At 35.5% G+C, this 144,179-nt stretch overlaps 10 protein-coding genes and 1 long non-coding RNA gene across 17 annotated transcripts; 10 read left to right on the top strand and 1 right to left on the bottom strand.

Annotated features, from left to right (window-relative positions):
- The first annotated feature begins 3,265 nt into the window (after positions 1 to 3,265).
- LOC100267238 (probable methyltransferase PMT2) lies at positions 3,266 to 9,444 on the top strand. 3 transcript variants are annotated; one of them, XM_019226612.2, is made up of 7 exons: positions 3,266 to 3,631; positions 4,919 to 5,552; positions 5,871 to 6,081; positions 6,626 to 6,914; positions 7,842 to 8,231; positions 8,413 to 8,490; positions 8,803 to 9,444. In XM_019226612.2, the coding sequence occupies exons 2-7, from the start codon at positions 4,926 to 4,928 to the stop codon at positions 9,038 to 9,040; spliced, it is 1,833 nt and encodes a 610-aa protein (XP_019082157.1). In that variant the 5' UTR covers positions 3,266 to 3,631; positions 4,919 to 4,925; the 3' UTR covers positions 9,041 to 9,444. The 3 variants fall into 3 exon arrangements, with proteins under 3 accessions (XP_019082157.1, XP_019082158.1, XP_002275852.1); XM_019226613.2 differs by lacking the exon at positions 3,266 to 3,631 and adding an exon at positions 3,694 to 3,973; XM_002275816.4 differs by lacking the exon at positions 3,266 to 3,631 and adding an exon at positions 4,021 to 4,264.
- A 1,496-nt stretch (positions 9,445 to 10,940) lies between these two features.
- LOC104882316 (protein PHYTOCHROME KINASE SUBSTRATE 3) lies at positions 10,941 to 13,086 on the top strand. The gene has a single exon (XM_010665078.3). It carries the CDS (start codon positions 11,494 to 11,496, stop codon positions 12,910 to 12,912), a length of 1,419 nt encoding a protein of 472 aa, XP_010663380.1. The 5' UTR covers positions 10,941 to 11,493; the 3' UTR covers positions 12,913 to 13,086.
- Positions 13,087 to 18,951: 5,865 nt separating this feature from the next.
- On the top strand, positions 18,952 to 25,217 carry LOC100244926 (NAP1-related protein 2). Its single transcript, XM_010665079.3, has 10 exons — positions 18,952 to 19,236; positions 19,999 to 20,121; positions 20,263 to 20,313; positions 20,561 to 20,632; positions 20,794 to 20,907; positions 21,004 to 21,065; positions 22,056 to 22,116; positions 22,269 to 22,325; positions 22,451 to 22,495; positions 24,721 to 25,217. Exons 1-10 carry the CDS (start codon positions 19,108 to 19,110, stop codon positions 24,811 to 24,813), a joined length of 807 nt encoding a protein of 268 aa, XP_010663381.1. The 5' UTR covers positions 18,952 to 19,107; the 3' UTR covers positions 24,814 to 25,217.
- Positions 25,218 to 36,275: 11,058 nt separating this feature from the next.
- Positions 36,276 to 37,984, top strand: LOC100245013 (transcription factor TCP15). Its single transcript, XM_002268533.5, has one exon. The coding sequence runs from the start codon at positions 36,532 to 36,534 to the stop codon at positions 37,639 to 37,641; it is 1,110 nt and encodes a 369-aa protein (XP_002268569.1). The 5' UTR covers positions 36,276 to 36,531; the 3' UTR covers positions 37,642 to 37,984.
- Positions 37,985 to 44,239: 6,255 nt separating this feature from the next.
- On the top strand, positions 44,240 to 54,770 carry LOC100250065 (uncharacterized). Of its 2 annotated transcripts, none has more exons than XM_002275434.5 (10): positions 44,240 to 44,508; positions 45,142 to 45,311; positions 45,405 to 45,469; positions 47,690 to 47,730; positions 47,903 to 47,991; positions 48,081 to 48,194; positions 50,012 to 50,089; positions 52,898 to 52,963; positions 53,077 to 53,157; positions 54,295 to 54,770. In XM_002275434.5, exons 1-10 carry the CDS (start codon positions 44,382 to 44,384, stop codon positions 54,436 to 54,438), a joined length of 975 nt encoding a protein of 324 aa, XP_002275470.1. In that variant the 5' UTR covers positions 44,240 to 44,381; the 3' UTR covers positions 54,439 to 54,770. The 2 variants fall into 2 exon arrangements, with proteins under 2 accessions (XP_002275470.1, XP_010663382.1); XM_010665080.2 differs by having other exon boundaries at positions 44,249 to 44,508; positions 45,145 to 45,311.
- A 9,422-nt stretch (positions 54,771 to 64,192) lies between these two features.
- LOC100265609 (transcription factor bHLH47) lies at positions 64,193 to 69,216 on the top strand. Of its 3 annotated transcripts, none has more exons than XM_059734012.1 (5): positions 64,193 to 64,491; positions 65,101 to 65,202; positions 67,945 to 68,063; positions 68,239 to 68,366; positions 68,655 to 69,216. In XM_059734012.1, the coding sequence occupies exons 2-5, from the start codon at positions 65,135 to 65,137 to the stop codon at positions 69,108 to 69,110; spliced, it is 771 nt and encodes a 256-aa protein (XP_059589995.1). In that variant the 5' UTR covers positions 64,193 to 64,491; positions 65,101 to 65,134; the 3' UTR covers positions 69,111 to 69,216. The 3 variants fall into 3 exon arrangements, with proteins under 3 accessions (XP_059589995.1, XP_059589996.1, XP_010663384.3); XM_059734013.1 differs by having other exon boundaries at positions 64,490 to 64,599; XM_010665082.3 differs by lacking the exon at positions 64,193 to 64,491 and adding an exon at positions 64,498 to 64,691.
- Positions 69,217 to 69,768: 552 nt separating this feature from the next.
- LOC100255224 (HVA22-like protein a) lies at positions 69,769 to 72,352 on the top strand. 2 transcript variants are annotated; one of them, XM_002275392.4, is made up of 5 exons: positions 69,769 to 70,079; positions 70,546 to 70,572; positions 70,790 to 70,912; positions 71,516 to 71,759; positions 72,031 to 72,352. In XM_002275392.4, exons 1-5 carry the CDS (start codon positions 70,018 to 70,020, stop codon positions 72,076 to 72,078), a joined length of 504 nt encoding a protein of 167 aa, XP_002275428.1. In that variant the 5' UTR covers positions 69,769 to 70,017; the 3' UTR covers positions 72,079 to 72,352. The 2 variants fall into 2 exon arrangements, with proteins under 2 accessions (XP_002275428.1, XP_019082138.1); XM_019226593.2 differs by lacking the exon at positions 70,546 to 70,572 and having other exon boundaries at positions 69,833 to 70,079.
- A 3,221-nt stretch (positions 72,353 to 75,573) lies between these two features.
- Positions 75,574 to 119,783, top strand: LOC100243300 (PH, RCC1 and FYVE domains-containing protein 1). Its single transcript, XM_019226592.2, is given in 9 exon segments — positions 75,574 to 76,590; positions 79,542 to 79,628; positions 89,578 to 89,667; positions 101,504 to 101,584; positions 108,816 to 109,001; positions 109,119 to 110,367; positions 110,370 to 111,226; positions 112,818 to 112,962; positions 119,295 to 119,783. Coding segments are annotated over 8 exon segments (2,721 nt in total). The 5' UTR covers positions 75,574 to 76,542; the 3' UTR covers positions 112,941 to 112,962; positions 119,295 to 119,783.
- Positions 119,784 to 121,249: 1,466 nt separating this feature from the next.
- On the top strand, positions 121,250 to 125,922 carry LOC100260300 (small ribosomal subunit protein uS4y). Its single transcript, XM_002275130.5, has 3 exons — positions 121,250 to 121,421; positions 122,137 to 122,518; positions 125,513 to 125,922. The coding sequence occupies exons 1-3, from the start codon at positions 121,394 to 121,396 to the stop codon at positions 125,694 to 125,696; spliced, it is 594 nt and encodes a 197-aa protein (XP_002275166.1). The 5' UTR covers positions 121,250 to 121,393; the 3' UTR covers positions 125,697 to 125,922.
- A 555-nt stretch (positions 125,923 to 126,477) lies between these two features.
- Positions 126,478 to 127,242, top strand: LOC100265519 (putative pectinesterase/pectinesterase inhibitor 26). The gene has a single exon (XM_002275081.3). It carries the CDS (start codon positions 126,478 to 126,480, stop codon positions 127,240 to 127,242), a length of 765 nt encoding a protein of 254 aa, XP_002275117.2.
- Positions 127,243 to 131,775: 4,533 nt separating this feature from the next.
- On the bottom strand, positions 131,776 to 132,982 carry LOC109124298 (uncharacterized). Its single transcript, XR_002032261.2, has 2 exons — positions 132,849 to 132,982; positions 131,776 to 132,319 (listed from the first exon to the last, which is right to left on the bottom strand). It is a non-coding gene; the product is annotated as an uncharacterized LOC109124298 (long non-coding RNA).
- Between the last annotated feature and the right edge of the window lie 11,197 nt (positions 132,983 to 144,179).

Raw genomic sequence — 144,179 nt, 5'->3', positions numbered from 1 at the left:
GTATCATTTAGTGTTGAGATATAAAGAATATTTAGATATTAGGAAAGTTGAGATATTATGAATATTGAGATATTAAGAATATTGAGATATTAGGAAATTTGAGATATTAGGATATTAGTTGTTATTTCCTTATATCATTCTTTCCCATTCTTAGAATGATGATTACCCTCTATATATCCTCTGTACATGAACGAATGAAAGAATGAATGAAAAAAACTATCATTTATCAATTTGAAGATATGGATCCCTTCACCGACTACCCATCCCACCACCACCTCACCACCATGGACTTTACATCCACCCTCTTCAAATCCAACAACGTTACTCCCCTAATCAAACCATGACCCCAACGCCTCTCTCCCAAACGCATCGTTACAATGATCAACTGCTAGCAAAACCTTGACCTAACCCTCTAAATCTTCAACCATGCCGACAAATTCTACTCCAATTTTGCCCACAATTACAAAACCTACATCGCCATGATAAAAAAGCTCTCCAAAGTTCGCATCTTTGAGCCCATGGAAAATCTAATCTCCCAATTACATAAATCCCAAATCAAATGCGGCAAAAACCTATTCATCATTGTCATTCACAAACTATGGCTTCGCAAGTTAACCCAAGCTTGCAATCCGAACCTTCCTATAGATCCTAAGTTTCTATTTCTAACCCTTAATGAGGTCTTTCAACACTCTCTTGAACGCCTTGGTTTAGAATAAATGGTTTGATTTGGTTCATTTGATGTTTAAGAACTGTAGAAAAAAGTTCGATATTTTTCCTAATGTGTTTATATGTAACATGCTTGTGAAAGCCCTCCGCAAGAAGAATGATATCGATGGGGCAATTAGGGTTTTAGAGGAAATGTCGTTTATCCCAAATATGGTTACTTATACTACAATTTTAGGTGGGTATGTTTCAAAAGGCAACATGGTTGGTGCCAAGAGGGTATTTGGGGAGATTTTGGACAAAGGGTGGTTGCCAAATCCTACAACCTATACCATTTTGATGGATGGGTATTGTAAAGAAAGGGAGGTTTATGGATGTTGTGGAGGTAATGGATGAAATGGAGGAGAATGGGGTTGAACCAAATGATGTAATTAATAGGGATTCAAAAGTAATAGTTGGAAGGAATGTACAAGGGAATGAGGAAGGCTGGGTAGGGGTTTTGGGGGTTTTAAAATGAAATGATTTTTTGTCCTCATTAAAATTGATCACATGGAGAGCACATGCGTCGTTCAATTAAACTAACATCGTCACTAAAAAAATGTACATTGTATGTAATTATAAAGTATGGAAGGTGCATTACTCAATTTTAAATTCAATGGGGCAACGTGCAAAACATATTATTGGTTAGATGAGTAAAGTATAATAAACCCTTAATATTAAAATAATAATTTATTTTATTTAGATGTATTTAAGAATATAAAAATATATACAACTATATATATATATATATATATGAATATTTTTTAATTTAAAATTAAAATAATTTATTTACAAGTTTATGCTTCTCTTAAATTTAATTACTATACAATATATATAAAAAGACTCATTAAGAAAAATATTATGATGATTTTTGTATTTTCAATAATCGATTTAATGAAATTTAAAAGATAGTTAGAATTTATTTAGGGGAGAATTATGTGACCATACTCTATTGAATAAAAATAAAACTTTTGAGAAATTCAACTTTGACTTCATATCATTAGTGCAAAATGGGGAAAGTAATGCCTAATATATGTATCTTAATAGTACACGGCAAAGAATTCCCAAACACCCACATAACTAAAACTTGGAATGGTCACAAAAGCTACATCAACATAAGCCTATGTCATATAATCCATAGCATGTCAGCATGCCACATATACGAACGATATAGGATTAAAAAAAATATGAATAAAATAATAAAACATAAGAAACCCTAGCCTTTACTCATCTCAGCTCTTCAGCACCACGTGAACCCCATCCATCTCCTCTCTTCATCAATGATAACTCTCGTATTCCACCAATGGCAAGCTCCGCCCTCCTATCAACAACAGCCACTCTTCCATCGGCCATGTCGTATCTTCACAAAGGCTAGTAGTGCTAGATAGCCCAGAAAAGCCCTATAATATCCAAGTGTCTTCTTCAAATACCTTGTCCACCAACCAACCCAAAGCAAACTTGAAATGACCCCAAAGCCTTTTGATTATTCTTCATGAATGACAAAGTAAAAGATCCATTTCAATCAACGAGAAGATCGTTAGCCTAGATTTATGTCAAAGATGCAAAAGAAAAGGCGGTCTCTCTCACTTGTAGATTTTCATAGGGATGAATATGGTGTACGGAAATCCCTACAAGGATATGAAAATTCAACGTGCACCAATGGAGGAGAGGTCGCCGTCAGTGGAGGAGTGTCGAGCTTGTCGTTGTCGATGAAGAGAGGAGAAAGCTGGGGTTCTTGTCTTTTATTATTTAAGAAGATATTTGTGTAAAATTTTTATGATATTTTGTAAATCTTGATGGTTGTGGCCCTTGTGGGTACATGTTGCTAAAGGCCAAAAGCACTCGCCCAACCAAAAGTGGGCTGGATAGAGATGTCTACATTTTGCTCAAGACGTAGCACCATCAGATGTCATAATCATATATTTTATTAGGAAAAGTAAAGTTTTGAGCTCCACTTGGTACCCTGATCTTTCTTTGAACATTCCACTTGTCCCTCTAATCTTTTTTTATTTTTATTTTTTAACTATTTAAATAAAAATAAAAATAAAATAACACATATTTTTCTTCTTCTTTATCATCAACTTCATCCAAAATTCTTGACTTCAATCCTTCATCATCTTTTCTTTCCTTTCCTCTTCCCCTTTTGCAGCTTTTTCATTGCATTTCTTTAACTTCTTTTTAATTGAAAATTGATGCATGGCCATGCATTCTCTAATCAATGACACATTTATTTCTTTAGAACATATATTTTGTGGTCCACCTAAAACTCCCTTCACCCTCTCCTATTAATAAACCAAAATTGAAATCTTATTGTGACACCTTCCTATCCAAGTGTATTGTACCTAAAATACCCCTTTCATCTCTCCTTCTTTTCGGTAAAAAAAAAAAGAAAAAAAAAAAGCCTTATTGGGAAGTGGGTGGCTAGTCGCATTATAGAAAGCTAAGATGAGAAATTAAAATAAAGCTCTAAAGATTGGGAGGGCTTGTGACCTAATCATACTGTCAGACGTCTCATCTTGTGTAAGTGCTTATATGCTTATCCCAAAAGTCCAAAAATTGGGCACCTACACGCTTCCTAATAAAATAGAAAGAAAACAGGGAGGTGATGTGGTAGGCTCTGATTGGTCAGACCTTGAATCCTCCATTTTCCTTCGGAGCACGAAGTCTTGAATCTTGAATAAATCATGTGCGAAACCTTAAAAAATAAATAAATAAAAAACCAACCAGTGAAGGTCTAGATTTACATGTCCTTTTACTGTACCCATCGGACACATTTATAGAGAGCGAAACCTCGCTTCCTCTTTCTCTTTCTTTTCCTCTCCTTCCGGCCATCAAAATCAATATCGCTGTATCTATCACTCAAACGCAGCGCATTGTGAAAAATGAAGATACTGTGATCATTCGATTGGCCCCACAAGATCACCCATCCGTAAGAGTTTCTAACGTTTAATGCAGATCAGCTTCATCTTGTGGTCGTGCTTATGGATTTTATACTTTTTCTCATGATGATTTTCATGTTTTCTTATTTGGGTTTTGATGGGGTTGTCGTTTGGATGGCGAGAAAATGCGGGCAAAAAAAAAAATGAAGAAAGTGGAATTTTGTGCCGAGCCCTTGTTTTTTTGGAAGTACAATGGAGCGCATAATATTTAAAATTAGAATTTATGTTATTTATTTTCCTTTCCCCTGTTTTTCTTGGGAACCAAACTGTGGATGTGTTTGACCTGCACCAGTTGTTTCCTATGACCCTATCTCGCTAGTGAATTTTATTGGGTTAGTGCGCAATTATCGGCGTGTCTTTGTTGGACTTTCTTGTGTTACTGAGAAAATGAAAGGAAGGAAGAACATCACATCTCTATACATATGCACACGATCATTTGGGTTTTCGTTGGCTAGAAACCAGAGGAACATAAACCTTTGAAATTTCTGTTTTTTTGAACCATTTTTCTCGGCTGCCGGAAGGCAGTTTGCAAATTCGATAATAATTGGTTTTTACAATCATGGGAAAACTTCTATGAAGTCTCCCAGCTCTGGAGAGATCTGAATGTTAAATGACTCTTAAAGGTTTGAGTTGGTCTCATTCGCTGAAGTGTTCTTTAATGTATCCGTAATGCTTTAATGGTTTTTTCTTCAAATTATTGACCGAGTTGTAAGACTTCTGTTTAAACCAGAACTTTTTTGTTCATGGATCTACATCTTCAGTCAATGTAATTTATCATCTCGGCAAATGCAGCCCATGTTTCATGCTCATTAAATCCCAGATCTTGCTTGGGGATTTGTGTTTTATTTAATTTATTTATTTATTTATTTATTTTTCGCATATAATATCATCTTAGATGTAAAGTTCATAACTCCAAGATTCCATCTTTCAGCATTCCTTTTCCTTCACATAAAACAAATGCTGGCAGGGTTGATTGTGTTATTTGTTAATATAATCTGCCCAGATGGGGAAACAGGGTGCTCTGTTTTTGCCCAGCAATTAATTCTGAACAAGCTGAAGCATGGACAACTCACTTGGATTTCAAAAGGGTTGAAATATTTGAAGTCTACTTTAGATTCTTTCTCTCTGTACTTGAGTGGAAGAAAAATTGGAGGGCGTATAATGCTTCTGTTTTAGATTGTACTGTATTTTCTTCTCCAGATTCATAGTTATATTTACATTGCATCTAGTTAGTATCATTGCTAGAATTCTTCTGAGGCGGTTTGACAAATTTTTAGGTGCATCATGGCGAAAAAAGGAAATGCAGCAGAAAGTAAAACTAGGAGCTCTATTTCCATCTTTGTTGTATTGGGTCTGTGTTGTTTCTTCTATATTTTGGGTGCATGGCAACGAAGTGGTTTTGGGAAGGGAGACAGCATAGCCATTGAAGTCACCAAACAAACGGACTGCAGTATCCTCTCCAATTTGAATTTTGAGACTCATCATAAAGATGAAGCAGGGACAATTGGCGACCAGTTCAAGCCATGTGATGCTCAGTACATTGATTACACACCATGCCAAGATCAAGACAGAGCAATGACGTTCCCCCGAGAAGATATGAACTATAGAGAAAGACATTGTCCTCCAGAGGGAGAGAAACTTCATTGCCTTATCCCTGCACCCAAAGGATACGCTACACCATTCCCATGGCCAAAGAGCCGTGATTATGTACCCTTTGCAAATGCACCATATAAGAACTTGACTGTTGAGAAGGCTGTTCAGAACTGGATTCAATATGAGGGCAACGTGTTTAGGTTCCCAGGTGGTGGAACACAGTTTCCTCGTGGAGCAGATGCATATATTGATGAACTTGCTTCTGTGATACCATTTGAAAATGGGATGGTTAGAACAGCATTGGACACTGGTTGTGGGGTAAGTCAGATTTCATTTTCATTTTGCTTTGTAGTTGTTTCTTCCTGCAATACCGATATGACCACCACATTTCTGGGATCCAAAATGATCTCCTTTTCTGTTTATTGCCTGCTTAATCAAAGTACCTTGTTATTATACAGCCTAGCCACTTGTATATGTACCTCTCCATTGAGGGGTTAAATGACTTTTTGTGCCAACTTCTTATATCCAGTCTTCATGTTTCTGTCCAGTCTCTGAAGCATTTCTTTTTTGCTGCTATCCTATTATTTTGTATTTTAGTCGATTTAATGAATTAATGCTGTGTGTGGTTGTTCTCAGGTTGCAAGTTGGGGTGCATACTTGTTTAAAAAGAATGTTATAGCCATGTCATTTGCACCAAGAGACTCACATGTAGCTCAAGTTCAATTTGCTTTGGAGAGAGGTGTGCCAGCAGTTATTGGTGTTCTTGGAACTATAAAGCTACCATATCCATCTGGAGCCTTCGACATGGCTCACTGTTCTCGTTGCTTGATTCCATGGGGTGCAAATGGTTAGAGCATTTACAGAACAAATTTTTTTTTGCATAGTATCATAGACTGTTTAAGAGAGCCATAGCTGAGCATGTTTTCCTGGTTTCATGAGCTTAAAGTTGTGGGGCTTATTCGGGTTCCTGACGAGTCTGAGATGCCGAGTTTGGTTTTCTGAACCCTAGACATTAGTATCTCCTTTAATGGCATCTGCATATTAATAACAGTCATTTTAGCTTGCTCTGAAATGGGTTGCTAGCTAATTGGTTATGTTATTCAATGAATCTTTCTATTTTAGTTCTTGCTGAAGATATATCAATTTTACATGTTAATGAACCTAGTCAAGCATGACCTGCACTTAGCCCACCTTGTTCCACAAAGTCTGTCTTGGAGCCTGCAGGCAAGACTGATTTGTTGGCAACCCTGCTGGCTGCTACTATTCTTCTGATCAAATTCTGTATCTTGATAAGTGATCTTTTTTTTGTTCCTTTATTGAAAGTATTCTATTATGACATTTTGATGATAGAAATTATTTACAAAAAGGCATGATTGGACTTCTATCTGCAGATGGAATGTACATGATGGAAGTTGATCGAGTTCTTAGACCAGGTGGTTACTGGGTTCTTTCTGGCCCTCCCATCAGCTGGAATATTAATTACCGAGCATGGCAGCGCCCTAAAGAGGATCTCCAGGAGGAACAGAGCAAGATTGAAGAGATTGCCAAACTTCTTTGCTGGGAAAAGAAGTATGAGAAGGGTGAAATAGCTATCTGGAGGAAAAGAATAAATCATGATAGTTGCAGTGAGCAAGATTCACACGTTACCTTTTGTGAAGCTACAAATGCAAACGATGTCTGGTATGCTGCTACTTGAATATGTCCTACTTTGTGACCTATTCGTTGATGTTAATTGAGTGGGCATATAAATCTGTCTTGAAAAAATTAGATATTTCTCACTTTGCTACAACCAAACAAATTATGCTGAGACTTCGGAAGAAAATTCATCAGTGCTATACTTATTCCAATTGTATAATTGTGACATTTCTTCCTTGTCTCTTACTTTCTGGCTCTAAGGTGTTACTGACCATCTGCATTGTTTTTGCTCTAGAGTCAATTCTCTAAGTTTCATGAACTTTAAAAGAAGCATGTGAAAAAATTGGAGATGCCATAGGGAGTATAAACTGTTTAAAATGAAACTAGACCGTGGCTAGTTTTTTGTCTCTTGAAAATTCTGATAGAGTTCATTATATCTGCCCAAATTCAGAATTTCATGAAGGTTTAAAGATTTCTAGTTATTCAACATGACAATTTTAGGGTCTGTTTAGTAATTGTTTTGAAAAACAGTTTCCGTCTTCTAGAACATAAAAAACAAGAAAACATGTTTGACAACTAGAAAATAGTTGTCTTTTTTTTGTTCTTGAAAACTGAAAATATAGTGTTTCATGTAACATCTTTTAATTGTTTTCACTTGTTTTTTTAAGAATTGTTTTAAAAAATAATTATACAAAATTACAAATATGAAGAATGATTAAAAATAAAGAACTACATATAAAAGTTATTTTTAAAACGTATTTAAAAACATAGAAAATAAATATTTGTCGTACAAAACATCATATAACAGTTTTTAGGACTGTTCTCAAAAACTATTTCTCAAAACTATTTTCGAAAACAGTTACTAAACAGGGACCTTAATCATTTGTTAACTAGTTTGAGCTGTAGTACTTCTCCAAGTTTTCGAGTGACTTCTGTCTTGTTAAGATATATTCATCTTCTATTCATGTATAGGTACAAGCAGATGGAGGCCTGCGTAACTCCTTATCCTAAGACTACAGAAGCAGATGAAGTTGCTGGTGGTGTATGGAAGCCATTTCCTGAGAGACTGAATGCCGTTCCCTTCAGGATATCCAGTGGATCCATCCCTGGAGTCTCTGATGAGACTTTCCAGGAGGATGACAAATTGTGGAAGAAGCATGTCAAAGCTTATAAAAGAACCAATAAGATCATTGACTCAGGAAGGTATCGCAACATCATGGATATGAATGCTGGTCTGGGCAGTTTTGCTGCAGCACTTGAATCACCCAAATTGTGGGTGATGAATGTTATGCCTACAATAGCTGAAAAAGACACTCTGGGTGTCATTTATGAACGAGGATTGATCGGCATATACCATGATTGGTAACCTTTTGGAACATGTGTCTTCTGTTTAGTCATGCCATATGCATATCATATGCTTGGATTGGATATGTGTTTCATTAGTGGACTTGATTTATATATCATTAAATTTTGGTTCTTTTTTGTTATCATGTGTCTAATTATTATTTCCTTTTGTGTTTGGATTACCCTTATTTTTAATCAGGTGTGAAGCTTTCTCAACTTACCCAAGGACATATGACCTAATTCATGCAAATGGTGTTTTCAGCTTGTACAAGAACAGGCAAGTCTCTTTTGGTTCTGCATCATACTCGTTCAACTTTCAGATGTGAAAAATTCTTTTATGCATCAGATATTTAACTTACAAATTTAATTCCATAAAGAGAAGTACAAATTGGTAGAACATGTTAAAGATTTGAATACACCATACAGCAGGAATCACCTTTGGCAATTAAAATGCCGTAACCATAGGCTCCTGTTTTCATTTTGAGCCTAGAGTTTTCACTCCCCTATTTGTGAATTGCAGCCTCTGCTGGTGGCCCAAAAGGCCAACAATATTTCTGACATTTTGTGTATTTATACAAAACTAATGCAGTTGTAGTGCGGAAGACATTCTTCTGGAGATGGATCGCATCCTACGGCCTGAAGGAGCAGTCATATTCCGTGATCAAATAGACGTGCTCATCAAGGTGAAAAAGATCGTAGGAGGAATGAGGTGGAACACTAAATTAGTGGATCATGAAGATGGCCCCCTTGTCTCTGAAAAGATATTGTTTGCTGTCAAACAGTACTGGGTTGTAGGTGAAAACAACTCCACAGCAGCTCCACAGTGAATTCAAAAGAGGGAACTTTCAGTGTGATTTTATCAAGCAATGTTGCTACCTCTGATTCAAGTCCATCAATTTCATTTATCTCACTCATGGGTATCTGGCCGAGTAACAAACATAGGGGATATGATTCTTACATTATCACATGTTGATTAATTCATTGATTGCCCCATGTTCTACCATTGCCATTGTTGATGGTACTAGTTCGCAAGGTTCTATGGTTTTAGATGGCCTTCTATTTTTATGTTTGTTTGAGGTTCTAGAGATGCTGTTTATGTTGTTTTAGGCTTGGGCTAAATTATTTCTCTAGTTTTGCATGTGGTATGCCCTGCCATGATCAGTATGCTGATTTCTAAACCTTTTGGAATGTCTCTTTCCCTTTTCAATGCTTATATATCAATTTTGCAATATATTGCTGTGATTATTACTTGGGTTTTTCAAATCTCATCTTCATTATCATTATTACTTGGGGTTTTCAAATCTCATCTTCATTATCATCCACAAGGGCCACACCACATGCGAGCGCACACCAGCAAATGGGGCACAGTGTAAGTAGTGAACGTGAAAGACGTAGCGATGATGGCAGAATGTAGGACTTTGACAGCCCCAGTGATGGGGCAAAGTGACACCTTCATGGTGTTGGAGTGTATGCAAATAATGTTAGTGTTTTGAGAATGAAAATGGCAGAAGTCTGGTGGTTGGTGTGAAATGATTTTTTGCCATAAAAACCATTATTAAAGATTTTATTGCACATTGGCTGTAGTAGAGCCATTGATATTCCGTACCGCTGATGAACAGCAAATTTTTTCAGATATCTTTCAAATTATTACCGAGTATTACTAGAATTGCTATCAATTATTGCTTTTAATTAGCAAAGACAGGTGAATTATTTAGAAATGTTATGAGAAGTTGGTGAAGGGGTGTGCAGCCAAAAGGTCTACCAAATATCACTAGCATAAAACAACTAAAATATGTTGGAGCACTGCAGCAGAAAAAGGTTTGATTGTATACAACATGTGAGTCTCTGTCCCTATAATTCATTACAAGTTGTCTAAAGAAGAGATAAATTATCGGCTAGGATTTGCAAATTTATCTCCTTAATCTGACCGAAAGAGCAGAACATTAGGGCATTAAATTGTACCTGTCTCCTAACCTGCTATTATTGACTCGAAATACACGGGTTTCTTTGTTTGCTGTCATGGTTTGATTTCTTTCATCTCAAGGCATGTCATATGTGTACTGTACTTTGACTAGAACCTTGCTTTGAAACTCAGCCTAACTTGGTAAAACATCTTTCAAGGCAGATTTTGAGAGTCATGACAAAGTGTTATGAGAGTTGAGCCCTATGTGCGAGTTTGTTTGCCCTCACAAAAAATGCTAGCATGTTTGATTTGCAATCCTATGGAACACGACAAATCTTATCTGTATGAATAAGTGATTGTGATATCTTACATTAAATAGAAGAAAAAAAATCCTAAAACTATATATATATATGTATGAATTTGTTTTAATTATGTAAATGTGTTTTCAAATCATAAATATCTTTTTAGATTAAAACAAATAATATCTATATGATTATGAGCAAATCGTTATAGCTCCACGAGATAAACGGTCAATTTTTGAGAAAATGAACAAGAAGAGCTAAATGATCAATTTTTGAGGAAATGAACAGCTGCCATCAAGGACATGTCCTTCTGTGAATATCAACCAGCCGACTAGAACAGGATGTAAAGGTTTAAAATCATCCTCCATTCATATTGATTTGGACTCACACCTTCCGTTAGGCAGGGGCCATTTAATGAAAGGTGAATGTCAAACAGGGCATGCGTCCACTTTCGTCGTGTTGTCGATGTAGCAAGTGTTTCTGCGCAGAAGGGAGTCCACATTAACACTAGTGATCATATGCATAATGTTTGGAAATGATAGTTATCAAGATAATAGCCCTTCACAGATGGTTGGTTGGAGAACAAGAATTACAAGGCACTTCACCTAGTGAGAAAACCAGGTGACAAAACTTTCAATTAGGCCCCAAGCATGTGGGACCCATTCCCTTTACCATCTAGCGCTTCAACAAACTGTACTTATAGAAACCAGCTCTCTAGATGCATGCCAAAGCCTCTCAAATCACAGCTCTGTTCTATCAATTTTCATCTTCCTGATCTGCCTTTTTTTTTTTTTTTTTTTTTGGGAGCAATTTTTAGCTTCAAACCTCTCTCCGATTCTTGTTGCCCAAAACTGGGTTGGTGTATTTCATTTCTTTGGCCACTTCTCTTTCTGGGTGATTCAGCCAACCCGTCTGATGGGCTTGTTGTTGAGTCTTTCAAGCTTTTCCAAATAGAATTTCTTTCAAGTATTCCTCCTTTGGCTTCTTGAGTCTGCTTTGCAGGAATTTCTTCCCATTTATACCCCATAGCCACATTAAAAAATAGCCATCCTGCAAAGATCAACCTCTCCAAACCATGGATAATGCAGCCAACAGTCTCCATCTTCGGGACGCCTCATTTTCTGCTTACCTCAGCACGGCAGAGGAGAACTTTGCAGTCAAGCTTGCTGAGTCGATTCAGAGCCCCTATCTGCCCCTTACTTCAACGCAAGAGGCTGCCTATCCAGTAAACTTAGGAAGAACCATGTCTGTGGAGGAGGGTGAGCTTAGGGTCTTTGGCGCTGAGAAATACTTCAACATGAAAATGGATGATGGGAGGCGAAGGCTTACCACCAGTAGTTCATTGACGCACAGGCAAATAAAAGAAGACCGAGCTGATCTGCACTGTACTAAACCAAAAATCAGGCCAGGAACTCCGAGTGCAAGCTCTGAAGCAAGTTGGAACAGCCACGCTGCATTATTGCCAAGGCTCCTGAGAAACCCATCTCCCAGTAAGCAAAGGAAGGCAAATGCAAAGATGATTTTTGCTGGTTTTGGTTGCAATGGATCTTGTTCTGATAAGAAATCCGTCTATGTTGATACAAATGCTGAGCCTGGAGGGGTTCATGGAAAGGAGATCAGAAAAAAAGTCGCTCAAAATGATCCGAATCCACTCATGCTGGACAGGACAAGGCTTTCCCAACCAGGGTTTCCAGTCAAAAACGAGATTCATAGCAGAAGTTTTGATAAGGCCAGTATTGGATGCAAGAGAGAGGAGTATTATGGATACCCAATTATAAATTCCGGGCTGGAAAGTTTGACAGTAAAAGGAGAGTCAGTAGACAAGAGAGCAGAAGAGGAGGGGCGAAAGTCCCTAGAGGTGTTTGGCTCCCATATGCTGAAAAAGGGAGATGTTGCAACCAACCTAGAGAGGAAACTCTCTGTGCTCACTTGGGATGCCATTCCAAAAGTCCAGACCGTTCCAACAACTTCTGAAGGCACGGGAATATATGAAGACAATGAGAGTGATGCTAGTTCTGATCTGTTTGAGATAGAGAACCTGTCCGGCAGTGCCCACCCATTGTTCAATAGGCAAGCCTCAGATGGCATGTCCAGCTGTACCCGGTATGAGCCAAGCGAGGCCAGCATTGAGTGGAGTGTGGTCACAGCCAGTGCAGCTGATTTCTCAGTGACTTCAGATTTTGACGAGAAGAAACAGGTGGAGAGTACTGAAAATTCAAGGGAAATGAATTTTGCAAGTACACCCACTAGACCAAGCAAAACCAAATCCTCAGTGGGCAAGGAAGCACAACGAAGCCGTCCCACTGGACTGTTGGGATGTAGGAGTGACAAAGCGGTGAGAGTTTCTGAGCCAGCATATCGAACAAATGACAAGGTAAAGTCTGACCCGGGATGGCATCATAGGTTGGATTCCTCCATGCCACTAGGGAAGTCCCAAGGCGAGAATAAGGTGAAAGATTTCGAGTTCCCACAGGCGCAACATGCTTTTGCATAACGATCACCTCCTCATTGTGCTCTGCATATGCCTCACTGTCCCTGTACACGCAACCAGGCATGAGCATAGGAGGTAGATTCTAGAGTACCACGGTTGAAATTTCTCCATTTAATATATGGTTCTACAGTTAATTATGTAAAATTATCCTATATATGAGAGTGTTTCACTTACTAATTTCTCCTTGCAATGTATCCCAATAGGCATCTGAGCCCCTGACTTCTATCTAGGGATCAAATAAAGCCTTATATCCATCCACATCTTTTCAGTCATTCAAAGGCACAGCAGCACAAAAACATAAAGGGAGAAGCTGAATTTCTTTAGGAAATTGGCCACGGTAAGAGTATTAAGGGATCACAAAATCCGACCCGCTGCCCTTGTCTGAAACATTTTCCTCCATTAGTTCAAAAACTATTCTTGTTCTCTAGATTCACGACTCAGGTGTTACTCATGTTTTGGACATCCATTTAGTCTTTAAGCAAGCCTGCTTTTGGCAAGCCCCCTTTTGCCTTTACAGACCAGCCTACAAAATCTAGACCATCTAAAACTGAAGGTCCCACAAATGGCAATGCATGCTTCAGAAAGTGTTACACATTTTGAATTCCTAAAGTTTTCCTCTTAGTGGTGTTGTCTACAACAATCTGCCACTGGCAGATTGGCACTTTCATAAAGGAACTTTGGAAAATTTTCACTTGGCCCAAGATGAAATTACAGTATCACATTGAAATTTACCATGTGAGGAGAAAGGATTTCTATCTGATTAATGAGTGGAAATCCCGGATAGATATGATCATCCATCATAGCTGTAAACCTACATGACATTGCGCGATTTTAGGGTACAAATTCAATGCATCTCTCAGCAGTTTCATTTGATACTAAAAACAGTGAAAAGAAACCTGCAAGTAATGAAAAAACTCTTACTGTTAGGTTGTGGGAGTAACAAAGCAGTGAGAGTTGTTGAGATGGCATGTTTGGAGGCATTGTGGCATCAAAAGATGGAGGCTAGGAAGTTGCAACACCAGAATATGGTGAAGATTTCTAGGCTCCCATTGGCACGACATGCTTTGCGCACTGCACATGCCTCACTGGGGCACTGCTGATTAATATCTCCATTTAATATGATTCTACAACTAAATATGCGTCCATCCTAAGTATGGGAAAAATGTCACTCACTAATGTGTCAAAGCTTCAGATTCTCATCTTTTATGTCAGTCAAAAGTGGCAACAATCCCAAAACTTAAAGGGAATCTTGATCTCTCTAGGCATGCAATTGGACCCATGGAGGGTACTAATAGACCACATTTGCCTGACCTGACCACCCTTGTCCATCCCATTTCGTTCCTTCATTTGTTGGAGTTCTATTTTTGTTATCTAGATTCACGGCTTGCGATTGGGAGTGTTCATTCACGTTTTTGGAGCATCTATTTGGCTTTTTAACCAAGGATGCTTTTTCAACCAACCTTTGCCTTACTTATAAGCCTACAAATCTTGAGTTTCGGGCTGGCATGTAACTTTCTAGCTTGTTCTACCTGAAACTGAAGGCCCTACACACTAAGCTGCTTGCTTCAGAAAGTGTAGCTTATCTTGGATCCTTGACTGTTACCCCATGAGTGATGAGACTATGTTCACAGAGAACCGCCTGGGGAACATAAGACCTTTCCTAGAGAAACTTCAAACAGTTTTGGACATCATAGCAAAGGATATCATAATGGAATGAAGAGAAAAATAAAATCCAATGTTACAGTAAGAGAAAGGGTTCCCATTTGATTAATGCCATTTATTGCAGCAGAAGATGAACCCCCTATTTTCAAATGACAACCAACTTGTGACTGAACAAGGATTGGATATTGAGAAGGAGCCACATGTTGGACAGTTGGGGAATCTTGATATCTTCCTCTCTATGGGATTTGATGAAGGAGAGGATTTTTCAGTCCACATTCTGTTTTAATGATGATAATTTTCAAGGCTTCCTCTCCATTTTAATGAAATAATGGTTAAGGAATGTCACCTACAATGACGCATTCAGCTGAGGACTGTCAAGGCTATAGATTTGCATGAGCAAGTTGGGTGGCCACATTCAATTCTGTAACCATCTCACAACTAAAGGTGGATCCCATTTTCTCTCCTCTCCCTTTCATTCCACAGAGACTAGGCTGGAAATCTAGCAAACATTGCACACACTACATTACATTAAGTAAAGCCTTTTATTGAGTTGTAACAGTAGAATCCCTGTACGTGTCAACCAAAAGACAATAATACAATATGAAACATAGCATCCAGGGCTGACTTGACTTGATCCAGATACAGAAGAGAGTTATGCCAGAACTATTCTTTGATTCTAAGTTTCAGATCAAAGCCTCAGCCTACAGTTGGTGGAAAAATTAGACTTTCTCTTCAGGTTATAAAATAAACAGAAAGTATTGGGTTTTCACTTTTGACAGCTCTTGGAGGTGTGAAATCTTGCTTAGAAAACTGTAATAGAGAGAGTTTCCTTTTGAAAGGAACAGTAGGCATTCCATGTGGATGATGAGCTCAAGAAGGCAGATGGGGTAGTAATGAATATGAGATGGGAAGATATCCATCACATTCACCTTTAAAATATGAAGGCTTGATTAAAAATAGTGGCATTCTATCATAAAAGCATGAGAATTCTGAGAGATGGAGTGGGAAATCGGGCCACATGTCAAGAAGCAGAATGTTTTGCAGGGACCAATAGGAGTTGGAAATCAACATCCTTGCAAAATAAGATGTTAACAGTTGTCATGGACCACTTGGAGGAGTCGGCCATTGATGTTTCAAAGTAGCATAACCCATTAAGGCTTTAGTGATTAAACAATTGAATCTAGTTAAAGAAAAGCCTGATCCATCCAATAAAGAGGTGGAAAGTTTGGGAAGATCCCACCATTGTTTTCTTGGTCTAACTTCTGCAACAGGCAATGAGGAAACACTAATATTATACTCTTGATTTGAAACAAATCGAATGGAATACTGACCACCCTGTCTGAGATTCTCAATAGAATTTTTGACAAAAATATCTTACAGGTTTGAGCCTATACAAAGCAGAAGAACTGACCCACTTGAAGAACCTGAAAAAGCAGCATCTGTTAAATCAAGGAGAGTGTGGTATGTTTCACGGATTTAAGCTTGAAAAACTGTATAAATTGCTGATGCAAACCACTCAATCGTATTTGAGTCGGGCCATTGGCTTATCTTAAAATTAATATTAATTAATCATTGATTGGGTTTGGATAAGGATGGCAACAGGTCGCCCCATCCCAATCCTGTCCCTTTTATTTGAAACAATTCTCATCCTGTCTCACTTAAAAAATTAAATGGGATGGGACGGGCAGGTATGATAAATTTCATACCATCCCATTTAACTTTTTTTTGAATTTTAATTTTTTTTCAAAAAAAATTACTTTAAAATTTTTTAATTATATTAAAATAAATATATTTTTATAAATAATTAAATTATTATACTTTTTATAACTTATTTTATTAAAAATATTTTATTATTATCTATATATAAAAAATAGTAAAATAAAAATTAAATTAAATTAATTTTAAATTTAAATTTTATATATAATTGGGGCGGGGTGGGGCAATACCCGAATCCGCCTCGGGTTTTTAAAAAAAATCACTAACCCGTCCCAAACCCGTTTATTAAAATTAAACCCCGTTCCATTAGGGGCGGGTACCCGAAAAGACGTGCCCCATTGTCATCCTTAGGTTTGGATGCTTACATATTTTGGGCTGGTTTTGATGGGCTTGCATATAATGGGTTAAATTGTTGTGTTTTGGTTGGTTTTAGTTATTTTTGGGCTTGATTGTGAGTATTGATAAGGACATTTTTGGGCTTGATTGTAAATTAATTGCCAAATTTACAAACATCCTATGGAATTTCCATTATCTTGTGAAATATATGAATTCAATAAAGTCAAGTATTTTTTAGAAAGATCCAACCCAACCCCTTTTTCATCATTGAAAAAACTATTTTAAACTTCCAAAATCTTCAAAATTATATTATTGACTCGTATCTTCAAACCAAATAATTTAATGTCCCTCGAATGGATGAAAAATTGATTCATTGGATTCCTCTAATTAATAAAATATTCAAATTAAATTTTGATGATTCAAGGATAAAGAATAAAAATACTTCAAGATGGGTAATTAAAAGCTCTAATAATACTATAAAAATGATTGCAAGTATATAAGCAATACTTCAATAATTATAACATAATGTATAACTTTAAGTGATGGCATATTAGCTGTCAAGAATAATGGGTTCCTAAACCTAAAGATTGAAGGTGACTCAAGAATAGTTATAAATTATTTTAATAAAAAGAATAATATTCTTAGTTTTATTATTTTATTAATGGAAGATATTTAAAAGTTATCTCAAGATCTAAATATTTATGATTGTTGTCATATTTATAAGAAAATAAATAGAACAGTCTTAAGTATTTGTAATTTAAAATCAATCATTTGGTGGTTAAACTTTCTTAAAGATGTTAAAAAATTTAATTTTGAAAATTACTGTAACTCATCTTTCAATTGTATAGAGTACAAAGTCATATGTAATACCAAATTAATACCTATCGAAAAATAGGATCAATTACAACTTACAATGTGATCTTATTGTTTCATTAATCTTGTATATTTGTATCAGTATTTAATCATACACTAGAATTTTCCTTTATAATAGGATACATCAACTAAATAAAATATTTTATAGAAGAAAAACAAAGCAATTGTAGATTATGCTGACACAATAATGGAACTTGTGCCTAGTGCCTCTAGATATGCATGCAAAACAAAACCTCCTCCTCAATTTCAATAAGACAAAATGTTATTTGGTTTGGTCAAAATTTTATAGTTAAATTCATATTTGGGTTAGATAGGAAAATAATTCAATTGAGGTATCTTCTAAATTTGATCAAAATGGTTTCCAAATGTGATTGGATTTATGATTTTGGTTTGGCTAAAAGTGTGTTTGGAAGGGATTTTGAAAGGTTTTTAAATAATTTTTAAAAATAATTTCTTTATAAAGATGAGGTATTTTGTGACGTTTTAAAAATTACTTCAATTTTTAAACCAACACGTGGTAAGTGGTTCAAGGATTGTAACTTGTGTGGATTAATTGAATTGATGAGTAACTTGGATTTAAAAAACAATCAATTCAAGTTGAATTAAATCAATCTTTAATTCAAAGTATTCAATCCAAACCCAATTCAATCTTGTTTTTCTAAATTTGAATTAAATTCAGGTTGATTGATTTAAACTTGGATTGCACAATTTAAAATTCATTCATATTAATCTTTAAAAACTTTTTTATATGTATTTATACCAAAATTTAAATAGTAAATAAAATAAAAGTTCAAAATAATTATAAAAAAAATGTGAAAATAAACTTATATATATGATAAACTTATAATTTGATATTTTTTAAAATTAAAAAAAATAAATATTACTAATAATAAACATTATAAATATTATAGAAATATTACATTAGGTTTGGGTTTGGGTTTGGGTTAAGGTCAAGTTGTTGGACCTTGATCCTACTCCAACCTAAATTGAGTTCAAATTTAAAAAGTTTAAACCAAACACAATTCAAATATTGAAAATATTTGTCCAAACTCACTAAAACATCGAATTGGGTTCAAGGTTAGGTTGGGTCAGGTCCGTTCATCCAAGTTGCACGCTTAAATGTTTTTTACAAAAATAACTTTTTTTTAATACAATGCATTATAAAAAGTGTTACTAAAAGTATTTTTTTTATTTATATTAAAACACTAATTTCTTCCATAAAAGCGTTGATGACCGTAACAAACGCAATGGGTTAAGAGCTGTTTAAAATGGGCCTTAAAGCTACTTCAAGCTCACATGAGTCCATGACTGACCTAATCTCAACCCACACTTGGGCTAGCCCAAACACTAATTAAGGCCCATGCCAAATGGTTTTGGGCCAGTCCAATTATAATCCAAAAGCTTGGCCCAATTATCATCTCATATTCAAATGATACTGCAAAACATGTGGCAAATATTTACTGGTGGATTCCATGCACCCCACATATATACTCCACAGCCAACTTAATCCCCCAAAACCCTAACCCTTTTCCACCCCTCTCATTATTTCACCCAAGCCGAGAGAGGTAGGGTTTTAGAGAAACCAACTAGGGTTTACCGTCAGCAGTGAAGATGGTGGCAGACAAAGGCAAGAAATTGAAGCAGTCGGAGAAAGAAGAAGAAGTGAACTCAGACCACATTGATGGGGACCTCGTTCTCTCCATCGAGAAGTTGCAGGAGATCCAAGATGACCTTGAGAAAGTAATCTCTCTCTTCCTTTGTTTGGTTCCCCCAGAAAACCCAGGGAAAAAAGGGAGGGGAGATTTGTTGCTTTTATGGTTGCCGTCGTTTTACTTTTATGGGTTCTTCTTGTTGGAACATGCTGGGTTCAAAATTCTGATTTTTTTTTTCACTTGCATTTTCGTAGGAACCAAACGATTGGTTTCTGTGTTTGTTTTTTTTTTTTCATCTAATTATTTGGTTAATTTGTAGTAACTCTCCTCAACTCCGTATTCTTTAATTTTCAATACGCGCATTAATTTTAGATTTCTTCTGATTCAACTCGTTCAAAGATTCACCTTCAAGTTGAATCGATTTTATTGGCATATGTATTAAGTTTACATGTTTTTCTTTTCCTGGTTTAGTGATATAATCGAAAATCATGGAATATTGGTGACTAGAGATGCTAGGGATTCTTGTTCTTATATGAAGAATGCGGAGAAGTGTTCTTATATATTCTCTATCATTCATTGATGTTTATTTTACTCACTCTTTATTGCAACCCGTTGGTTTGTTTCACTTGAATATTTATCTTTACTTCAGATTGAGACCCAATTTGTATCTTCTGCTTAAGTTGTTTTTTTTTTTGATATAGAATTATGTGTAAGAATATATGTAAATAATATGAGATTTCTAGAGGAGTGCACTATTACAGCTTGCATTTGACTTGGCCTTAGAGTATGCAAACATATACAGTGGAATTGCCTTTTTTCATTGTATGTCTTTTGGTTTCCAATGTTACAGATCAATGAGGAAGCAAGTGATAAAGTTTTGGAAGTAGAGCAGAAGTACAACGAGATAAGGAAGCCCATCTATGACAAGCGAAATGATATCATCAAATCCATTCCGGACTTCTGGTTAACTGCTGTTAGTGTTCTATCTGCTGTTTCATTAAGGGAATATATTAATTAACTGTCATCCCGGGATATGGTTTTTTTTTTTTTTTCCTTTTTTAATGTTCTGTTGATAATTTCTAATGTCAATTGGGCCTGCCCCTGCTTTCTGCAGTTTTTGAGTCATCCTGCTCTTGGTGACCTTTTGAGTGAAGAAGACCAAAAGGTTTAGCATTTCTCTACTTGAACTAGAAGATTGAGTTGTGCAGTTATTTCATTCACAAGTTCAAGATCACCTCTCTTCGTATATTGATTTACTATATATCATTTTTGAGATGTCTGAGCTTTGATTCAGCAATCAGGCATGGCTGAAAGGATATTGTTGAAGTGTCATCTAAAATGGCTCATTGTTACTATATTTGGATGTTATCTGTAAGGTAACTTCAGTTGGTTGTTGTCTTTTTTCTTGGTAGATCTTCAAATATCTAAGTTCTTTGGAAGTGGAGGACTTCAAAGATGTGAAGTCGGGTTATTCTATTACATTTGTGAGTTCATTTCTTTTCCCCTGCTCAGTTAGAATTGAACATTTACTGAAAGTTCAGTTTGTTCTAATTATTCAGGTTTGAGTAGAAGAAAGCCTAATTATTCAGTTTGTTAATGACTTCTACTAAATGGTTACTAATGTTTGTTTTCTTTTACTATTCAGAACTTCAATCCCAATCCATTTTTTGAAGATACCAAGCTGAAAAAGACTTTTACCTTCCTTGATGAAGGCATTACCAAAATTTCTGTTACATCAATCAAGTGGAAGGACGGCATGGTAATGTTCCTTTACCCTTGTACCTTTAGGTGTATATAACTTACTTGTGTTGATCTGTTAGGATACTTATTCTGCATTTTTTTTCATCTTGTGAAGGGCATTCCCAATGGGGTTAATCATGAGAAGAAAGGAAACAAAAGGCCCATTGCTGATGCAAGGTTGGTTTCCACAATCTACTCTAAGTTTTATTTACTCAGTCTGGTTTTCCAGCCAATTCTACTGCTATTTGTTGTTCTTTGGTAAATAGCAATATAATTAGTGGATTAAATTAAAAATCTGTAATTTCTTCTTTATTGCTCCTGGTTCCTTTATCTTTAGACATTCATTCCTCTTAGCAGAGCATGATTAGAGTAGGGTTTCAAAAAAAAATTTGATAGGCAAACAAAAAGGCATATTAAAGAAGCACCAGTTAGAAAAATGAGATGCACGCAAGAGATATACAAAATATTCCACTTATAGGTGAAAAAGAAGCAACACCAAAGATAAGAACAATAAAAAATCAATATCTACAGTTAAAGTTATAAATAAAATTCTGCAAAGAAACATTTTCCCTCCCCAACAGGGTTCTAGATCATTCCATAAGAGATCTGATAAGGATGTTCTCTTTCAGATTTTGATTGTTGAGCTCTTCCCCATTGAAAATTCTTCTATTTTTTTCACATTACACATACCAAAGCAAACAAAGTGGAGCTTTCAATGAGTAGAGTAAGGCTTCAAAATTTTCCATTAGTGAGTAGAATAGGGCTTTCAATGAACGTAGCGTAGTGACACATACTGTGCAAATGTATGACAATGCTTGTTCCAGAAGAAAAAGGATGAAGAGGCTGTGAACTCTAGAAAAATTGAGTATTTTGTTTCTTTTGAAGAATGACTGGTATGTCAAACTTTGTGCTTGAAATAGTGACCTCAAAATCTAATATTTATGCTAGTTACAATTTTTATTAAGGTGTAATGATTTTGTTGCTAGCAGCTCTCATGTTTTATTCTCCATATTGAATATTCTTTTGGGAATGCACCATCTCAGTTAACATTTCATTAAGATATGTTTTCTTCTTTGGTATTTATCAGAACAGTAGTATATCATACAGAATTTCACATTCTTTCATAGGCTCAGTTATTCATTCTATACTCAACTGTTATGGATGCAGTTTCTTTAGCTGGTTCAGTGAAACCCAACAGAAAGATATCATGGACGATATTCATGATGAGGTATGTTTTAGTTTTCTCCTTTTTCTTGGAAGATTATTTCAGAAAACATATGCCAATGTTAATTGAGGGATAAAATTTTTTGTTTTATCTATTTATTTAAATTCTTCTATTGAAGTTATTAATGCTTCACTTTAAAAATGTAAAAATTGCAGATTGCAGAGATAATCAAGGAGGACTTATGGCCCAACCCTCTCACTTATTTCAATAGTGTAACTTTTTTTTGCCCTTATTCTTTTCCTTCATTATCCCCTAGACATAAAAGAAAGGTTTGGTTCTGGCCTGATTTCTTTTGCTTTATGTTACTCTAATGTTATTGATGACCTCTCTGATGCAGGAAGCTGATGAGGAAGACTTTGATGGCGAAGATGCCGATGAAGAGGTAAATGAAGATTTCCTTTTCCTCCCTATTATTTGTTTTCCCTGTGGAGATTCCTATGAGTTAGGCTTTGTTTAATAATTGGTTGCTTTTGGGCTTATCTTAGGCTTATTGTTATTTCTGTTATCCTAGCTCTTGTTAATTGTCACATCCATTTGAGAAAAAAAAGGTTGTAATCATTTTGTTTCGGACAATTATGCTTATACGTGTAAGACAGTCTTGTACTCGATAGAATTCTGGACTGTTCTAATCTGTGAAGTTACTTGCTTCAGGGCTTCTCATGAGGACTGTGAGATTTGTTTAAGGATGAACTTTAGGGTTTCGTAAATTGAGTTTGGAAAAAACAATATCACAAGTTAAAATACAGAAAAGGAGATGAAATACCCTTTGATTGAGATTTGGATTCTCAACTTATTATTCTAGAGCATTGGGGTTTGGGTCAGTTGAGGTTGTTTTTTCATTGGTTAATTTGGCTTCTATAGAAATACATATTTATTGGTTGACCCACATCAAAATATCAAAAGCCAAGTTAGGTCAGATATATTATACACTCCTCAAATTGGAACCACACGTAAGCTTGTTCCAGCTCATTAGAAATATGGCAGCTTGACAGGCTTTAGGAAGTTCACCACTATTTTTTTAGGGCCATATCTTATGCTAAGTCAGATGCTAAAATTATTTTCTCAGCCTTATGTAACATTCTTTTTGGTCTTCTTTGTGCTCTAGTTACACCCTAAAACTAAATTGGATCATATTTTATTTGTATTCATAGAATATTCCTGATCATCTGAGGAACCTCTTTCATTTTGTCCTCAATTGATTCTATTCCTTGTTTCTCATGAATACGTTCTATTCTTATTCTTTCCTAATATTGACACTTTTTAATCTCCACATTCTTTCCCCAACTAGGCTCATATTATCAACATATTTACTTCCAATTGCCCTGCATCATTGGTCTTAATGTTGTCTTGCTCAATTCTGTGTCATCCACCAAACTATGATTCTATAGTCTGTGTCCTTTTCGATGGATAACTTATGACTGTTAATTAAATCCTTTAAACAGATCTAGCACACAGCCACTTCACAATTGAGGTTTTTGGACCTATAATTCTCCTTAGCTCCATAGATGAACATTGCAGTATACTTCCCTCTTAATGTTTAAGTGTCCACGGTGGTAACACGCCCAATGCTATTTCTTGCACCCACTATAGTAGGTGATATGAACTACTAAAGAATGCCACCTTTATCCATAGTAAGAGACTGCCTGAGGCATGCAATGCAAATTGCAGTAGTCATAGTGGTGCTGCATTTATCATGCTACAGGATACAAGCTGCTATTATCCTGACCAATTTTATATGCTTTCATATGGTTGTGGATTTGTGAACTTGAACAATTATCTTGATACTTGATGTATTTATAATCAACAGTCAAAGAAAAACAAAGATGACATTTTGATTTGTAATTTTCAAGAATAATTTGTTGAGTTTTTATTTTCTGAATTCTATTAGCTTACTTGATTTAAACCTGCTTTTCTTAAAGACACATTCTTTTGGCAGTTCTGTCTCAGGAATATCCCCTTATCTTAATTCCCTTGGAGACATTTTCTTTCCAGTACATTTTTCAGTACAACTCAGTGATTAGTATTACTGTAGTTTCTAGTATATCATATCTTTAATCAACGATATCGCCTTATCTTAGTTGCCTTCTCTATTTTCAACTTCGGTTTTCAATCTTCTAGCTATTTCATTATACATTTATCAGGTTTAATTCCATACTTATAGGGAACAAATTCTAGGAAGAGTTGATGCTGGTAAATCTGAGGGGAAGTTAGACATACATGTTCAGGTTTCATGTGTTAAATCATTTGTCTTTATCACCTAAAGTAGCAATAGTGATGATGTTTGTCAATCATGCTGTGTCATAAACTTGCACATTATCTCCTTAAAATTGAGGCTGCATAATGGACAGCAGTAACACATTTATCCAACTGTGATCATCTAACCCAATCTTGTCACTCCATTAAAGCTCAAAATATAACAACTGAGCTTCCAAATAGACACATTTAAGCCTGTTATGTGTGTGGCGTATACACTTCTGTTTTCAGTTGTCCTGTTGGTTTTAACTTGCCATGTGAAGTGTGAGAATCTGTTCCTTCCCAGGGAATTTTTACACATGATTATATATGAACCATTGAATGACTGATTTTCTGAATCATGCTTTCTGGCAGGGAAAAGGAGGTGATGGTTCTGAAGAGGACGATGATGATCAAGAGGATGACGATGAGGATGATGATGATGATGAGGGCGATGAGGACGACTGAATTCTTTCCATGTTGGCAGTACACTTCTTTTAGATTTCCCTGCTTTGGTAATGGCTTTTGTAAAGTCTCTAATGGTTGCAAATGTACCAGGTGACGGGACAGTGACTACTTTAACATCGTATCATGGTAGCTCTCTTCTATCTTGTAGGCACCTTCAATGTCACGGCCAAGCGGAGGTTCTCCAACTCTGTTAGGCCTATATTTTTTTATGTTTTATGAGGCTATCTTTTGTGGGTTTTCTTCCCTTGATATGACGGTCAGTAGATGATGAGGGTATATTGTCTTTGTTTTGAACTTTATCTGTTATGAACTCCATCAACAAGGAAAAGGGTAAAATTATACTCTAGGGTGTAAATCTGTTTGAGCATCCTATGTATATCTGCAGAGTATATGTTTGCTTTTTACCCAAGTGTTTTTCTCCGCCATGATCAGAGATTCACGTCTTGCTCTTAAGTGTGATGTTTTTAATGGACCAAGTGAATCCATTCATATCTTCACTCAGTTTTCCTTTATGGTAGGAAAGTTGGTGGATGGCAGTAGCTGAAATCTATAGCAATGCCTTTTCTAATCCTTGGTGTATGATTTATGTGATTCATTGAGGGTTGAGACAACTTCTTAGCGGGTCCGATGCTATGATGACAATATTAAAGGTTTTTATAAATGAATAAATGTTTGATTGAAATTTCCAACTGTTTTAGTCCAATATTTTCAGCTTGATATTTTTTTAATTCAACCCTGATTTTAACTCATTCAAACTTTATCCCTGGAAGCCTATACATTGTGTTATTGTGTTGGGCATGGTATGGCCTACTTAGCCCAGCGAAGGTACAATCCTATTAAATGTAGAGGGATTGGGGATAGCTTTGTGGGATCAGTTTCGCTTATGGATCCAATCAATCTTCTATTATCATTTAAATAGGTGGTGTTTGTTTTTTTTATTTTTTTATTGGAAGTAATTTAGTTTTAGAATTTAGGTTATTTGTTTTTTTATTTTTTCATGACTTATTATAAATTTTTTATTAAATAGAAAAAGTCAAAATATACAGTTTTTTCTAAATAAAAAAAAAATAATATATTAGTTTTTTTTATATTTTAATACTTAATAAAAATAAAATATTATAAAAACAAATAATCTAATATTTAATATTATTAAGCATTAAGGTTCTATTTATAATTAAGTAAAAACAAACACCATCGTTAGAATTTTATATCCTGAACTTATTTCTCAACAAGAGATTATACCCTAAGGAAAGTGATTTACATCATAATAACATACACCTCATAACCACTTGCTTATGTCCATACCATGCAAATGCTTTAACAATCAACATGCATGATTTTCCAATGAAGCCCATAAATGGCTCAATACCTCGAAAATGGGTACCCAACCATATTTTAGTAACACCTCTTCAAATAAGAACTTCCTCAAACAGTAATTTTAAAAAATATTTTTAATCTTAAAAGTGTTTTGAAAAAAAAAAATTGAGTGATTGACAAATTTTTGAAATGTTTTTAAAATTGTGAAAAATTACTTATATTATTGAAAGATCATTTGAAATGTTTGCACAAGTAAAAACATTGTTATGCGTGTTCTTAAAATGTACTTGATAATGATTTTAGGAATTATTTCAATTCTTTCTAATGCTTGGAAATTTTTATCTTTAAGGTATTAGAATTATCTTTCAAGATTAAAAACACTTTTCAATAATTAAAAATGATAAAAATATTTTCTAAAATTATCGTCAGACACACTTTTAATTCCTTTACAAGTTTCTCAAATTTTTATCGATTTTCTCAATTTTTATGACGTTAACATACTTCTTAAAATGACTATAAAACACACATTTAATTCTTTTACAAATTTCTCAATTTTCTATAGATCAACTCAATATTAATATTGTATGATTGACTAGAATGGAAAATGGACACCCGAAAAATATTAAACCTCCCCTCAAAATTATCATCCTGGCATGCTATAATAGAATATTGAACCTCCATCAACCTTATAAATTATATGCCCTTATGTTAGGGTCTTAACCTTTTAAAATGATAGGCACTAGAGACAAGCTCCACTACACCAACTCATGACATTTCTATTTATAGTTCATTTCAACATTGGTTTATCATACCAACACCAACTCCACTTTACCTAAAATATAAAGAGAGTACATAGAAATTCACAACCACTACTATGTAATGTTCCCTTGCCCCCACTTATTATCTTTAAACAAAAGTTTAACAGTCCATTTCCAAATTTTCCATTTTGGGAAACGAGAACCATAACATCCCAATGGTTCAAAATACTATATCTAAATTACCCACTTTGTATTATTTCCAAAATATAGTGAAATATTGACTACCTTTTTAATTTCAATATTCAACACAACTTCCAAAAAGGAAAATTAGGTCGAATTCACAATGAAATCAAATTGCACTTAAAGCCCAATCAACCTTCAAAGTAGACATCAAACTTTAGGCATAGTGTAATGCTCTCATTTTTTCAACTTTTAAATATCAAACTCTTAATATTTGAAGATGAAAAAATATTGGCTCTATTCAAATCAAAGAATGTAAATGAACTTGCAAAAGGGTTTTTATTGAAATTAGTCAAGATATTATTCCCTTCCTTCACTAATATTAGCAACTAGAGATAGTGGAGGGAGTCATTGTCAAAATAAAGCGAGAAGCAATACCAAAGTTAATTAAAGAGTTGAAACTAGGGGTGACAAAGTTTTGTACGATTCGTCAATACAATTATAACCCAACACGTCTTTCACAAATTTTGGTTAAATATGATTGAATTTGGGTCAAATTTGTGTCAACCTATATAATACAAATTTAACCCAAATTAACCCATTTAATAGTCTTCCTGATTAACCTAATCATAACTTTAAATTGTTTAACCCGTATTTTACTCGTTTTAAATTTGATTTTAAATAAATATTTTAATGATTCATAAACATGTTGATTTATGTGACACATTAATCATATGATAAGACCTAACTCAATTTGATTATTAAACGAGTTAAATAGGTAATACTACGTCTTATTTATTCAACAACTAGGTAGTATTTGAGTTTATATTTTTAATATAATTATTATTCATATAGGGTTTAGATTGATCTATATAGCAGAATGCCTAAGTTCCGACACAACATAAATACGATTCACTAGCCTGAATCGTCACCCTTCATCAAATAGAGTGGAAATTGGAAAAGATTAGATGTCCATGACATACCTCACATGTATGACTCAAGTGCTACTTCGACACTAGCACTGATGGTTGTTAAGGGCAGATGTGGAATTTAGACTTAATTATTGTTTGTTTTGGTTGATGAAAAGAATAATTTCAAAGGGAGCCCGCCCATATAAAGGAGCAAAGTGGGCTCAGTCTTCAATCTTTAAAGACAGGTAACATGAATAAAATTAAACAAATAAACGGTAACAGAAATAACGGAAAAATGAATGGAAAATCAAGTAAAATTTTCGAAACAAAGTACAAGTAAATATTATATTTGACAACAGTTGAGAATCAATAGGTGTAGAGAAACGCCATAGGGCAAAAGTCCAAAACCACGGTCAATGACAAAGAAAGGAGAATGATCCTCTTTTCAACAGTTCTCAAACAGTCCCAGGATTAAGTGGAGGGCCATAACCAAATGGATTCACTGATTTTTATCAGGAACCATTATAAAGTATCACTTGGTCCTTGAGAGAGAGAGAGAGGGAGATGAAGGTGGCAAGAAAAAGGCCATAAACAAGATTGGTGAAGCATGCAACTAGTGGAGAAGAGATTGAAAAGCTAGCACAACTGCACTGACAGCTTCTTCCGCTCTCAATGTCTCATTACCTACCAGGCCTTCTGTACACCACACTTTCCTTGCCTACTTGGCTACTTTTCTCGACCAATTTTTATAGAGGGTAATACTACATTCTCCCAAATTTTTACTGTTTGACAAGACTGGTACTAAAATAGTACTCTTGTGTCTGAGATGGCCAATTTAAATTCTCTCCTTTCTGATCAGGGAGGTAGCTCTGGTTGTGGAGGGCATCACAAAGAGTGGTTGGGACTTTCTCATAGGTTCCTTAAAGAGCGGGCATCATGTTGGCCTTGTACCACTTGCCTGCAACAATCAACAGATGAATAATACCTTGGAGGATCAGCACAACACAATGAAGTTGGAGAGGATACACGTCTTGTGAACATAGCCAATGCTATTCAGCTTCTCAGAAATGGCAAAATTCAAGCGCTTGGAGACAGTACTGAGAGTTATTGTATAATTTGGGAGGAGACATATTGATTGAGCCCCTGGCCCAGTTGAGCCTGGAGATTGAAGAACCACCCAAGTACATACACCTTTTTTTTTTTTTTTTCTTTTTTCTTTTTTGAGGAAGAGAAATAAGACCCACTTGTGCCTTCAAGATATAAAGATGAGAACAACATAGGTATCAATACTCAGAATCATTGTATGGAGAGAGAGGCTCAACTTCAGGCCCCTTTTGGAAGCTTTTAGAACAAAATGGGATCCTGCATAAAATTTTTTTAGGTAGAAGAACATGGGAGACGTATACTCGTAATACATACATGAAATAAAAGGCAAGTCCGCCAGTCCAATTGGGGATGGGCATGGTCTACTGGTGTGGTAATTAAATTAGTACTGAATCTGGTTGAGGATTGGGACAGGGACTATATATCCAATTAAAATGGATGCCCACCCAACCAGATCATTGCCAGCACTGGCACCATATATGACATGCACTTTGTGCTGAGACCTGCCTTTAAAAGAGCAAACATGTAGCTTGATTGTGAAGTGTAAATAAGTGTTACCAAACAAGGCACATGCTATTGTTTTGATTTAATTATAAGGAGTAGAGATGCAGACAGCATGGCATTTTATGGATATACATAAAATATACATATGGGGTGAGAGGCATTGATTTTCTTTCCCGGGAAAGTGAAAGTTGAAATCAGATTTCTTATTGGTATCATGGCGTCATTGCTTTTTCTGGTCCAATACCATTTCACAATCTCTATTGCTAGGGTAGGTTACTGGGTCCTCCATCTAAGTCTTGGACACCATTTCTAAAGGTGGGGCAACCTTTCTTTTATTCTGAAGAAGCATGAAAGGAGTTGGGAAATTGTGTGTGTGTGTGTGTGTGTGTGTTTTTTTTTTTTTTTTTCAAATCAAATCTCAGCACTCACAAAAGTGCATTTAAAACATGGAAATTTTCTGATTCTCTTTTGGATTGGAACACTTGCTTCATTCCCATCTCAACTTTGAGGAGTCCAGTTCTGTCAGGTACTAGGAACGACTCACAATAGTTCTCTCAAGTTTGATGCCTTTGTTGTTGTGAGTGCAAAGGTACCTAAATATCACAACATGCTCAAAATGGTACTCAGTACTCAGCTAAGCTGACTTAGCAACTTCAAACTGCTTAAGTCGTCTAAGCGTCATATATGAGCTTAAAAAACACCTAAATCCGTCACATTATGTTCAAACTTCAGGCCAGAATCGTTTAGGGAAGCCAATCTAAAAACACTCTTTTTCATTATTTTTATCCATTCTTTGAAGTAATTCCAAGATTACATAAATGTTTCTACAACCATCTCAAGTGGGACCATCCTAGTTAACCAAACACATACTTATTGCTTTAGCAGTTAAAAGAGTTTTTGCCCAGATCAAAAAGCTACCTAAAAAGCCCAAGAATAACCATTCAAAGAGGAGCTTTGCAAACAATAAGCTTGTTGGGTTGCCTTTTTCTCTGGGATGGGGTTTCAACTATCTGTTCAAAGGCTGAGAGGAATATTACAACTGATTTGGTGGAGAGTAAAAGTAATTGGAAGAACAAAATTTAAACCAGCGCCCTCATGATGTCCAAGAAGATAGCTGTGTTTTTTAATTTCATTGTCTTGTCATGCTTACTTGGTGTCCTTTGATTGGACTTCTTTAAGCTTGTATGGATAAGATGGTCATACTCACACATGCATGGCTTATTGCAACTTGCATAAGAGGCAAAAAGGCAATGAAAATGACTTTTGTCACCAGTGGAGCTACTGAAAAAGAAGAGGTTCCTCACATGTTTTTACCAGCAAACAAACACCAACCGTAATGGCTGGGTCTTCCATGCCCATTTAATCAGGCAACTAGTTCTGCACTTAGTGTTTGGTTGCAAGGATATTAGAGGGAAGAAAATATTATTTCCTTTTTCTCCACTGCCAAACAAGTTATTTTCCGCAATAATGTGTGAAGAAAAAAAAAAGTAGGAAAAAGTATGAATAAATCTTACTTTTTTCTCAAAGAGGATGGATATGCTCATGTTCTTTTTCTTTTTGAAAGAGACAACTAATTTTAGCTTTTCCAAGAACCAAAAAGGAAAATAAAAACAATAATTAAGCCAAACTGGGTGGTTGCCCCTTTGTGTATTATCACACCACAGAAAAAGAAATGGAAAAAAAATGGAAATGCTAGTCTTCACAAATATGACTACACACACATATATATATATATATACATACTAAGTAAAAAGACAAAGATGGAATCCACATCACCTCATCCCATTTGGTCACCTGCTAATTTCCTGTTTTCTTGTGAGTACTTCTGTTGTTGGTTTTTGGGCAGACCTCCATTTCTATGCCATATTTTCTTCTTTCTGTCTGTGGTGCAATTTTAGCAGTGTCTCATTCTTGAATCCCATTTTCCATGTTGTCATAGGCGAAAGCGGCAGCAACCGCAGCTTCTCAACCCTACTCACCCTTATCATTTCTGGATTCTCACCAAATATGTGGTTGAATAAAAATTGAGTCCAAGAATATAATCTCCAACCCATTGATTGGATCGGAGAGGAAAGGCTTTAACCTTCTATGCTTATAATTCCAAGATATTTTAGACCACGTCCATTTTGGCCCTCATTTTTTCAAACAGCAATGATATTACCAAGGGTATTTTTTCGTAGACATGAAAGATACATAACCTGATTAGTGGTACACATCAAGACATACGTAGTGGCATAATGCATCATGATATAGGTGGTGACACTCGTCATGGCACGAATTGTGGCACACGTCATGACACGAGTCGTGACACACATAAATTAGGTGGTCATGTCACGGATCGTAGATATAAAACGATTGCCTAAGAGTTCCACATTTTCTCACATGATTTTTGATAGACTTGGAATAGAGCCGTGAGACATGGTCTCAAATTCCACCCAACAAGTTATGGAGGAGTATTGGGGGTGTAGTGGGGGAGAGTGTATAGTAGGGCGCGTTGAGTCGAGACTTAGAGACTTGATTGTCCACAAATGCAAGTATGAATGAATAGAAGAGGGATGAGGATTGAAAGATGGGGTGTTGCTTTTGCGAGAAAGAAAGTCCAAGTGATGTGACCCAACTCCATTCTTTTCTTTATAGCTTTTTAAAAACCCCTCAAACAATTCTGGTATGACATCATCCAATACTTCATGGAGGGAAAGATTCCAACTGTCTACACCTTTTGCGCCATTTCCAACTCACCATCTCCATCTTCCATTCTCTTTCCCTTTCCCTATTATCATACATGATTTTCAAACCACACCAATCACTTAATCCTATAATATTATGGACACGTTTATTCATTCCGTGTGTTGCAATTCCAGAATTTTCCAGCAATCTTCAATAATTTACCGTGTTGAGGTAAGCCACTCATTTATTGGCAACGTAGATTTGATCGAGGAGAGTGGAAAATGTAAATTTTTTTTTGTCTAGAAAACTCTGAAGAAAAAAATAAAGAGGAATTCTTTTTTTTTTTTAAATGAACAAAAAAAAAATTAATTTAATGAATTATTTCTATTTGTTCACTTTAAATTTATTTTTCTTATGTTATTTTTTATAAATTAAAATAAATAATTTTTTCATAAAATATTTTATTTTTTTTTCTTATTTTTAATAATAAAATCAAATATAAAAAATTATTTTCTTTAATATTTATTTCCTTAATACTTTTCTATAAGCCAATATTTGATTCTCAAAAAGTACTTACCAATCAAATTAAGAAAAATCATTTTCTTATGTTTGATTTATTGTGAAGAAAATCAAATAAGATTAAAATTAGTTATAGATTGATGTATTTCTAAATCATTTATTTTTTATATATAAAAATTAAAATAAAATAAATGAGTTTAAGGAAGTATATAAAAATAATTTCTAAATTATTTCATTTTATTTTTTATTTTCTTTTGTCATATTTTCCCTCAAATTGTGTGGGGCCAACATAGCTTAACAATATGTTTTAGAATTTGGAATAAGAGACAAATCAAGGAAAATTATAAGGGGTTTAATTTTATAATAAATAAGATTTTTTTTCGAAAAAAAACTAATACAATTGAAAAAGAAAAAAAATATGGCCTCTATTTAGGAAGTTTTTAAAAATAGTTCTTAATTGTTTCATAAATAAAATTTTGTTTAAAAATTTAAATATAAAAAGACAGTTTTTATTCTTCACAAAGAGATTACACACTTATATGGAATACAAAAAAAATTAAAATATTCTTCTCATCGTTACTTAATGAACTTTACAATAACAGTTAAAAATACTTGAAATTTATTTTTAAAATTATTGTGTTTTCAAAACAAATTCTCAAAAACAGTTTAATTAAAAAATTATTTTCGATAACAAATATCATCAAGGCCTTCAGAATCAAACAACATATCTATTTTTTTTAGCAGTGTTACACTAATATAAATGGATAATTATGCGTATCATATATGATTTTTAGTAATGGATTAATTTTACTTATTTTTCCTCGAGTTCTTGCTAAATACATATTATTCATTGATTTGAATTTCATTAAATACCTTTGTTATTTTTTAAATCATAGTAATTATATTACTGAAATAATATTTTCTAATAGTACATTTCTCTCCATCTTATTTGACGTGCAATCAAAATATAAAGAATATTATAAGTGGTAAGAACAAGTCTACAAAGATCCAAACAACTTGCTTAGTGAGAAAAAGGTAACAAAATACAAATAATGTGCTTATAGTACAAAATTGGGAGGATGGGTTTTTTTATTATCAATGGCAATTGTATATTCAAAACTAAACCACTCATGTATTGACTATTAACCCTTGAAATGGTATATTTTTTTATACCATATTTGCCCCTTTTTTTTTTTTTTTTTTGGTTGTATTATTAATTGATATTATTGATTTTATTTTATTGTGGTGGAAAAGGTATCATGCAAAATTAGCGAAGCTAGAGGTACACGGCTGCAACCCTTAGCCAACCACATTTATTAATCCAGTTGACTTGATGTGAATGGAGACAAACACAGGCGTTGGGCCAGAAATTTCAGGCTCAGCTCCTCCATAATTGAAAAAACTCAAGTCAATTGCTAGTCCCCGGAGTGGCTGCACCAGACAACCCTGCAACCACGCAGTCAGTCACCTAACCGCCAGTCATCAACTATGACTAATATTGCCTCAACTACATTATTTCACTCAACTCCATGGAATATATCACAATTTGTGGTTTGGAACATAATCATGGGTTAGAAACAAAAATCGTAGGTTAGAAGAGGTTGAAGAAAGATTTTTCCTATGTCGGCGGTTCTAATTCGGGGAGATGTTAGAGTTTGATGGTGAAGCGTCTTGTTCAGTGACAAGGGTGGGCAAGGGGTGTGGTCCGAAAAGAAGCAGCACATGGCCTAATGCTCGGTCCTACACTTCCTGGGACTCGGTCTACAATGCTGTCACAGCTAGGATACTGCAACTAGGGCTATCTCCTGATTTGTGGCACCTCACTATATTCCCATCAAATGATCCACATGTTTTTGTACGCAAGCAGTAAATGCTTCACAAAGATGGATCAATCCCTAAGCGTGCACCTTAACATGAATAATTCTGGTATGGGGGTGATTCATGAAATCAAAATTTCCGGAGTTGTGGATAGGGTTGTAACATCCTCCAGAGCTCCATCTTTTATTAATTGAATGTTTTTTACAACATGCATCGTATCATTTTGTGGGGGAGGCAAACCATTAATTTCTGATAGACCTATATTCGTGAAGTGGGGCTTGAAAATGACATTATGCTTGCAACAATTGATGGTTGCAATTGGGCTAAGCTACCAGGGAGCTGATCAAACTTCATTCTATCCTCAAATCATGTTTACCAACGTACTTTGTCGAGCTTTCACCTTCAGCTGTAGGCCATGGCTAGGACATTCGCCACTGCCCCGAAATTTTGGGCACTACTCGACTATGGCACATATTTATACATGTTGATTAAAGCACAATTCCACGTGAAACTTGGCTCTTACAAAACGGTATATACTTTTCGGGTTGGTAAAGTTTTAAAAAATGTATTTCTTTCCACCATAACGAGGTATCCAGAGCTTGTGATAATTGATCATAAAATACACACATAGTAATTCATGTGCACCCTTTTGCTCTTGTCCTTCATGGGATGCTGCACTCCAAAAGATCATCTTTCTCTACCCCAAAAGCACGAAAACGGCCAAAATGCTATCATTAATCTTCCATCAACCTTATTGTCAAAAGAATTTACTTATGTAAACATCAATTATGGAAGAAATTGCGACATGCCACTCATGCACAAGTGCACACAGTGCTTCTGGGGTGGAATGTTCTAATTTTTGGAGCTTATAAGCACTTATGACCGGTGATCATTAATGATCGATCCTGTCTTTAACCACATCTTAGAAGAACAAGAGTATGGCTTATGTACAAAAACAAGTCAATTATGATCTAATTGCCTTTATAAGACCACCCCAGGCTCACTAATTTAAGCCTTTGCCCAAGATAAATGAGACCTTAATGAATAATAAATGTGAAAAAAGTAGTATATCATATGTAATTTTCTTGGGCATACTGAGACTGAATCTAGTTTTGAGGAATTTGAACATGAGATGGAAGGCGACCGTAGAAGGAAGAAGGATATAGATGATAAGAAAAAGCCCTAACCCTAAGGGAAGGCCAAAGGCAATCAGGAATCCCAAAGTCCCCCAGCAAAGGTGCAGAACAAAGGCAAAGGCCAAAGGCAAAAGGAAATGATTACTTGAATGAAATGGGACCCTATTGATAATCTTTCCTTTCTAAGTCTCTCAATTTTTTGACTTGGGTTTGGGTCCCACACAGGCCACCATTGTCTTTATGGATTGAATGATAAAAAGAGCACCTCACGTGGAGTCTGAACCAAAGGGGCTGTCCAACCACAATAAAAGGAAACCCAGATTCAGAATATATAAAAAATAAAAAAAAATAAAAATTAGAAATTAAATTCCAAAATCACAACAATTTTCAAAAACACCACCAATGGGCAGTGACATTCACAACAATTACAGGTCTTCCAAAGAAAGAAAGTAAATTTCTTTCTCTTTGTAAAATAAAAACATAACCCACAAAATAAAAAACAAAAAAAACATAAAGAAATTGCTTTTTAAAGCTCACCCATATAATTCCCACTCATTATCTTTGTTGCTTAAAGCTTGCCCTCCTTCCTTATCCTCTCTCTCTCTCTCACTTGAGCTGCACCAACACAATACATCAAATGTGAAAAGAATTCCAAGCACAAGAGAAAGAGAGACCCACATGTGTTTTGTTTAATTCAGTTTCTGGGTTTCTCATAAAAATTAAAGCATTGTGGGAGTGGGAGTGAGTGTGTGTGTGGGAGAGAGAGAGAGAGAGAAAGAGAAAGAGTGGGTTGTCGTTGATGTGATGATGGAAGGAGGTGATGAGCTCCACAGGCCAAATTTTCCATTCCAATTGCTAGAAAAGAAGGAAGAAGAAGCGTGCTCCAGCTCTGGTTATCCGTCTCTAGCCATATCATCTGCAGAACCCAACACCAACCGCTCTAATTCATCTCTACAAATCGCAGCGGAGCCTTCCAAAAAGCCGCCTCCCAAGAGGACTTCCACCAAGGATCGGCACACCAAAGTCGACGGACGTGGCCGCCGCATCCGCATGCCTGCACTCTGCGCTGCTAGGGTTTTTCAGCTAACGCGTGAGCTCGGCCATAAATCCGACGGCGAAACCATCGAGTGGCTGCTTCAACAGGCCGAGCCTGCCGTGATTGCCGCCACCGGAACCGGCACAATTCCTGCAAATTTTACGTCCCTTAACATCTCCCTCCGGAGCTCGGGCTCAAGCATGTCCGTCCCATCTCAACTAAGATCCACTTACTTCAATCCCAACTTCTCGGTCCCTCAAAGAAGAAGTCTTTTTCCGGGGCTATCATCGGAGAATTCTTCCACACTCGTTAATTTCCAATCTAACAATCTAAATTCCATGTTTCAAGCCAAGCAAGAGTTGAGAGACACTTCACTAGACCTATCGGAGACTGAGGAGAGCATAGGGAGGAAGAGGCGGCCGGAGCAGGATTTGTCGCAACAACAAATGGGAAGCTACTTGCTGCAGTCGAGCACCGGCTCCATCCCGGCCAGCCATGGTCAGATTCCGGCGAATTTTTGGATGCTCACTAATTCTAATAACCAAGTCATGAGTGCTGACCCTATATGGCCATTTCCTTCTGTTAATAACAGTAACTTATATAGGGGCACTATGTCCAGTGGGCTACATTTTATGAATTTTCCGACTCCTGTTGCCCTCTTGCCTAGCCAGCAGTTGAGCTCCGGCGGTGGAGGTGGCAGTGGTGGTGGCGGTGGTGGCGGCGGCAGTGGCATGGGCGAGGGTCACTTTAACATGCTGGCTGGACTAAACCCTTATCGGCCGGTGATGGGGAGTGGAGTGTCGGAATCTCAGGCAAGTGGGTCTCAGTCGCACCATGGAGGTGATGATCGACATGATGCAACCAGTCACCACTCATAGATCATCATCATCATCACCGTCATCCCACACTTGTGCAGTTTGATGTGTAGCACAAGTGGAGGTTTGAATATTGCTCTAAATTCTGAGTTCCAATATTCCATTTTTTCGTGTGATTAATATGGGTTTTAGGGTTTGAGAGATGAAAGACGATATATTTAACATGAGTATTGATTGGCTGGTTTTGCTCAACACTCATCTGGGTTTTTACCTACACACTATCTTATTCCCATTGTTTGTGCATTTTTTTTTTCAAGAACTTCCTTGTAATTTATATGCTTTGTGTTGAAGAATATCATGACTTGTATGCAGAACTCCAGAAGAAAAAAAATGACAAATTCATCCATCTCCTAATCCCTTCCATTGTTATTCTCTTCCCGCTCCTGCTATCTCAACCAATTCAATCCATTTTGATTGAAATATCTTTGATCATTACTTGTTTTTGAAAATTGCTGCTTCCCCATTGAGTCTGTTAATTAGAGAAAAACCTTAACTTCCTCTCTATCACTGCCTCTCCATAAGCAGTTCAAAAGCAGCTCAAACAATCTAAATATGGAAATATCTAACATTACTTCATTTTAAAATTTGCTTCTCCAATGGAAAAAACCCAACTTTACTCAGGATTTCAAAATTTTAAAATTTGCAGAAATTATTCTAGAAGTCCCAGAAAAAAAAAAACCTTAACACTAGTCAAAATCTTCAGTGTTTCCGTATGGGCAATGACCTCAAAAAAATTTAGTGTGTCTGCTGCTTCAAGAAACCATCTCTAGTTTTGAAGATGAGATGCATAAGAGATGAGATGAAACTCCAGTAGTATTGGTGATAAGTGTTTGTAGAGAGTAGAAGTTAAATGTAAAAAATGGAGCATGAAGAGAATCGGGTTTACTGCATCTATGATTCAAGAGATATTGGGAGAGATGGGGAAATAGGACGAGTAGGGCCCATACCTTATCAGTTCCAGGTGTTGCTCAGGTGGTGAGCCCCAGCTGCTGCTCATTGCCTAAACCAATGTACAATGTCACTGACAAACAGGTGGATCATTCTTCACTCTTTTTCATTTTTCTTTTTTTCCCTCCTCTCCTCTCCTTCAATTTCAATTTCTATATATTATTTTATGCATCGCTGGCACCACAGAGATCAGTGGTGGGTGTTAATGACCCTACTCCACGTCTCCCCACCCGCCCCATCATCTCATTAAATCTTGACCCTTCATTCTCCTGCCCCACTCTTCCCATGCATTACACTGAATGATTGGATTTGTGTATCTGTTAGAGAAATGTAGAACTTGTAGTTGTAGCCACGTCTCCCTCCTGCAATTTCTTTGGGTGCCTAGCTGATGGGGTTTGCATTCAATTCATAATAATGTATGTGTTTTATTTTTTTATTTATTTTTTATTTTTTTGGGGCTTTTGGACCAATTTTTATTTCCAATTATGGGTATGGTTGTACTCTGAATTTACATATAAATTACATGTCTCTAATTTGCTAAACATTGACATACATGTCCACATCAGTACTATAAGCAGTTTTGTACGTTTCTGTGTGATTTCATGAAAGTGATTTATAATTATATGAAAGAAAAAAAAAAAGGCGGTCAATAATTTTTTTTATGGTAATTAAATTTGTTAAGGCGTTACTGTCTTGATAACTATCTTTGAAAATAATTTTTAAAAATTGTTCTTTAATTTTTATATAACAAAATTCTATTTCAAAATTTAAAATGTTTTCAACTTATTTTTAATATTTTTAAATATATTTTAAAAATATTTTTTTATCTAGTATTTTATACTTAATCAAAATATTTTATATTTTTAACTAAAAATGTTCTTTAAAAATACTTTATTTTTTTATTCTTAAAAATAAAAAACAATTTTTAGTTGTCAAAGCGTATTTTCTATGTTTTTTATTCTGAAAAATATAAAATTATTCTTAAAAACAGTTTTCAAATATTCTATAAATTTTTATAATTGCTCATTAGTATACTTTTTTATTTATTAAAGTTTTAATAAAATTAAGTTGCTTCTTTATTGTTTGCTTTTAAATCTTATTTTTAAATATTTTAAATGAATACAATTTTTTTTTAAAATTTAGGTCATATTTATATTTATGTATGGACTGTTTTCTATTTTATTTTCAAACAAAAACCAACTTAAAAAGATATGTTTACATATGAGATAGTTTGATTTTAAAAATGAATTTATTTTAGAGAGTTAATTATAAATTGATTAAAACTTTTTATTACAAAAAGGTACGAAGGATAAAAGAAATAATAAATTAACATAATTCTACTAAAAATAAATCATAAATATCAATAAATTCAATTTAATTATATTAATTAATATCAATAGATTACTTTTAACGAAATAAAAAAAAATCAAATATTTTAATTTTTAAAAAACAAACACCACCTAAAATTTTACCATTTTCATTTCTAAAAATATTTTTTTGAAACTTCTCTTAATCAAATATGTTTTAAAAGAAAAAGAAAATCACTGGAAATGGAAATTATTTTAAAAGAAAAAACTAAAAAACATTTCCTAAACTCAAGGCAATATTAATTTTTATTTGAAATTAATCATGTGGATTTTAAATCAATTCAGAGTAAATAAAATAAAAATGTCACATAAATCATATAATTATTAAGTATATGGTAAAGTAAATATTTCAAATCATATTATGATAAATAGAGAGTTTTTGAAGTTGAATAAATAGTTAGAATCATATAATAATTTCAAAGATAATAAAGAAATTGTTTTTAAATTATTTTTTATTTTTTATTATATTTTTTTTCAAAAAGCTTCTGAACAAGCCTAAGGCCCTGCCAGTAAAAGTTCACATCTAGGTCAATAATGGCAACCCAATTTATTCCTCAAATTCCATAGGCAATACACCTCAACATTTTGCATCCGTATCAAATATATGTACAAAAGCTGAATTTGTCCCATATGTTTCAATAATGCACTAATAATTTTAGGGTGCCCCATGTAATTAAATAATTCATGAAAAATATATCAACTTCTTAAACATTATAAACTATTAATTTTTAAAATAAAAAAATCATAAATTATAGGAAATGATTTTGTGACATCCAATAATTATTGAATTGAATTCCAATTTGAAATGACATCTCATGAAAGCTCTCCACCTTTCAAAAATCAAATAAACCTCATGCATTAATTTCGTTTGTCCCGATGCTTGCTTGTACATATAGAAATTTCCTTTTATTTTATATTTTATGTTTTTAAGAATAAAAAAATAGTATTTTTAGATAATATTTTTTATTATTTTCACTTATTTTCTTAAATTATTTTAAAAAATATTATACAAACATATAAAATAATTAAAAATAAAACATTAAATATAAAAATTATTTTTAAAATATATTTAAAAATATTTTAGGTTTCTAAACAAATTTTTATTCTATAAAACATTAAAAAACAATTTACAAAAACAATTATTAAAAACCGTTCTTCAAAACTGTTTTCCAAAACATTTACTAAACATGTCCGAACTTTTGAAAAAATTCTACTAAAAAAGTAACTTTAAATTTTCAAAATTTACTTTAAGAACTCATAAATAAAGAGTAATTTGAAAATAGTCCCAACTATTATACATCCTAAATTATTTAACAATTGTTATTTTTTAAAACATTTTATAAAAACATATTGGAAATAGTAAAAAGCCTATATGCATGTTGGTAGAATAAATTCAAGAAGCCATCTCTCTTTTGTATTTGATTAGACATAGTTTTTGTGTTGAAGAATGGTGGCATACCATCATAGGGCAATAGAATTGGTCTCTTTCTCAAATATGCTGCACATGGACATGGATCCTTAAGGTACAACAAATGGTCCCATCAAGAAAATCTTGTAACCCTAAAGTTGTATGATTGGACCATCCATACCATCCATACATACATCTTTTTTATAATTATTTTTGGTTAAGGAAATGAACAAAAAAAATGGCATCCATTTGGACCAAGAAATCTACTAATCAAACTTGTTTTCTTGATGTTGATACTTCCCAATCTCTCTAACTTGCTTGTTAATTGGAATGTAGGGATGCTTGTCAGTTCAAAGGGCCTGTTTGTTTAGGTTTTAGCATGCAAGTAATTCTAAATCTCTGATAAGACCCCCACTCCCTCACCCATCCACCTATATGCTCTATCTAAACTGTCTTATTATGGTTATTGTAAAGATACTAGAGAAGATAATAGGGATGACATGAAGGTTTAGATTTTACAAATAGTAACTACAAGAAGTTAGATGATGACATAATTTATTTGAGATAAATGTTAGCTCAAATGTTGAATTTGGTAGAACTAGGAAGAATAAGTAGTAAAATCTAAGTAGTGAAGATGTGAGAAAAATAAGGTTGTTGTAGAGTCCGAAGACGTAAAGTCTAATAGTTGGCAAGTACGAAAAGATCCTATTGTGAGAAGGATAAATGATAAAGAACTTTCGAGTTAAATAAGAAAAAACGCCTCAAGTCATCTAAGTTTTCTTAAAACTAACACGTCATACAAAATTGTGATTTTTCATGTTATTTAAAAATGACATTCCGACAAACTATCAAAGATTATTTTATTAAATCTAGTACATCCATCAAATTTCTAAAAAATAAATTATATAGAATGAGGGTTTTTATAAAAATGGACATCCATGATTGATATATGCCTGCAAAATTGACTAGTCACCTACTTTCCAATAAAAACTTATATACAAACATGTGTCTATCAATTTAGAAGCAACTAGAAATGATCACTCGATATAGATAAGGCAAGAAAGGATCTTGTTATTCAAGATTCGAAATTTTGGATGTAAAAGGTCCAACATAAAACAACTGTCATGAAAAAGACTTCAATAATGAGCAATAGGTTGCATTATTAGACAAATATAAAATTGAAGAGGATAGAAGTTGGGAGTGTAATTCTTTACAAATTAAGAAATAATCGAAAATATGAGATATTTGAATACAATTAAAACGCTCGAAGATTTTTTTATTTATAGTTCACAGTGCTTAGTAAACTTCATTTAATACGTAGTATGAATTATAAGGGCATGTAAGACTACATAAATAGTAATTATAACCGATAAAATGAAGATGATTTACTTGAGGCAATTATTGACCCACATGTTGAATTTAGTGGAACTAAGGGTAGTATGAAAATGTAAGAAAAATGTAGTGGTCAAGGAGTAAAAGAAGGCAAAGTCTAATAATTGAGGGGTATGGAATGAAAGAAGTTTCCAAGCTAAGTAAGAAAAACACATGAAGCCTCTCAAGTTTCCTAATCAAACACAAAATTTTAGTTTGGTCTTGTTGTTTAGGAACATATTCAAATAGGCTATCAAAAATTATTCCCTTCAAGCATAGTGGTTGTGTCAAATTTCAAAGAAACAAACCATATAAAGTGAGGGCTTTTGTAAAGGTGGGTGTGCATGATTGTTATATGCTTCCAAAATTGACAAGACGCCTACTTTGTAGGGGAAGACATATATGTCAATGCGTGAATAGAAAATGTTTGCACAAAAATTAATTTTTAAATTCAAGATGATTAGTAAGAAAAACATGTTGACCAATTTACAATAACTAAAATCCATCGTGAGGGAGAAATTTTTCTTTCTAGAAATTTTAAAAAACATAAAGTGCAAATCATGTCGGTAGGTTCTGGTCTTACATTAAGCTATATAATTTAAGTTGATAATTTTGTTTTACTTATTCCGATACAGAATTTTTTAAAATTATATATACTAATATAATATTTTATATATATTAGTATTATTCACATAATTTTTTATTTATAAATTTTAAATATTTTGATCATAAATTCTATTAAAAAAATAAAAATTACTTGTTAAATTATAAATTACAAGATGATTTGGTAATATTAAAATTTAATATCTTTCATATTATTTTAAAATTAAACATCAATGTATTATAATAAGTAATTTTAATATTATCAAAATTATATTCCAACCAAATTCTCTATCATGAAACCTAGGTGAAATTAGCCAATTGGACAAATTTGCCCTTGAATTAGATGTGTGTGTATTAATAAGTTTTTTGTATGTTATTTAAATACAAGAGAAACATATATATATATATATATATATATATACATAAATAAAATTTTAATTATATGTATTATTATTTTTTTACCCTTAAATACAATATAAGTATTAAATATATTTTTAAGTGATCCAAATGGTACAATGTCACAAATTTTATAATGCACATATTATTTTTTCTTTAATAAAACAACTTCAACTTAAAAATTATTTATTTACTTTAATTTTTTAAAATTTCCTTTACCTATAAAACTCTATGTAATTAATTAAGCAACAAAAAAATACAATTAGAGAAGAGATAATGTTTTTTCACGGGATAATTTCACTCACCTTGCATGAGGTTTTAGTTAAATACAATTAACCTTTATTAATTTGAAAATTTATCGAAACTTCCCTTATTTTGAATTAGAGAAGAAGGGAATAAAAGCAAGAAACGAGAAAAGGAGAAATTTCAAATTAATAGTCTCTGATGTAATTAGTCGAAACTTTAGGTACCTAAATGAAATTAACCCTTTTTATGTCATTTCTACGGTATCCTTTCTCACCGATTTTCATCACATCCGAGTATTTTTTTTTTCTCTCCCTCCAAACGCGACAAGGAAGGACAGAAGACCGATGTGAGAACTGCTTTGAAGAATTGGCAGTGTGATGTGTGGAACAGGGAGTCTTTAATTAATGGCTAGGGTTAGGAATTGGTGGAGCCATTCGAAAACGGTAGTTCTAATCTGGCTCACATCCGCTCTTCTTTTTTACTTTGGATTGCAATTTGTCCTCAGAAATTCCTCTCTCAATTACCCATCTGGTAATGGCTTTTCTCTTCTTCAATTTTTTTTTCATTTTCTCCTTTTTTTTTTTTTTTCATTTCCCGTTTGATTGATGAGAAACCGTGTGAAAGTCAATTATATGATTCCGGTTTTGTCTTTTTTTTTTTTTTTCTTCTTTTTTCCAACGATTTCTTAGTAGCCAAATGGAGCATCAAACACTGATTGCCCCTGAAAATTGGATAACGAATGAAGACAATACAATTTAGTTTACCTTTCTATTTTTGTTTACACTTCTATTTTTTCAATTTCTACACCGAATCTTCATTCTATTTGCTCGAGTGAATTTTGAAAAAATGTATCTGTAACTGTTGAATCGGTAAATCGAGGAGGTATACATTTGTCATATATTGTGTGAACTATGGTGTGGCCTCTGTATGGAATCGTTGGATCTATTGAAATTTCAAGAATTAAGGGGCATTTTGTTTTTCTTTTTTTGGATCCCAAGTTAATTAATTCATTGATCGTTTGGCGAAAGTTCAACTGAGTTTAGACCAAATTTCATATTCAATTCCTGATTTTAGTTCTAGATGTGTATTATGTGTCTGAATTTGTTTGCCAACTAACATCTATACCGGGCTGGTGGAGTTATGTTAATTTGGGAAAATTTGCAGCAGTTTCTACAATGTCGGATTCCGAGCGAAGATCAAAATTGTACGATAAGATGGAAAGTGACTTGAATGAGCATGGTGCAGCTTTCCTTGAACATGGTGAAACTTCTCAGTCTTTGTCCCTTTCAGATCTTTTCACCCTTAAGGATGGAATTGTAACTCCTGTACTCAAGGTAAGTTTTGAGTGAATTAAAACATTCCGAATGCTATACCCTTCTCTTGTTGCTTTGAGATGTGGATGAAGCTTTCCCTCCTTGCATGTGTAGGCAGCAAAACCACCAGTACGGGCTAATGTTTTGTATTTGAGCACAGAGTTCTCAGTGCCTATCTCGTAAGTAATTTTTTTTCCTTTCAATTTCTCATGAGGTTCTCATTTATCATGTTTCCTTGTCTGTGTGGTACACTGCTTATCGATGATATAAAATATGGCCTTAGTCCCATAATAGTGAAAGAAATTTTTTGTTTGGGATTTCTGATATAGGCCAATCACCTTGATGAATGACTAATAAATGCAGTGACCATATTTAAGTAGTTTGATTACTTTCTTTGAAACCAGGCGCATGGAAAATTTAGAATCTTTAGTTTTACGGACTTTTGAACTTGAAAGCAATATGGTTTTATGCAATTATTATAATATTGATGCAATCATATTATCTGGTAATGGGGAAACACCAAGAGTGTGGAAATTTGGATTTGGGGGTTCCCCTAATAGAAGATATTATGCAAATTGATGGATGAGAAAGCAAATTGACAGATGATATGAGGAACTAACAGAAGAAACCTATCATTAAATCTATGATGGTTATAAAATGCCTAAAAAATGACAGCCAAGGAAGTACAGGTGCAGGGTTACAGAATCAGTTTTGCTCTTATTAGACTTCAAATCAAAGGTAGAGTGAGGTTTTAAGCATCTGTGTGATACTTGACTGAAACTAAAGCATTTCAAATACCTATAGGAGCTAATAAAGTCACCCATGTTTGATAAAGCAGGGTACTTATATATAATGGTGTTTTACTAAATCCTTGGTGTTAGCAAAACTAGGAGAAATAAACTATGCATTTGAGAACTCCCACTATTAACAACTAAATCCTTGTCCATGTGAAATATATATAACTTCTCCTTATGAAAAGGAGATGATGATTCCTATGGAGAATGACCCTCACATTTAGCAGTCAAAATTGCCTGTAGAGACGGATTCTAATTGAATAGGTTACAAGGGTGACTATTTTATTGGCTTGAGGAAAACCACTGACTGTACACTCTAACATATTCTATACCACATTGTATTCTTGGTTGAAGAATTAGGGTCATCATCTGATGAGTTTTATTTTTGCCATGTTGATTTGTAAGCTTAGCATGATCCATCCTGGGTATAGATTTTGCTGCACCTATTTTTTATTTTTGGTTCCATATGTCAGCTGTTGTAAACCAAAGAGAGGTCTCACTACCCCCCCTATGTGAACAAGTTCAATCTCATCTCTTTTACTAAAGCTATGTCATTCCAACTCCACTCTGTAAAATGCAACAATTTCCTTAAACCACACAAATCTATACTTTAGAGAGGATACAATTTAAAGTTTCCCTATATATCCTCTCAATGGAGGTATCCGTGTATTGTATTGAAGTCATCAAATCAAGGATTTCACAACTTGATCATATAAATGGAAACCATAAAATGTTTTGATATGCTCATTTGCTGATGTTTATCATGTCTAATGTGATAAGTTAAATTGATAGTGATGGAGAGTTAATGTTTGATACGCTCATTTGATGTGTACCTTGGTTTATTGGTTTTTATTGTTTTATCTATAAAATTTCTTGCTTACTTATCACAAAAAAATAATGGAGAGTTTCCGTTCAGAGGATCAAAACCCTTTGTTATCCAAATGAATTTGTAGCGCAATACATGTTTTGTGCCTTATGCAAATGTTTTGGTCCTTGCAAAAGGTGTCACTGGTCGGGGCCTTAACTTCTCAATTAACTATTAGTTCACTTGTTGCGTTCAGTTAATTATTATATTATTCTGTGTGTGTGTGTGTGTTGATGATGATTTTGCACCCTTGTTAATATACTTTTTTTATTTTCTTATAACAAAATTATTTTTTTGCTAATTAATGCAATTGTTACAATAATCTGGTTGAGATTATTTTTTTCATCAACTTGATTTGCAAAAAAGGATGCATCAAATAACTAGCTAAAACATACTTATCAAAAAAAAAAAACTAATTAAAACACTTTGCAGGCTATTGTTTGCAGATGTGATTAATAATAATGAACTTCTCATATAAATAAATAGTTAAATATATATAACCTGCCAAATAACAAAAATATGGATATGCTTCTGATGTTACGATATTGTAGATATCCACATGTTGGAAAAATATTTTTTATCAGATGTGTTTCATGTGTATACCATCAAACAGCCCTACTTTCTGCAGAAAGTCTGGATGCCTTTGGAAGTTCTCTTTAACAGTTTTGTTTGCTGTACTTTTGTATTCATACATGAAAGTTGGATGCTTGGACTATACATCCATGCTTGGCTTGCTGCAGGGAAGCTGTAAGGTCTATCTTTTCTCCATACTTCGATAAAGGTAACTTATCATCTTGATACATGCTTGAATTTTTTGAGCTTGAGTTGTAAATTCATTAATAGGTGGTTTAAAAGAATAATCTTTTGAGTAACTATTAAGTGAGCTAATCTTTCATATATTTGAGAATTTTCAATTGTCTGATTGTTTGCATGCTTTTGTATGTATTGGTTAGTGATCTGGTTTCAGAACTCTAGTTTGTATCATTTTAGCATGTTTCATGCCTCACATCATATTACACCTGTTCCTGCTACGGAAGTTGAGGTAATTGCCTTTTGGAGCCATTTTATGTGTTCTGTTTCTTTTCTCTTATCAAAATATTTTTTGTGTTTAACCTGCACTTCTCTTGTCAGATTGAAGGTGAAGCAACAGCTGTTGAAGCTGTTGCAAAGGCCCTATGCCCTTTGAAAATCGTGTTAGACAGGGTGCTCTTGACTCCAACTGGTGTGCTTCTGGGGTGTTGGCAGGTAATTTCTCTTAACTTAGTCTCTCTTTTGCTTTTTGTTTCTTCTTAATGTATTTGATATTTATACATGAGCTGCAATCTTGCTGATATGAAATTATATCTATATCTATAATGCGGGTAGGTGCTCTCTCTCTCTCTCTTTATGTGTGGCTAAAATTTTATTCACAGGATAGAATAAAAATCCTATTTGTGGATGTAGTTCACTAACAAGGTGAAAAGAGGATGTGATAGGTTAGCCATCTCTACATTTATATCTATTATTTGTGGGATACAGAAATCCCATGGTGAGACTGTATCCCATGAATAAAAAACATGGAGGTTTGTAATGAACCTTGTTAATGAAAACAAGGTTTAGATGAAGCATAGCATAGTAAGAAGGAGAAAGCTTAGTTACTGGGCTGGTCAATCCAGGGTGAATCTCATTTTGCATTGCCAAATCTTGCTTGACTAATAGTGGTAGAGGATTTCTCAAAACAGGATTCTGAGTATTACACGAGCTTGTAAGTCAAAGTAGGGAATGAGCTTTGCCTATAAAGCAAAGGGAAGCTGTGATGGCCAACCCAGTCTCAATAACCCTAGGAGGTTTTCCTCAGGAAATGTTGAAAGAGTGAAGAGACCATGGGTGTCAACTTTAAGCCCACAGTAAACATACAATGAGCCCAAACAAGATTGGCATTGACTTTTTTCATATTGATCGGGTATGCAGGCTCAAGAAAACGATTTATGTTATCACCTCCAATGAGTGACCAACAACATATTAATAGTAATGATATTATGAATGTTTAAAAAGTCTAGGTCTTGCTCTAGGGATACCCTTTAATCGCTCTATATTAATTTTTTTATTTATAAATTTATTTTGTTATTAATTAATTATGTAATTACTTAGTACATTAATTATAATTGGTAAATTAATTAATTAATTACATCCATCTCTTCTTTAGAAATATTAGGGTTTCAACTCAATTTACCTTGATAAATATTATTGGCCCACCATGTAACAATTTAAGCTTTTGGGTCAAATTTGATAGCTTAACATAGTATTAGAGCTTTCTTTTCAAGGAAGTAATGAATTTGAACCCATGGCTTATTTATTTCAATTGAGCACACTTTCAAGCCAAAGAAGCCTCTAAGATGGGGTATTAGTCAAAATTACAGTGCTAGTTCCTATAAAAATTGTAATCATCAAATGCTACAATATTTCATTCTTCAACACTAAAAAACAAATAAAATGAAAATCAAATCTAGATTTTCTTCCAATGATGACGCAATGAGATGGTAAACTCCTTAAATTGCCATGGGGAATCAATAATAGTAATAATAATTATAATATATCCAGAACTCTTATTTGGCAAACTAAACATGCCCCGTTGTATACAATCTGTCCATTGTTATGGTGGTAATAATAATATATCCAAAACTCTTATTTGGAAAACTAAACATGCCTGGTTGTATACAATCCATCCATCGTTGTGGTATTAGAATTCTTGAAATTTATGAACCTACAGGGAAAAAAATGCTGTTCTGTTCATAGCATTGGTCACCATCTTTTGTTGTGTTTGTTGATGTCTTTTATGAGGATATCCCTTTTTCTTTTCATAACAGGATGTTTTGTATTATCAACTTAGGTTAGTAATTGGCCTGAAAATTCTTACATGAAGTTTCCCCTCCTAGTTGATCTTTCAACGGCCATTAACCTAAATTTTCAAATGGCATTTATGTCTGGTATATTCACTGTGAATCATCATGTTGGAGAATTATTCTCAGCAAATTAATAGTATGTACTGACTTGTTCTCTTAATGGTTCATTTTCTTGTGTAGGTAGCCTCTGGGACAGATCCAGTAACCATTCGTGCTAAACTGAGAACTGCTCTTCCACGTGCACCCAAAAATCAACTTGTAAGAACTGTATGAATGTCTTATTTCTTTTTGAGGTTGTCAGAAGTCTCCACAAGTAAACAGAAAGGGATATACTAATGGCTTAAAGAAAGGGATAGCACATGGAGTACTTCTTGACCTAATATCTGATGGTTAGGATCCATTTAGTATAGATTCTATACAACTCTAATCACATTTGTTTTATATATATATCATCTCACTTACACTTTGGTAGCTATTTTGAAAGTAGGATTGAATAGCTTTTCAAAATTGATTTTTCAAGAATCAGAATATCTTCTGACTTTACAATCAGGACAAGAATAAAATAGAATACTAACAACTAATTGATATTTTACTTTTATTTTTTTTAATTAGCAACAAATTTTTTAATGTTGTACATAATAAATAAATTTGAATTATATTATTAAATATTTTGTATCAAATTATTTTATTAGTTATGTTATATATAAATACATATTGAATATATGAAATTATTTTATATCTATGAAACATTTGATTAAATTTTATTATATAGAATAATATTACCCTTTTTTATGGGCAAATAGGGATATATTAATCAATGCTCACCAGGGCCGGTGGGGCAAACCATAGAAGTATACATTGGGAACCAGAAAAAAAAAATGATGGTTAGATTATATAGAATAATATTACTTTTTTTTTTTTTTGATAGGTAAATTTTTTTTGTCCCCACTTGAACCTAGAACCTCCCACAAACCCTCTCCATCTCTTTACCACTTAAGCTAAGCCTCAAAGGCAATATTACTTTAAATTATGTTGTTTCTTTTTTCCCAATAATTTAATTTTTTAGATCAAAATTTTTTATCTGTAGAATTAACTACTAATAGTCTAATATCACAATAAAGAAATCATTTAAGGAATAATACTTTTGTAACTTAATGAGTACATGATATTGAATGTTAGTTGAAATTGTTTTATTGTTGAAGTGTAATGTCTGTTGGTATTTATAATTGATGGTTTTTGTCTCGTAATGTAAAATAAAGACTATTATTATATATATTTTTATTTGTGTAAGTGTGTTATCAACTTATTGATTCAGGGAATGGGGGTGAATAGGTAGTTCATAATTTATGTCAAACTATCAACTCTAAACTCAATTTTCTTCAACCATGATTTTTTATTAATTTGGTTCAATCAATTGATTGTTTTGATGCCTTGTAGATTTTCAATGTTAAATTTGATCAATTAATCGCACACCTGACGTCAGATATCTATGTGGAAAATTACCTACAAAGATTGCCTTAAACCCCTACAAATGCAAAAGCTGTGTGTCTATTGACCATAGTAAAAATCCACTAAATATGAAAGAAGAGTGCATATGGTTTTACCTAATCTGGATGCTACCTACCCCATGAGACTTATACCGACACATACACTTCTTTTTCATGTTCATGACACAATATTCCGCATACTCCTTAATAGAGATCTAAAAACGATATTAAGGCTCGGCAACTCAAACCCTTGATCTCTACTTTTCCTCCCTAAATTCAAGATTTTCTTGGGCAAATTTTGATCTGAGAGTTTAGGAACCAAGGCAAAATAATGGCGCCTATTTTTTCAAGGCTCTTCCAAAAATATGTTTTTCTAATTTGTTCTTATACTAAAAACCTTAACTTTAGAAAAATACAAATTTTTTCATTATTGTTAAAAAATATTCTAGATAAAAAACTTTGGAGTGTTCGAGCACCCTCCAAGGTGGTGCTTAGGGTGCTTAAGCTTCCCGTGTTAGACATTCTTGTGTCTACAGTTGTTTTCTTGTTTTGCATGCAATTTTCCATTTGATTGCTTGCAGTTACTTTTCCAGCGTTCATTGCTCACCTCTCAATCTCAACTATGGCTAAATGTGTATTTTATCATGTCATTACTTTGCCCTAGATTCAAACTTGCAAGCTACTTATCTGAGCTTCACCTTTAGAGTCTTCAACTCAAATATGATGTGTATAAGTCTCAGTGATACTGAAATAACTTTGAATCAGTGATTTTTTGGATCAAAATTGTCAACCTAAACTAATATATTAACTATTTGAATTCAATTAAAATAGAAAAATGGAAGCACTTCTCTTAAAAAATAATGAAAAAAAAAAAGAAATGAAATAGGTTTTTTAACATCTCTATATGTTTTCACAATTTAACAATCTAGTTTACCAAATACTTAACTGCTACTTTTGAAACCATAGTTTGCCGAATGCTCTATTGTTTTATGACACAACTAACAATTCTGCTAAAAATGTATTCTTCTAAAAATTGCAGCAATACAAAATTGACCCTTAGTTTTGGGAAGGATTCCTCATCTTTAATCTTACTTTTAATTCATATAAATAAACATTTGTTTCTGATTATAAAAAAAATGACCCTTAGTCACAAGAAAATTTACGGAAGGATTTTAGATGTTCATAATAACTGTTCTGATTGCAGTTTTGTTCTATATCTTTAACCATATTTCTTCTAACCTTCCAAATTTATGATAATTGGATGATGTTGAACAACCAATTTTCTTAAAAGCTTGAGTTTATAAGATTTGGGTCCACAATGTATATCAGGCTCTCTAACAGATGATGGTTCAATATAAGGTTAAAAAAAGAGATATATCTTCTGTGGGAACTCACTGCTATTACATGATGGGTACTATGGTCTTATTGGTGCTTTATTGTTCTATCCATTACTACAGCTACACGGTCATTGACATAGCTCTTATTACATCGTAGTAATATGAAAATGATGAGTGTGGTTTTTACTAATATTTGCCACTAGAAATTGCTTGGGTTGATCTGCTGCATTTTTCTGCTGCAGTATGACAATGCGATTCTTCATACCTCATTTGCACGACTTCTGGGTCCCCCTAAATTTTCTCCAACGGTAGGATGTCTGAAGTACATTTTGATTTTATTAGTACTTCAAGTTGAGTTGCATGTTTATATATTTGGATCTATGTTTTTAAATAATTTACACATGGTTGATGCCATGTGCAGGAATTGCATAAAGCGTCAGATCAACTTCAGTTTTTTCATGAGCTTGTCACCCGCCTTAATAATATAATCCGTGGATTTGAGGTATTTGCTTTTTGTTTCATAGTTGAAAATAGAGAATCTTGTTCAGTAGTAATGGAACTGATGACATATGATGTCCTTTCCATTTTGTTGTATTTTCAAAAGTAGCATACTTCATCTGATTAGGCTTTCTCTTTGGTGGGATCTGTTTTATGCTGGGTGTCAAACTCTCTAAAAGAGTACCTAGATGGGACACAAGTGGATAGCACTGCCTCCCAAACCTAATGGTATATTCCTTGCGTATTTGTGTTACTTGAGCTATTTTTAGGTACAACTCCATGAAAGAATGCCTTCTTATGGTGACAAAATATCTCCAATGACCAATCTAGAGGATGTATCTTATGGATTCCTGTTCCAGGTTTAATTTATTTTATTGATCACCAGTGTTATACTGGCCAATTTAATATGCAAAACTGCCTTGGGCCTATCTAATCTTTCATATGAAATGTGAAATGTTGTTTTATCCAACATGCACTGTGATTTGATTTGTAACTGTAAGACCTGCAAAAGTTTTGAAAGTAGAAAAATATAAAGTCAAACAGTATTTATTCCTAAAGCAATTTTGCCTTGGTTGACTATGGTCAGGCATCATTTAGAATTGAAAATATAGGATAATCATGCCCTGGAAATACTACTTCTGCAACCTATAAATGAATCCTTTCTACTTGGGCCAAAAGGTTGGAGATGCCTTCCATTTTAAGCAATTTTTTTATGGAAAGTAATGAAGCAGATTGTTATCATAGGCTGCTATTGTGATCAGAAAGCAGGACATACTGAATTCTACCTCTTAGCTGTGCCCTTGAATGCTATTTAAAGCAAGAATGACTTTAGCGGCCACTAGAATGGTATAAAGTGGCCTATCTTGGTTCTTTTTTCTTTGTGGGTAGGTGGGGAAAATGGCCTTCTTTTTAAGTTCTTCCAAGAAGCAGGTTGTGTACTTTTCTGTTTAGGAATCACTTTTCTTGAAGTTATTGATATACCAAGCAAATATAACTAGAACTCACATTTCCTCCAAGTTGCTTCCAAACATATCCTAGTTTTAACTCCGTAGTTCTTTTTCTTTTTTCCTTTTTCTTTTAGTTGGTTCACTTCTTGAAGTTTTGGCTTTACAATAGTCTTTTGTTGGTGAATATCATTCAGGCAGATGTTTCAGAGCTCTGGTATGTGGAGGAATATGACGTGTTGGCTCTTGCATTGAATGGAAGAATGAAGGTTCGCAGATTCAAATTGGCTGCAAGCAAATCTGAAACTTCAGAAGATCACAAAGTAGAAGGGAAAGCCTAGTCATGAAGACAACCTCTTTCATGCTCCACCGTCTGGTACCCAAGGCCTGGCTCCAAGCCATCCTCATACAAGTCTGAAATGTGCCAGTCTGCCCCAGTATAATATGGTGAAAAAATTCTAACTGTCCACAACCTTTCTGCCTCTATATACAAGCTTGTATAATGTATTATATGTATAATCTCAATTCACAGAATCATAGCTCAAGAATTGATGGATTTTATTTCATCTCAATGCTGCAAATGTTGGAATTAAATTCTGATTTCTGTACACTCATGAGTTGGAGGTGAACTGTTATGGTACCAATACAGGATGAAACTCCAATTGTATGGGCACTCGAGTAGGATATCCCTTTTTTTTTTTTTAATATTATTTTAATAAAATATTAGTAAAATAATAAAATTTTCAAAATGCGTATATAAAAATATTATGGAGGTCTGCACCAGTTCAAATTATAGTGATGTCACGTCACATGTCCCAGTCGCACGAAGTTTACGCTCCAACGTGCCATGCTGACAGCTGAACTCGAAAGTTCTCTTTATGGAAATTGAGTTCCTTCCCGTCTCTTTCTTTGGGCCCCTTTTTTGGGTTACACCGGAAGTCCAGCTTTAAAGAGGAAAAAAAAACCTAGTTAAAACGTATTGGAGTTGTACCTTTACAATTTTTTTTTAATCCTAATAAAAAATACCAAATATTAAAAATACCCTTAAATCGGTACCTTATAATATATTATTTTTCAAAAATAAATTGAATGTTAAAAAGTGTTTGATAAATCAATTTAATATTTAATATTATTTAATAATTTAATTTAAATTAAATTATCAAATAATTTCTATATGAAGTTAGAAGGCTTGACATGAAAGTGACTAATAAAGTGAAATAGTTAGCAACATACTAATGACAATACCCATTTAAAGTAGAAATTAAGATAATAGAAAGACTAAACTAGATATTGTCCTTCCATACAAAAAAATCCACAAATCAAAGTATGATGATTCTCTCATGGAGTAGTAGTAAAATAAACCACAAATATTCGGTTAAACTAATCTCATAACTAATTTGGATATTTAGGTGATATTTGTTTTTTTATTTTAATTTCAAATAGAACTTTAATACTTAATAGTGTTAAATATTAGTGTTTGTTTTTGTAATATTTTATTTCTATTAAGTATTAAAAAGTAAAGAAAAATCAGTATGTTATTTTTTTTATTTAAAAAAAATAAAATATTTTGACTTTTTCTATTCAACAAAAAATTTATAATAAGTCATGAAAAAAATAGAAAAACAAACTACCTAAAGTCTAAAAGCAAATTGCTTTTAGCAAAAAGCTAAAAAAACAAACACCCGTTAAGACTATGACTTATGTAGGGACCCTTTCCCCTGATAACACGTGGCACACATCTCCTGATGACGCGTGGCGCACATTCTCATCCGGCTAAACACCATCCGAATCATCCCATCCGGATACAAGTGATGCGCCCCTCATATCCGGACTGCCTCAAGGAAGTTCAAACGACACTTATAAACATAGACATCTGGACGGATTTCACAATGTATCCGAATGACCAACATAGGTCACCCGGATATGATGTCCGGGTCATTGACTGAAGTAAAGCAAGTATTACACGTTATCACAACAGCCTGTCATGGCCCACATCTCGCCATCTGCAGAGTCAGAGGACAAGATGAAGTGACAACAAGTCACTTCCCACGATCATTTCACATGATCACCTACTGCGATCTCTAACAGCCGCATCACCTACTGCGATCTCTGACAGCCGCATCACCTACCACGATCTCTGTCAACCGCCCGTAGGGTGATGATGGCCCTACCACCACCTAGTGCCATCATGACAACACAAAATATCTCCCCACCATTAAAGAATGAATCAAAGCTTTTGATACTGGATATATATCAACCTTCACACAAAGAAGAAGGTAAGCTTATTGTACCTAGAAAAAGGTCAACTGATTTATCTCTCTCTCTCTGACCATGGCTGACAAAACCATCGGAGGGTGCGTCCGGACACCCCGTTCGGATGCCTTTTGCAGGTGGAACTACTGAATCAAGAACTCGTATTAGTTGAGATCGTGTGTCCATCCATTGGGCAACTACGTGGATCACCAGTAACGCGAAGCCTCAACATTGGCGTCGTCTGTGGGAAAATTTTTCATTTGATTCAGTCACTAGCAAAGATGGCCACACCTTCCCGAAACCGTTCATCCAGTAGACGAGAGGAGGATAATTTTGAATGGCGTCAAACCATCGAAAGGAGACAGTTGGCAAGCGAACGACAGCTGAAAGCTCTCCTCCAGGAGACAGAAAGATTAAGAGAGGAAAACGCTGTATTACGTATCCAAGCTTCAACATCGGGACCTCCTCGTCGTCAGCGTTCAAGAGGCCAAGTAGCAAACTCAAGGCCAGAGCCAGAGTCTATATATCCTAAAACAGCAGGAGCTATCCCAGGAGCATGCAACGTGAGGCCTCATGAGCCACACACGCCTATGCCTCGAGCTCCCCGTGAGGAAAGCTCAGACTCTACTCATTTCTCAGCAAAAAGACAACGTGACAGAAAATCTCAGTTGTCAAATTCAATGCGCGCAAGACTAGGCCCACAAGAGCCTGGAAGATCAAGGCCACCAATAGCCACAACCTGGGCACCACGCCCTGACCCTATAGTCACCCCCATGGTGCAGAACGTGCACCCACATCGTGACCCCATGGTCACCCCCATGATGCGGAACGTTCACTCGCACATAGCGGTACAACAAGCTGGGAGAAACCTCCCAAGCGAGCCACCAATTGGTTCCATTAGCAAAAGGCTGGACGACATGCTCTCCACGCCTTTCTGCTCTCACATCATCCATTACGAGCCCCCAAGGGGATTCCTCGTACCAAAATTTTCCACGTACGATGGGTCCAACGATCCCTTCGATCATATCATGCATTATCGACAGCTTATGACGCTCGATATAGGCAACGACGCACTGCTGTGCAAAGTATTTCCCGCTAGCCTACAAGGGCAGGCCCTCTCATGGTTTCATCGCCTACCTCCCAACTCTGTTGGCAACTTCAGGGACCTGTCCGAAGCTTTTGTGGGACAATACTTATGCTCCGCTCGACACAAGCAGAACATCAACACTCTGCAAAACATAAAAATGCAAGATAACGAATCCTTAAGGGAGTTTGTGAAGCGATTTGGTCAGGTCGTACTCTAAGTAGAGGCTTGCAGCATGGATGCTGTCCTACAGATCTTCAAGCGAAGCATCTGTCCAGGCACTCCATTTTTCGAATCGCTAGCCAAAAAGCCTCCTACAACGATGGACGAATTGTTCAGACGTGCAAACAAATATTCGATGCTCGAAGATGACGTACGGGCAGCCACCCAGCAAGTCTTGGTTGCCGGATAGGTATCTAGAGGTGGCACGGAAAGAAATGCTAAACTTCCGGACCGGCCAAGGCCGTCTGACCGAAGGCAGGAAAGGCCAAGTCGCCCGGAAAGGCCGCCTCTTACACCTCTTTCCATATCATATGAAAAACTTCTCCCTATGATCCAAGGTTTGTCCAATTTCAAGTGGCCTAGACCCATCGGAACGGACCCATCCACAAGAGATCATAACAAGAGATGTGTCTTCCACAAAGATCATGGTCACACAACAGAGACATGCAGGTGCCTCCATTTTTTGGTCAAAAAGCTCATTAAGGCGGGACATTTAAAGCAATACCTCCGCTCAGATGCTGGAGGAAGAGACGTTCCCCAAAATCGCAACTCTGGAGCCCCCAGAGCCCCAGCCACCGCCAAGGCCGTTATAAACTACATTAACGGAGGCCCATCTGACGAGGAGTACGACTCTAGGCGAAAGCGGCAGAGATTGTTGCGGGCCGCGTTGGTACGCGAACGTATCAACTCCATCCGGCCTGGGTTAACTGGAGGGGGCCCTCGCCCCATAGATGGGACAATCATTTTCCCACCAGCTGACCCCGCCCGGACACTGCAGCCACACCACGACGCCCTCATCTTGTCCCTAGAGATAGGAGACTTCGATGTGAGACGCATCTTGGTTGACCCAGGCAGCTCCGCCGATCTTGTACAAGCATCGGTCGTTAGCCACATGGGACACAGTCTCACAGGCCTTGAAAACCCCGGACAAATCCTGTCCGGATTCAACGGGTCATCAACTACGTCATTGGGAGACATTGTACTGCCGGTCCAAGCAGGCCCAGTCACTCTCAACGTACAATTCTCAGTGGTACAAGAGTTATCACCCTTCAATATCATCTTAGGGCGCACATGGCTACACTACATGAAAGCCATCCCCTCTACATATCATCAAATAGTGAGTTTCCTCACCAACAATGGGCAAACTGACTTATATGGCAGCCAGTTAGCCGCTCGCCAATGCTACTAGTTAGCACGAGAAGCAGAGACGAGCCAGGAGGATGCATCCCTCCCTGAGCCTAGCAATCCGCATGACCGATAGCAATTATTGGGCCCGGTGGACAAGGATCCCCCGGCAGCAGATCCCTTACAAACAATCCAAATTTTAGAGGAAAGTACTCACCTCACGAACATCAACTCCCTCATGACACCAGAAGAGACCCAGAGCATGCAAAACGCCCTCAGACGAAACCATGACATCTTCGCATGGGCACATGCTGATATAAAGGGAATTCATCCCTCTGTTACATCTCACAAATTTAACGTCTTTTCAACTGCCAGACCCGTCCGGCAAAAGATTAGGCGCTTTCACCCGGATAGACAAAAAATCATCCGGATTGAGATTGACAAATTACTAGAAGCCGGATTCATCAGAGAAGTAGATTATCCGGACTGGTTGGCAAACGTAGTGGTGGTACCCAAGAAAGAAGGAAAATGGCGGGTGTGCGTCGATTACACCAATCTCAATAATGCGTGTCCAAAAGACAGTTTTCCTTTGCCACGAATAGATCAAATCATGGACTCTACTGCGGGGCAAGGGATGATCTCCTTCTTAGATGCCTTCTCCAGATATCATCAGATTCCTATGTACCCAGCTGACGAGGAAAAAACAGCATTCATAACGCCACACGGCCTTTATTGCTACAAAGTCATGCCATTCGGGCTCAAAAACGCTAGCGCCACTTATCAAAGACTGATGACAAAAATCTTCAAACCCCTCATAGGCCACACACTGTAGAGGTATATATTGATGATATCGTGGTTAAAAGCAAAACCCGAGACGAACATGTTTTTCACTTACAAGAAGTTTTTCACCTCTTGAGAAAATATGACATGAAGCTGAATCCTTCTAAATGCGCCTTCGGCATAAGCGCTGGCAAATTCTTGGGGTTTATGGTCAGCCAAAGGGGCATAGAGGTCAGTCCGGATCAAGTCAAAGCAGTCATAGAAACACCACCACCCAGAAACAAGAAGGAGTTGCAGCGCCTCACAGGTAAACTCGTCGCGCTAGGGCGCTTTATAGCCCGCTTCACTGATGAATTGCGACCCTTCTTCTTGGCAATACGAAAAGCTGGAACAAACGGATGGACGGACAACTGTCAAAGCGCTTTTGAAAAAATTAAACACTGTCTTATGCAGCCACCCATCCTAAGCAACCTCATCCCAAAAGAATTATTATACATGTATCTGGCTGTATCGGAGTGGGCAATCAGCGCTGTTCTATTCCGCTGTCCCTCATCAAAGGAGCAGAAACCTATCTACTACGTCAGCAGAGCATTGGCAGACGTAGAAACCAGGTATTCAAAAATGGAGCTAACAGCTCTAGCCCTTCGAAGCGCTGCCCAGAAGCTCCGTCCCTATTTCCAAGCCCACCCGGTGGTCGTGCTGACGGACCAGCCCCTTCGTAACATTCTGCACAAACCAGACTTAACCGGAAGAATGCTGCAATGGGCTATCGAATTGAGCGAGTTTGGAATCGAATTCCAACCCAGATTGTCCATGAAAGGTCAAATAATGGCTGACTTCGTGCTGGAATATTCCCGAAGGCCCAGACAAAGCTAGAAACAGAATGAAAAAGAGTGGTGGACTTTGTGGGTCGATGGAGCCTCACGATCATCCGGATCCGGTGTAGGACTCCTGCTGCAATCACCAACCGGAGAACATCTGGAGCAAGCCATCTGGATGGGATTTCCTGCTTCAAACAATGAAGCGGAGTATGAAGCCATCCTATCCGGATTAGATCTCGCCCTAGCTCTATCCGTCTCTAAGCTCCGGATCTATAGCGATTCTCAACTTGTGGTCAGACACGTCCAGAAGGAATACGAAGCCAAAGATGAGTGCATGACGCGATACCTAGCTAAGATAAGAGATACCTTACAACGATTCACCGAGTGGACGATCGAAAAAATCAGACGAACTGAAAATGGACGCGCAGACGCCTTGGCAGGCATAGCTGCCTCCCTCCCCATCAAAGAAACCATATTTTTGCCTATACATGTGCAAGCCAATTCTTCCGTCGCAGAAACATCCACTTGCAGCGCCATTGAGGAAAGTCAATCAGACGACCAAGAATGGACAAACAACATTGCACAATACCTCCGGACAGGCACTTTGCCTGAAGATCCCAAGCAAGCACACAAGATCCGGGTGCAAGCTGCCCGTTTCACTCTGATTGGGGGGCACTTATACAAACGCCCTTTCACAGGCCCCTATCTTCGGTGCCTAAGCCATTCAGAGGCTCTTTATGTATTAGCTGAGTTGCATGAGGGAATATGCGGAAATCATTCAGGAGGACGGTCTCTAGCGCATAGGGGTCATTCGCAAGGATATTATTGGCCCACAATGAAGAAGGATGCAGCAGCCTACGTCAAAAAATGTGACAAATGTCAAAGGTACGCCCTCATTCCACATATGCCATCAGAAACACTGAAACCAGTATCAAGTCCATGGCCCTTTGCGCAGTAGGGCATGGACATAGTAGGACCTCTCCCAACCGCACCCGCTCAGAAGAAATTCCTACTTGTTGCTACGGATTACTTCAGTAAATGGGTGGAAGCTGAAGCATATGCTAACATCAAAGACAAAGATGTCACCAGATTCGTATGGAAAAACATCATCTGTTGCTTTGGAATCCCTCAAACCATTATAGCCGACAATGGTCCACAGTTTGATAGCATCGCCTTCCAGAATTTCTGTTCGGAACTGAACATCCGGAATTCTTACTCCACACCGCGTTATCCTCAAAGTAATGGGCAAGCAGAAGCAACAAACAAAACCCTGATCAATGCCTTAAAGATAAGACTCGAACAAGCCAAAGGAAAGTGGGTCGAAGAGTTGCCCGGCGTCCTGTGGGCTTATCGAACCACACCCGGACGACCAACAGGAAACACTCCCTTCGCCCTCGCATACGGTATGGACGCAGTCATTCCTACCGAAATTGGACTACCCACTATCCGGACTGAGGCAGCAAAACAGGATGATGCAGACGCGGAGTTAGGAAGAAACTTGGATTGGGCAGATGAAGCAAGGGAGAGCGCAGTCATCCGGATGGCAGACTATCAGCAAAGGGCATCCGCTCATTACAATCGCAAAGTACAACCCAGAAGCTTCAAAAATGGTACGCTGGTACTTAGAAAAGTTTTTGAAAATACACAGAGACGACGGCTTTTCATAAATGCCTCTCTCTCTCTTCGCCCCGCTCGCCACGTGGCCCAATGAGCGCAAAAAGTAAACTCAGTTTCAAAAAACCAATTATTTTTAACCCGCCCATTTTTTGCTCACGCAAAATGAGCAAGTTAAAAAGGGGGGCATTGTAGGGACCCTTCCCCCTGATAACACGTGGCACACACCTCCTGATGACGCGTGGCGCACATTCTCATCCGGCTAAACACCATCCGGATCATCCCATCCAGATACACGTGATGCACCCCTCATATCCGAACTGCCTCAAGGAAGTTCAAACGACACTTATAAACATAGACATCCGAACGGATTTCACAATGTATCCGAATGACCAACATAGGTCACCCGGATATGATGTCCGGGTCATTGATTGAAGTAAAGCAAGTCTTACACGTTATCACAACAGCTTGCCATGGCCCACATCTCGCCATCTGCAGAGTCAGAGGACAAGATGAAGTGACAACAAGTCACTTCCCACGATCATTTCACATGATCACCTACTGCGATCTCTAACAGCCGCATCACCTACCACGATCTCTGTCAACCGCCCGTAGGGTGATGATGGCCCTGCCACCACCTAGTGTCATCATGACAACACAAAATATCTCCCCACCATTAAAGAAGGAATCAAAGCTTCTGATACTGGATATATATCAATCTTCACACAAAGAGGAAGGTAAGCTTATTGTACCTAGAAAAAGGCCAACTGATTTATCTCTCTCTCTTTGACCATGGCTGACAAAACCATCGGAGGGTGCGTCCGGACACCCCGTCCGGACGCCTTTTGCAGGTGGAACTACTGAATCAAGAACTCGTATTAGTTGAGATCGTGCGTCCATCCATTGGGCAACTACGTGGATCACCAGCAACGCGAGGCCTCAACAACTTGGTTAAGGTGAAAATTAGCATATTGACTTGGTTAAGACTTGGGCTTTAACTTGGATCTTAGCTTGAACCTCTGCTTGTGCTTGGAATTTTGCTTAGTTTGGGTTTAGACCTTATCTTGAATAACACTCACTAAGGGTGATTGCGTAATCTCCAATAGAATATGCATTTTTGGAATCTTTGAATCTTAGAACTTAACTTCAAATCTTTAAACTTGATATTTGAATATTTAAATTTTTTTAATCTTAAAACTTTATCTTCAAATCTTTAAACTCGATATTTGAATTTTGGAATCTTCGAATTTTGGAACCTCATTTCTGACTTAATATTTGAATCAATTTTTGAACCCTTTAATGCTTTGAAGAATTTCCAATTCTTCTCAATTGTGAAATCTTTTTAGCATCATCTTTTCATTTTTTAGGAATATTAAAATAATAAAATCAATTTATTTTATATTTAATGGGAAGATCATAGGACTCTTGAATTAAATTATATATCTATATATATAAATATATTTATTTATTTATCAAAACTATTTTTTTATGACTGTCTTTTGAGTTAAAATTGATAATTAACATATTTATTTAATTATCAAAATTAAATTTATATTTTATTAGATAAATATTTATAGGGTAAAACACATGTAATATTTTGTTTGATAACATGTGGGAAAATGTGATGATATTTTAAACATATATTATCATATATTTAAATCCACATGGCACCTACTTATTTGCTCATTTATGACAACTTGACGATTTAAATTACTTGGTAATTAATAAACGGGCAAAAATTGTCTTTTTCCAATTTAATGAAAACCATCTCAATGTGATGATATAAATTTATTTTTACTCATGTATTATCTTGAAAATTTGTCTCTTTCACTATTTAAATTTGATATTATATTAAAAAAAAGGTTTTTAAAAGTCTTTATAGATGAATTTTAAGTAATATAAAACAATCAACTTTACTAACCCGAATTTAAAAAATGATTTTAGATTGAATTTGAGTTGAGTAATTTGTATTAGAGGTAATTGATTATTTTTTAATTCGAATCGAGTTGATAAATGTATAAAAACTTTTTTTTTTTTTTTTAAATATATATTTTTTTAATTGGTGTATCTTACGTGGCCTTTATATTCCACTTGAGCATAGGTCATGCCTATTATATATATTTTGTATATTAATAATTATTGGGGAAAATACATTAATTAATAATTTTAAATTTTTTAATGTATTTTTCTATTTTATTTTCTTACAAATTTTTTTCTTCACGTATGATTATGGTAAGATATGGTGAAAGAGGCGAAGAGGAAGGAGGGAGAGGGTGGAGCGGAGTAAGGTGTGATGCAGAGAGGAGGCGGTGGGAGGTTAGGAAGAGGGGAGAGTGTGGTGACACGGAAGCAACTTCAAACGCACGTGTCGGACGCGCGTGTCCCATTCGATGCACCTCCGAGGTCGGTGCTCGCCACGCTTCGTCTCTCTATTCTAATCTCCCGCCACGCTTCTTCTCTCTCTAAATCTGCCGAAGGATTCCAGACCTCTCTAGGTATTATGCTGGCTCTATTCTTTCTTTCTGACCTTGAATTCATACACCGATTAGCAAAGGTTGGGCTTGGGATGAGGTTTTTTCCTTTTTGGTGTTCAGACTTTCAAGGTTGATTTCGAGAGATATTTCTTTGTGATTTTCTTTGTTTTGGTTTTGGAATCGGATTTTGTTTGTTTTGTTTTGTTCGCGTTCTTGTCAAGGTAAAGAGCAGATATTGAGTTTTATATTCTTTGATATTTGCTTTTATTACTTGTGGGGCGTTTTCTCGGCTTCCAAACGGGGATTGAAGTGTTTTTCTGAGATACTGTGATGGGAATTACAGTCTTGAGTGACGGAATTGAATTTTAACTGCTGAAGAAATATGGTTTTATGTGAATACATGGAGAAAGCATGCTTTCTAGTAAGATGAGATCCAAGTAATAGTTTTTCTTTACTGGAAATGCCTTACACCTGAAATGGAAGGAAAGGATTATGCAACTGATCGAACCCGATTAAAATTATCTTCATTTCATTTCCTAGTGATGATTCTTTGATTCGTTGCTCTTGTCTCTCGATTAATGGTCATGAGGAAGTTTGAATTGGTATTTTATATTTCATGCGTTTTTTCAGGAATTTCTTTTGTACTCAATTCATTGAGCTGCGTATGGATCCAGAGGTTCCGCCTTCCTTAGTTGACAAGGTCAATGTGGTGGCAGAGAATCCATTAACTAGGTTTGTGCTTAAAGATTATCCTCTTTCAGTTTTTGGACAGTTACGGGTCAATGCAATCCCTTCTTCCTTTTTGATTTTTCTATTCTTTTTTTTTTTCCCTTTTCTGTTTGCTTCTGCACTTTATGTATATTCCTGTGTACCATGATTGCACCCCATTTCTTTTAAGTGCTCTTTAATAAATGGTGGTCTGTTTGTCTATCAAAATAGAAGGAAAAAAAAAAGACCAATACAGTGCCTTGATATCTTGTCATTACAGTGTTGTACCCTGGTCATTAGGATTATTGAACCATGGTTGATATGTATGGAAAGAGTTGTAATATGCTATTTCCACTTAGAAAAGTGTAAAACTTGGGAACTGAGTTTTGCATCATTGCCAGTGCACAAGTGATGTACTGTTGGAGCTTTTTTGCCACATGTTGAGTCCTGCATATAACAATAAGTACGCAAAAAAGTAGTCTATTGTAATGAGTTTTGACTGCTCTTAATGAAATCAAATAGTTCAGTCATTTTACCAGAACAAATTTTTATATATTTGTTCTTTCTCATGGAATTTTTGGGTCCTAATCCATTAAACAGAGAATTCATCAATTCGTGGGTCCTAATCCTTCAAACGGAGATTGGCATGTACCCAAAAGCTTCAGCAATTCATGACAGTATGGATCATGATGAGATAGAACCAGAACCCAAAATTTGTAATCTTGACGGTATCTGAGTTCTTTCTCATGGAATTTGTGGGTCCTAATCCTTCAAAAAAAGAATGGCATGCTACGAAATGCTCCAACAGTTCATGACAGTATGGATCATGGTGAGATAGAACCAGGGCCCAAAATTTGTATGCTTGATATGTGAGCATACTATTAATCAGTACTAACAGCTAAGGAAAAAAGGATAAGAAAAGTAATTTTTCTTTGAGAAATGGGGATGCAGTTTGTTCTGCAATTGCTTATGATATATAATCTAGAGTCTATGAGAATGGAGCTTTAGGATGAATCATATGGTCATTGAGTTTATATAGCTTTAAAGGACCTTGTTTACATATTTAGTACACTGCACACCATATTAATAAGGAATATAGGCCTCTTAGAATAAGTAATGCAATGTGAAACGATTATGTGGCTGCACGTGGAAAACTGAAAGTTTAGCTTTCTATGTAAATCTGAAGTAATCTGAAGTTGCGTATTGTTCTCTTCCAAATTTTTGATAATTTTGGTTTGGTCTTTGGAGAATTTCTACAGTGAAGAATTAAAGAATATCTGTGAAAGGTGAATCTCAATAATGGATTAAATAGGTGTTGTTGAACTATAGAAAAAATTTCCCAACAAAGATTATCTAACCTTAGAATTTCTCAATGTCAATAAATTTCTTTTCCAACAACTTTTCAACAAAGCATAAAATCCACAAGCAAGTATGTATGCACCAACACTTTCCCAACAATTTATAAATGCAATTCACATGCAAATGCCTCAACACTCCTCAAAATTAATTCAAAAGACCAATTATCTCCTTAACGATTTACTAGAAGATATTATTAACTAAATTGAACAGAAAAATTATTGAAGATATCCATTGAAAATAAATCAAAGAGTAGAGTGAGAGAAAGAGACAATTAACATCAGATTTTAACATGAAAAACCTCCGAAGAGATAAAAAACCACGGGCCTACAACCGATCAAAAACATCCACTATGAAGAATAAAAAACTGAATACAAAGGTTTTACCGAGTTCAAGCCAACCAATCCTTCCTAGACCACTTGACTAGTACCTTTCCCTTTCAACTTCTCACCTTCTTTCGAAGCACACTTGGAGTCCACACCAAGCTCAATCTTGACCTCTTCTTAAATCCACACAAGAAGAAAATGGGTTTTTGCACAAAACCAAGAAAATGAGAGATGAATGTTTTAGAAATCAACCCATGTTCATTTTTTAGGAAATCCATTTAAAAGTTTTCTTGGAAAACTTTGGATGGGATTTTCTTAGTAGGCGTTTCCCTCAAAATGGTTAGGAATGAGAAGCTCTCTCTCATGGCTGCTGCAGTCTCTCCTTTCCCAAAATGGGAGAAGTTTGTATTTAAAAAGCAAAAGAAACCCTTAATCCGATGGCTGAAATTTGATTTTAAAATTAGGTTAGTTGGATCGATTTGCCTATGCACCTGGATCAATCTAGAAACAGGGGAACAAAAACCTTTTAACAAACATATTTCTCCCAGCTTTCTTAACTCTTTTAAAGATGAAAAACAGGGTTGATTCACTTCATTCAACACACACTCGGCTATAAACCTTGGCCTCTTAGAAACTCCAACGACTTAATCTTCAAAGGTCAAGTAGTCCAAAGAAGAATTGAAAAAGCTGAGTTAGGGGACATTTAGGAATTTTGTCCAGAATTGCCAACCTAGCTAAACACTTACAATATGGTTTATGTCTGTTTTATTCATTGGAAAGCTATAATAGAAAAGGTGGAAAGTCTCTTAGCCCCTGATATTAATATAGAAACTACTACTATTTTCTATTTCTAAAAACAAAAACAGGAAGTGTATCCAAATGAGCACTTAGTAATTGGGTTCTGTCTTGCTTTGCTAGATTGTCCATTCACGAAATGTGTCCATAGCTACTGAAACTCTTTGGTTTACCTTTCCATGTCAAGTGCTAATTGTAGTTCAAATATAAGGTCAAAACCTCCGATATATGATACTATATGTTCACTAACCTGGAAAAGATCATGTGACTGAAAGCTGCATTGATGCAGGTCTTGTCCTACTAAAAACAATCAGAGAAAAGTTCCTAAAAGGGTTCACAAAGCCGTGAGAGAGAAACTGAAGCGGGAGCATTTGCATGACCTCTTTCTTGAGCTGGCCAATGCACTTGGTAACTTATAGTTTTTCTAGTGATTTAATATTTCCAACTCCTGATGTTTTATACTTTTATGAGACAGACTTCAAATATTTTTGGCTCCAGGATTAGCTTTGGTTTTTGTTTAATTGAATGGGTCAGTTTGAGGGTGGCAATTGGTATCATATTCCTATAAATTCTCGTCTTACAGATTTAACTCATCAGAACACTGGAAAGGCCTTTATATTGTGTGAAGCTATTCGGCTAGTGAAGGACACAATTGCTCAGATTGATTGCCTCAAAAAGGAGAATGCAGCTCTGTTTTCTGAATCTCACTACGTAAGGCCCTTAATGTGTATGTATATTATTCCAATTACTCCTTTCAGTTGAGTGACAGGAAGTTAGTATGTAGTATTGAACAAGGATGAGGATACGTTCTTCTGCTGTGTTTGCACAACGGGTTTCTCTCGTTTACTCTTTCACATCAGCATTCTATTCAAACATGCCGCTGGCTCCTTCCTTGGTTAAAGCTCACCTATTCTGCTCATTCTGAGAAGAAACCTGTCATTCTATTTGTTCACTAATTCTGTTCTAGTATATTAAATCTGTTTGAATATTGATGGACAGGTGAACATTGAGAAGAATGAGTTGAGAGATGAGAATTCTGTCCTAGAAGATCAGATTGATAAACTTCAAACTGAGATCAAAGAGAGAGCAGCCCTGTATAAACCTGACCTCAACTCTGCTCCCTCCGAATTTCAGCAAACAGAAGTGACCCAACACTGTCCAGGAAGTTCCCTGAGATTTCCTTCTGCAGATCAAGCACTACAGCAATCATCTGTTGTGGGTCCTGTCCTTGTCGTCCCCTTCGCCTCTGGTCTCCGAGCTTATCCTGGGGCAGGCGCTCCCCGGTCAATCTCAATCGTGAGCAAGCCACATGCCAGGTATCCAACTCCAGGGGATTCGTGGCCCTCTCAAGTTTTAGGAGATCAGCCGACAGCCAGACAGAAATTTGAGCTTAGTGGTAGCATTAACAATAGCAGTAGTTGCGGCATTGGGGAAGAAGGCAGTGGTAAGGTGTGAGCTTTGCTATGTTCAATTATATGTAATTTTGTATATTGCTAATTTCCCATTGGGGACGATGTATATTTCATTATAATGAATGATGGGGGATGGCTCTGCTTTGATCTGTATGGTTCATAATGATGTTGGGCTCTGGTCCATACGGCTGGTTTTGCCTACTAAAGCCAGGTTTGGTGTGTTGACCCATGGAATGTTGGCTTAGCTGGGCCCATGAAATGTTATCGGGGACCATATACAAGTCTTAATGGAGAAGATAACATGATCTGATTGGCATTAATTGTCAATTTTAGTGATGGCGTTTTATTATTAAAGGAGGAAATTTCTGGTTTTTATTTAATATATTTAATTTTTTGAGACCCTGAAATTTCATCCTGAAAGTCTTTTGTACAAAAAATTTCACCTAATCCTTTTTATGAAATTTCATATTCGCACAATCCTACCTAAAAAAAAGTGAAAAACATCAGAACATACTAGAAGTGGCAATGCCGTGATTTCAGCGGAAATGAGGGGTACATTACTAGGGATGCTTGAGCATCAGGGGCACAGAACCCACCTGCCTTTCAGAAACAATCCAACGGTGCTGAAAGCGTAACGATCCCTCCAATGAAAATGAGCCATGTGGCAGAAATTCCAACTTTGGAAGTTTGATCTGCACACACAATGGTTAGAGAGAGAGGAGCACGGTGGTCATGAGTTGTACCCAGAATTTACTTTGACAAAACGCTGCGTTTAAGGTGTATTGGTTTGCCTCTTTATCCCTTTGCTCCGAGTCCTAACTGCTTACTTTAAACTTCTGAGTCCTGACGCGCACTCCCTAAGAGCCTCAGAAACCTGACGAGCCTGAACTCTCGACAACTCACACACGAGACGTAGAGAGATCAAAGGAGGAAAAAAATAATTGCAGGAAATGGGATCTGGTACTGGAAATTTTCTCAAGGTGGTGCTCAAAAACATTGATGTTCTTGCCGGGTATGTTCGTCTTTTTCCACTCTTCCACTTTTACCAATTTCTCCAAACCCCTAAAAAAATATTGAGTGAAAATGAATCACTTCTCTGAGTTCTCTCACGCAAAGGGAATTTTTTTTTCCTGAGAAAGAACATTTAGTGTTAAGTGTAAACTGCCATTTCCGATTCGTTTTTCTCGTAGCTTCACTTTTAAATATGGAGTGAGCCTTAGTTGGGAATTTCCTTACTTCATGGGGAAAATTTTTTTAGGATCAAAATGAAAAGGAAAAAAAATAACTGGAGATGAAAAATCAAAATTTGGGTGTAAAAAGATGTTTTTCTAAAAATGAAGAGACTTGATATATTTTTTCCTTCTTTTATATTGAAATGTTCCATTGAATAAATGGAGCATTAAGGGAAAGATTTTCCATGGAAAAATTTTCTATAGAAACAAACAGAGGCTAATTTGATTTCTGTGTTTGATTTGCAGGCCTGTCGTTAGTCTTGCTTATCCTCTGTAAGTGGGGATGTGATTCTTTTCTTTTTTAATTTTTTTCCCTCCATTTATCTATTTATTTATTTATCTTGGTATTTCAGTGTCTAATTTTGGTTTTCTGTTTTTATTACGTTTAATCATGTATGTTCTATAATATGTGGTTTGAATGTTTGTGTTTTAGTTTTCTGAGAGAAAATTGCTTGAAACTTTTGTTTTGGTGGGCTGGTTTCTTTGACAGATATGCCTCAATTAGGGCAATTGAGACCAAGTCCCCTGTTGATGATCAGCAATGGCTCACATACTGGGTTTTGTATTCTATGATCACACTCTTCGAGCTCACCTTTGCTAAAGTCATTGAATGGTAATCGTATTTTATGTTTAACACTTTCCCCAATGTGGTTGGGCTCTTTTCTTCTCCTTGAGTGGAGTATCTTTTCCTCATTCTTGAATCAATAATGGAACTGAAACATTTTGCATATGTTGTTTTTTGTATATGGTTTGGAGTTTATGATCATGGTTTTAGAATTTTAATGAGGTTACCATTTTCTATTTTGAAAAATTCTAAGTATACAACTTAACAATCATTTTGGACACCAGAGTTGGGGACTGACTGTACAAGCTCAGAGGATGAATTTGAGAGCTAGAAGAAGAGGTTAAAAAACTTATAAGAATGCATCCAAGAGTAATTTTGTGAGCAAAAAAGCTGATGTTTGTTAAGAAATAAGTTGAATGTGTTGCATCCCATTGCTATTTGGGTGGTCTTGGAGGATAAGGATAAGTATCCTTTTCCACTGCTATATAGGAGGGGATCCTTCCTTGTTCTTGGATCATTCACAATATCCAAGATTCATAGGATAATTTGAGAAATTGAATGGGATCAATTTGGGTCCTTTTTGGTAATTCTGTTTTATCTGAGATATCAGAAACTACACCTCTGCTTGAACATGTTGTGTCTGTGTGGCAGGCTCCCTTTTTGGCCATATGCAAAGCTGATTGCAACTTGCTGGTTGGTCATACCCTACTTCAGTGGTGCTGCATATGTTTATGAGCATTTTGTGAGACCTCTCTTTGTTAATCCACGAACTGTTAACATCTGGTATGTTCCAAGGAAGAAGGATGTCTTCAGTAAACCAGATGACATTCTAACTGCTGCGGAGAAATACATTCAAGAGAATGGACCAGATGCATTTGAGAATATCATTAACAGGGTAAGCCAGCAATCACACTTGATTTTTTTTCTCTTTGTTTTTTGGGGGTGGGGGGGCGGTGGGGAATTGTGCTTATGGATGCTCTTGAGAACTACAACAACTCCTAAAATAGGGACCTGGTAAAAATATTATTATATGAATAGGAGAATCATCCCTTTCCGTAGTTTACGGTCCTGGAGGTTGAAAAAAAATTGCCAATGCATATGTGTCTGCACGTAAATAAATATTTCTTTTGAGCTAAATTCATCCAGTTTTTCTTAATCTGATGCAGGTGGATAGGGAATCCAAGTCCAGAGGTAGCAACTATGCTATTTTTTGACGAGGACCATAGATACAGAGTCTTCTAGTCACAGTATGTTCTACTGTGGCCTAACCTCCCAACCGAGAGAAACATCTGTGTTCTGTTGTTATAGTTGCCTTATGTTCCATCCTTGGTTTTTCTGTGTCTGCAGTCTAATATGGTCTTCTTTGAAAGAATTCTAAGTTTTCTTTTGTTATAGAATGTAATTATTGTGGTCTGCCTCGTTATCCCTTTATCATGCACACAACTTTTAAATAGATTATAAAAGTACAAATATGTGTAAATTCATCCATCCTTGGCTATGGGTTTTCTGAACCAGAGAACAATTAGAGCTGCCATATTTGCAGTTCTTTTTGAGAGGATTTCTGGCTCATAATTGGCTTGGTTTGATTAATAATGTTAAAGTGTTTATTCCTACCATTAGGTTGGCAAAAGGAAGCTTTGCAATCTTTCAGATCTTGAAAATACCTTGTCTTATTGCTTTCCATTCTCCTTTGTGGAATCCTTAACCAGCAACTTCTTTTCCCCTTCTTAGCTACATAGATTTTTTATTTGTATTTGCAATTTTTTATTTTATATATGTTCTGAACTGACATGTTTTGGGGGTCATGGTAGTCTGCATAGGTCGTTTTTGTTGTGTATATTACTTCTGTACCAACCATCAGTTGTAATCGAAAAACTTGGCTATATGCTACCATCGATCCAACAATTTCTTCTCATTGAAATATCAAACACGATATGGACAAAGTTAATCTACACATGTATGATGTATCTAGTCTTAACTTTTTGGTAATCACACATTAGACTAGTTGTTGGCATCATTGGTTTTAAGCAAGAATTTAGAAATTATGAGCACTGAATCATATGGAACCTCCCTAAAGATAAGCTTCTCGAGTATTACTTTTGTTTTCTTTTGAATGCATTCCCTTTTCCTTGCATTCATGACTTCCACTATCACTCACAACGAAGCCTAGGAAAGTAAAAGGTGGGGTGAGAATGGCATACAGAAAAAAGAAGGAAATAAATTGTAGTAGTTTCACTTTGTTCCCCTTTCCATGAGATTCCCCATTTTTGTTGTATGATTGCTTGATGCATTTGTCAATGGATTTGGTGGGATGTTTGTTTGTTATGGAGTGGAGGCTTGATCAGCTACTTTATTTAATTTTTCTTTTCGAATCTGGAGAGGTAAAAGACTAAAGAGGGCACTCAGACGCCCATGTGAGCTAAGCTTGGTCACTTAGTCTTTATTTAAGGGAGAATTGCGATGATGCATACTGAGTCTCTTCTCTTTTATTATTCTACCACCATGATTGCATTAAAATTTTCGATTTTCACGTGGTTGATCCAATTAGCCAGCCATAAAATGAGAAGAAATATGGCGGCTTCTGGCACAGAATATTAAACCCGGTTAAGTTCAGAATCACCTCTTTGAAATAACACACTGATTTGATGTGGCCACTTAATGGCTTTTGATATTTCATGACCACGATCGCTTATTGGTGTTACTTTGTGAGCCGTCCAAACCCACAAAAAGCAACATTGGATTTCGTTGCTTTGTTCCTGAATATGACATATGTCGATGTAATGGGCAGTAGTCCTGTCTGTGGAGTCACATTTTCTCATCCTAAAAAGGCTAAACTAGCGTTGGTGGATCATCTGTATCTTTCCATTGCGAAGCAGAGTCAAAAAAATTTGGTTTGGTTTGGGTTGGTCTGGCCACGAAGATTTTGGGTTGGATTCTTGATCTCTAAAGAGAGATTTGAGGATTACCTGATAATCTATATGGGAATGGAGACGAATCATGGAGAGAAATCAAAATCCTGGTGAGAACGGAGTTTGATTTTTATGTTAACGAGATTTTTATTCTTATTTCTATTTTAATTAATAACTTAAATCAATAAAAATGGAATTAATTCCAATTCTATCATTCCAAGAGTTTCCATTTTCATCCTCTAATCTGTATTAGGGATGACAATGGGGAGGGTTTTTTTCGGGTATCCACCTTGTCCCATCCTTAATGAGACGGGGTTCAATTTTAATAAACGAGTTTGGGACGGGTTTAAGAATTTTTTTTAAAACCCAGGGTAGGTTCGAGGTGGGTTCGGGTATTGTCCATGAGAATTGTTTTAAATAAACGAGGTCTCTATTTCACTATTTATATAAAAATAATTGTAAAATAGGAACTTTTTGTTTGGTTTTCAAAGAAAAAAAAAAAAGAAAATGCTAAAAAATCAAATATCAAGGAGAAAATTTAAAATTAATCAAAATTTTGTATATTTTTAAATTATTTAATCTTTATATTAAAAAGTTAAAATAAATATGAAGTGATATATAAAAATAATTTATCGATTTTAAATATTTTTTATTTTTATTTTTCTTCACTTCTTCTCTCTGTTTTTTTTCTTTTACATTTTCCCTTAAATTTTCCAAAAATCAAACCTGATCCTACATGACACCACATGTCTTCAAATCTAGTAGTATATGCTCAAGACAACTCTCCACTAACATGACACATAATATCTCTTGCACTTGATATCCAATAAATGAATTGATACATGTCCTCCCCATCGAGCTCTTATGATACGGTGTTGTGTCATTGTCATTTGAACTCAGACACTCATCTCCATCTCGAAATATATTATTAAGTATTTTTGTGTTCGTAAAACATGGATGCTTTTTCAGGACAAATATTTAGAAGATCTAAAATACCATTCTTTTTATGGAGGTGATTTTATGTGCACCTAAGAGGGTTGGTTGTTTCACTTTGGTTAGGAGGCTAATGTTTCTTTTAGAATACTTATAGCTAAATGATCTCCTACATTCCCAATATGCCCATTCGAGTTGGGGGTATGAATTGGGAGGTTCAAAATAGACTTGTGCATCTAACGGTGGAATTGGCTTTCCCATTGGAGACTTGGTTTGGTGGTTAAAGTTAGAGGTTTGTTGAACGAGGGGAGGGGGAATCATTGTATCCTTGAAAGCTTCCACATCATTATCGGTTCATTAATGTGAGAGCTAATATTTTGGAGTACTATAAAATTGAGAGAAGAATTAGATAATGAATAACATGAAATATATATAAATTATTTTGTTTTTATATTTGAGAATGATAAAATTGTTAACGTGTGAAATTAGAAAGAAAATATATGGTTAAATCTATATCGTTGAATAAAAAGTACAAATATATAAAATTAAGGTATAAATAAATAAGATTAAAGTACAAAATAATAACTCATATATGATACAAATATAAAGAAATTAGAGTATAAATAAACATTTAAAATCTACATATCACAACATCTAATTAGTGGTGCATTTTCCATAATTAGAAGAAAAAATGTTAAAAGATTATTTTTTTATAAATAATTTTTTTAATAAAAATTATGAAAAAATATAATTAAATTTTTTTAGAAATTTATATATTTTTAATTATTTAATCATTACATAAAAAAAAGAAAAAATATATAAAAAATAATTTATTCATTTTAAATCTATTTTTTTATTTTTAAAGACTTGATTGCTGACGTGGCAAGATGCGAAATGATCAAGGACGGAAGTTTAAAAGCAGAGGGACAGCGCGCGGGAGAGAGGCGCACGAGGATCTTCAATTATCATTTTCTTCATTTTGGGTCCGAACCGTCGGATCGAAATCTGCCGTTAATTTCATTTTCCGGTTTGGCTTCTATGATTTGGAGCTAAGCCGGCCCTCAAATTAGATGCCCATTGATTACGGATAATCCCAATTTAGACAATCATAATCACCGTTGTTGCATTTTCTGAATTTTAAGCTCTTCACGGTGCTTAACTTTCTGTTTGTTTCCCGAGAAAAATGAGGAAAAGAAAAGAAAGGAATTTGAATCATGAGTTCTCTGCAATTAAGAAAATCTGGAACCCAGCTTATATTCATTCAATTATATGAGGTTTCATATTTTGGCTTTTCGTTTTTGGCGCTGTTAATATTTATGTTCAATCACATTGAATGAAACCCTAGCTTTTTGAAGGTGCTAAAGCTGTTCTTATCACTTGTTCATTCAAGTGAAAGTTGTATCAAATATTCAAAACAGAAAAAGCTTATGATGCGATCTTTTTTAGTTGCGATCCCCTGATGTATTTCCAATTGGTTATTGATTGTCCTGTACTTAAGATGCAGATTATGCGATTTATCTTCTTACCGGTAGGTTATGGTTTTTAACAATGTGGATGATTTTGAGGGTTTCCAGGTTGAGGCATTCGCTGAATAGTTTTTCCCAGCTACTAATAAGTTTGAATCAGGGTTTGGGGCAGTTTTTGTAAGCAGGGGTTTCAGTTCAGGCCTCTTAATAATGGAATAGATGAGACTTGATATTTGAGTACTAAATTGGGATCCAGTTTTTTCTTATAATTTCTTATGGGGCAAATATGGATACTGTTCTGTTTAATTCCGGAGGAATGGTGTTGTCCAAATGCGTTTTTTGTGCAACAGCTGGATTTAGTTTCTCGTGAATGGCCGATTTGCAGAGTAACAGTCTTGCCGAGAAAGATGTCAAGCAGGTATAGTCTATTATCTTCATTTTGTATTTCAGGTTTTGTTTTGTTTTTCTGTTGCTGCTTAAATTTAATTCATTTTGTTTGTGTTGTGGATGTGCTCCTTTTTAATTTCCATGTGAAGTTAGTCCTGGAGAACTGAGAACTTTTTAACAAATGATAAATATTACTATCCCCACTAACTTTGAGAGCAAAGGTAAATACAGAAAGTTCAACTAGTAGTTGTTTGGCCCTAGCTGGTCTCTGTCTATCTATCCATAAATTTTTTTTTCTGTATTTGCTGCCTTGGTATGATATGATTTTGATGCTTTAAATGTCTCGAGTTTCAGTTTGATCATATCTCCAGTTTGATATAAACCTTATTTGTGCATTGAAAGCATCAAGAGTTACCAGTGCCATTACCAAATGATCTAAATGGGTCATGTAAGAGCCTACAACATGAAACTTGTATTTGGCTAACTTATTTCAGCAATTAGATGGCCACACTTTTCTTTATCCACATTCTAAGTCATCCAATGAATTCTATAACCCATAAATACTGATCACCTATATCACTAGTGATTCTTAGTTATTTATATTATGTCACTAAGCAGATCATCCTTTCTTAGGTGCCATGCTATTCTTCCATGTATTTATCTTGTTTGAGTTGTGTATTTCTGAAGAGACTTGATCACTTACTAGAAATTATAACACTCAACTGTTCTTCTCTTGCATTGTCAAATCAGTCATGTGGACTTAAAACCAAAGAAAGAGTATGTAGATGTCGTGTTAAACTTTCAAATGCCACACCCAATATTTGATGGTTGATTCAATGTGTTGCCACATGAAGCGGAATTCTCACTTTTGAGTTACTTAAATTGGAAAGTGTGTACTGGTGTGGGACTACAGAGGAGTCCTTATATTAAAGTTCAATTACTATATAAAATGACTTGAAGTGAAAAAGGAACTGAAGCTTTGGGTGTGTGTTTTGGTAATAAGAGTAAGTGAAACTAACTAAATTTTGTTTTATTTTCTGGATTGGCTCTTTTTAGCTTACTGGTTGGCATTGGGAACTGTGGCTAGGCATTGCTTTTAAAATTTCTTTATATTGTAAATGCTGCTTCTGGTTGTTGAAGATCGGCTGGAAAATTTTCAACTCTGAATCCATACTTAGAGCTGATTAAATCCATCAAAGCCATGTTTGGTATAATGATGTATTAGGAAGACAGGCCAGACCTTTAAACTTAGATTTTTTATCTTATGAACCAGCCAAACTAAGTTTGTTCAGTTGGTCCAAAAAACTAGAATTTCCTAGAGCATTTGTTGCTTACTTAAGTCCATTCCATGGAGTGTGGGAATGAAATCTACTTCCAAATGGCAGAAACAGTTTGGTAGTAGTTTTCCCTTACAATTTTTTTTATCAGTTTTTGTTGGACTATATGCAATCATGTGCCTTGGGCCAATTCTTGAGTTACAACTACGTTTTGACTTAGTAAAATTTTCACCATCTGTCACCATTTCAGATTCTGTCACATGCTATGTCACAATTCTTGAAGATCTGGTCTAAGCTCTAACCTTTTTTATACATTCAATGAGAATCTCTTCTTGCATTCAATGGATATTAACAAAAGAAGGGATATGGATTGATGAATAATGTGGGCAATTAACAATATTGAAGGAAATTGTTATAAAATATCAGATAATGTAGTTAACTTTTGCATTTGGATTATCATGTTGTTTCAATGGTTGCTTTTAATGTATACCTTTGCTTCAAGCCTACAATTTGGTGTTACTACAAGTGACAAAATTAAGTAAAGCTATTATTTGAATGTTATGTTATTAGTTCCTATCACAATTTCTCATTCGGTGAGAGTTAATTTCTTACTAGAGCTAGTTTACATTTCTATTAAATGGGAGAATGTTTGAAATTGAAAGCTTCCTGAAATGAGTGATCTTGATCCCCATCACTTCATATCTAATGAATGGCTTTATTACAACATATTCTTGTTGCAAAATCTTCCTAAATTCAATATTGAATCAAGAAATGATTATTACATTCCAATGTTAGTATACTCCCCTCAGAGTTTGCCATGCTGAATATCTTTTTCTGTAATGCCATTACCCCAAGTTTCCCTTTCTTGATGATGAATTCATCCTAATAAAGCTCATCCCTAGACCATGATTCCAATATAAATTGTTCAGCTCCTTATGTGAAGTCAGATTAGGTTTTTTTTTTTTTTTTTGAGCTCCAAGTGCCTCTAATTATTCATTATTCACTGGGTATAGATGCCCACTTCCTTCTCTTGAGCTTATTTGCTTTATTTTCTCTACCATCAGTTAATATTTCTGAGCATTTTACCCTACAACTCTGGAGCAACTTTGGTAGATCACAATTGGAGGGTCTACTCATAAGAAAGAATTGTGCTCTGCTTTTGCTTTAGCTGAGATGTTACTAGGAGACAATTGAAACTTGTTCATAAAGTTTCCACACCTATGCCAAGGAAATTGATGAAGGGGATGGGCTTGAAATCACCCTGAGGATGTTCACTATCTGGAAAGTAACACGATTTTCAATTTGGTAAATATATTGCATGTCAGAGATAACCAAATTGCATCTATCCTGTTCAGTTCCTTCTCTGATTTTTCCTGTCTAGAAGGAATCATAACCTTGTCCCAATATGATGTTAAGTTATTTGCTGATATATTGAATATTTACACTCGGGTTTTTCTGGATTATTTATTTATTGATTTTCTATCTTCATTTTGTGAATTTCTAACTAGTGATTTATTTCTATGCCAACTGCTTTTTCCTTTCCTCCTCTTAGTCATGTAGCTTTTTTGTGTGTCAAGCTACCAACTTTCTTAAAAGTTTAAAATATTAGGATTTGGTTCCACATTGTATATCATGCTCTAACAACATGTATTCTTCTTTCTTTCTTTCTTTCTTTCCTTTTTTTTTTCCCTCTCAAAATACGCAGGCTATTACAGCCCTTAAGAAAGGGACATATCTGCTGAAGTATGGGCGCAGGGGGAAGCCGACGTTCTGCCCATTCCGCATTTCTAATGTAAGTTTCTTTGTACCTAAGTGAATTAGTTTTTTAGTTCATATTGTGTGTTTCTTTCTCATGGTATTTACATAAAATGTTCTGTTACTATCAATTATTTTGAAATTTAGTTCTTTTTGTGCTATGCTTATCTTGGTGCTGGATATTTTTGGTATGTGGATCATGTCTTTGGAATTATTAGTGCTTACTACTCTCATTCCTGGAAATACTTCCTCCACCAATAATTAAAGTGCATAGTCTTCCCTAGAAACACACATATGGAATATGTTAGTTTGTTGTCAATCCTCATCTTTTTTGCTATTGGAGCAACTAATGGATGTTACACTACAAGGTTATGATCTTCAGTTAAAGCATCACAATAATCGCCTTCTTCTCTAAGATGCTCTTCGTTGTGGCTTTTAGCTTCCTTTAGATCAACTTCGGATTAATGTTCACTTCTTTAACACAGACATGTAGCCTTTACTTGGACAAGCAATAGTCTAATCACCATGTCATCCATGTTGTACCAACCCTTTTTTCAGCAACATATATGGGATTTTTTCCCTTATTAAACTCTCCCTACTTGCATTTGAAGATTATTGATTGCTGCCTCCACCATTCATACAATGAAGAGTGTTGGTATTTGTTGTAGTTAAAGGTTTACCTGCTGCTCAATTAGAGAAAGTTCCCTCCACTGTCTGACGTCAAATGTCTAGAAGCTAAGTGCTTCTTCAATTTTAAAGGCTAGTTGATAAACATCATTTGTGGTGTAAGTTTATATAGCCACTGTCTCAAGTTAGATCGTTATTAAAATTCCAACTTTATAGTGAGCAATAGTTTGAGCCTCATTTTCCCTTGATTCGAATACTCAACTCATGAAATTCTTTTGTGTATTATCTTGTTTGAGATTAAACATTTTAGTCTAGAAGAGTTTCATAATCAATAAGAAGAAAGCACTCTTTCATCTTTAACTTCATTCCATTCCATGTATTTATAGGTGGTTGGGTGGTTCTATTGAGTTGATTTTCAATACTATGCCACCATAAATGCACTATGCCTTTTAATTTTGCCTTCAAAAAACAAACCTTGATGTTCTCGAGCATAGCATACCAATCGAACTAATTCTCTATGGACATAAGCCAATCAAGAAAAGCCTTATGATTCAAATTTCTTGAAAATTCAGCAACTTCAATGCACACCTTTTTTGTTACATCATGATCTTGCTTGAAGTTTATGGCTCCCATGTCCATATTAGGATGGATGTCTCCTATTGTGCCATTTGTTCAATTACCCATCATAAAATTATCTTGCTCTTTAGATGCTCTTTTGCGTGATTGGTCATAGTGATGGCTCCTACCCTCTTCTTCAAGGGTTGCTTTTCTTGACTTCTTTCCAATAGTCTCACTATCTCATATAACTGTTAAGTTTTATGATGACCTCTTGTTAGGATTGTTGTGTTTTAGAAATTTCCTTCAAATGTATTGAAACATCTTGATTATTAGGATTCTTGGAACTCATGATTGAATAAATTTCTCCATTCCTTATGGCAGTAGGATTATTAGGATTCTTGATTATTAGTATACAACCCTAAGATGGTTGTATACTATCAAATGGTGTGTTAGGACTTCAACCTTTTAGGATTTAAGGAAAAGGATGAGGACTAAAAGTTATGGCAGTAGGGAAAAGTAAAATCGAATATAAAGAAAGAAAGATAAAGAAGAAGAGATAGAAACCTTAGAACTCACTAAAACTTTCTAAGAGTCTCACATATAAGATCTTTAATAGAGTCCCACCATTGAGAATTGCATGATCAAAAGAAAAGTTTAATATTACTGATTATTTATTTATTTTTTTTTATAGGAAACGACAACAGAATATATTGATAAAAAGAAGGTACAATTAGAAGGATGAGAAATCCTCCCACCAAAGAAAAACAAGACTACAAGAATCAAATATAAGAAATACAACGAGAGAAAAAGCAAATGGTCTATTTACACACCGCTAACCAATCAAGTTGTAACATGTTAAGAGGTATCCCTTTAAAAACGTTAGAACAAAAAGCCCATAGAGAAGCCAAAAAACGAATAGAATCCCAAAGAAACCCTGAATTACTTGCTTTATCCTAAAAAATCCTTGCATTTCTTTCCCGCCACACCACCCACATTAACGCGATGCACGCGTCTTGCCATAACACAACCCCTCTCTTAGAAGAACCGAAACCATTAAAATTAGTAAAAAACATGTCAAAGATGCTCCTTGGGGAAACCCAATCCATCTTTGCTAACTGAAATAATCTGTGCCACAACCCCTTGGTCAACGAGCAATGGAGGAAAAGGTGATCTACTGTTTCTCCATGCTTCATGCACAACTTACATATGTTGGGACTAAGTGCTTTGTAGGGTCTTCTCAATTGTAGCAAGTCATTAGTATTAAGCTTCTTGTGTGCCACCAACCAGACAAAGGACTTGACTTTGAAAGGGACTTGAGAATTCCAGACAAACTCAATAGGGAACACTGGAGGCGACTCGGAATATTGGGATAAGGCCAGAAAGAAAGATTTGACTGTGAAAAGACCTGAAGGAGATATGGACCAGGATCTCTTATCTGGAACCGAAGGAGATATGTGTAGACGATCAAGAGACCGCATGAGGCTTTCTAAATCTTCTATCTCAGAATCAGTAAGATTTCGGCGAAAATTGAAATTCCAAGAGAAAGGACGGGAATACCCGAGAATTGATGAAATAGGAGCATTTTTATCCGTGACTACGCTAAGTAATCTTGGATATTGGGTTCCCAAAGGTTGATCCCCCCACCACAAGTCATCCCAGAACCGAATTCTATCCCCATCCCCTACCACAAACCGAGTAAACTTGGAAAACTCTTGGAAGACAAGTGCAATGGCCTTCCAAGGACAACGATGAGACCATCTAACATTATTGTTGGCATCCCAGCCATTGGAGTGTGATCCATAAATGCTTAAGATAACCTGATGCCATAGAGCTAAACCTTCCCTAGGATACCTCCACAACCACTTCCCTAAAAGAGCGACATTCCTCATAGAAATCTTTCCAAAACCCAAACCCCTTCTCGACTTCGGCTTGCACACAACGTCCCAATTAACCAAATGGTCTCTTTTTCCTTCCCCTACGCCTGACCATAAAAATTCTCTTTGCATTCTCTCAATTTTTGCTGCCACTGAGGCGGGAATCTTAAACAGGGAGAGAAAGTAACATGGCATATGGGTTAGACAAGATTGAATGAGTGTTATCCTACCTCCAAAAGATAAATACGCCTTCTGCCACCCATCTAATCTCCTTGATATCCTCTCAATCACAGGATCCCAAAAGCCACTTGCCTTAGGATTCCCTCCTAGAGGAAGACCTAGATATAGTATAAGCCACCCAGAAGCCTTGCAGTCAAACATCTCGGCCAGTCTAGAAAGGTGATTCTGTTCAAGATTAATGCCATAGATGTTGCTTTTGTCAAGATTAACTTTTAAACCGGAAATATGTCCAAACACTAGCAGAACACTCTTAAGCGTCATCATATCCTCTTCTCGAGTACTGGAAAAGAAAATGGTATCATCTGCAAATTGTAAATGGGATACCCTTGTTCTGTTCCTGCTCACTCTGAAGCCCTCCAAGACGTTTCTCTCCTCAGCTTTCAATAACATCCTACTCAATACATCTGCCACTATAGTGAACAAAAAAGGTGATAAAGGGTCGCCTTGTCTTAAACCTCTAGATGCCTTAACCCACCCTTTCGCATTACCGTTCACTAGGACTGCATAAGAAACCGAGGACAAGCAACCTCTCATCCATTTCCTCCATCTAAGACTAAACCCTTTCATCTCCAACACATGATCCAAAAAATCCCAACTCACATGATCATAGGCCTTTTCAAAGTCAATTTTGAATACAACTCCTTCCTCCCCTGTTCTTCTTTTCTCATCCACTATCTCGTTGGCTATGAGAACTGCATCCAAAATTTGTCTCCCTTGCACGAAGGCTCCTTGAGTGGAATGAATGGTCTCGTGAAGTACCCCTCTTAGACGCCCTGCTAACACTTTGGCTATTATCTTGTAAAGACTAGTGATCAAGCTAATGGGTCTAAAGTCTGAGATTCTCCTTGACATGCTTTTTTGGGTAACAAGACTATAAAGGAAGCGTTGGTACTCTGATTGATAATTTCGCTCCTATGGAATTCTGCAAACACTCTCACTAGATCCTCCTTTATCACATCCCAACAATCTTGAAACACTGCAATGGTAAAGCCATCTGGCCCAGGAGCCTCATCCCTATCCATCTGAAAAATGGCCTTATAAATCTCTTCTTCAATAAAGGGGGATTCCAACCTGGACGCACTCTCACCATCAATAGGGGACCAATCTAAGCCTTCCACTCTCCACGATTCTCCAGAAGGACTCGCGTAAAGCTTTTCGAAATACCTTAAGATCTCCTCTTTTATACTCTCTGGATTATTCAACATTAGGCCACTTTCATTCTCCAACTCCTTGATAAATTTCCTATTTCGCCTGTCATTGGCCACCTTATGAAAAAATTTTGAGTTGCAATCCCCTTCTTTTACCCATTTCACCCTAGCTTTTTGTCTCCAATGTATTTCTTCTCTCAAAATCAACTCCTCTAGCTCCCCTTTACTTAAAGCTATTTGGACTAAAAGTTCATGGGATAGTCCCCCTTCTTGCTCCAAGGAATCAAAGTTAGCTAAAACAGCTAATATATCTTTTTTCTTTTTACTTAGCTCTCCAAAAGAAGTCTTATTCCACTTTTTCAATTTGGCTTTAACGAACTGTAATTTCCTCATGAACTTGTGCCCTTCCCACCCATTTCCTTGAAACTCACTCCACCATCTTCCAAAATTCTCCTTAAAACTAGAATGTTGCAACCACATATTCTCAAACCTGAAAGGCGTTGGTCCCCACTTGAATGGATTAGTTTCCAAAACAATCGGCCAATGATCTGAAGTCCATCTTGGCAGTACTCCTTGAAGACTTTGAGGAAATACTTGTTCCCACTCATTTGAGTACAAGAAGCGATCTAATCTCTTGCATACTGGATTCTCTTGCATGTTTGACCAAGTATATGATGCGCTCCTTAAAGGTGAATCTATCAATTCGCAATCTCTTATGAATTCATCAAAATCCTTCATGCATGGGGTTAATCTAGAACCTCCCAATTTTTCTGAACTTCTCCTTATAACATTAAAGTCGCCGCCCACACACCAACGCGGATGAGAGAGCCCAACAATGTCTGAAAGCTCCACCCAAAAATCCTTCCTAAGAGCTGAGTTGTTTGGGCCATAAACTGCAGATAGCCACAAAGATTCGCATCCGTCCATCGTGAACTTGATTGAGACCGAAAAAGAGCCTAACACTACCTCCTCCCTACGCAACTTTTTAGAGTCCCAAATGATCAAAATCCCACCCGAAGCCCCACTCGCCGGAAGGGCTGGCCATTCCTTATTTCTGGCTGACCAAACACTACCCACAAGCCTTCTGTCACACTCCTCCTTTTTAGTTTCTTGAATCATCACTACATCCGGCTTTTCTGAACTCAGAAAATTCTTGACCACCCTTCTCTTTTTCTTAGAACCCAAACCCCTGGTATTCCAACTGATTATCTTCATGTGAAACACTCTGACCCTGATCCCGAACCAAATCCAATTGGTCTCACAATCCTGTAGAGCATCTGCTCTTCCTCCTGGAATACACCTTGATATCCAGAGACTTTAAAACCTCACATACTTTTGCCATTTTCCTGGGGGATAGTCCTTCTATTTGGAACCCTCCCTTAGGAGAGCCCGCAATGCCACCCAGGTTAACTGCAACCTTACTGGAAGCTGAGAGAGGGTTGACACTCTCACACATCTGGTTGGGACAAGCAGGCTGGATCACTTCCATTTCTGAATTAGGGATATCAACAATAATTTGACCATTAAAAGCATTGTTGGCTTTTTTGAAAAAAAATTCGGAATTTACTCGGTTTTCCGTAGGAGCCAAGGATTGAGAAGCTGAAACGGGAAGCAAGGGAGTAGAAGGACTCGGAATGGAGACGGAAGGGTTCAAGAGGGAATTAGTGAGGCCACTAGAAGAGGGAATATATTGCTGGGTAGACTGAAAAAGATAAGGCGTTACCTCTAGAGATTCCGCAACCATCGAACCACAATTCCCCAACAAGTTAGGCCCTTTACCTCTGGTTACTGGCGAAGAAGGCATACCCATGACTGCTGAGCCTCGAGGATCAGACTCCACTAGGCCCAAAAATCCTTCCATATCTTCGTCAGATGAAGCATTGTTCGAAATCTCTTCCTTTCTCGGCGCCGAAGCCCTTTCCCCTAAATTCTTCTTGCGGGGCCTTGGAAATCGAGGAGAAAAAAGAGAGCTTGCACTTAAACCTCTTTTCGCCTGAGATTTGGCACCTGAATCTTCTGCCCTTGAGTCCCCTTCACTATCCACCTTGGTCTTTCCGCGCGAAATGGGCTCGCTGCTACACCGGATTCCCCATCGTTGCTCTGAGCTTGGGGGAAAGAAGGTTGACCACATCTTCCTTGAACTGTGCAGCACCTTCTTCTTCGCTAGACTGCTCGACTGGACCTCTAGGGGTCCGGGGTCTGGTTTCCCCTTTTTGATTGTAGAAGAAGAGTCTTCTTCCTTGCGTAACGACGTCCCAGTCTCAAATGGAGTGAGCCCTTCTGGACTTAGGCCCAACCCCATTGGGCCTTTAAGCTTGCAGCCCGTTATAACTGCGCTTAGCCCAGGCCTTGCCAGCGACTGGGCCTTCCTCTCACAGGCCCGACAGCCCACATCAGTAATAGCTTCGTCTTCTCCGGCCCACTCTCCTCCTGTTGCTTCGATCCCGTCCATCCTATCTGTTTTCAAACAAGACTGTGATGGGAGTTGGTAGCCCTTGTCACACTTGCCGGCTGAGGTAATCATAGCCTTACCCTTTTCTCCCTCCTTCCTTTGTCTGTTGTCTTCCCCGACATGACATCTCCCTCCCGCCGTTGATCTTCCACTCTCCTCTCGTTTTCCTCCATCTGTCCCCGAGTGAGAAGCGCCAGCCACCCGAGTCGACTCACCTTTTTCGCCACCTCTCCTTCCTTCTTCGTCTCCGACCACTACGACAACGACCGTAAACACCCAATCCCCATCAGACACTTCTAACAAAGCTGGAAGGATTGCCTTATCCCTCATTGCGATCTTTAACCTCGCCCTGCTGAGATCGAACAGCTTCAATGTGCGCCAATCGATTTCATTTACTGTCCCCCATTGCTCCACAATCTTCTTCAGGTGTACCTCCGACCATAGGTGAAATGGCAGCCCCCGTAACTCGATCCAGCCTTCTTTAAACTTCCCGTCTATTTCCGCGTTCTCCTTCGGCGACCATCTTCGCAACTGGATGATGTTCCTTTCCCTAACCTTTATCTTCCTCAAATCATGGAGAAATATGGCTTCCTCAATTGTTTCAACGAAGAATACTCCATTTCTAGCTGAAATGGGTACAACCGTTACAACGCCTTTCTTCCCTAAGCTTCTCGCCACTGATCTTCCAACCTCAGCCCAATTCTCCCTGTCAAACTTGCTTTCACACACCATAGCACGCGCCCATCTCCCAATTGGAACTAGACCACCTCCTCTTGGTCCTTCATCACTGACTACCTTCGCATATGATCTGTGCATCGATCCCTCATAATTGTGAGGCCAGCTTTCCCATCTTATATTCCTTCCTTTTTCTAATACATTCGGATAATGGGCCACCAACAAAGAAGATAACGCATGTTTTATATTCTCCCAACCTCTGCCCTTGTCGCCCTCAGGAATGATCAGCACGGAAGGCTTTCTGTTGGTAACATACTCCGAGATCCTAATGAACCTTCCATGGTTGTTGAAGCCAACTTCCATCAGATGCACCCTGCATTTTCCTCTGAATTTTTTGTTGAAACCCATATGGCTCTTCAATGCTAAGGCTTTCGTCAAATAATCAACCAACCACTCAACTGCTTCCTTTTCAAAACCTAATGCAAAAACAGAGCCTCTACTTATCTCTGTTATCGAGCACCATTCGCCTCCTTGCTTGCCTTCCAACCTAATCAAGAAAGTCTTCCTCTCAACCAATACCTTCAACATCTTTCTTATCTTGTGTACATTTGTTGCCCCTCCTTTTTCTTTATCAATACTTAATCCTATTTTACATCAACTAACCTTATTTAGAAGCTTTAGAAAACTCTAGAATTTGAATAAAACTATGAAAAAGTAAACTAACTTATGTGGTTACTAATTAAGACTCTTACTTATATCCAAAAATGATTAAATCTTCTAAAAAAATTAAAAGAAATCAAAAACCTATTTTTTTTTTTTATAGAATTAGAAATTTCTCATGATAAATTTTCTAATAAAAAAGACTTCTAAAGCCTAATGATTCAAAATGGAAACTTTGGAAAAAAGATTATTTCAGAAAATAGAAAGTTTAAAACTTCTTTTAAGGAGAATTCCAAAACTTTCCAAATTCTAAAACTTTCATTTTTTTTCTTTTCCTTCCTTTTCTTGAATACACCTTGAAGGACTCATCCCCATCATAATTGGCTCGTCACTAGTACTCAATGTTTTTATATGGTATAATGTAGTTTAAAATCCTTAAATCTTACCATCTTTCATAAAATTGGTTATATATTATTTTATATTGCATGCCTCCAACGTATATATACATATAATTTTTTTACTATTTTATTGATAAAAAAAAAATTGTTTTTTTTTCTATTTAATTTTTCACTACATAAAGAACTTATGATATATGATACAATAAAATATAAATAAAAAACAATACACAATACGTTTTATGAGTTAACAATTATGGGTTGTAGTGGCTTTATAGTGAGGCATATTATTCAATATTTGAGGAACCAAAGATATAGGGTTTTTAATTATTAGATGTCATTGCGTTTTCTAATAAGTCTACTAGTTGGTTCATTGACCTTGTATGGGTCCTTCAATTGAAAACTCACCTGTACATGCTTTGTTTGATTTTCTTAAACAATTTTGAACTAGACTAGTCATTAAATCACAAAAGCTATTGGTTCACAATCTAATGATCGCATTGGTGGTAGAAACCACATCGAACCATGATGTTAGCATGACATAATAAATATATAATTTATATATTATTAATATTAAAAATAATTATAGTAAGTTAAAAATATATATAAATAATTAAAAAGTTTATAGATCTTTCATTTTATTTATCTTTAATGTTAACAAATTGAACTCAGATAAAGATAATATAGAAATCTATTAATATTTTAAATGTTCTTAAGTAATATAATTATAATATCTAATTATAAAAAAGATATATATTATATATCCAACAATTAAATAAAATTTATTATTTAACTTTATTCATATTTTAATAGCTATTTATTCAATTATTTTATTATCTTAAAAATTACTATGAGTTTTTACCATATTTAGTATCTTACAAATGGATAAGTATTTACTTTTTATTATAAAGATTTAGCTGTGATTTTATTTGGAAGCAAGTAGGTCACATTATAATCTATTAATTCGAGTGAGTTTTAGAACAAAAGAGTATAGTAGGCTACTGGTTGTTGGTTGCAATTTTTTGGTTGATGGCCTTGCCGTTAAATCCCCTTACTTGCAAATGGGGAAAAAAAAGTCTTTTGTGGCAACCAGTTCTAGAGGAACTACCAAGTCAACTGGTTTGGTGGTTGAACTACTGAGTCAGCCGGTTCAACCTTGTCAATGGCCCAATAACCGAACTGGACAAGAAAGGGGACCGGCTTACTTAAAACATTGGATTTATTGAAAAGAAGTATTAGTGCCACTTTGAATTAAAGGAATGACACCTTGGATCTCTATGTTTATTATTTTGCAATGTGAATACAAGAGATTTATTACTTTGTGCTGCTTGCTGCTCAAGTCTATTTCATATTTCAGGATGAGAAAGTGTTATTATGGTATGCTGGCAGAGAGGAGAAACAGCTTCAACTATGCCAAGTGTCGAGGATAATACAGGGACAGCATACTGTAAGTTCATGCACTCTTTGATTTCCGTAAAAAAAAAAAAATGTTGGTGCTAAGTATATTATTATCTGCCTTCATTAATTAGGTTTTACTGTGTGGCTGAGTTTGGATTCCATTAAAAATAAGGGTTCAAGTTGAAAAATGAACTCAAAATGCAGGAAACTTCATTAATACCTGGGACACATTTGGGTAAGGAAGCAAGAATTATTTTAGATTTTCAAAAATAAAATGTTAAACGATGCTGAAAACATGTAAGCAGAATGTTTCAAATGGTATTTTCCAAAGATTTCCTCAAAATGGCATTTTCAGGAAAAGTTAAAATGTTGTTTTTAGCATTTGGAAACTATACACCCTTCAACACATGGAATGACATGAAATTATGAATTCTAAATGCTTTTTATCCTTTTTGTTTTAAAAAATGAGAAGAAGTTTCAGAAAACTATTTTTATTTCAGCTAGGAAATATGTCCTTTGCTTCTCTACTGACAAACTTCAAATTTTAGAACCTTCATACTTGACCAACAATGTGTAATATTAGCAATTACAAGAAGTAGCATCAGTTTTAAAACATGTAAATATGAAAACTCAAAGAAAAAGTAAAAAGACATCATATTGTTAATGTACCTCTCAACTGGATTACTGTGTACAGGTGTTCATTTTGTTGTTTTGATTACTCTTAGAATTCATAGATAAAGTTATCACTGTTTTACTGTCATATGGGGGAAGCGAAAGGAGAAACTACAAAGCAAATGTTGCATGGAAGAAATAGAAATTCTTTGATCTGTCAAGATACTTTTATCATTACAATTAAGGAGGTTCAGTATTTGTGATCTACCACACATTTCAATGGGGCAGAGAGAATCCCCACTTATATTTCTATGAATCAATCACACTTGTTACAACTATGGGTATTTGGGTACAGGGGTACAACTTTGCATCCACAAGTATGTTGATACATAAAAGGATCTATGAAATTATCAAAAAAATCATAAACGAATTGAAACTTTGAAGGCAAAGATTGAAAATTCATCTAAAAAAAAGAAGTTGAAACAAACAAACTGAGAGAATGTATAATTATTTGCACATAATGGCACAAAAAATTTGACACAGGTGCTACCAATATGGTTTGACCCTGGTAACCAAAATTTGATTTTAAATTGTGGTATCCCTGTTCTTTAATCATGTATTCCAAGAGTTGTGTGTAAATTCTTCCTAGTTGTCTGGGTATAACTGCCTTGTTGAAGGTTGGGAATGAGTCATAAGTCATGGTAAAATGGAATGCACCACCTCCCTATATAATAGATACACACTCCTCGTTCCTAAATTAGAGGAAATATGGGACATAATCCACAAGTTGTATCTATATAAAGAAATGAATGGAAAAGGAAAAAGGCACCATTGTGAAAGCAAATTGTCTCCTACACTTTGGTGCCATTTGTGGGTAAACTTTGAAAGAAGAAAAAGGGTGTCACAAGTACCAAACTGGGGAGTTGAGTAGAAGGATCCAGTCCCCTCTAGTTGACCCTTTGCAACATTTGCAAAGTCAACTTAACCAGCAATAGGAGTAATATGAGCAAAATTTGCACTTGGTTATGCAGCAAAATGAAGATTTGAATAGGGAGAATAATGCTTTGCACTCATAGTTGTGGGTAAGGCGAACTAGTGCCTCAACTTCTCCTTATTATTACACCCTATCTCATCAAGAGGACTTGCCACTATCTCCGTAAGAAGAAAAATCTGGATGCAATAGGAAACTTAAACTTCCAAAAGGGAAGGGGCAAATGAAGTTACAGTTAGATGAGTTGAAAGCTATAGTTGGCACTTTGAAGGGAAGATCCTTGTTGTAGCTAGTTAATGAAATAGTTCATGGCCTTGTGAACAACCTCCTTTCCTAGGATCTCTTCCAAGTAGAAGTTTCTATTGGTTTCCTACCTCCTAAATTCAGCATGTATGATGGAGGTAGCAATCCTGTGGATCATTTGATGCATTTCCAACAAGTGGTAACATTTGTTCAAGGGAATGATGCACTTATATGTAGTGCTTTTCCATTAAACTTGTAGGGTCTCACCTTCATATGATTCCACAACTTGCCTCTTAGCTCATTTTTTTTTTCCAATCTTTGCACTATATTTATTTCACAATACATGTGCTTAGCCTTGCAAAGACAGGATACAAACTCTACTTTCAATATCAAAAACCAAAAGGGAAGAGTCAGCATGACTATGTAAAGCACTTTAGTACAACCTTGGTGCAAGTGGAAGGGTTTGATGATTCTACTACAAGGATATCCTTTAAATAAGGGCTACCATTGGAATCTTGTATGAGTCACTTCATAAGAAATGGTAAATGCCCTTTTACCATTAAGGATGCTTTCACTAACGATACAAATACGTAATTTAGAGGAAAACTTGGCCACATTCTGACCTAAAGTAATTGCTTACACTAGCTCTAATGTGAAAAAAAGGTTTGTTCCTTCTCATGGTGATTCTAAAGGAAGAAGGATATGGACTAGGAAAATGGAGATGATTTCCATATGGGCAAAGCCATACCCTGAGATCCAGATGCAATGTTTACAAAGTTGAATGTGAATTACAAGCAGGTCTTTTCGGTGTTGGTCAAATTACTTAACTTCATGTGGCTACAACAATTAAAAGGAGATCATTCCAAAAGGATCAAAGTTGTTACTATGAGTATCATAAAGTATTGGGCCACATCATGGAAGAGTGATGTAGCTTGAAGTTTGTTCTTGTGATGTATGTAAAATAGGGGAAACTTAGCTAGTTTTTCATAGAAGATGGCACTTAGCTATAGTTAGCCAAGGAAGTTGTACTAGGTTCTAAAAATGAAGCCACTATTTCGAGAAGAATCATTTTCGTTATTCATGGTGGACTCTTTAGATCTTAAAAGTATAGCAAGACATTAGTACTTTAGGAAGGTGGGTAAGGTAAGTGAAGTTAATCAAGTCAAACATATTGTCTAATCTGTTGTAATCAAGGTAACAAACAAATATGACCTTGTTTTTAGTTCCAAATTCTAACTAGGCTTATGCACTTATTGTGTTGTTGATTGATATATATGTCTTTGTGTCATCTTCAAAGTTTAAACTTTTCAAATTTGTTATCATTTTTTCCCTATAAAAAAAGAAATTGAAAAAAAAAGCTAATATGTTAAGTAAAAAGATTTATTCAGTAACCACCATAATTTTCAATGTCAACATTTAAATGAAAATTCTCCAATATCCATTGTAAAAATAAACTTAGTTGACTTCTAATATAGTATTTGACAACAAGAATTTTGATTTTCATATAAGATTATTTTACCATTTCTACTACTTATGATCAATTTTTAATCTTTTAATACATTTTAAACAATTGATATAATCTTTTTTAACCAAAAAACTTTAATTTGATTTTTCTTAACAATTCTGGAAAATAGTGAAAGATGTATGTATCATTGTATCGTTATATCACGTATCACATCGTATATAGTATATGTATCATAAAATTTGCTTTAAGATAAGATAGGAATTATGAGACATATTGATTTCCATAAAAAACATATAATATTTTTGTATTGTATTGTGTATCATACATTTTTAATAACTATATATATGATATTAAGCCTGTGAAATGATGATTGATATATTGAAATTTGTTGCTTATGGTTGTTATATTTCAACTTTTCAAATATAAACTATTATACTTGGAAATATCTTTGAATTGTAGTATAAGGAACATGAAAAAGGCGTTTCACACATTAAGATATCAAAAGAAGGCACCAAGATAGGTGGCCTTATGAAATTAATAGGGGGGGATGGTCTTCGGTGAGAGCCCTTAAAGGAAGAACAATAAAGTACTCTAGGATGAAAGACCCAAAATATTCCCTAAGAAGATCCTTGTTAGGATTAATAGGGGGCATAGATGTATGTCCCTAAGTGAGAGTCCATAAAAATATAAGTATTTGAGCTTGGAGAATTTAATTGTACAAACCAAAGGTATATAGAAGTTGATTATGCTTATTATGTGATGTGGATGATTGTGTTGTTAATGATATGCTAGTGATTTATATGCTTAGTATTAATTGCTTATTATAATCCTTTGTATTTTTATTTAAATATAAGAATAAAAGCATCCTCTATTGAAATATGTAACTCACTCTTTTCAAAATTATTTTTAGACACAATTGAAGGTGTTTAAGAGAAGAGAAAAACTTTATTTTGAGATAAAACTTGAAAATGTATACTTTGTTGGTTATGTGATTCTCCTTTGTATTTTGAGTATACTATGCTATTTTGTTACACTATATGGAAAGAGAATGGGGATTGAAACAATAACATTGTATCTCAACTACTATGTAAATGAACCGAAGACAAAGATTCCCATTTTGTCATGTATATTTTGGTTTATTGATGTAAATTTGAGTTTCAATTGCTAATGGAGTTTTCAATGTTTAAAATCTATTAACAGAGGTTGGAAAATAATTTTTAGATGCTAAAAATGTTGAAAAGCAAGTGAAAATATGAAAAAAAAAAAAAAAAAAAAATTTCTCTATTTTGGTAATTATGTTGACAAGCAATTGTGCATGAGAGGGTAATTATGCAAATGTTGTTTTGTTTTTTTTTTTTTGATAAGTAAACAAGATATGCATTAGAAAAGGCTAAACGCCACAAAGCATACAGGGAGTATACAAGACGGCTAAAGCCTCAAAAAAGAAAAAGGACCAAAAAAGAAGCTACCTCCCCTTAAGTGGAAGCTATCCACTCCAAAAAACCTATGAGGGAGAAAGATTCCTCACCTAAATACACTTTGGCCCAATTCCACAAGTTACAGACAAAAGAATTCTTTAATTTCTGAACATTCAACTCACCCCCCCTAAAGGCTAATCTATTCCTCTCCTTCCAAACCGTCCAAAAAATACATAACGGAATGGATTTCCAAATCTTTTTCCTTTTCTTCCCTACAAATGAGCCCCTCTAGGATATTAAAGTCTCCTTTACAGTTTCTGGGAGGACCCACTTAACATCTATCAACCCAAAAATAATATTCCATAGGGCTCTAGTCACTATACAGTGTAAAAGAATATGATTTACATTCTCTTCTTCACAACCACACAAAAAGCAGCAATTAGGGAGTTGCACCCCTCTTAACTGGAGTCTATCCAGAGTAAGCACCTTCCCCCACGTAGCCTCCCAAGCAAAAAAACAGACTTTAGTTGGCACCCTATCCACCCATATTCTCCTTGCAGGAAATACTGTGGCATTAGGCTTATGCAAATGTTGTTATGTACCATATGGCATACTCTTGTCCTGTACTCCACTCACCTTGCTTTTCTCTACGCACATTTGGTTTTCTCTATGCATAATTACCCTCTATGCACATAACCTCTACACCCATTACCCTAGGGCATAGACCTCCTATCCACAACTCATGTCCTCTACGTACACAATAACTATGCTTTTGCACAACTCATATGTTTTGCACGTACTATTATTTCCTACTTCTTTTCTTCAATTCAGCTTTGCTTTGTTCAAGTTTTCTCCTATAACAATATTTAAATGCCCATATTCTACATTTTGTTATTAATTTCTCCATTTACTTTAAATTTACAACATAAATAATAGAATAACCACATTTGAATTCAATAAAAATACTCTCAAAAATGAATTCTAAGTATATCAAAATTTGATTTTCTAGTTTTAATTATAAAATAACAACTTATTCTGAGAAATAATGAAGAAAATAGTTTGTAGGAACAAGGTTAAACTAAGGTAAAAATTTTGGAAAAGTTATATTTAGTTATTCTAATACGAAAACAACAAAATCCTATACTTTTTATCTTACTTTAAGAAAATTTTAAGGATGGCATATTTCCATGCTTGGTGAAAATTTGAAGACTATTAAGGCAGTGTAAAAGGCACACTTGAATTTTGCAACCCAAAGAACTATTTATAAAAACCTCTAAATGAGATGGTAAAGCTACAATCAAGATTGAAATGGAGTTATAATGCATTGATATTTGAGTTTATATACTTTGAAAACCTTAAAAGCCTTAGAAACTTTTGTTGTTTTATTATACATCAAAGCCAAAAATCCTTACTACTTGAGTTAATGATAAGGGAAATACACTATAAACACAAGAATCTTTTCTTTAATTCACACTTCAAGTTTGAAATAGTAGAATGATCTTGGATACTATGTTAAACCATGGTTTAACACCTTGGGATGTGACACCCACAACACTCCTAGCAACTCATCCACCCATGACTCTTTGCCCGAGTTATTGTTTCTTCAAATTGTCTAGAAATGTCCTATTTGATATCTTAGCTTGCCCATTCCCTTGTGGACACCTCAAAGAGAAATAAGAGTTAGTTATACCATACCGAGCGTAAAAACCACTAAACCTCTAGTTATTGAATTGCAACTTACTATTAGAGATGTTAATGTATGGAATTCCAAATCAATAAATAATGTGTTTGCACACAAAACATTAAACCCCTCACTCTCTTATTCTAGCACAAGCTTTAACCTTAATCCACTTTGAAAAGTAATCAATGGCCACCAATAAAAAATACTTCTGCCTAGGAGCCAAAGGGAGAGGTCCTACAATATCGATTCCCCATTACATGAATTGCCAAGGACTAGCCAGGACACTAAACAGTTCAGTGTGTTGATGTACAAAAGTTCAATACCTTTGGCAAGGATTGTACTTCTATGCATCTTTATGCATATAAAGCTAATAGTAACCTTATGCCATAGCCTTAAAAGTTAAGCCACATCCATCAAAATGGTTGCCATAAGATCTCTCATGAATTTCCTTTCAAATGTGACTAGCTTCTCCTTTAGAAACACATTTCAAATAAGGGTCAGAGAATGAATGTCTATGCATCTGATAGTTTATAAATGGATATCTGGCAACCTTTATGCACAACTTTGGGGCTTTCTTCCTATCATTAGGCAGTTCCCCTTTCATTAAATATGCAATAATGGGCTATCTCAAATCATCATCTGACAAGCCTAAACTGATCTCAAAAATACCATCCTTGAAGTATTCAAATTAAGTTTTGTCAACATAATCAATGGATACAGTCCAAGAAAATAAAAGATATATATTTGCAATGAACAGAGACTATCCACATTGAAATTTTCTTCTCAAGGACATTTCTCTTAGCATACCTCAAAATTTTTTAACAACTTCTATGTCGTTTCTTGATACTTAACCATCTTATCATCTTTCATCACAAAAGTCTCATTTGTTTGTTGCACAACTAATTAGTAGCAAAGTATGTGCTATTCCCAAATTGGTTAACAAAACTTCATATTTTGACTCATTATTTGTAGTTGAGAACCCATATTTAATTGAACGTAAGGGCTATCCCCACTCCAATTTATCAGGACTATTTCAGCACTAGCATCCTTCCTTGAAGATGCTTTATCAACATATAACTTCCAAATGTGATTTTTTGAGTCTTAGAGATTCACTTTCTCGGATTCTCCAACCTCTAAAATGAAATCTTCTAGAACCTAACTCTTCACAACACACCTTGGCTAATACTACATATCAAATTACCCCAGTTTAATAGACCACTACATCATCGTCCTAGATAATTTGGGTTTCTATAGAACTATTCAGATAAGATATGTTGCTAACACTAACACAATATAGGCTTGAAAGTAGGGGCATAGTTTTGTGGCTATAATCACCAATGCAAATGATAACTTTTTAATAGCTGTATATTTCTTCTGTGATTCAGCCAACACTTTGCTAACATAAATGGTCTCAATCTTCCTTTCTGGTCCATACTACACTAACTGCATGTGGTGAAGTAGCCAAGTACAACTTTAACCCCTCCTCAGGGCAAGGATGGCTTAAAATTGTTGGGGTTGATAGATAAACTTTCAACACTTGAAAAGCCTTCTTCCATTCATCCTTCCAGGCTACCATCCCTGTCTCACTCAAAAGCTAAAGCAAACATCTGCCCAAGAATGTTACGATCCCACTTATAAGTCTTTGTATATCTTTAAGGCAACTTGCAGACGATGTGGCAATCACAGCCTGAATTTGAGGCCAATGTACCTCTATTCTCCTTGAGATCATCAAATAGCCTAGAAGTTTTTCACTACTAACCTCAAATATGCATTTTCATGCCATAAGTTTCCATAATGTCAAGCTATCTTTTGAATATTGGAATGATCTTGCTTTTGCATATAGCCTAGAACTATCTTTTGAATGTTCCTTTCAAGGCTGCACATAGCATTTGTGGGAAAGCATTTAGCCTCCAAGTATCTCCATCACCTTTTGAGCTGATGGAAAAAATATCTTCTTGTGGTAAGTAGATAGGATTGCATGCATTAGTGTGCCAAACCCCTTCCTAAAATAGCAATGTAGGGGGAGGGGATGTTAATTATCATGAAATGCACCATCTTTGTAACTGGTTCTGCATTGATAGGTAACAATACCTCCCAATGCACACTAACAACTTCTTTGCTGAATCCAACTGAGGCATTGGTAAAGGGGTTCAACTAAGAAAGCAAAACCTCCATTTGGTTAAAAGTTGCTAGGAATAAGATCTCAAATGGGGTCTTGCCATCATCAAGAATACCCCTTTATCTCACAATTAGCTATTGTTAATGTCACCACCAAGGCATTATTATGATGGTATATTTGTTCCTTCAAAGATTGAAAAAGTTTATTTTTGTGGATTATGTGATAAATCTACATGTTAAAGTCATATTTTGTTAATTTGAGCTTGTCAAAACTTAACATTCAATGTTTGCATGTGATATGGTATAATTTAGCTCTTTAAATCCTACTATCTTTCATAAAATTGGTTATATATTTCTCGATACTTCATACTTTCAATAGATACTTACACATACATATTTTTCTATTTATTTTTAATTATATAAAAATTTACGATACACGATATTGAAAAATAGCAAAACAATGCACGATATGTTTTATGAATTAACAACTATGATCATATATAGATTTAGAATTTTCTCAATAATCATCAAACCAACATTTTAACCACTTTCTATAGCATATGCCTATTCAAAATTTCCTCTATACAACTGAATTCAATTCAGAAAACCATTGAAAAATTTAAATTCTATAATAGAAACTTCCATACCTAGTATAAAGGTCCACCAATTTTCAGCTTCTAACCCCTTTATTTTGATTACACTTTAGTTTCAAGCTTGATACCAAGAAAGAAACAGAGCAATTCCAAAGTTCTTTCTAAGTTTTCTTGTTTTGTTAAAGGTTGCCCACCCAAAACTTGGGGGAAGTAAGTAGTTAGTTGACTTTTAAGTTGTTGCCAAGTGTCTTATAACCGATTGATCTAAGTGTCTCAGATTTGTTCTCCTATTCGCACAGTAGGCATATCAAACGACCACATGAAGAGGCTTTGTCGCATTAGCTCAAGGCACGAAAGTCACTATTTGAATAGAAGTTAATTCTCTAACTTTAAGATCTGAGTTGTCCGAGTTTGTTGAGAATGAAGAATCAAGGAGAAGATATGGCCAAGGAAAGGAGAGAGGAGGTCTTAATTTGAGTTGGAACATATCAATATTTTTTTTTGAGATTATCAGAAATAGAAATAACAATTTCTAGTAATGAATGCTAGATGGGAAGAAACATTCTCAGCAATGTAGGCTAAGGATGGAAAAACAAGTTAGGTATGGACCTACTCTGATAGCATGAAGAAAAGAATGCAAAATGGTCTCTATTACTTTTCTGAATTAGTACAAGACCTTAAATCATATATAGCAGTTAACTTAATCACAACCAAATAAGGAAACATAACTATCTTATTCTACTTACAAGCAAATTTATGGAATATAGATATTATACATGTGTGATAGCTAACGAGATTATATCTACAAAAATTATGGTATTGATTCATATCTTCCCAATAGATATGACACCAATTCCTAACATCATCACATTGGAAGATAGAACAAATTGAAGTTTGACAAAAGATAGACTATTAAAATTAATTCTCTTCTGATTAGAATAGTTTTATACTATTATATAAAAATAATATTGCTAATTTAGACAATGTCAACAATATGGAAATTACTAAACTATCCTAGTTGAAATATTTTTTTGCCTCTTTCTTAATTCTTCAAATGGTGCTTTTAACATTGTTCCCATTATAATCCTCCTTAATATAAGTAAAAAAAGGTGGTTGTCATTCTTGTCTTAGAAAACTAACCTGTCTTATATACAAAATTAACTTCCATAATATTTGAAGAAATTTTTTATTTGCGCATTTGATTGGGGCTAGAGAGTTAGAAAAAGTTTTTGTTCTAGGCTTTTATGTTAACTTTTTTGGTGTTTTATCAAAAAATTAAAGTTTTTAAATCTTAGCAATGCTCTTTCATGTAGAACATAATCCTGATCATCCATTTTAATGGCTTGAAATGTGTAGTTAAGATTTGAGAAAGTTGTTATATGAGGCTAAAAAATCACCAATATTTAAAAAAAGAGCAAAAAATAATAGAAAAGTTTTTCTGGTAATACACACATGTTGAGAGTACTCAAATTAGAACAAATTCAAAAAAGTCATATTTGTGAAAGGAATTATTAGTTTTGAAAAAAAATTTGCTTTTTTGCTCATACTAATATTATTACTTCAACACATTCCTATACTATTGCCATCAAGATCAAAATCACAATCACTTTATCACTTGCAATGTTATTGTAATATAATAAAAAAATATCATCTCTAACCAGGGATAATGATTGAATGGTTATTTTTAGGGCTTCTAATAGGACAACTTTTAATGAGGCATAAACGAATTAAGAATGAGTTTGTATATATTTTTTTTAAAATCCTAGTTAAGGATAAGATATTGTCACCCCATATATATATATATAGTTAAATAAAAATAATTGAATTTAATTTTTCTCTCTTTTAATACACATAAAATAAATATAAATCAACTTTGTACGAAAATAAATTACAAAAAACTATAATATTTATTTAGTTATAAATTAAATTTACTTTTAATATAATTAATTTTTCAAAAATAAAAAAGTTTGAAAAAAAAAAAAAAAAAAATTAAACTATGTGAGGCTAGCATGGGAAATTCTCTTACTCGCTCCGTTTTTTTTTTTTAACTGATCATCATGGGTTCAGAATAAAAGTGACCTACACCAAATCTACTTCATTGATATCCCTATCCTTGATCAATATCCCCACCATTACGTCTTATGCCACTACTTTTTACTCCATTAATTTCACTATTATTAGAGTTGGCAGTCCTTAATTACCATTACCATAATATGGTTATGATTATTAATGCTACTGTTACTAGTGGCTCTCTCTCTCTCTCTCTCTCTCTCACACACACACACACACACACACATATATATATATTATGTATGTATGTATTTAATCTTGTTTTCCAAAGAAAACCAAGGACAAAGCAAATGAATTGTTTTTTCTTGATTCTAAGAATTTCTTTCCAAAAGCATAGCCAAATGGTTGATGTATGTGTGGGGACACCATGCAAATGCTAGATACCTCTCCTATTCATGCCATGCTCTCCATTTATCATACTACTTGGTATTGGTGGCATTATCTATAAATTTACAATTCTTTTAACTAAAAAAAATAATTAAAAATAAGAGTTCAAATAAGAGCTCTATATGAATGGGCAACTCCTAGTCTCTAATCAACTTAATATTTGGTCAGTATTATGGGCATGAGAGCAGTAATATGTTGGTTTGAAAAAATATAAAATTTACTCATGTAATTTCATTCCCAACCCCATCATTTGTTCCATGCTAAAAACTAACACACATGATGGATATTAAATTACATGCTTTTGCAGGCAACATTTCGACAATATCCTCGGCTTGAAAAGGAAGATCAATCATTTTCTCTTATGTACAAAGACGGGTCCTTGGATATTGTGAGTATCATTTCTACTCTTACTTGCTTATAATTCACTTTGTCATGTTCATTCCCGACTTGTTTTGCTTTTGCTTTTTTGCTCTTTTCATTAAATTGTTTTTATACATATCAAAGCCATGTTAGCTATCGTAAAAAAATTAATGTGTGATTTGAATTGATTGACTCACTTTGAATCTTGATCCAAATAGTTCATATTTTAAGTTTATATTAATATTATGTGGAGAAATTTAAATTTCGTTCATACACATCAGCTTGCATATTTTCAACATGTGGAGAAATAGTAACCTGCATATGTTCAACACTCCTTGAGCTGGCTCGAAAATATTTTCCATTCTGAACTTGCCTAGAATAGATTGAAATGTAGAACTTGGCAACCTTTCTATGAGAAAATCTGCAGGTTGACTCTTTGAAGCAACATAAGAAATATGAATCTCTCCGTTTTCTAGTTTTTCCTTGATGAAATGTCAATATATCTCCATGTGTGTTTGTTTGATCATGATAGATAAGATTATGGAAAATGCTTATGGCTAACTTGTTATCGCAATATAACTTCATAGGACCTTCTAGTTTCATTCTTAACTCAAAGAGCATCATCCTTATCCAAAGTAGTTCATAGATAGCTTGAGCCATTGATTTGAATTAGGCTTCTGCAATTTTTTCAACCACCACTGATGTTTCTTACTTATCCATGTGACAAGATTGGCTCCAATAAACGTGCAATACCCATTAGTGGATCTTCGGTTTGTCACACCCCGTTTTTTTTTTTTTTTTTTTTAACTGAACAATTGATACTCAAATGCAGTATAAGTGCTCTCAAAGATATGGGGATACAAAAATTTAAATGTTGAGTTCTTGCTTGATTTTGTGCAAAAAGAGAATACGCAAAACCTGTTATAAAGAGTACATCCTGTATTAAACTTTGTAACTATTAGTTAACAAAATATGTTTTGTTTCACAAAAGAAACTTGTACTACATTAATTTACATATACAAAAACCCCATGGTTCACTACGGGTAGCCCATACTACAAGTGTATCTGACAAATATATATATATATTACATCATTCCTACAAAAAGATTCAGTCTTTAATAAAAAAGGCAAAACCTCAAAACACTTTCAATGCGAGCAAACAACATCCAATCACAGTAAAGCATTGCTTAAGCATTATTTCCTGTATAGGTCTTCTGACTTGAATCTAAAGGTGGAAGGGATAGGGTGAGTTCACAACTCAGTAGGAAAGTTTATAACCATCCTAAGCATACCCTTAAAAAAAACTTGAATTAAACATGTAATAGCATGCATGATAAACATTTTACAACCATTAACAAATATGCAATCGTGTCAAACATGTGTGCATGTGTTTGCTGGTTTCATATTTCCTTTTTCTTGTCCATTATTTCACAACTGATAAACTGCTCAACCCCACCAATCTATACATCAAATATCAATGCTCCACAAGATACTCGGTCAATATAATAATGATTATTCTGGGACATCACCCAAGGGCAAGTCATATCCCGTGTCTTTTGGGACTCATACCCAAGGGCAAGACCAACCCTGTGTCTTTAGGGACTAAAACCCAGAGGCAGGACCAACCTCATACACCCACATTGGAGTGTCTTCCTCGAGGGTTTTAGGGACTTTCACCCAAGGACCCACGGTCCTACATAAACAATATATCAAAGGATAATGCCTGTAGCATCGCATAAACATTGCCCACCAATCAATTCTCTGAATATCATCTGTGATTATTCCATATCCTTCTTGTAATGCAACCACACTATGAACCATTTCCACAACACAGAACCATGAATCTTCATACCAATATGCGTTCCAATCTCAATGTAACATTTCAACACAATAAACCGAGATGCAATGACACATTAAAGCATTTTATGAAATCATAAAAATGACATGAAATTTCGAATAAATGTTTCAAGGAAAGAAATTAGATACACCTTGGGATAACATAAAATTCCCTACCTAACACGGACTTTCCCTCTGTGATTCTTCTATGTAAGCGATCTTTACCTATTACAAGGAACTGAAATGAAACACATAATTTAGACTTCTTAACGATGAAAATTTATACAATTTACTGTTGCTAATTTTTAATTATAATATTCTCTAATCTATGTGCCTACAAGTTTTCAAATCAATTTTGAATTGAATTAAACGATATTTACAAAACATATTAATATTCCTTAATTAATTACCAAAAACTAATTGTTTTGATTTTCTTAAAGCCTAACTTATTAACAAATCCCAAGTGTCCAAATAACCTAATTAATCACATGTTTACTAATCTGTTTTTCAATTATACCAAATTAAACAAAGATTTATGTTGATCTTACCATTAATAAAATACTTAAGCTAACATACTTTAATCCTTAATTAATTGTGATTTTTAACTAAAACATGTTTATACCTAATTACACTCAACTTTTTCACAAATTTTACCGTTAATTTGTTTCAGCATACCATTAGGAACTAAAATAAACCAAAATTACTAAATTAAACAACTTACTTCAAATCTTCACTTTCTCTCTCTAGATCCTCTCTCTAACCCGAGCTACTGCAGGTAAAATGGTGCAAAACGAGTTGCAGGCCCTTATATAGGGCTTTCCATGCAGCCAAGTAGGAGGTGGCAGGCCACTTGGCTGCCACTAACTCCAACTTCCCAATTTTGCACTTTAGTCCTTCAAGTTATCAAAAATTGAACCCATAATTGCCCATTAGTCCTTTAGGTTTTCTTAACTATAATCAGCCCCTAAGAACCTAATAAGCATGGTTAAGTCATTAACTAATCTCACTTAACCTTAATCAAAGTTTAATTCATAATTAAACATGATTAACACTAAACTAGTTAAGCACGTTTAAAGTTAAGTACTAAGATAATCATTATTGCCTATTTAATTCATTGGTGCTAGGTATTACACAGTTAGTGAGAGAGCAAGCCCAATCTGCATCAATATAGGTTCCACATCCATTTTTTTTTTTTTTTTCTAAAAAAAATTCCTTTCCCATATGCTAACTTTTAAGTATCTAAGAATTCAATAGGCAACTTCCATATGTTTCTCCTGTGGTGCATTCATAAATTGACTAATCACACTAACTACATAAGCTATGTTAGGATGAATATGAGAAAATTTATTCTTCCAACAAGCCTTTAGTACCTTTCTTGGTTAGCTCTAGGTTCTTAAAAACAATCTCCTAATTTGTGATTTGGCTCAATGGGGTTGTCCATTGGTTTACACCCTAACATTTTTGTTTTCTTGAGTAGATTGAGATCATTTGCATTATGATAGACAAATACCCATTCTTGAATATGCCACCTCTTTAAACCTTCCCAAATCCTTGATCTCAAATTCACAAGCTAAATGTTGCTTGATTTTCAATTTCATTGTCATTTCCTATCACAATTATATCGTCTACATAGATGATTAGAACAACTACTTTATTTGGAGACTCTTGTTTAATAAAAGTGAATGATCAACTTTATTTTGTCTGTGTCCAAACCTTACCATGACCTTTATAAAATTTTCAAACTAAGCTCTAGGAGATTATTTAAGGCCATATATTAAGTTTTTGAGTTGGCACATTTTCCCTTCAAACCTATTCATGGAAAAGAAACATTGTTTACATTGAATTGCTGAAAGGTCCAATTTAGATTAATAGCAAGATAAATTAAAATTTTGTTGGACTACATGATATACATTGTGGTTTCAAATCCTACAAGTTTAAGCTTTAAGCAAATTGGTTATCTAACATAGTATCAAAGCCTTATTTGATGAGAGGTCATGTATTTGTACCTCACCATATATTTATTTCCCCACTTTATTAAGCCAATTTGTAAGCTAAAAAAGTGGTTACCCGTGAGGATATACATTATGGTTCAAAATCCTACAAGCTTAAACTTTTAAGAAGATTGTTTGTCCAACAAATTCTAATGCTATTTATTTTAACCACCAAGGTGAAAAGTTTTTTGGTAATTTATTCCATAGGTTTACATGAACCCTTTGATTACTAACTAGCTTTATCTCTCCAAAGACCCATCAACTTTATGTTTGATTGTGAAGATCCATTTACAATTTACAAGCTTCTTCATTTTCAGCAAATTTTTTATATCTTAAGTTCCATTGATTTTTAAGGCTCTCATTTATTCCAACATAGCTTCTTTCCAATTCAGATTACAAATGGCCTTTTTGACACTTTTAGGGATTTCTATGGTGGACAATTGAGAGGCATAAGAATTAAAAGTAGGAGGTAATTTATGATTAAAACAAAATTGGATATAGGGTATTAAGTACATGTTCCTTTCCCTTTCCTATGTGTAATAGGAAGAAACAAATCATCATTGTAACCATTTGATTCAACTGAAGTAGAATCAATATGGGGAAATCCCATATGATTTGGGGAGTGATTTGTAGGATATTGTGGTAGAAGATTGAGGCCCCAATTAGATTTGATATTTAGGCTAAATATTTGGTTTGATTTTTATATTTCCATATTTTGCTCTCTGTGTATATGTTAAATAGGGACCTGATTATGTAAAATATACACGATTGAATATACATTTGTATTATTCTCAGTTTTTACACAATATTACCTGGTTCTGGTTCCAATGGTTGAGCATGCATTGGGTCTATGATAGACTCTTTCTTCCTTGAGTAGACTTTAAGTGGAAATCATTTTTCTTGCTCTTTAGACGAGAAGTCCACCTTTAGAATGATAGGCTCAAGTTTAGTTTTTGAAATGAGAGATAAAATAGGCTATTCCTATATAGCAATGACTTGATGTAATGGGAGACTTGGAGGAAAAAATTAGAATCTGTTAAAGGTAAATATGTGAGAAATATGATTGATTTTCATTGACATTAATATCCATGGTGGCATAATTTTTGTTAAAGGTTGATGACATCTGTAACCTTTTGTATAGATGAGTTGCCAAACAAAACACACTTAAAGAGTGTTAGGATCAAGTTTTATTTGGTGTTGGCTATGAATATGAATAAAAAAGACACACTCGAACACTTTAGGTGGAAGATTCCCAAAGTTTTTAAATAAAGGGAAAAAATGACTCAAATATTCCAACAAAGTTTGAAAACCAAGAACTATAGTGGGTAACTTGTTTATTGAATGAGTGGTTGTCAAAATAGCTTCAACCTAATATGTTTTTGGCACACTCATTTGGAGAAGTAGAGTTCTAGTAACCTAAAGCAAATATCTATTTTTCCTCTCAGTAACCATATTTTGTTGGAGAGTATTAGTATTTGAAGGTGGTTGAATAATTCTCTTCTTTTGACAATAAAAAATCAACTCATTATTGAAATATTTCATTCCATTATTTAAGCGAAGAATGTGGACTTTTGTTCCAAATTGATTGCAAATCATTTATGAAAAATAAGGAAAAATTAATTAACATCATATTTGTATTTGAGAAGATAAACCCATGTTTATCCTAGTACAACTATCAATAAATGACACAAACCATCTTGTGTCACTGATCAGGAGAAAAAACTAGCATTCACCAAATTCTTATTGAAAATAAGATAAAGGTACAAACTATAATTTATACATAGCAGGACGTGAAATAAGCCTTAATTCTAGGCATAATAAAATCATATCTCCTAATCAAAAAAGTCAAAATAAAAAAAATCAAATAACAGCCAAATAATTGCTGATTATTTGGCTACTGATTTAAAACGGAATCTGTCCATAGTTAGAATAATTTGATTTTATTCAAATTATCTTCCACACTCTCCCTCAAGTTGGGTTGTATAAATTGAACATACCCAGTTTGTTTATTAGCTGCTTGAATGATCTTCTTGATAGTCTTTTGGTGAGTACATCTGCTACTTGTTTATTTGTTGGTACATAAACCATGCAAATTGTACCGTCTTCAACCTTCTCTTTTATAAAGTGTTTGTCAACTTCTACGTGTTTAGTCTGGTCATGATGAACTGGGTTGTGTGATATGTTGATGGCTGTCTTATTATCGCAATACATCTTCATTGGCATCTCCTCCTTCACACCAATTTCTCCTACAAGTTGTTTAAGCCATAATAGTTCACACATACCATAATAGTTCAAAGAGAAGAAATGAAAGACTTCACAATAAAGGCAAAGTAAGAGGAAGATGAAGGCCACCAGATTCTGGCAAAGAATAGACCAAAAAAAAAAAAACTTAGAGCAGAATTCTAACTTGCTTTGATACCATGTGGAGGAATTTAAATTTCATTCGTACAAATATTGAGATTACAACAGGGATATATATATATATATACAGCTGTATGAAATTATTCTAGTAAACTATAAAATCAGTCTAGTGACCATTGTAGGAGAATTTACAGCCTACACATTAGCTTGTGTATTTGCAACAATAATATAATTAGGAAAGAACTATCAGCTTGCATATTTATAGCCTACATATCATCCTGCATATTATCAACACATGGAGAAATATCAGCCTGCATGTTTTCAACATATTGTTTGCACATCATTTCAGATTTTTTTTTTTTTTTTGTTCAAATCTTAAGATTTTTGAATCTTAAACCTGATCAAATCCCATGAGTTGAGTTGCAAGCAGGTGATTTCTTACATTGATATAAAAAGCACTGGTTGGAAAAGAATAAATATATACTTGTCTTTGGCTCATTGGTTTAGGGCTTCTTGAATAAGGAATATACATGTGTATATATACATTCATTTGTACATGTGTGTGTGGAGAGAGAGCGAGAGAGAGAGAGAGAGAGAGAGATCAATTTCCCCAAGAAACAGAAGAACCGCATGCCTATTTCATCCATTGACTCAGATCTATCAACAAAAGTTTTATTCATTTACTAATATATTTTTAGGCCTAAGGGTTCTTTACATCTTTTAATGAATAGGGGGGATCCCTAGGTACCTGGGTAGAATGATGTTAATCCTACTGTATGATATGTGAGTTAAGTGATTGTTTATAATTATTTCACAGTATCCAAGTTGAAATCATATAGCTTCAAGATGACCTTATTTTTTGGTGGAAAATTTTGAATATATCTTCACGGTTTCAACAGTTTGGAGAATTTTCCAGGAAACCTTTGGACTTATAATGATTTATGAGGCAATTCAACCTTACCCCTGTTTATATGATACAGTTTTAATTGTTGAACATTGGATATATTCTTATTCTTGAGTAGTCTGAGATTTGTACATTATGACTTCCTTTAGTGACTGCAACATGTACAGATATGTAAGGACAAGGATGAAGCTGAAGTCTGGTTTGTTGCCCTTAGAGCATTGATTTCGCAATGCAACTATCACAATTGGATAAATGAAACAAGGAGTGACTCTGGATCATTAGATCATCATACTGATATAAGAAGAAACACTCCATTGACTGTGTCAGCTAACAGCAGTGACATAATCTCCAAGGTATTTAACCTATGATACTCACTAAACTCTAATGATGCATTTTTCTTTCAATTTTCTTTGCTTCTTGTTATGTCATAGGATCCGGAAAATGTCCAAACAATTTTGATTCCTTTTCAGCATCCCCGAAAGAAGAGATTGGGAAGAGCATTCTCTGATATTATATCATATACTGGAGCAACCAAAGGTTTCACACGGGTAGAATCAGTTCCCAGTTCCCTGAGCTCGCTATCAGTTGGGGGAATAGATGATCCAAATGGCTGCAGTTCTGCAGTTGATACTTTTCACATTAGTTTATCGAGTGCTGTAAGTTCGCCTGGCCAGGGATCCTCTCGTGAAGATTTTGATGCTTTAGGTGATGTTTTCATCTAGGGAGAAGCAATTAGTGATGCATTAGTCAGTAGGGGAGTATGTAGAGTTGGAAGTTCATCTTTTGCCAGAAGAAATGCACGTTTACCGAAAGCATTGGAATCAACAGTGATGCTTGATGCACAAAATATCGCTTGTGGCAGTAAGCATGCGGTGTTAGTCACAAAACAAGGAGCAATCTTTAGCTGGGGTGAGGGATATGGTGGCAGGCTCGGGCATGGAGTAGAAGCTGATGTTTCCCAACCAAAACTTATTGATGCTCTCAGTGGATTAAACATTGAATTAGTAGCATGTGGAGAGTACCATACCTGTGCTGTAACCCTGTCTGGGGATCTTTATACGTGGGGTGATGGTATTTACAATTTTGGTCTTCTTGGGCATGGCTGCGGAATCAGTCACTGGACCCCAAGAAAGGTAAGTTGTCAGATAGAGGGCATGCATGTCTCATCTATCTCTTGTGGACCTTGGCATACCGCTGCTGTAACATCAGCAGGTCAGTTGTTCACATTTGGAGATGGAACTTTTGGTGCCCTAGGCCATGGAGATCGTAATAGCTCAGGCACTCCTAGAGAAGTGGAAACTTTAAAAGGACTACGGACAATAAGGGCATCCTGTGGTATTTGGCACACTGCTGCAGTTGTTGAAATTACCACAGAACCTTCTATTAGTTCTTCAGCTGGTAAGTTGTTCACCTGGGGGGATGGAGATAAAGGCCAACTTGGCCATAGGGATAAAGAGCCTAGACTAGCTCCTTCTTGTGTAACAATATTAGATGACATGACTTTTTGTCAAGTAGCCTGTGGCCATAGCATTACAGCTGCTCTTACAGATTCAGGACAAGTATACACAATGGGGAGTGTTGAATATGGGCAACTTGGGAGTCCGCAAAGTGCTGATGGACTTCCTTCTTGCACTGAAGGTATAATCAGAAACAGTTTCATTGAAGAGATAGCATGTGGTTCTCATCATGTTGCAGTTTTGAGTTCAAAAGCGGAGGTTTACACTGGGGTAAGGGAGCAAATGGTCAATTAGGACATGGAGACAATAACAACAGGAACATTCCTACACTTGTTGAAGCTCTCAAAGACAAACAAGTAAAGAGTGTGGCATGTGGTTCCAATTTCACTGCTGCTATATGTCTTCATAAATGGTTTTGTAGTGCTGATCGTTCCATATGTTCTGGTTGCCATAATCAATTCAATTTCAGAAGGAAGCGTCATAATTGTTATAACTGTGGACTAGCTTTTTGCAAAGCATGCAGCAGTAGAAAATCTCTTAAAGCCTCTTTGGCTCCAAATATGAATAAACCTTATCGTGTGTGTGATGATTGCTTCACTAAACTAAAGAAGGCCTTGGAATTTGGATTTTTCCCATTGCCAAGAGTTGCAAGTGGAATTAAAATTCATAATCTTAATGAGGTAGCTGAGAAGGAGTCTTTGGATTCCAGACCACATGGCCGACTTCCCAGGCTCACCTCATTTGGTTCTTTCAAACAGGCTGAAAATCAACATTTCAAGCCCAACTTAAAGCTAGAATTAAACAATGGTCATGTTCCCACTCTAAATGGAAGTTTCCAATGGGAAGGCTTTTGCACGTCAAATACATCAACTTCTGTGTTTGGGTCTTCACAGAAAGCATCTGCTTCTGTTCCTGGTTCCAGAATAGTTTCACGAGCAACCTCTCCTGGTTCAAGCATGGTTTCTCGAGCAACCTCTCCTGTCTCAAGAAACTCAACCTCATCTTATTCCATGACACTGGCATTGGATCGTATTGCTCGTTCAAATCTGGAAGTCAGCCTTGATCATTCTAAGCAAACAAACGACAGCCTCCTCCAAGAAATAATATTGTTAAGGGCACAGGTAAGTTTTACCATAATTGTAGAAGTGACTGAATTTGTTTAACCTCATTTGCATGGATGCCTTGTAGGTCAAATTAAGTACAGTTTTCCATTGTGTCACAAGAACAACAAGCTTGTTATTAATCAACAGACATCAATAATGTTAGAAATCAATTAGAGATGATACTTAGCTAGATCCACATTATTGGAAGTGACCTTCTTAAAAGGTGCTGTGGTGCGGGAATCTCTCTCTCAAACCACCTCCCTAGCCTGCCCTGAGGCCAAATTTCCTTAATTTAGCAATCATAGGTGCCAAAGTCACCTATTTATAAACAAGCTCATGTGGTCCTGGGCCTTTAATGAATGTTATTTTATGGGCCCAACTGAAAATAAGAAGCCTGTTCACTCTCTCTCCCTCTCTCTCTCTCTCTCTCAGTGAAACTCTCTATTGCTGGATTTTCTTTAGCGTGAGAATAGGTGCCAAAACCACCTATTTATAGACAAGATTATGTAGCCCCAGGCCATTAATGAATGTTATTGTATTACCCCACTGAAAATAAGAAGCCCACTCTAGTTCGCTTTAATTGATCGCTTGTCACTTTGTTGCGAAAAGCTTATGCTCATTATAATCATTGACCATGTTATCATCGATAGAATCCAACAATTTAATGCTTCACTTATCTAGGCATTTTCTTCAATCTGCCCCTTAGTAAAACTTAATAAAATGATGAATACTTGCCACTTTTGATGAAATTTACAAGTCTCTTCTCTTGTTTGTTCTTGGAGTCTTGGCAGCACCTTTGACAATCATGTCTTCTTAACAATGCATTGAAAAGAAATTAACTCGCTTCAGTGATGTGTATGTGAACTGACTTTTTACCCTTCTCTCACCTTTTGTAGCCTCTAAGAGTAAGTGTGACAGTTGCTTCTCTCAGATGATCATCTAATCTTGATCCCCTGTTAGTCTTTAGCTGAAGATCACTGGACTGCTCTGGTGTTTTTATAATTTGTAATTTAAACTTAGTTATGTAAGCAATGGTAAAGATGGAAGCATCCTCTGACTTCATGTTCTTACATTGGTTGCCCTTTTAGAGAATGCTCAAGTTTAGGCATTTGGATACTGTTGAGTTCAATATATATTCGAGTCATTTGTTCAAACTTATAGGCTTATACCACTGCAACACACTCCACATAGCAAAGATGACAAAATCCTTGAGCCACATTGATAATTACCACTTAATTAGATATCGGCACCACCTATATAATCTCCTTAAAGAGTTCTTAATCCTTGAGATTCTTCTCTAACATCCTCAAATGGGATTTTTTTTCCTACTAATTGAATTGGTGATCATACTTAATTGATAATGGATGTTAGGGATCTTATCTTGAAGCTATGGTATGTTCAAAGTACTGTCAAATCAAAAGCTTTATTCTGCTGCAGATGTACCCATGGACTAATAATAGCCCTCACATAATTCTGTGATTACATTAAAAATCTTGCCAGGGTATATCTCATAGTTCATTTTAAATATGTTTCCTTCAGTCAAATGAAAGAAATAAAATAAACAATATCTTCAATGAATTGTGATATAGTGTGTTACTAATGCATGTAGGTGGAGGATCTTACTCAGAAATCCCAATTTTTGGAAGAAGAACTTGAAAAAACTTCAAGGCAGTTGAAAGAGTTGACTGCAACAGCAGGGAAGGAAGCGGGGAAAAAACAAGGCTGCAAATGAGATGATCTAATCTCTTACCCAGGTTAGAGACTTTCTTAGTGGAATACTTGTATCGTTGCCTGTCCTCCACTATCTTCTTCTCAGTAGACTTTTCTTATGAGTCCCATCCATGGATTTGATTGAATTTGACTATTGCTTTTCTATTTGTGCATCTTCAAGGCATAGGATGATAAAGCACATTTAACATTTGGAACTAGAAAATCTCAACCAGATTACCATCAGGATGAGAGTAGAACTAGGAAAGGGAGTTCCCAATACTAAGAGCGTAATTAATCTTTCCATGACACATTCATAACTGAGAACATCCATGCTGTCATATTCAATTTGGAATCAGATCCAGTTCTATACAGGTTGATGTAGGACTGGAACTATCTGAAGTCCATCCCTTTTCTTTCAATGTCATCTTTTTGTTGGCCCAATGGATAGCGAATGCAAACAAAGAACTATCTTGTAATTGGCCCAATGGATAATGGATGTGAACAAGAGCCATTTCATTTTATAGGTAAATTATTTTTCGTGCATGGTGTCAAACATGGAATCTTCCCTTCCTCACTCAGCCCCCGCTCATTGCCACCTGTGCTAGACCTCAGGAGTTAATGCAAACCAAAAATCATATTCAAGAATATGCTTTGGGTATAATCCTCTTAAGCTGCAAGAACCAAAGATCTAGGTGCAATTAGGAAGGAAAATACATGTGATATCTTCTTCTAGGAGAGAAAACTCTATAATGTGAGAAGTGAAACTTTTTTCTTGGCAACAAGAATTTTTCAATTTTTCAGTTTTGGTGGTGAGCCTCCTCCACCCAAATAGAAGAGCTATGATGAGATTATGCAAGTTTGCTTTTGCCCTTTCTGCTTTCTTCGTTCCATGTCTTCTATTTATTTATTTATTTTATCAAAAACAAGAATGTATTAAATTAAGCATCAAGAAGTACAAAAGAAGGATGGGGACTTCTCCCCAAAACCAAAGAACTAAATAGAAGGTATGTTGGAACCTCCAAAGTAGTAAGTAAACCTATACAATAGTAAAGTACCAAATGGGAATATACAAAAACAAATCAGACCTTGTGAACTACACACCAAAAACCAATCAAGTTGAACCACATTAAGGGGAATGCCCTTAAATGTTGTGGTGTGAGAGGCCTAAAAGGAGGCAAAGAAATGAATGATCTCCCAAAAAGCCTTTGAGGTCCTCACCTTGTCCTAAAAAATCCTAGCATTTCTTTCTTGCTACACAATCCAAATCAAAATGAGACAAGTGGTTTGCCAAAGAACCTTACCTCTAATGGAGCTTCCCAATCCTTTGTATGAGATGGTCATCATGTTATAGATACTCCTAGGAGGAACCAGTCCAAATTAGCCAATTAGAATAGTTTGGGCCATAACCCTTAAGTCAATGGACAATAAGAAAAAATGATCTACCATTTCTCTACTCTCCATACACAACAAACAAACATCAGGACTAAGGGCTTTGTAGGATCTTTTTAATTGTAGCATGTCATTGGTGTTTACCTTCTTGTGTGTCACTAACCAAGCAAAGGTCTTGACCTTAGATGGGACTTTAGATTTTCAAACAAAATTAGTTGGAAAGAATGGATCTGGATAAGAGAAATTGGACAAGACTAAAAAGAACGACTTTGCTGCAAATAATCTTGATGAAGATAAAGACCAGACTCTCACATCTAGAACGGATGGAGATAAATACAAATCTTCCTTTATTTTCCATTTGGAAACTTGTCAATTGAGCTCATAAGGAGCAGTTTAACCTGGCATTGCATTGGCATCAGAAATTTATATCTATTACACATCCAACACCAGATTTGGTACAAAAGCTCAAGGCTTCATTGGCACTCCTATGCCAATTGGTATTAGAGTTTGGCCTGTTTTGACATTACATATTATTTGGTATTAGAGATTGGGCTGCCTAGGTTTTTTTGTTCATTAATAAGAATCAAGAAAGTTCATCCTTGGGATCAAGTTTCCCTTAGGTGGTCCTCAGAAAAGAATCACTTTCTTGCACTTTCCGAAGCATTTGATTGTCTAACTAATGGCCTTATAAGGTAGCACAGGGGATAATTTTTTGTCTAAGTCAGCAATCATCATTATAGGCTTAATTGTGACAAGTCTTTACCATGTGGTTAGCAATCAGCTCCACCTGTAGGCTGTCTACTTTGACACTTGTAGGTCCAGCTCAAGTCCTAGCATGTGCATAGTCATAGATCTGTTCACCCTCACAAGTGAACTGCTGTTCTTCTTTGTCATTTGGCACATCAGGTCATCTCTGCTACCACAAACATCGTGAACCACACAGCCTTTTTACAAAGTTTTCAACTAAAATGGTTTTGGAAAAGAGTAGAAAAAAAAAATCTGATGCACATTCAGTCACATTTTTCCCCTAGTTCTGTCTGCAAACAAAAACCTCATTTGGGGAATGCAATTTCCAAGGGAACAAAAGCCACATTCCATAAAATACAGTTTTAAAGGAGTAGCAATTAAAATTGCATTTATTGAATGTGGTCTGAGACAATAAGGAGAAACATAGAAAAAAAAATGGTTTAGACATTAGTATGTACTAAACCTACAAATGAGTTTTGTCAAACCCAATGAAGTAGTTGTGAGAAGGCATTGTCAATTACTATAACAATGGTGATTGCCTGATCCTACAAATGCTCAAAGCCAAACGTCTTGATTGCCTGATCTAAACATTTGTTCTATAAGCATGATGCTTGTTTTAATATTTATGTTGCTTGCATACCATATGCTCTTGGCCCTTGGCCCTTTTCTATGAATCCGTCTAGTTGCATCATATAGATTCTCTTATCAAGATTGTCATTCAAGAATGCAGTCTCGACATCCATTTGCCATATCTCATAATCGAGGTGTGCCACAATAGATAAGAGTATTCTGATGGACTTGAGCATAGTTATCAGTGAGAAGGTCTCCTCATAGTTGAAACCAGGTTTCTGACTATAATCCTTCACCACAAGCTTAGCTTTAAATGTCTCAACCTTTCCATATGCTTTTCTCTTCCTCTTGTGGACCCACTTGCACCCTATGGTTTTTGTCCCTTTAAGTGCTTCTACAAGCTCCCAAACTTTGTTAGCATACATAGATTCTAACTTTGTCTCCATAGCTCATTACTAAAGATGTGCATCTACATTGCCGATTGCTTCATTACAATTCGTGTTATCAATCTCATGTTCCTCTAAAGTTGTCTCAAAAGACTCTCCCAAATACATGAATTGGTTTGGTTATATAACAACTCTCCCACTATGACGAGACACTATGTACTAGAAATGGGATGGGTTGGTACTAGATCTATAGTATTTTGTGCTATTGTGGGAGTCTTATTTAGCACTCTCCAATCAACCTCACTCCTAGACTTATTATTCATCATATAGTCATCTTCCAAAAATATGATATTTGTATTGACAAACATCTTTTAGTCAACCTGACTATAAAAGTAATAACCCTTTGTTCCTTTTGGGTATCCAACAAATTGACAAATTTCTGACTTTGATTCCAATGTGTCTATCTTTGGCTTCAACACGTGTGCTGGACAGCCTCATCCGAACGTGGTTTTAACCAAACTTATGACTTGTCCGCATTTCCATAAGAGTAAAGAGTTTAGATGAAACTAGGTTTAGAAGGTATCCTACATTTTCCAAGGCATATCCCCAAAAGAATGTAAGGATTGTTGATAAGCTCATCATAGATCTCATAATGTCCATAAGAGTTCGATTTTTTTTTTCCACCACTCCATTTTGTTGTGGAGTTCTAGGAGCACTCAACTGGGATATAATCCTATGCTCCTTCAAGAAAGAATCAAACTCACTTGACGCTTACCCTCCACCTCAATCAAATCAAAGTGCCTTGAGGTATTTACCTAATTGTTTCTCTGATTCCACTTTAAATTCCTCAAATTTATCTAAAGCATTGGATTTTCTATGCATAAGGTAAACATAACCATAGCTAAAGTAATCATCAGTGAAGGCAATGAAATACTCATTCCCTCCATGTGCATGGACATTAAAAGGTCCACACACATCAATATGCACTAACTCCAAACATTCTTTGGCTCTAATCTCTTTAGCAGTAAAAAACCTTTTGATCATTTTACCTTTTATATAGGATCAACAAACTGAAAGGTCTTCGGGAATCAATGAGTGCAATGTTCCATCATTGACTTTCTTCGAAGACCTTTTGAACTTAAAGCAAATGATTCTGGCTTAAAAGACTGAAAGTGCTGGACCCACTGGATACTGAAGATGAATGTAACAAATCAATAATGAATTCTTTCTCCGAGGATGAGGATGATACAATCTGTTGCTTTAATGGCATAATGTGACCCCATTTATAGCGTAGAATATTGTTGTCAGATAGAAAGCATGGAATCAGTGGTTGTCTTATCAAAGAGAAATTTTTTTTAGTGGAAGGAGAGTTATTAACAATGGACTTTTAGGAAGACAAAGTTGTGTGAAGTTGGATTGCAAGAGAAGTAGAAGAAAGTCCTCTTGGAGTGCTTCATTAATGGTGGTATCAAATTTTGTATTTTGGATTTTGTTTTACTCTTATTTTCTTTGTAAAAGGATTCTTAGTCTCCTATGGCAGTGAGTCTTATCCTTGGGAGGTGTGTTTTCCACCAAGTGAGTGAATTCTACTCCTATTTGGTTCATGATTCCATAAACATCCATTAGAGAGTCAAATGGCTCCTTTCCTTGGCTGAATGTTTTTGTAATGTCCTACTATGAGTCTTTGTACTCAGAGGTTGGATTCTCTTTTCTATCCGGAGAGATTTAGGCTTCTGAGGTGCCATCAATCTACTTGAAAATTGGTTTGGAGATGCCATCTGATTGGACTATGGTCTATGTGTAGTCTCTATGATCAGCAGGAAGATCCACCTGGCTATATTCCTATTTATTGTTTGTGGTTGTCTAATTTATGGTCTTTGGTGGTTTTCTTCTTTTGGGTGGCTTGGTTCTTCCTTGGAAGATCAGAGTTATACCACATTGGTGGCATGACAGTTTTTGAGGTCAAGGTAGAAAAAATGAAGGATGATCCTTTTGTGCTTATTTGAGACAAATCGAGAAAAGAGGAACAAAAGAATTTTTGAAGGTTTATATCATACATTATTAGTGATGAAAGCACTATTCTTAAAGCCTTTGCTTCCATGGTTAAACTGCTTCTGCTTATGGGCCAGAGGATATTAACTGCTCCTTGCCAGATTTTGTTGACAGTTTATGTATCGGTAGTCAAGAATGGAATTGTTTGGAATTTTCCTTATTTCACTTTGACATTGGTACATCTTGTATATTTCCTGTATGCTAGGTTGCATTCCATTTTTCTGAGGTGCTTATTTAATGCCTTACTATGCTAATTTGCCTATGAAAGAAGAAGAAACTATTATCGTTCTTCCACATAATTATTGATGAAGTTTTTTCTCTTGTTATTTTATGTTCTTTCTTGACCTATATATGTAAGAAAGGAATTTAAGTATCATCTTGTTAATATATATTTGTTTGCCAAAGATGTGCAGCATTCCTGGTTTCTTATCCTTTGTTTTAATGAATCAAGCTCTTATGGGGAAGCAGCTTCATAATTCAAACTATATTCACCTGTTCTTCTTGACACCAAATATTTTTAAGTAAAATGGTGGGATCTAGGACCTAGCACAAGTTTCCATGAAGAATTTGAATGATTGCAAATTGGAATAAAAAATTGATCTTTTCAATAAATTGTGTTTGGTAAGGTTCTTTAGGGATGTGGGGAATGTCATGATGTGGAGGGAGTTCTAACAGTATTCTCTGAGTCAAATCTTTCTTCTGAAGTTGTACTCTTACCATTGACTACTCCTGTCTGTTTAAGAATATCCATGTTTCTTTGGCTTCTTCTATTGGTTCTGGCCAGAAGTGAGAGACAAATGTACAAAGGTAACCCTTGATGAGGAGTACCAACTTGTGTATGTGCAAGAGGGATACTAATTCTATAACCATTAAGTCACCCATTGTTTTGTGCTATTGTGGGACTTGTTATGCTATCTTTACGAGTGTTGTGTTGGTTGTTTCCTTGAATGTTGTCTGTCCTAGTGATCAGTAGCCGGTAGATTAGAACAATCAATTGTTGTAGTAAGTCATTTGGCTATGCTTCAATTATTGCAGCAAGTCATCTTGGCTACTCTTTGTATTCCCTGTTTACACAGTTCTGTCTTCTCTTAAATAATATAATTGATTAGAAAAAATTAATATTCTGTTTATGTTTAGTGCAACTTGCAATTCTTGTTTGTATGTGTTTACTCCTTTCACTTTTATTCTTAATTATTCTCTTATGTTTGTATTCCTTGTGCTGCTGAAAACAGTGGTGAGCGGTAGGCTAGGAACAACTTCAAGGTATATGAGCAGCACAACATGATCCACAGCATGGAATAATATCTGGTTCTCCACCAATGTGAGTTGAAAGATAATGAATAAATCTGATGAGTGATATCCCTGGTATTGCACAAACCCCTTCTCCTCCACCGACAACTGTATACTTGTTTTCACATATCTGGTGGAGCTATTGGAACGATGCTTGGGTCTGACATTGCCTATGTATGTATGATGAATCCAAGAAATGTAGCTGGTAGACACAGAGAAAAGGAAAAAGAACAGGAAATGTACATCAAAGCATGGATTATATTTACTTTCAATAGTATCATAATTTTGATGAGTCCAGAGTGATCCTAACTTTTATCTGCTGAGATTGTTGTTGTTTCTTTTCATTTTTAGGCTTTCAGTTGCCTTTTTCCTTTTTGTTGTTCTGCAACTACTTCTAGCAAGATAGAGTAGGAACTTACCCTACTTGAGGTTATGATCATGTGTTTAATCCTCTGTTGTCCATCTGGCAATACTAGAAAAGACATGCTTCCCAATATTGTGAGTTTTTTCAATCCTCTTCTCAATGCCACATACCGTGAGCCTGCTGCAACTATTTTGATTGTTTCATTTAGGTTGAGGTCCTCGTGGCTGTTTGGTGGAGGCCACAGCCAGCAAAAGCAAGGAAATAGGCTCCAAGAAGCAGGGTTTGGATTGGATTGGCAATGATTCTAAGAAACATTTCTAACTTCTCTATCACGTGAAAATAATTCTTTTTATAAAAATTTGAAGTACTAGAAATGTTAGAAGCACTTCTTAAAATCACTACCAAATGAATTCTTAAACTTATGAGCATTCAAAGTACTTCTATTTTGGAGTATTTATATTCTAATACCATTTAGAATCTGCAACGTTTTAAGCAACATGGCTACATATGTAGTCCCATGGCTGAAAATTATCTTGAACTCTCCTTTCTAGGCCAAATATCAGGAGCAATGCTATATGCCAAAACTCTTGCACCAGACTTTAATTTTTTCAAGTATCAATGGTGAGGCTTCATGATTAAGAGAAGGGTTTATTTTTCTCCTTTACATAAAGCAAGGGGCTGGACTTGGATGCCAGAGCCTGCAAATTCTGACTCAAGCCCAAGCCTTCCAATATTCAAAATGCTTGCCTGTTGCCTTAAAGGTCAAAATTTCCTTTAGTCTCTTCAATTTGATTGCTTATTTGGGAGATCATGTAGGAGACCTCTAAGTGCATCGTACCACATTGGTTTAATAGACCATCTTTGTGCTAGCATCCTAGGCATACAGTAATGGGGAGTACTTAGTGGAACACCATATACTTTCTAGTTGTAGAGATGTTCTAAGAATCACAGAAAAGTTGTATAGTCGGGAGACTGCACTCGATGCTGTAAAATAGCATTCAGTGTAATACCTTTGGAGGACTCCCCAGCACAAAACGGTTTAGCATGTATGCAGTCACCCAAGGAAAGAAGGAAGATACGAGACCCATGCACACCATGTTTTATACTTAGAAAAATTGAAATATTTGAGAACAGTGACTGGTATGTCCCTTATGATCTCCTTATCCTTGAGATCCAATCACAAATTTTAAACACAACCATTTTGAGTTTTGGCCGATGAACTGCCTCGCAACAGTCCTATGTGATATGGGAGATGACACAAAATAATTTAAACTGTCAGGAATGTAGGATTTGTTCCAAAAAAATATGAAGGTAATGAAAAAGATATAGGGAAAACATTTACCTCAAAATCAAAGACATGCACAAAATTCAGTAAGATATCCCCTACCCAACGTGAAAATGTGCAATTACTTTAGAAGAAGCCCGGGATGTCCCTTTCCCACGGCCCACTGCCTCTGCCACTACAGACCCTCTCCATGCCCAATACAGAGGGTTTTTGTCCTAGGCCCAACAGGTATTAACATGGGCCGGGCCACGACTAAAGAAACATGTTTGGTTGCACCTAGTTTGAAATTCCAGGGATTAGGGTTTTAGGGTTCTCTTATAAGCGGCTCATTCGATCAGTACCCACGTCTAGAGGGAGAGGGAGAGGGAGAGAGACAGAGAGAGGGAGCAGCCATGGTCCACGTCTCCTTCTATCGCAACTGTAAGCCTTCTCTTTTTATGTTTTCGTTTAGATTCCTTCTTAATATTTGATCTATCAAACTTCCCTATTATTAATACCTGCCTTTTCTTTTAGTATTTATTCTGGATTTTTGGGGGACTGTTTTTATGTTTCCGTCATCGAATTTCTTTAGTATTAATTTCCACGTCTGTTTGGTTACTGAGAAAATGCAGGGAAACAATGTAAATTAAATGTTTGTTTTATGGTTTTGTTATAAACAAGTTTGTGGGCTTCTTTTTGATTTCCTTGGATCGGTCTTAGTAAACGCAAATTAGGGTTTTTTCTTTTTTCTTTTCCTTGAATGTTAGGATTTTATAGTGAGGAATTTGTAACTGGATCTACATGAGATAAAAAAGTTGTTTTGATTTTCCCATGTGTACACCACTTGTCTCAATCTTTCTTCCCCCCTTCTTCCCCCCCTCCCCCCCCCCCCCCCCCCCTCTTTTTTTCTTGTGAACACTCTGTTTAAGTAATGTTTTAGCTGTTATGTTTTCACTATAGGGCTTGCATATTTACTTTGTTCTCTATTAAATAAACAGAAAAAAGATGTAATAATTCAAGTTTTTAGCTGTTAGGTATGCTCAGTTTTCTCAGCCACCAAACAAAACCTAAATTAGCCTCTTTGAGTTCTGTTTAACACACGTGAGTATTTGTCTTATTTGCTCTTAATTATATGGCATTTGCTGAACAACTTCAGATGGGAAGACTTTTAAGAAGCCCCGCCGTCCATACGAGAAGGAGCGGTTGGATGCTGAGCTGAAGCTGGTGGGAGAGTATGGGCTCCGGTGCAAAAGAGAGCTGTGGAGGGTTCAGTATGTTTTGAGCCGAATCCGTAATAATGCTAGGATGCTTTTGACCCTTGATGAGAAGAACCCTCGTCGGATCTTTGAGGGTGAAGCACTTCTTCGCCGTATGAACCGGTATGGGCTTTTGGATGAGAGTCAGAATAAGCTTGATTATGTCTTGGCATTGACCGTGGAGAACTTCCTTGAGCGCCGCCTTCAAACTCTTGTGTTCAAATCCGGTATGGCAAAGTCCATTCACCACGCCCGAGTGCTCATCAGGCAGAGGCATATCAGGTAAATTTAAGGGATAAATGATGAAATGAAATCATCCATGGGGAAAAATGGCTCACTTAATGATGAAATGAAATCATCCCTGATGGGAAAAAATGACTTACTTTTCTAAAACTAGGAATATCCCTTTTTTTGGATGTAAAATATCCTGTAGCCAACTTTTTTAACACCAATCTCACATCAAAGCACTTTCTGAAAGAAAAAAAAAAAGCACAGCGTTTTTTGGTCCATTAGAGGTTATATTTACAATTTTAAAACAATGGAGGTTACCTTTACAAAGTGAGGATTATTTTACCCTTTTGGCCCAAATATTCCTAAATTATTTTAAATGTTCTTACATATTTTACTTTTATACTATCTAATATTGGTATTGGCTTGGACAATCAACCTTGTAAATAAGACTGATATTAGACATTCTTTCCAGCTAAGCCTAAAAAAAAAAGAGGAAATAGATACCTTCATTTTTAACCAAGTTCCTAAAAGTATGGAACCATCTGTGAAAGTAGCTTTTTTCTTCTGAAAGTTATGTTGCCTTAATTTTCATGTTTCTCATTATAGTATGTGCAGTGTGAGATAGAACTGTGGCAATTACTGTTAGAATAATGTCAACTCAAGCGTCTTGTAGATAATTCTGGGGGTTGTTGAAAGATGGCCCATTTGGGTTTTCTTTGGGATATACCTTATCTGGGTGTTGGAGTTAACTATCCATCTCTTTGAATCTATTTCACCCAACTTTCTTTATGAAAGTATGTGGATTTTAATTTTAGTGTTTCTTCTTGTGATGATATGTGAATGAATTGAAGAAAGATTGTGATAATAGCATTAGCCATTGCATTTATTACGTCCAGAAGTGCTATTTAGGAGTAACAGAAGTGTTTTTTGTTGTATTGATTGTGAAGTAAAAGTAAGTAAAAAGCATAAAAAGTATTTTTCCTAAATGTTACTAGGGAATATGTATATTAGCTAGGGAATATTACTGTTGCGGGTGTGTTTTGACCATGGTGATACTGGTGATGAAGGTGGATATGGTCAGGTGATGGTCAAGAAGGTGGCAATGGAGTTTGCATTGATGGTGACACTGTTAGATGCTGTATCCACAATTGTTTGGGTGGTGGTGGTGGATGAGATAGTGTGAACGAGGTTCATTATTGAGTGGCTAGGTTTGCAACAATTGTCTTGGTGGTATGAGAGTGGTTTTGGAGATTGTATGATGGTTGCATTAGAGTGTTGGTGATGATAGTGTTGTTCAGAAAAGCCCTTTAAAGGCACTTTTTCCCCTTTGAGTGTCGCAATTCCTTTCTTTGTTTGCTTTAGCCATTTCTAAGGAGGCGTGTTGGTGGATGTTTGGAATTACTCAGTTGAAGAGGGGGGGGAGTCCTTGCTTCTCTAGTTCTTTGAATGATTGGGAGGTGGATTGTGTAGAGAGGTTTTTGTTAGGGGGGGGTTGGGGGGGAGTCCTTGCTTCTCTAGATCTTTGAATGATTGGGAGGTGGATTGTGTAGAGAGGTTTTTGTTAAGTTTGCATGGGAAGAAAGTGTGTAGGGATGAGGAAGATAAGGTGCTATGTATAGAGACGAAGAGCGGCAAGTTTACAGTTAAGTCCCTGTAAAACATCTTGGGGCTGGGCAGTTCAGTTTCTTTTCCAACGAGAGTCATTTGGAACCTGTGGGTACAACCTAAAGGATGCTTCTTTGCTTGGGAGACAATGTGGGGAAATGCTTTAACATTAGAGCAAGTCCAAAGAAGAGGGTGGTATTTAGCGAATAAATGTTATCTTTGCCAATTGGAGGAAGAATTCATTGATCACATCCTTTTTCACTATGTAAAGATAAGGGTTTTATGGGAGTTGCTCTTTGCACTTTTCAGGGTGTCTTAGGTGCCTTCCTTGGTGGTTAGAGAGACACTACTGGGTTGGCATGATTCATTTGTGGGCAAAAAGGGCATCAAGATTTGAAGAGTGAACCTTATGCATCTTTTGGACAGTTTGGAAGGCAAGGAATATGATGGTTTTCGACAATCAAATGCTTTCAATCCAAGCGTTAAAAAGTTTTTTTGTTTGCCTTCTTTGGTCAGAGACTAAAATGTTTATAAAAGATGGTTATTTGACTCTAGTTAGTTTCTTTGATTGGTCATGCTCTTGTTGAGGGTAGCCGTGTTGTTGTGCTTCTTTTTTTGGTAGATCCTTCTCTTGTTTGAGCCTTTTGGCACCGCTTTCAACTATATATATGTACTTTATCTACACAAGGACACTTTTTCCTCTTCTGCTTATAGAACATTGGAATAGTAAGAAAGATAAAATCATCATACCTAGATGAAGTATATTCCTTGTCTAAAGTGGTGAATTGATCCTTTGTAACCCTAGACATGTCTGCACTAATATTTGGTCTTGTTTTGACATTTGATTTAGAGTAAGAGTAATCACTAACTGGTGCTCAGGTTCTTATTTTCTTTGCCTTTACATTTTTCTTTTCCCTTTTTCCTTTCTTTAGTTTAGCAACAACTCATAACATATCTTTGTTAAGTTTTAGGTTAGACAAATAATTTGAATTTTTTGGTTATTAAATTGTCATGGTTTTATAACTATAGCAACCCTTTATACTGTTGTTCAAAGCAAGGTTCAACATTATTACATAGACTACTGGGTGAGGGGGGCTTAAAAGATTCAAGAAAGACATTCTTCTTCATTGTTAACATAGATGTAAAAAATTTATTTAACAGAGACTATTTTAGCCTCCATTCACAATTTTAAAAAGTTTGAACAAAGGCAATTCTCTCTTTAATCCATGTACACAGTCCTCCATGTTATCTTAAAAAGTCATCTGTTGTGTTATTAGCATTCCTGTTTTAAAGAACATTCTTATATATAGCATTTTGTGTATTGTCTTCATATATCATATATAAAACTTGTTTGGCCATGATGTTTGGACTATCATACACTTCAATATAGAAATGATAGCCAATTGTTTGACCGTGCTGCTGTTATGTCTTATGTGGCAGGGTGGGGAGGCAGGTTGTGAACATTCCCTCTTTCCTTGTGAGGATGGATTCACAGAAGCATATTGACTTCTCACTTACAAGTCCACTCGGAGGTGGGCGTCCCGGAAGGGTGAAGCGAAAGAACCAGAAGGCAGCTGCAAAGAAGGCTGCTGGTGGCGATGGAGATGAAGAAGATGAGGATTGAGCTCTTGGTTGGGGATCTTTGCGATTAGTAATTTAAAAGGCACATGTCTTGTCTTGTGTTTATCACCCTTTTATATTTAGGCTAATTTTGATGCAAGACTGCTCAATGTTTCGGTTTGGTTTCTAGATTCTGAATTTTGATTTTAAGGTTTCAAAAAAATTTTGCTTGCATTTTGTTGTATGACTTGGAGGGCAATTTGAAATATTTATTTTGGGTATTTAGACCAGGACAGATTGACTCGTTATTTGCATAGAGTTTTTATGCCTTCGATCTGTTTAGAGAAGCAGTCCTTGCCTCTCATTGTCTGAGACACGATTGATTGTTTATTTTCAAGGTCAAATTTTTACCAAACCCGGCCACCTATTTAAATGCTGGGTACAGAGACAGAAATGGAAGGCTTCCTGACTGCCTAGTTAACCCTGCCTCAGCCCTCACCCCCAAGTGGAGATCCCTCAATACCAGTTAGTTTTCCCTGCAACATGTTTTTAGTCTTTTAATCCAGGCACTCCCATAATCTCTTACCATTTCTTGTAAAATTTGTTCTTTGTGTTTCAAGGGTTCAATTCATATGAACACTAACAATTGATTATGACTTTTATATCATGTATGAGCACTGAAAAAATGTCATACTTCCAGGGTCCCTTTAAAATATTGTTCTGTGGGCACGCAGCTGATGCTCGCTTGTTTTCCATTCAATACGTATATATTTATATAATAATAATTCCCCTGTATTGACCCAAAAGGGAGAATTGGTCATAGCTAGGAAGAGGATCGGACATAAATGGCTAGCTCAATTTCCGAAACAACCATTAGAGGCATGGATCCTATCAACTTCATCAAAGGTTACAACAAACTGAACCACCTTGAAGATCAAGCAGCACCTTCCACCCACACCCACAAGAAACCCCTCCTCATCACCATCACCATCTCCTTCATTCTCCTTTTCACCTTGATCATCGGTGCGGTGGTGGGAGCACTCGTTCACCATTCCTACACCCAATCACCCGAATACCCCTCCCTTTCTTCCAGCTACGCCGACTCTATCAAAACCATCTGCAATGTCACTCAGTACCCTGTCTCCTGCTTCTCCACTCTCTCCACCCTCAACGCCTCCCCAAAATTCGATCCAGAGCTCATCTTCATGGCCTCTCTCAAAATCTCCTTCACCCACCTCTCCAATCTCTCATCCTTCCCCAAAACCCTAATTCTCCGAGCCAAGGATCCTCGTTCCGAGGCGGCGTTGCGGGACTGCGAGAGCCTCCTGGAAGACGCCTCTGCCCAAGTCAACAACACGATATCGGCCATGGAGGTGGGCCCGGGAAAGAAGATGATGACGGAGTCGAAGATAGAGGACATGAGAACGTGGCTAAGCAGCGCGATCACGGATCAGGAGACGTGCTTGGATGGATTGGAAGAGATGAATTCAAGCGTTGTGGAAGAGGTCAAGAACACGATGCAGCCTTCTAAGGAGTTCACCAGCAACAGCTTAGCAATTCTTGCTAACATCAAGGTCCTCCTTCAAAACTTCAATCTCACCATGCACTGATAGTTGTTGGGTCTGTGACCTCCTGTTCTAAAAAGTGTGTTTTAATTTCTACTGGATTATACAAATATGAAATTTCTGTCTTGCATTGTACACCAATTGTGTTTTAATTTCTACTGGATTATACAAATATGAAATTTCTGTCTTGCATTGTACACCAATTGTTTTTTCCCTTTTTCTTTTCTTTTTTTTTTCTTTAAAAATAAAAATAAAAATATTATTCTAATCATCAGGGCTCCCCTCCAATTTCATATAAATTTGTAATTTTTTCAATTTCCAAAGTGTTCTACATAATAATTAAAAAGCAAATATGCCCACAGAATATGACTCTTAAAACTAATAGAGCACCAACAAATTATTGTCAATAAAGGATGTTTTAGATAAAGACAACTTGAAGTTGATTTCTCTTACTTTTAATAATGTTTAGGAAATTAAGAAACCATGAGACAAAAACATCTTCAAGTTGAGACTTTCCTAGAAACTTCTCCTACATATGCCAATGCCTTGTCTAAGCCCACAAAACAAAGTGGGTTTTGAAACTTTTGATCATATCCATGTTTTCTTTTCTAAACATTTATCAAATCATTGGTGCACACAAAAAACAAAGAAGGGAGTGAAAATGCCAGAGAAAGGAAAGTGGGATTCGTCGGGCAAAGAGAGAGAAAACTTGGTGGAGTAGGGAGGGGGGAAAAGGAAAATGCGGCTTTTGGAAAAACGACTCTTGGTCTTGGGTTTTGAACTTGATTAAGATAATTGAGAATTAACAAACAACGGTAGACTAGGAAATTAAGGACTTTACGATATATGTTAATAAGAATATTGGAAACTAAATATATTTATAGGGTAAAGATATATTTTTAGGAAAAATAAAAAAATGCAAGTAATTTTAAAAAATGAGGTATAATTCTTTTAAATTTTAATGAAGTATGAATCTAAATATTATTTATATTTAAAACATCAAGTTATTCCAAGAAAATACTCAATTGAAAAAACAATTTCATAAAACACGTTTTTTTTAGTTTTGAGAACAAAAATTTATTTTTCGTCGGTTTCTAAACTCAATTTTATTTCTAAAAAAATAAAAATAAATAATTTTTTTTAGCTTTTTTAACTAATCAATTGAGCTATGCTTATAAAAATAGAGGATATTTTTGTTTCCTATTTTATAAGCCAAATAATAGCTTGATGATTCTGTGAAGATAAACTGGTTGTTGGCTCCTCAAATGCATAATTTGGTAGAGGAGAGACCCATTGAAATCGCATTGCACATTGCCATATTTGCCTCAAATGGCGAGCTATTGATTTGGTCAGTTGTGAAGTTGATTGTGGGGCTAAATGTGGAGGAGGTTTAACTTCTATTAGCCAATCAATTAATCTATTTTGGGAGTGGGCGGTTGTCTATCAAGCAGGCTTTTTTGTGGATGGTGTAGTTAATACAGATGGTATCATTCTTTTTGGGGACCATATTTGGTTTGAAAACCAATCGAGGTGATATTTCCTTGATGAAAATGATCATCAACTGTCAGGTTACTTAATCAATAATTGGGTTTACACTAAGCTAGTGACATGCGAATTCATGTAAGATTTCTAACATGTCCGCTACTTTCTAGGTAAATATGTCATGATTTTCTTCCAATATTTTCATCATTTGCTGTTCTTCATTGGAGTCAAGTGACTCCTGTTAGAGCGTAGCAACAGTAATCCCTCCGAGCAGCTTTCTCATTCCTTTTTGTGTTGGATGAACCTGTAAAAACGTGTCTTCGGATCTTTATCCAAGCAAGCCCCTCTAATGGCTAAGTTAGCTTAAAGAGAATTTGTGGCAAAGTTTTCTTGCAAATCAGATTGCGCACCTTTCCTTCTGGCTATCTAGGGATTTTTATAGTGGTTGGTCTCTAACGTTGTTCTAGTCTTCATGATTGTCCTTTATTATGGTTTAAATACGTAATACTCAAATCATTGACTGTCAATAATGGTTGCTTATTTATTACGTGTAATGGTTGCTTAGTTGTCCCACGGGAAACGCGTAATGATCTTATTCATGGCATTCAGCCACTCGAATGGATGTTGCTTTGGTCAAGTGATATGATCTTCCTTAAGAGTTCATCTGAGCAGATCCATTCGAGTAGCTCACTACTTAAGTACCCACCACTCCAGTTCATTATCTTTCTTTATTCTTCTAATAGGATTAGTTTTAAATTTTCAACTGTCGACGACTCCCAAGGTGGTTGTTCACATGGTTCCCTTGTCTTCGAGTCACATAGGAATTTCTATTTTAAGGATGGAAGTGGTGTGAGCTCTCTTGGTTTTACTATTTTATTGTTGATCTGTTTGATGGCTAATATGCAACATGATTTTTCCATGACTTGGTCATCTTAGAGAACACGCATTCCTTCTTTGTTAGAGAACTTTATCTTTTGGTGATATGAAGATGAGATTGTCTGCATGTCATGGATTTATGGTTGTCCCATGATGATGTTATACAAAGATGGTCTATCCAATACCAAGAACATGTTGGGATGAGATTGTCTGCATGTCATGGATTTATGGTTGTCCCATGATGATGTTATACAAAGATGGTCTATCCAATACCAAGAACATGTTGGGATGAGTGACCAGTCCTACTATTACCGACAAGGTAGACCAACATGTCGTTTATTCCTATCAAGGGCAAGTCAGAGATTGAAAAAAGTCCAATTTGTTCATATGTGGAGTTATAGGAGATTAGTTGCGCTCCCAGGGCCAGTAGTACTCGACGTCATACTTCAAAGTTGGCTACCCTTAGTGTGGCACGTAGAGGATCATAGTGAGGAATCCCGATTTGTCGTAACTTGTGGTTAGAGAAAGTGAGCCGATTATGCAATGTCGTATCAGAGGTTAATGTGCCATTTTGTGAGGGGTCATTCGCAGTTTGTCCCTTTGCTTTTATAGTTCCTTGAGTTTTTATTTTAGCTTCATGCAGCATGGGTCCTCCTTGAACGTCCACTTCAATTGTGAAGCATGTCTCCTTCGGGTGTAAAGGAAATTAATCTCTCCTCTTTGCCTTGGTCTTCTCTTCGTTGAGGATAGCATGAATGAAAGTGTGGATGTGATCCCTTGAAGAGCTTGCAAAGCGCTGGGTTCAATGACTCTAAGCGGTTGCATGGATTCAACCAAGCTGGGTCGAACAAGTGTCAGTAGTTGTTTAAAAGGGTGGGGCTCCGTCGCATAGTTGTTAGCTAGGTGAGTTGGTGTGCTGACTAATTTCTTCTAGTTCCCCCTTATTTGTGTGATTTGCTGGATGTGATTCTCATTTCTTTTATCAAGCTCTTTCATACGTCTTAACATTTCCTCTTGGTTTTTTTGTAAGTCTTCTCTTCATTTCTTCCACGCGCCCTTTTATCCTTGATGCTTGTGAAGAAGGATCATCTTGTGGATGCTTGTTATTAGTCTAAGTTTGGACCATGGCTGATAAGTTGCTTTTCTTTCATTTCCCACAAACAACGCCAACCTAATTTGTCTTCTAATGACTTTGGAGGATCATTTTGTTCACGTTTACTATTAGTCTGAGGTTGGACCATGGTTGACAAGTTGCTTGTCTTTTATTTCCTATAGGTGCTGTCAATATGTTTTTGTCTTATATTGGCTCAAAGTTATCCTGGATTGATCTTATATATAGACCTACAAAGAAGATGGTTGGGACAAGGAGCTGGTAACTCAGGCCAACCCCTCTACAATGATCCAATTAGCCATGGTTTTCCATCAGAGAACAAATTAATAGATAAAAGTATGTGTGCTCACTAACCTCTGGATAAGCGACCCTGCTCCTCTTTAGAGTGCAATTAATGTGGTTCGTTTTACTTAGGTCATAAATTAATAGTATTGGTTGCTTCATTATTATGAAAGGTCATCTATTTGAGAATGATGTGAAATATCATTCATCCTATTCTGATAGAGAGTGCACGGGATTCTACATCACCACTACCCTCCATTGAACGAGGACCCACGGGACTGATTAATCCACCCCTACATTTTACGATCCCTATCATTGAAAACTTATATGTAAATTATAAAATAAAAATGAAATAAAATAAAATTTTAATGACCCAAGAACCAAAATTATTTTTAAAGCATTTAAATTTAGCTTTAACAGCCTTTACAACAATTTTCACTCTCAGGCACAATAAAATTTGGACTTGGAATAACTTTGAGGGAAATCTCAATTGATCCGGTCTTGGGTTTACTCTCTAATGATCACCAATTCGAGTCCCCACAAAGCCACTGAAGGTTTACTCGATCGTAAACTTCAAGGTTCAGTGGGATTTGTCGAGTTGCGTGTACACTTTTGGACTACCAATATGGTACATTAATCAATCATTTAGCCAAAGAAAATAGCATGCAGATCACAAACTAATATCTGAATAGATTTCATGCACTAAGCTAAAATTATAATTTCATAGCACATCTTACCAATCAACTAACAAAACAAGCCAAAATTTTAAATTAAAAAATAAAAAACAACTAATTTAAATAAGCAACATGATCATTAATATGTTGGTATGGTTTTGTATTCTCCTGTCTTATTATATTCTAAACATCGAATCATGATCCCATAATTTACTAAATCAAACACAGCATTTGAGGTCTGTTAGCTGCATATGATATTCTACTTCAGCCTTGAACCCCAAAATCAGTACTTTGTTTTAAGAAAAACTCAGCACCTAAACGACAAAGAAGAGAGAAATAGAAAAGAGACCCGAAGAAAAACCCAAATACATATATGTTGCACATAAATAATTTATCTCACTGGTTGGAGTCCTGACCAGACAAAGAAAGAAGAAAATCAGAACATTGTGGGGTGGGTTGCAGGAAGATATAATACATCTTTTGTCTGGTATTATGACTTGAAAGCAATTCCAGCTGAGAGAGGAAGGGGACTAAAGATCTATCGCTGCAATAAACTTCTAAGTTGCTCAACCTCAACACCATTAATATTATCAAGAGAATCAAGAAGCTGGGATAGTCTCTCACTCAGGTCGCCCACCTCTCTGTGTAGCCTCTTTATGTAACTGCACGTTTCTTTCAGAATCCTCCATGCCGATGCCTGCAACCAAACCAATTACGTTGAAAAAAGCCAAGGTTAGCATTTAAATTCACAACAGTCTTTTTCTTTTCATCCGATCATGATTTGGACGTATGCATGTTCCCTGTACATCAATGAACTGTCTCTATATGTAAACCACCCTTGTTTCCTCTCTCTTTTTAGCTTAATGGCTACGGTGCAGTTTACTTAGAACTTGAAGCCACTTCTGCAGTATGAAATTGGTATTATCCTTGTTATAAGTATCATTATTATGCTAATTAATTTTTCTTCAAGATTCGAGTTTTGAATTAAAGCCTTTAAAAGAGACTGGGCTCTCCCTCTCTCCGTTAATGTCCAGTACTGCAAGTCATCTTGGCAAGGCTCTTGTTCCTTTCTTCCGGGACATGATATGAAAGTCTAGATGACGGCCGAGACAGAAAATTGGTACTCATGGAGAGAGGAAAGCAGCAAGGTCAAATGCATAAGCTTCTAATATTCAGAATAAGAAATGAAAAAAACAAAAAAACAAAAAACACCCAGGCTAGCCTACCCCTGTAGACGTGCGCCTTTGATTTGAATGAGGTAGCAACGCCTGCAGTTTGAGGATGAGGTCGTTAATCTCATCGTCGGTGACTCGTGAAGCTCTTGCTCTTTGGGTAGACATGGGTGGGAGGGAGGGAGGGAGGGGGGTGGGGTTGTGGAAATTGAGGAAGGGCAGTGGGGGAAGTTGAATTGGGAAGGGGAGGGAGCTTAAAATAGTGGCAGTGTGACCAGTAAGCACACAAGTTGGTTGGAAGAAAAAACGATTGACAGTAACGTTTCTGATTTTGATAACTCCAGTGGGGGCCCATTTGTCCAACAGCATTGAACAATAAGGGCCCACAATGAAGTGGGCCTTGGGTAAATTAAGTCTTGGAAAGGAGCCCATCAGCTCAACAGTTGCCTAGTTTGGCAACACAGACTTCTACATACATCTCCCCAAGATGGACACGTGTCTATTATTTAGATTGTATTTTAGGCCGCTTATCATAGATGTTTACGTGCTACCAGAAAAGATACCTTGGTTTTTGTTTGTTTGGGGAGACCATTAGTGCACAGCCCCCTCTTTGTCTATTGCCTTGCCCACTTTGAAACCTTATCCTAGGTTCACACCCGTGTTCAACATTTATAAACCAACTAAATATTACGTAAAATTAAATACACAAAAATAAAAATAAAAATGAAAGGGAACAAGGAAAAAAAGGACGTACCAAAAATTGTCATATAGCTACATGTTTGATGGGGAGTAAAGAGAGCTTTTTAGATAATTTGTTAGGCTTATAATGGAAATCATTGAAAGGCATCAAAGTTCCAAAACTCAATCACCATGTTTGAATATCCAAAGTAATCAACTCCAGAAAATTCATAAAAATCGGGAAAAAAAAAAAAAAGTTTGCCAAAGGTGAAAAAAGTAAGTCAACAAAGTAGGGAATGGAGAAGACAGAGGGGTGATGTGACGAAGCATACGCTAGAGGATGAATGACTAAACCACACAAGCATGCATATGAAGGCAAGACCTAGGCGGTGGTGACGCTTAAGCTAAGCTAATAATTAAGAAATGCTTGGCCTCATTTACCTAACTACCAACCATTTCCTCCGCGAGCAGTCTTACTGTTCATATCTGCATCAATCATTGTCATGAGCCCAGACAAAACACCGCTGCTGGCTCATGCACAACCGCTCAAATATTCAGTACCACTACTTCTTTTGTCTTTCCTCTTCTGAGGCCTGATCAAAAACATGTTACAAATCTTTGGCAATTGTGATAGGATTTTGTAGCCAAGGATTCAGATTGTTGATGGGACTACTAAGGTAAGCAGTCAAAAGTAACTGCCCTTTTTTCCTTTTCTTTTCTCATGACTGTCCCTGTCTTCATCAACGATCACATTATCAGATAATCCCAATAAAGAAATTGAAATTTGAAGTCTTGATCCTTTGTGTGAAGTGTGAAAACTAGTTTTGGCAGTAATTGCCAGTACGGGGACATGGAAAAGACCTATACTCGAATCGACAATCTCAACCGTCCAAATCTGGTGGGATATGCCCCCAGTGTGAACCACACATACTACTGTCCAGTTACTGGAGAGGGTGCTGGCTGTTGGAGCAAGAATTTCAATCGAGACTGTGAGTCTTCCTTGAATCACTCTCTCTATCACCACGACACACTACATGAATCTACCCCATATTTGCTTTCTCCAACAGACTACCTGCAACCAAGGATGATTCCGACAGATTCCCCTCCAACAATCAAGTCAAGCAAAGAGACGGTCTAGAGAAAAAGGTAAGAGAGGAGAAGAAGAACAGTGATGTAAAATATTTTACCTTACTTTTGCCTCGAGCTAGCTACTTCATGTATTTGCTTAATTAGGTCTTGTTTGAGACAACTTATTACTTTTTTTCTTGAGTTAAATCATAATTTTTAACAGGTAGTATTAGTAATTGTAAAAGTTTTATTAAATATACATTTATTATCTAATTTAAAATAATATTTCTTTGCTTTCATATTAAATTCTTGTGTAAGTCGATATTCTTTGAACAAAATAGGTTTTCGCTTTGTAGAAGTTGAATCAAACAAGAACTTAAAGGTCATTCATTTGATTTTTATTACATGGGTTTCTATGGTGGTCGAGCCACCCTAAGCCTAAGTGGGGCAAATGGCTTCCTAAGAGTTGAGCTCATTCCCACTTAATTTCAATTTTTTTATTTATAATTGTCATCAAATTGGAAGATTTGTGGTTTTTTTACCCATTACCCCTAGAAATAAATTTTAAAATATTGCCCCCTAGACTGATTTCCTAGCTGTATCACTAGGTTTGTCTCTCATTGGGATGAATGCAATTCATCTGTGCCCGCTATAGGTTGCATGTGTCTGCATTATGTTGACATGCATTCACATGGTACAAGTTGTTGCTAACAAGTCTATTCGTCCTAGTGGTGAACGGACATACGACAAAGGCAATCCCACTTTCGTCGCTCGTCTAGTTATTGGGCAAGAGGACGCAAGTGGATTCATCTTTCCAATCATATTTGATGGATCTATCATTTTCCCTATATAAAAAGAAAAGATCGAATCCAATTCCTTCAATGCTCTTTTCCCTATTTTAAGCGCTTACTCTAGAAGCATTAAAATGAGGAAATTCAAAATTCATCTCATTTTCATTTTTATCTAATCCATCGTAATTATTACCATTTGCCTTTATGCATTTTGTAAAAAAAAAAAAAATTGATTCCCATCCACAATGGTTTTATCTATCCGCATTTAATACACCACACATTGCCTTACACCCTTTCATTTAGGCTTAGCTTCCCATCCATATAAGTCATCTCATTAGCTATTTTAGACACTCTACACGCTACTTGCTTTCTAGTCTCAACCCTCTTCATCAATTGCATACTTCCAAGTTTTTGAGTCTTTACTCCAACACATAAAGGCATATTCTCATCCGTTATTGATCGATTGATTTATCGTCGTTTATTATATCAAAACACAATTTATAATATAATTCATTATTTTAGACTAATTTATACCTAATCAAAAATGGTTTTAGTATAAACTATTATAATATAACAGTTTTTAGATGTCGTTCACTATGATCAATTATTCTTAGCAATTAAGACTTGAATGGAGGAAAAGAAATTATTGTGTTCAAGTGAAATTAACTTTGATAATTCATGGGGAAAATCAAAATAACAGTGATTTCTAATTAAGCAGAACAATGAAATGTGAAATAGAAAAAAATTAATAAGAAATAAAATTCTCGGAGTTAGGAATTTTTAGAAAACAATTTTCAAGGTGAATAGATGTTAAGATCTATTTTTCATCAAGTTAGAATGAAAACCTAAATTTTCATCTAAACCAATTTTAGATTTAACTTTTTAAGTCTAAACCTAATTTCTCTTCAAATTAGGTTATTTAATCCAAGAGATCAATTTAAACTATATATTCAATTCATCTTAAATCATCTTCCAATGATTCATACAATGCAACTATTCTATTTCATTAAATCTAGCTTTAAGAATTTAATGAATTTATCTAATTTGTAATGTAATAGTCATTCAAGATAATTTTAAGAGAAAAATCATCAAAATTCAAGTAATCAATCAATTGGATCAAATTACCTTTACAATTCAAGTTCATTTCTCTAATTCACCATGGATCTTGCCTCTAAATTCTCTTTCCTCCAAGAAAAACTAGATTTAGCCACTCATGCTTGGAGATTTGGTCTTACAAGACACGTTTGGCTAGTGAGAAAATAAAGGAAAATAAAGAATTCTATTAAGAGAGAAAATATAGAAAATTTTGTAATAAAAAATGTCTCAAAAGTCATTTAATGAAAAATTCAAGTTTCTATTTATAGGTCAAGGTCAAGTGGACACTTGGCATCATCTAAGAGGTATTTCGGAAACTTCCACATTTAGTAATCTGGAGTTAATCAGTAAAATAACCATTTCGCATAAAGAAAACCAATTTCATATGGTCGTGTGAAATTAATGGAGTAACAATAGCTTTAATACCTTCCTGGACCATTTCTCATGACTATGTGAAATTTTCACATGTTCATGCGAAATCAAATTATAAATTCACCTTAGCTTGCAGCACAAATCCTCTTCTGGTCCATTTCGCACAATCATGCGAAATTGCACTATATGGTTTTTAAGCTCCTCTTTGTTACTTCCTTTATTTTCATCTTTTGACTTTACTTTAACTACCTTCAATTGATTCCAAATCCCAATCTAATTACATTATTTCTTCCTCAAAAGATTATTTGTCCTCTTCCATTTGATTTCTTTCTTTTGTCACTCAATGCATCAATATTCACCTTGAAATAGCTCCAAAACTTCACAAAAATCATTAGTATTTCTTGCAAGGGCAACAATGTATTAATTGGGCATGTTAGGCATAATTACTACTCAAAAAGTATGGAATTCATGAGAATTATTATTTTAAATGTGTTTTTTTTAGTAGTAATCAACTATCATTTATGGTTTCATCCATTTCATTTTTTATTTTATTTTTTCATTTTTTTTTATCTTGTCTTTATATATATATATATATATATACAACTTCCTTTCCTTTTGCTCCCCCAATTGTTCAAGATCTTGAACTCTATGGAGGAGGATAAGGGAGTTTAAGTTCCTACCCCATGTTCTTCCTAGTGTTGTAACATGCTCTTAATTCTTTTCAAGTAGTTTGTAGGTGATTTTTCCTATAAGGTTCTTATATTCTCAATCTCAACACATCATCCTTCTTATCATGTTTTAAGATTTACTCAATGATGACTTGAGGAGTACTAGATCAATTCAAACTCCACAGGGGTTCCATAAAGCCTTAGATTGATGAGACCAAAGGTACCAAGTTAAGGACTTTAGATAGGGAGCAAAGGTGGCAAGTTGAGGACAAAGGAGATAATTTATCAACCAATCCCAAGTTTAGAAATAATTTTGCAATTTCATTTAATGTGACCATATACAGTTCATCTTCATTCATCCAACTATTCAACATTAGTGGATCAACTAACAACGATATATTCATTAGATCTCCATAGTTTCATGTTGGCTTATGGCTACCGTTTCCTACTATTGTTCAAGACTTCTATCATTTTTTTTAAGGTTCACTCATCCTGTTATCACCTAAATGTTTAATGAATATCATTGCGATACGTCATGTTGAACTAAAAATACAACTTTGATTTAGGAGTTTACAAAGTATTGTTTATCTAACAATTCAAATTGTTGTAAAACAAATACCTCTACCTATGGACTACTAACTCTTTCAAATAATGAATTGGCATCTAAATTGTAATAAGGAATGCAAGTTGAGATGTAGCTATTTTTGGGTCAATAGGAATGTGGAGAAAACAACTCATGCCAAGATAAGTTTGTCGTTTGCCACTTGGCTAAATTTCTTTTTAAGGAACTAAAAAGAATAATATATTATATTGATGAGATGGGCTTTGGTAAGCTTTTTTGAGTTTTCAACATTCTTGTCAACTAAATGATGTTTAATAATATAGTCACGCTTGAAAGTACTTAGAATGTCATTAAGAATTGTCCTAAGAGACTCCTACCCTCCCTGAAATGTTCCAAGGAGTTGCCTTAAAAGACTCATTGTTAGGGTTGAAGGAAAAGAGAAAAAACATTTACAATAGAGTGAAAAGAAAAAAGAACTAAGTGAGCCTCATAAAGCCCCTAAAAAGAGACATTGACTTGAAAAGTCATTCTTCAATTAGCACGAAGAAATGTTACACCTTCAAAATTTCATTCAAGACTTAGGAGACAATAGTGACGATAAAGCTCCCTTGGTAACAATATAGAAAAAAAAATGAGAACTAAGAAATGAAAGATGACAACCATCATCTTTCAATTTCCTAAACTCTTTTTCCTTTCTAAATCCAAAGGTTGTTCAAGGTCAAGCACTACTATATTGCCCCATAGCACTCCATCTCTTACAACTTCCGAAGGTGGGATCATCCTTGGTGTTAGAATAAAGTCCTTGAAAATATAATATAATGTAACAATAAATGAATTTCATTAATATTTATATTATGACTATGGTTTTCCACTCACTAACTCATTTATTATTTATGGTTAAGCATTCAGGTTTGCATCATTTTCACTGTACATAACTTTGATGTATTAAGAGTTGAACAGAAGATCGAAGTCATGAGTTCCTTGCAAGTAGATAAGTTATTCACATCTAATTCATGGTTTTAAGTCATCCTTTTGATATTATAACGCACTACTTTCTAATTGAAGAAATGAATTGTCATAGGCATCAAGATAAGGTTCACATAGTGAGTGCATTAATGGATATAATTATACATTGGATAAAACCTATGGTGAGTTATGACATTGGTCATCAGATAGTTATGACTTTGTCAAACTACTATATTGCATAACTTTCAACATTGAAAGAATATTAAGTTAGTGTTGAGGTTTTCAATGGCTTTGACTTATAGGTGAGACCCTAATATGGTCATATATTCCATATGAATTATATCACCATTAATTAAAGTAGATGGTAACATGTATTCTCAAGATAGAGACCATGATATCTCATGGGTTTGAAACACTACATCCTTTTTGGTGATCTTTAGGACATGTGATTATGAAAACTATGATCATAGTAATTCTTTAAATGAAATTTGACATATACTCTTAGAGAGCTAAAACATATCAATTCATCACATAATGAAGGGTCAAAGACTCAAATATTATAAAAATAATCTTAAAAGGTTGATAGTATTTACCTCATTAAATTATGGACATTAGTTCATAAGGAGCTTGCATGTGGTTATTAGTTGATCACAGACTAAAGTTTCATATCTCGATTTAATATTAGAGGATACTAGAGTATAGTTGACTCTCTATAATGAAATATTGAATCAACTTCAAAATTAGATTTTAAGAGAACTAGTATTTTTTTATGAATCTTAATGGTTCTCAGTCGAGCTCATATTCCTTTGTGATATATTATTTGAAGAATATTTGGATTTTTTATTCATATGCATGCATAAGAGCATTTTGGAAAATATACAAGGTTGCATAAGAGCTTATGAATGGTCTTTTGGATTATTTAATTAATTAATTAAAATCTAATAATATTAATTAATTAATTAATATATAGTGGGCTAAACTAAGTAATCCAAACTCAAAATGTAGTCAAGTCACTTAAGTACGCAAGTAATCCTATATAAACCCTTTTAAGGGTTAGGGCTTGTAACACTGGTCATTTTATCTTCTAGAGAGAAAAAACCCTAGCTTCCATCCCTATAAAGAAAATTTCACCATCCTCACATGGTAAAGTCTAGGAAAGAGCCATCGGACAAATGATAGCTAAGTTTTCGAAATTCACACCAATTTACTAATTGTAATTGATCTAGAAACATTCATACCATGAGTATTATTTTCTAAAGCACCTAGATCTATAGTTTTTGTTTTTTTATGTTTTCATTATGTTAGATCTAGCATCCCCAAGATTGTAGTAGCATGCACCCCATGATTAGGAATGGCAACGGGGCGGGTTCGGGACGGGTCGCCCCCATCCCAACCCCACCCCATTTATTAAAAATAATTCTCATCCTCGTCCCGTTTAAAAAATTAAACGGGGCGGGGCGGGGCGGGTATGGGAAATTCCCAAACCCACCCCGCCCCGCCCCGTTTAGCCTCTTTTTTTTAAAAAAAAATTTTTTATTTAAAAAAATTGCTTTGAAAATTTTTAATTACATTAAAATAAATATATTTATAAATAATAAAATTATTATATTTTTTATAACTTATTTTATTAATTTTTTTTATTATTATCTATATATTAAAAATAGTAAAATAAAATTAATTTTAAATTTTAAATTAAATTAAATTTTAAAATTGATTTTATATGTAAACGGGGCGAGATGGGGCAATACCCGAACCCGCCCCGAACGCGCCCCGGGTTTAAAAAAAAAATATCATACCCGTTAAAAACCCGTTTATTAAATTTCAACCCCGTCCCATTAGGGGCGGGGCGGGGCGGGTACCCGAAAAAACCCGCCCCGTTGCCATCCCTACCCATGATCCAAGTTTTGGAATGAAGTAATTCAAATATTCTAACACTTAAGTCGAGGTGGCAGCAAAGGTGTTGAATCTAACTTGACTTAATTGAACGGGTTGAGCTTGTTTCTCAATTCTAAAATATTTTTGCTCTATGTTGTTTATCATATAGTGTTTATACCATATTTAAAATTTGATTGATTTTACCAACATAGGTTAAATTGATGACTTTGACACTAAAGAAGAGTTTGAAAGTAGAAGAAGAAAAGTTAGGCTAAATAACAAAGCTTTAACAAAAGTGCAAAGACGTGGAGGCAAAGATTAAGAAATTCGAACTCCTTGCAAAGAATGTGTATAAGGAGGAAGGAGATGTGCAAAAAGGTTTAATACCTTCCTTTTGAGAACACTAAGGCAAGTGAAGCTTTGAGCCTAACCCATAAGAAATTGAAAAGTTGACCAAGGGTGAGAACAAATTTGTAATGGCGGTTGTGGAATGAAAAGAAGCCTTGGAAAAACTAAAAGAAGATTATGTATAAGAATAAATTTTTCCCAAATATTGGTTGCAATAATATGGAGAAGCTTGCCAAGTACTATTTAACCAGTTGAAAGGCTTTCTTGCATTCTTCTATCTATTGAAACTTCTTACATCCATTGATGATGGAGAAGAAAATATGGAAAAAGGTATACAGAGCAAGAGATGGAGAGGTTTAAGACCAAAGATGAAAAATGTTGGATAAAATAAACGATTTATCGTCGAAATATTGGGTGTCGGTAACGCCCGAAGTGAAAAAAGTGATTGAAAAATCGATTAACAGATATTTTGGGAAAATTGGTAAAAAAAAATCAACAATTTATCATCGATATATCGAATTTTAGAGATAAATCGTGGAAGCGGGTGAAAATGGTGTTATGGGCGCAAAAAATCGACGATATATCATTGATTTATCGAGGAAAAATCGATTGATTATGTCGGAAGCTGATCGTTCCTGGTGAAAGGCGACAACCGTTTTTTTGGCTTGTTTTTTAAGCTTGTGGTAGGCTAATTTTTAGGCTTATGGTAGATTGATTTTTAGGCTTGTAGCTGATTTTTAACTTGTGGCAGGCTACTTTTTTGGCTCATCCAATGGCAAAAAATATGGTCATATATATTGAAGTGGTTGAATGGTCAAATTGGTTTATTAAAGGACTCAGATGATCTAATGACCAAAAACATAGCCACATTTTTAAAGTTAATCCCAATAGTTAGTTGCCAAATCCAAGAGCCAAGATTAAATATGACCTTGATCCAATGGTTGGGAAGTACCCTTCATCATTTTGGTACTAAAGGTTCATTATAATGTAATATGTACAAATTATTGATATTTAATGAAATCAAATCTTTCATATTCTAACTTCATAATGAATGTACACTTACAAAATTTACATTTTTTATCGATCAACACGAAATAATTAAATTTAATATCGGAAATCATATATACATATATCAATTTCTTCAACAATACAAATTTAAAATGTTTATTATACTTTTAAAGATATATCTAAAAGTTTTTTTTTACATTTCCATGACTTTTTATCACTTTTTGGTCTACCAATATTTATTGTCAAAATATTCATCTATATATCTCCGATATATCTATAAAATCGAAGTACCGATATTTTCGTCATTACCGATATTTTTATCCTTATTTAAGGCTATTATATGCCTAATTAAGCCTTAGACCCACTTAATAGAAGTGGGACCCTCTGTTAGGAGCTCATGCCCAACGTTGACGTCCACTACTTGATCAATTCAGGGCAGAAGGAAATTGTCCTCAAGGTATTTTTGGTTTAGGTTAATGGAATTCACGCATACTCTCTATTTTTCATTCTTTTTGGGTACAATAACTACATTCACCAACCGATTTGGACATTAGACCTCCCTCATGGATCCAGCCTATAATAGTTTATCTACTTCCACATGTATTATTTTGTCATTCAATGGTGAGCTTTTGTACTTTCTACTGTATTGGTCTAATTGATGGGTTTACTTGGAGATGATGGCTCTTGATGGATGGATCAATTCCTTTCATGCAAAAAGGTTTCCAAGCGAATGCATTTAGCATTATTTGAGTATCGCAATTAGTAAGCTTTGTTCTTCTTTTGACAAGAAGGAACCCAAAAGTACTTGGCAAGTATCGTCCATGGGAAATAGATCGATTACCACAAGGGGTTTAGATGCAAGGGAACCATCCTCGCTTGCATTTAGGTCGCTAGCTACGAGAAGGCTTGTTTTAATTTCTATTTCTTCATGGGGTTTTGGGCTCCTCACTAGTATCCTCTTGCTTGCCCAAATCCCATATTGCAATATGGTAACACTTTCTAGAGGCCGTCTGGTCTCCATATACATCAACTTGTTCATCTTTCATAAGAAAATTAATTTTTAATGATAAGTTGAAGTCAAATCTTCATTTGGTGGATCCATGTCCAATTGAGTATTGCATTATAAGTGGAAGGATCCTCAACCACATAGAAATTAACCTATGGAGTGACTGGCCGTAATAACAGGGAGTTTGACCTATCCCAAACTTTACATGCTCATGCCATTGGATGCAACTAGAGGTTTGCCTCGTATTTTCAGCATAGCTACCGTCAAACCCATCTACTAGTTGAATACTAGATACAGGAGATGGATTGAACTTCCAAGATCTATAAGGATTTGGTACATATTAAAGCTATTGATGGGTAGGGTCAGGATAATAGCATCCTCACAGGGTTGCAAGAGACGGAGCAAATTATTGCACGCGAATATTATTGGCACATCAATAAGACAGATCGGCCGGGCCTATGAAACTTTCTACTTCAATTTTGTACATTCGGTTAACTGATTTGATCCTCCTGTACATGCTTCCTTTTTTGTCGGCAAATTAAATTCCGCTAAGTCATTAACTCATCCCAGTATCACATGTATAATGGGGAGCCGCTAAAATGTCTGAGCAGTGTTATTATGTGGTTGTCATTGGTTCTCATCCATCTTCCAACATTCCCATACTGTGTTAGCTAGTCTCCAAAATTACACCAAACTCTCCATATACTACCACACATATGGGCACTCCTTCGTGTTGTGTCCCTTGTCGCGGTTATACTCATGATAACAGGATTGATCTCGTGCCTTCCAGTCTCCCTTGAGGCCACTTGAAGTCCAACCGCCTTTTACGTCATTAAGGATATGAGAGCAAGTTGTAATTAGCGGAGTTTGATGCCTTTCCTCCATTTTTTTCCTTTTTCCCTGATGTTTTCTAAGCCCTGGCCTACCTCTCATTTCTTTCCATGCTTG

This window comes from Vitis vinifera, chromosome 17 (genome assembly GCF_030704535.1).
Source record: "Vitis vinifera cultivar Pinot Noir 40024 chromosome 17, ASM3070453v1".
Taxonomy (NCBI): domain Eukaryota; kingdom Viridiplantae; phylum Streptophyta; class Magnoliopsida; order Vitales; family Vitaceae; genus Vitis; species Vitis vinifera.
The sequence above is the reverse complement of the archived record's forward strand: the minus strand, read 5'-3'. Positions and strand labels throughout refer to the sequence as shown.

Excerpts from the sequence above, each read along its gene's own strand:
- LOC100267238 (XM_019226612.2), top strand. The coding sequence starts at position 4,926 with ATGGCGAAAAAAGGAAATGCAGCAGAAAGTAAAACTAGGAGCTCTATT. Across the intron at positions 6,082-6,625 it reads GATTCCATGGGGTGCAAATG|ATGGAATGTACATGATGGAA; the intron begins GTTAGAGCATTT and ends TTCTATCTGCAG. Across the intron at positions 8,491-8,802 it reads TTCAGCTTGTACAAGAACAG|TTGTAGTGCGGAAGACATTC; the intron begins GCAAGTCTCTTT and ends AAACTAATGCAG.
- LOC104882316 (XM_010665078.3), top strand. The coding sequence starts at position 11,494 with ATGGATAATGCAGCCAACAGTCTCCATCTTCGGGACGCCTCATTTTCT.
- LOC100244926 (XM_010665079.3), top strand. The coding sequence starts at position 19,108 with ATGGTGGCAGACAAAGGCAAGAAATTGAAGCAGTCGGAGAAAGAAGAA. Across the intron at positions 19,237-19,998 it reads TCCAAGATGACCTTGAGAAA|ATCAATGAGGAAGCAAGTGA; the intron begins GTAATCTCTCTC and ends CCAATGTTACAG. Across the intron at positions 21,066-22,055 it reads AGGCCCATTGCTGATGCAAG|TTTCTTTAGCTGGTTCAGTG; the intron begins GTTGGTTTCCAC and ends TTATGGATGCAG.
- LOC100245013 (XM_002268533.5), top strand. The coding sequence starts at position 36,532 with ATGATGGAAGGAGGTGATGAGCTCCACAGGCCAAATTTTCCATTCCAA.
- LOC100250065 (XM_002275434.5), top strand. The coding sequence starts at position 44,382 with ATGGCTAGGGTTAGGAATTGGTGGAGCCATTCGAAAACGGTAGTTCTA. Across the intron at positions 47,992-48,080 it reads TTCCTGCTACGGAAGTTGAG|ATTGAAGGTGAAGCAACAGC; the intron begins GTAATTGCCTTT and ends TTCTCTTGTCAG. Across the intron at positions 50,090-52,897 it reads GTGCACCCAAAAATCAACTT|TATGACAATGCGATTCTTCA; the intron begins GTAAGAACTGTA and ends TTTCTGCTGCAG.
- LOC100265609 (XM_059734012.1), top strand. The coding sequence starts at position 65,135 with ATGGATCCAGAGGTTCCGCCTTCCTTAGTTGACAAGGTCAATGTGGTG. Across the intron at positions 65,203-67,944 it reads GCAGAGAATCCATTAACTAG|GTCTTGTCCTACTAAAAACA; the intron begins GTTTGTGCTTAA and ends GCATTGATGCAG. Across the intron at positions 68,367-68,654 it reads TGTTTTCTGAATCTCACTAC|GTGAACATTGAGAAGAATGA; the intron begins GTAAGGCCCTTA and ends ATTGATGGACAG.
- LOC100255224 (XM_002275392.4), top strand. The coding sequence starts at position 70,018 with ATGGGATCTGGTACTGGAAATTTTCTCAAGGTGGTGCTCAAAAACATT. Across the intron at positions 70,573-70,789 it reads GTTAGTCTTGCTTATCCTCT|ATATGCCTCAATTAGGGCAA; the intron begins GTAAGTGGGGAT and ends TTTCTTTGACAG. Across the intron at positions 71,760-72,030 it reads TTGAGAATATCATTAACAGG|GTGGATAGGGAATCCAAGTC; the intron begins GTAAGCCAGCAA and ends AATCTGATGCAG.
- LOC100260300 (XM_002275130.5), top strand. The coding sequence starts at position 121,394 with ATGGTCCACGTCTCCTTCTATCGCAACT. Across the intron at positions 121,422-122,136 it reads CGTCTCCTTCTATCGCAACT|ATGGGAAGACTTTTAAGAAG; the intron begins GTAAGCCTTCTC and ends GAACAACTTCAG. Across the intron at positions 122,519-125,512 it reads ATCAGGCAGAGGCATATCAG|GGTGGGGAGGCAGGTTGTGA; the intron begins GTAAATTTAAGG and ends CTTATGTGGCAG.
- LOC100265519 (XM_002275081.3), top strand. The coding sequence starts at position 126,478 with ATGGCTAGCTCAATTTCCGAAACAACCATTAGAGGCATGGATCCTATC.